The sequence below is a fragment of the Crocodylus siamensis genome, chromosome 1 (genome assembly GCF_052110815.1).
Source record: "Crocodylus siamensis isolate JL-2025a chromosome 1, ASM5211081v1, whole genome shotgun sequence".
NCBI lineage: Eukaryota > Metazoa > Chordata > Crocodylia > Crocodylidae > Crocodylus > Crocodylus siamensis.
Genome location: NC_143395.1, coordinates 364185420 through 364307315, shown reverse-complemented (window position 1 = coordinate 364307315; position 121896 = coordinate 364185420). Strand labels below are relative to the sequence as shown.

The following is a 121896-nucleotide window of genomic DNA, read 5'->3' as shown; positions in this document are numbered from 1 at the left end:
GACAGGACTTGCTGCTAATGAACCCGTGTTGGTTGCCCCTAAGCATAATCTCCCCTGCTGGCCCCTCGTGGATTTGCGCCAGAATAATTTTTTCAAAAAGCTTGCCTAGGATCGAGGTAAGACTAACTGGCCTATAGTTTCCCACGTCCTCCTTCCTCCCCTTTTTGAAGATAGGAACCACATTGGCCCTCTTCCAGTCCTCTGGCACCACACCAGAGCACCATGAGTGCTCATAAAGCTGTGCCAGGGGCCCCGCAATGACCTCAGCCAATTCCCTCACTACCCTAGGGTGGAGATCATCCAGACCAGCTGATTTGAATACATCCAGTCCCTCCAGAAGCTCCCTAACTAGTTCCTCACTAACCCTTGGCCTAGGTGCAGCTCCCCTGGGATCTAAGGGGGGCACAGAGGGGGGTGACTGTTCTAGTCCCTGCTTAGGAAAACGGAGGCAAAGAAATTGTTCAATATGTTGGCTTTGTTGTCTGGTGTGACGACCAAATTTCCTAACGTGTCCTGCAGGGGCCCCACATTACCTGGAAACTTCTTTTTGCCCCCTATGTATTTAAAAAAGGACTTTTTGTTGTCCTTGATCCGGGTAGCTAGTCCTAGTTCCATCTCCGCCTTGGCCTTTCTGACTGCCCCCCTGCATCCCCGAGCAACTGTGGTATATACACCAGGGTGACGGCCCTTCCCTTCCATTGGGTGTACACCTCCCTTTTTGCTAGGAGATGTTCCCGGATGCTTTTGGTGAGCCATGGGGGCTTATCTGCCCTCCTGCTCCCTTTGATCCATGCTGGGCCTTCACATTAGGCCATGTTTTTTTCTAGGCATAATACAAGGCATCATTCATACTACAGGGTGATGATAAAAATAACTTAAGTATCAGTGTGCTGTTGTGTTTAGTCCTGAGGTCTGTAGCCACAATAAAGTAATATAAGAGCTCAGAAGACAAAGTGACCTGTCAATACTGGAAGACTAAAATGTGCCATACCACTTCCAGGATTTGCTTCATCAATATGAACAGACTCTCCCACAGGAGTTAAGGCATATTGACTTAGCCACAGGGAGGAGGGGATGGTGGCAAGAGATTGTATTAAATTTTAACCAGTCTTTAAATAATGGTTTTTGAAATCAATAATGTAGGTCCTGAACTCTTGGCTTCTTTAATTGCACTTGGTTCCACTGCAGACACTGTTGAGATGAAGCTTTACCTCTTTGCTTTTACCCTAGCTTTATACGTTCAGCAGAAATATGTCTTCACTCTTCAAAGGTAACCAATTTACCGCTGCTATTTGTATGCTAGTGTGAGGGGCAGGGCAGACTTCCTGACTGAAGCAAGATAACCGGGAGTGCTATTAACAAACATTTGACAAAGGTCTTTGATTATTTATTGCTTTTGTAATTGGATATGTAGTTCAATATAATATATAGATGATGTACGCAATGAAATTATTATAGGTTTTCTTTGTGACGATAAATCTTATGTTTTTAATCCTATTAAGATATTCTTTTTGAGCTAAGTGCAAATCAATTCTGTTCATTTGATGCTTTGGAATGCCAATAAATGGCATCCTAAATCAGAAAAAATAATTTGCTCTGTTTGCTTTAAAACAAGGCCTTAAATGAATTACTTCTTGAGGTGGAGATAGAAACCATTTCTGAAAGTGCTAACAATCTGTTGTCTTTCTGAAACTGTTTTTATGATTGTTTTTCTGCCATAATTCATTTTAGAATAAAAATTCATACTTGTACAATGTCTTAAAAGCCACTTTATTGTCTATTGATAAGCTTCAGAAATGCCTGAAACTAAAAAGCTTTAGTAAAAACATGAAAACATGTGCCATGAAAAGGAGACAGACAAAGAGCCTGTATTTTCTAATAATCATTAGGTTTTAAAATCTGAAATGTGGTAATAAAAAAATAGAAAATTTTGTAACAACGTTGAACAAACCCAGTGACAACCATAATAATCATTATATAGTACCTACCATTGTCGGATCCCCAACCATTATGGAAAGGTGAACTAAGCCTATTATGTGGTTTGCTCAGATACACACATAAGTCAGTGGCAGAATTGAGTACAGAATTGAGTCCAGTTTATTTAGGTCTCTAAACAGTTGAACATACGTATGTTTTAAACAGAGGATTGTTTATCTTGTCTTGTGCTTTAGTCAGATTTTGCAAGTTACCAAAATACAGATTAGCATTGTGTAAAATAGGGAGAGAGAAAAATGGATTCAAATAAATAAACTTTGGAGTGAATTCAGTAGAGCGATACTGATTTACACCAGTTGAAGATATTTAAACAAAACATTTAGGATTTGACCTGGTCAGTAGAAATGCCATATTGCCAGCTCCAAGAAAGCAAAAAACCACAAGTCAGCCTTCCCACCACAGAATCATAAGATTGGCTGAAAAATCATACTTAAAAGCTAATAAATTTGCACCAGTATTTGACTACTAGCTCTGACGTATTCAGGATACATGATTACAACATTCTTTCTGCAACTACAAAAACTATATAGCATTTAATGAAGCAAGCTCTTGCTCACAAAAGCTTACAAATCTCTGACTCAGCAAGTCTATAAGGTGCCTCTTTGCCCTGCCTTCTATGAAGACTGTAAGTTAAATCTGGCATCTATAAGAATAATATAATTATTGCAAAAATCTGAATGAAGTTGTGAGGCTTGCTAAGGCTTATCAAACCATTTAAGGAAAGGGAGAAGGCTTACAAGCGGGGAACAGACTCCTCTACTTGTAACTCTTGTTCTCCATCCACATGGAACCTTAAACATCATGGCTTCTTGTCATGGAGAAAAGTTTGATGTGCTAAGGGAAAAGCTATGAAGAGTGATGGAAAGAAAGGCACACCACGTTGAATGGAATTAAGGGCATCCATAGCTTCTGAAAGAATCGGTAACAAATTCCAGGTCACTATTATTATTATTACTATTATTATTTTTATTATTATTTTAAAATACATTTTGCAATACTCTGCCAACTGGGAGCCCTGGTCATAGCAGGACCCCATTGCAATAGGAGTTGTACAAAAATACAACAAAAGCCTGTCCCTGTCCTGGATGACTTTACAATCTAAGTATAAGCAAGAGAATACAAACAGATACAGACAGGTACACAGGGGAATTTGAGGAAACAACAAAACAGGATTGGTCAGCATGACAAGCCTAAGAACAGTATGTGTCAAAGGCAGCTGACAGGTCAAGAAGGTTGAAGATGGCGTGATGGCCCTGAGATTGGGTTAAAAAGGGCCATTAGAGCCTTTAGCAAAAAGAAGTTCTGTGAAGTGTGAAGGTTGGAAGCTACATGGGAAAGGCTGCAGGACTGAATTGGGAGAAAGAAACAGAGAAAGTGAGCAGCACAGGTGTCACTATGTTGCAGACCACAGCATCTCAAACTTCATTGTTGCAGGAGATGCAGTACTCAGTTTTCCTGCTTATCAAGGTAAAGCACCTGTAAAGTAAGTGAATCCCACTTAACTTGAGGCTTTATTACTCTGACTACTGCATATCAAAATGACACTGTTATGCATTTCCTACTGGATTTTAAAGTACTATCAGTAGTCACACTACAACAACAAATTACCAAAATTAATTCTGTGATGCACTGGCATTGGGTTAGTTTGTTTTCTTTTGTTTGAGTGTGGGATGCCTGCAGGTAAAAGTGCTGCTCAGCCTGGTACTGACAACAGGGGACGACCTAATCAGCAACCTAACAATCGAAGGGAAGCTGGGTGACAGCGACCATGAGCTGATCACCTTCACCATCTTCCATAAAGCTGGCAAGTCAGTCAGCAATACAGAAGTCAGGAAAGCTGACTCTGACAAGCTGACAATGACAAGCACAGGAGGCTTGTCAGTGAGGCCCTAAAGGACCACAACCCAAAGGGGAGGGGAGTTCAGGATGAGTGGCTGCACCTCAAGGGAGCAATCCTAGATACACAAGCTAAGTCTATTCCATCTCGGAAGAAAGGCAGCAAAAGGGCACAGCAGCCCCCTTGGCTCTGCAGGGAACTGGTGGACCTCCTGTGTCTAATAAGAAAGACCTACAAAGGATGGAGGACAGAATCCACCTTCAAGGAGGAGTATTCTGCACTGGTCCAGACCTGCAGGGAGCAAACCAGGAAAGCCACGGTTGTGACTGAACTCCAACTAGCTACAAGTATCAAGGACAATAAAAAGTCCTTATTTAGATATGTGGGGAGCCAGAGGAAAAGCAAGAGTAACATTGGACCCCTGCTAAACCAGATGGCTTACATCTGGACAACTTACAGCAGACAACTGACAACCGATGCCCAGGAAAAAGCCAACTTGCTAAATAAGTACTTTGCATCAGTCTTTCACCAGTCCCAAGGGACGCCCCTGCCCATTATGGGACAGGAAGGCCTGGATGAGGGAGATTCCTTACCCTCCATCAATGCTGACCTCGTGAAGGAACACCTAGAGAGGCTGGATACCTTCAAGTCAGCTGGCCCTGACAATCTGCGCCCCAGGGTACTCAAGGAGCTGGCAAGCATCATAACTCAGCCCCTGGCATGGATCTTTGAGAACTCCTGGCGCTCTGGTGAAGTGCCAGAAGATTGGAAGAAGGCCAATGTGGTGCCTATTTTCAAGAAAGGGAGGAAAGTGAATCCAGCAAACTACAGACCCATCAGTCTGACCTCTATCCTGGGGAAGGTCTTATAAAAGACTGTCAAAGAGACCATTCTTAACAGACTGGCCAATGGCAGCATCCGAGGGATAGCCAGCATGGGTTTATTGCAGGTAGGTCTTGTTTGACCAATCTCATTTCCTTCTACGACCAGGTGACCTATCACCTGGACAAGGGAGAGGAGATTGATGTCATATATTTTGACTTTAAAAAAGCCTTTGATCTGGTATCCCATGATCACCTCTTAGCAAATCTGGCCAACTATGGCCTCAGCTTCACCATGATCTGCTGGCTGGGGAATTGGCTCCGGGGCTGGGCCCAGAGGGTGGTGGTTGATGGAAGTCAATCATCGTGGTACACTGTGACCAATGGGTTCCCTCAAGGCTCTGTCTTTGGGCCTATATTATTCAACATCTTCATCAATGACGTGGACAATGGAGTCAGAAGCGGACTGGCCAAGTTTGCTGACGACACCAAACTTTGGGGTAAAGCATCCACACCTGAGGACAGGAAGGCAATCCAGGCTGACCTGGATAGGCTCAGAAAATGGGCATACGAGAACCTGATGGTGTTTAACACTGAAAAATGTAAGGTTCTCCACCTTGGGAAGAAAAACCCACAGCATGCTTATAGGCTTGGCAGTGCTATGCTGGCTAGCACTATGGATGAAAGGGACTTGGGGGTCATGCTCACCACATTGTGGTCATTGACCACAAGATGAACATGAGCCATTAGTGTGATACTGCAGCTAGTAAAGCGAGCAAAACGCTGGCTTGCATCCATAGATGCTTCTCAAACAAATCCCAGGACGTCATTCTCCCCCTGTATTCAGCCTTGGTGAGGCCGCAGCTGGCCTACTGCGTCCAGTTTTGGGCTTCACAATTCAAAAAGGATGTGGAGAAGCTTGAGAGAGTCCGGAGGAGAGCCCCGCACATGATCAGAGGTCAGGAAAACAGACCTTATGATGAGAGGCTGAGAGCTATGGGACTCTTCAGCTTGGAAAAGCACAGGCTCAAGGGTGCCTATAAGTTTATAAGGGGTACTCACCAGGATCTGGGGGAACGTCTGTTCACCAGAGCACCCCAAGTGATAACAAGGTCAAATGGTCACAAACTCCTCCAGGACCATTTCAGGCTGGATATAAGGAAGAACTTCTTTACTGTCTGAGTCCCCAAGGTCTGGAATAGACTGCTGCTGGAGGTGGTTCAAGCACCCACTTTGAACGCCTTCAAGAGACATTTGGATGTTTATCTTGCTATGACCCCTGCTAACTTCCTGCCCCTGGGGCAGGGGGTTTGACTCGTGTCACAGGGTCACGCAGATGCCCTGTTCCTAGGAAGGAATAAGGGCTGCTGAAGCTCCCTGAGACAGCACAGGTGGTGGTTGCCGGAGCAACCAGGCTGGTCACATCGCCAGAAGGGGGGCAGGGCCGGGCCTTTATAAACAGCCCAGGCCGGAGCCTTAGTTAGCAGTTCCCTTCTGGCAGCCTGAGGTGCAGGAGAGCTGAGCAGAGCAGAACTGATGGTTGCAGCCTGACCACACAAGCGGCTACAGCATGGTGAGGGTGGAGAGGACCCTGACTGGGAGGCCTTTGCGAGAGAGCCAGGTGGGCTTAGATCTTATGTTATAGCCAGGAGGCTTATTGTTGTGTTTAGTTACTGTTATACCGGAGGACCGGGTGAGGCTGTAGGGGTGTGAGGAGGCCTCACAGGGGCTCCCCAGCAGCTTGGGGGTTCCTGGTGCCTTGTGTGGGCACACGAGTGGTGCCTGAAAAGGCACAGCTGTTCGGTGCCGAGGCGGCACAGTGGGTAGCCCTGCATGGGCGATAGTCAGAGGCCTGAGCAGGGCAGAGGACCCTGACCAAGGGTCCTAGCACCAGAGTGAAGCCTGCAGGGTCCCGTGTTGGGCTCCAGAGGTGAGAGCCACATGAGAGGAAGCCTAGGGTGGGTGCTGTAAAGACGACGAGCCCGGCCAGGGCGAGTCAGCGGCTATATAGAGCCCGGAGACGGTGACGAGAAGCCGTAGGAGCGGGCACGTACTTTCAAGAGGCCCCAGGCGGGGCACGTGTAGAGAAAGAAACCTCAAGAAGTTGGACGTATGGTTGACTGACCCCCCGAGAGGGTACGGACAGGAAGGAGCCCCCAGAGAGGCTCCACTGCAGTGAAAACCTTGAGGGGCCAAAGGGGCCAGGTAAGGCTCCGGCCGCCTGAGCCTAATTGGATTACAGATTGTTAACTAGAGCTCAGAGGGGCCAGGTAAGGCTCAGGCCGCCTGAGCCTAATTGATACAGATTGGGGGGTACAAACCCAGAGGGGCTAGATAAGGCTTAGGCCACTGGCCCAGTGGGGAAGAATACTGCTAGTAAGCCCAGTAGGGCTAACTAGTTGTAAGGGGCACCAGGGAAGGGGCGTTGGTTGCATGCCAGGCCCAAGGGCGCTGGGCAAGGTGCAGGTAGCAATTGGACCTGATAATGTCTGGAAGAGCTGCGAGGCTTGGGGCATGCTAAAGGGGAGGTAGGAGGCACGCATTGCCCCATAAGGCTGGGGTGCACCGAGTCACCTCATACGGAACAGGGGATAGTTCAGCATAACACTGCGTATTAGGGGATCAAAGGCAGCCTCCCTTCTAGAACCATATAACAACAAGACGTGGCAGGTGAGATAAGAGGGTGCTGGATCGCCTAATTGACATGGTAGGGGGTGCTAGTGGGATCACAGCTGCTCCTAGGCCCCACTCCATGACAACTCGAAGATCTTCCGAGGTCCCTTCCAGCTCTAATGTCTAGGAAATATCTGATCACTTCACCTGCACTGGGCCAATTAATCCTTTTTTAGTTCAACATTGGATACTCTAACAAGAAATCGAAAAGAAGTAGAAATGGGAAAGAAAGTGTAAAGGAACACTAGTTTCAGAGTGTCAAGGGTAAGAATACTGATACCAAGTTGGACCAATATCATGGAAAGCCAAAACAGATTAGGATCAGGGTCTTAAAGTGTCTACCCAGGTTATGACAGGTGGCGACTCCCAACCCTGGTCTCAATACTGGCCCACCCACCTGTCTATGGACAAACCGCCTGCCTAACTCTCCTGCCGTGCCTGGTTTTTAGATAAGTAAAAAGATGGTATTAGGCAGGAGGCTGCCCTTTGAGCACCCTGATAACAAAGGGCAGTTCTTACATGACTCCAACCTACCTTTATCATGTCCCATGCCTCGCAGATGTCATCCAGTTTGTTACTACTCTGGCTTGAAGTCAGGCCAAGCTCAGATCATAGTTGGGCCTCTTGCATACTGCCCTGTTTGAGGCTTAACACACTCCGCCCCCTCTCACAGGGACCTCTAACATTCAGCCTGCTCTCACCAGGACTCTGTCATTCTGCCCATTGCTGGGCCACACACACTGCCCTGCTCCCTTGAGTGACCACGCAGGCCATCAGATTTATCTCTGTACTCCTTGGCCAGGCCTGATGCAGCCTTTTGGGTCTCTCCCATGATGCTCATCTACATGGTGGGTAGGCAGTTAGCCAAACTGTGGACTGACTTTTCCCCTAGCCCCTCACCAGGCAACTAATCAGTTTCACCCCCCCCCCCAGTTTTGGGCCAACACTCCACCCCTTATGCTGGGGCTCTGTGGTCTTCCACCCCTATGGGCTCAGGTGCCTTCATTCAACGTGCCTAGCCCGCCACTCTGCCCTCTCAATAAAGCCTAAGTTCTTATACCCCTGTGGGCTCAGGTGCTTCTACCTGGTGTTCTAGCCCCCTCAGCTTAAGGCCTGGGTCACTGCAGGCATGTGGCTGCGTTTCTAGAATCAAAAGTGAATGTGTGTCCACTTGCTTATCGGCTCAGTCTCTGCAGTTTAGACTAATCTGTGAAGATTGAATCAATTCATCCTTGGGCTTTCTGACTGGCTGTACTTAGTTTTACTGACTGTTAGTAGTAATGCTTTGGTGGTGTCTCTGTTTAAATTCCCTGTCCTCAGAATGCAGCCAGGTCCAGCTGAATGCTTGCATATAAATTTCTGATGGCAAAACTAATCCAGTAACAAAAATGGGAGAAGTAACATTATGTTCTGAGAAAGGATCAATAAATTTAAAGGCCAGAAAGAATCACTGAGATTATTATGAAAGGGATTATATGACATGGGTTATATGTGACAGCCTGGACTGAACTCAGTGACTGAAGAGGCCCTTTCTTTTCCTGTTTTCCTATTTCAGAGTACATCTGATTTCACGCAGCAGAAGGCAATGGTACAAATACACGCCATCTACGTCACTATAAATACTGTCTACTTGGGTGCATCTACACGAGACATTTACTGTGCAGTTGATTAATTAGCTACTCAATTAACATCTTGGCATCTACACATGCACCCCTACTAGGCTGGAGTAAACTAATTTACTCTGAGGCAGTACTTGTAAGTACAACTACTATCCTGCTGCAGAATAAAAAAACCTGTAGCACTGCACATGAAGATGCTGGAAGAGCTGGCTGGGGCATGAGGGAGCTTCAGTGCAGGGGCAGCCTGCCGGCTCCCTGCACTGAAGCACCCTCATGCTCCAGCCAGCCCATCCACAGCACATTAAGCTGGGAGGAGCAGCCCCTGGCTGATAGGCTGACTCTGTGGGTCTTCTTACATCCAGGGCTGCTCCACCCCGGTTCAATGTGGTGAGCATGAATAAACTGTAGAGTTTATTTCTCCAGAGTTTATTGCTCCCAGGCATACATTCAAATGATGTCCCCAGCAGCAATAAACTGCAGAGCAATAAGCTCTGTTGTTTACTCATGCACCATAACTGCATGTGTAGACATGCCCTCTACAGGGCAATCGGAACCAAAGGAGAAAATATATACAAAATACCTGCAAAGAGAATCCTCTTTGTGGATAGCAGCATGAAGAGACAAGCTCATTTTTTAAACAGCTCTAAACACAAGCTACATAGGTTATTTGCCTTGAGAAGCAAGCTGGTAGCCATGCTGCATAACTGATTGCTGTTTGATGCTCTGCAATGTGATGGCAAAGGCAAAAATAAGACTACCAAGTTGTTGATTCTGCACGAAAAATAACACTGACTGTCTGGAACGGGCTATGGGCTGAGGAGGGAGAGGAGGATCCACGCAGTGAACCAAAGACTGCGGAGCTGGTGTCATCGGGAAGGCTTTGGCTTCCATGACCACAGCCCGCTCTTTGGCGAGAGAGGCAGTGAGCTGCTGGGAAGAGATGGCCTCCACCTCTCTCACCTGGGGAGGAGGCTTTTCTCAGCCAGGCTGGCTGACCTGCTCCACCGGGCTTTAAACTAAGCCCACTGGGGGATGGGGGGACTACTGCCACTGCTGGCCCGCTGAGCGACCCTTGCAAAGCCAGCAGACCAAGGCACTTAAGGGAGCCCACCCCTGCCCCAGCCCTGGCACAATCTGTGGGCAAGGCAAGAGCCCCCAAGGGCACACTTGCCTGCCTGTACACTAATGCCAGGAGCCTAGGTAACAAGCAGGAGGAGCTTGTCCTCCTGCTCAGTGCAAAGAATTATGATGTCATTGGGATAACAGAGACCTGGTGGGACTCCACCCATGACTGGACCATGGGTATAGAGGGCTATACCCTGTACAGGAGGGATCGTGTTGACAAAAGGGGCGGGGGTGCAGCTCTCTATGTGAAGGAAAGCTACACGTCCCTGCAAGCTGATGTTGGCGACCGGCATGGACAGCTAGAGACCCTCTGGGTAAAAATTCGTGGGAAAAATGGCACAGGGGACACAACGGTGGGAGTCTACTACAGACCTCCCACTCAAAGTCCTGAGCTTGACCAGGAGTTCGCCCAGGAACTGACTGAGGCCGCTTGCTCCAGGACCTTGGTTGTCATGGGTGACTTCAATTACCCGGACATCTCCTGGGAAGATCACTCAGCAAAATCCGAGCGGTCACAAAGCTTTGTCTCATGTGTGGATGACCTCTACCTGACCCAAGAAGTCTATGGGCCAACGAGAGGCAAAGCGCTGCTCGACCTGGTACTGGCTACGGGGGACGACCTAATCTGCGACCTAGCAATCGATGGGAAGCTGGGTGACAGCGACCATGAGCTGATCACCTTCACCATCCGCCATAAAGCTGGCAAGTCAGTCAGCAACACAGAAGTCCTTGACTTCAGAAAAGCCGACTTTGACAAGCTCAAGAGGCTTGTTGGTCAGGCCCTCAGGGACCATGACCCCAGGGAGATGGGAGTTCAAGAAGAGTGGTTGCTTCTCAAGGAAGTGATCCTCAATGCACAAGCTAAATCTATTCCAACACGGAGGAAAGGCAGCAAGAAGGCACAGCAGCCCTCCTGGCTCTCCAGGGACCTAGCAGACCTCCTGCAGCTAAAAAGGAAAGCCTACAAAGGATGGAGGATGGGATTCACCTCCAAGGTGCACTGGTCCAGTCCTGCAGGGAGCAAACCAGGAAAGCCAAGGCTGCAACTGAACTCCAACTAGCTTCAAGCATCAAGGGCAACAAAAAGTCCTTTTTCAGATATGTGGGGAGCCGGAGGAAAAGCAAGGACAATGTTGGACCCCTGCTAAACCAGATGGGGCAACTGACAACTGACGCCCAGGAAAAAGCCAACCTATTAAATAGGTACTTTGCGTCAGTCTTTCATCAGTCCCATGGGGCGCCCATGCCTGCTATGGGACAGGGAGATCCGGGTGATGGGGATCCCCTACCCTCCATAAATGCTGACCTCGTGAAGGAACACCTTGAGAAGCTGGATACCTTCAAGTCAGCCGGCCCTGACAGTCTGAACCCCAGGGTACTCAAGGAGCTGGTGAGCATCATAGCCCAGCCCCTGGCACGGATCTTTGAAAACTCCTGGCGCTCTGGTGTAGTGCCCGAAGACTGGAAGAAGGCCAATGTGGTGCCGATCTTCAAGAAAGGGAGGAGAGTGGATCCGGCTAACTACAGGCCCATTAGCCTGACTTCTATCCTGGGGAAGATCTTAGAAAAGTTTATTAAGGAGGCCATCCTTGATGGACTGGCCCAGGCTAACATTCTAAGGGATAGCCAGCACGGGTTTGTTGTGGGTAGGTCTTGTTTGACCCATCTCATTTCCTTCTATGACCAGGTGACCTATCACCTGGACAGGGGAGAAGAGATTGATGTCATATATCTTGACTTCAAAAAAGCCTTTGATCTGGTATCCAACAATCACCTCTTGGCCAAACTGGCCAGTTGTGGCCTTGGCTCCACCACGATCCGCTGGCTGGGAAACTGGCTCCGTGGTCGGACCCAGAGGGTTGTAATAGATGGCAGTCACTCATCGTGGTGCCCTGTGACCAGTGGGGTCCCTCGAGGCTCTGTCCTGGGACCCATCCTGTTCAACATCTTCATTAATGATGTGGACATTGGAGTCAGGAGTGGACTGGCCAAGTTCGCCCATGACACCAAACTTTGGGGCAAAGCATCCACGCCAGAAGATAGGCGGGTGATCCAGGCTGACCTGGACAAGCTCAGCAAATGGGAGAACCTGATGGTGTTTAACACCGAAAAATGCAAGGTTCTCCACCTTGGGAGGAAAAACCTGCAGCATCCTTATAGGCTCGGCAGTGCTACGTTGGATAGCACTACAGAAGAAAGAGACTTGGGGGTCATCATTGACCACAAGATGAACATGAGCCTCCAATGCGATGCTGCGGCTAGTAAAGCGACCAAAACGCTGGCTTGCATCCATAGATGCTTTTCGAGCAAATCCCGGGACATCATTCTCCCCTTGTACTCGGCCTTGGTGAGGCCACAGCTGGAGTACTGCGTCCAGTTTTGGGCTGCACAATTCAAAAAGGATGTGGAGAAACTTGAGAGAGTCCAGAGGAGAGCCACGCGCATGATCAGAGGTCAGGAAAACAGATCTTACGATGACAGGCTGAGAGCCATGGGACCCTTTAGCCTGGAAAAGTGTAGGCCCAGGGGTGATCTGATGGCCACCTATAAGTTTATCAGGGGTGACCACCAGGATCTGGGGGAACATTTGTTCACCAGAGCGCCATCAAGGGATGACGAGGTCGAACGGTCACAAACTCCTGCAAGACCGTTTCAGGCTGGACATAAGGAAGAATTTCTTTACTGTCCGAGCCCCCAAGGTCTGGAACAGTCTGCCAGCGGAGGTGGTTCAAGCACCTACATTGAACACCTTCAAGAGCAAATTGGATGCTTATCTTGCTGGGATCCTAAGACCCCAGCTGTCTTCCTGCCCTTTGGGCAGGGGGCTGGACTTGATGATCTCCCGAGGTCCCTTCCAGCCCTAATGTCTATGAAATCTATGAATATAGCTAAAAGCAGTAAATATAAACTGCCTGGCTGCCAGGCTCTGTCAGACCTTTTCTAAGAATCAGTCGGAGCCATGTCTCTTTGGTTTTAAGGTCAATCTTCTAAAATGGCGGGGGGGAGGTATCAGGCTTTTCTTATACTGTCAACAACTCCATGATATTTCTAATCCAAGAGGTGCCTTGCCTCCCCACCTCCCCTCCAAGAAAAAGGGAATGGCCTGAGACACGCCTCTGGCTCTGTGCCATCTATTGATCTAAACACACATACCATTTCAAGCTTTTCCTAACTCACTGACAGAAGTGTACTCAGACCAACACTGTTCTACATTCATGTAGGAGTCAAAATCTTAAATGGTAACTCCCAGCCAGCTATGTATTAGCAGTGTGCATCTCAGATCTGGGTCTCTTTCTTGGCCCTTTTCTACAGTTGTCAACAAGCACAAATTTAGGTGAAGAATAGGTTCAGAGGAGGATCACCTAGCACAAAGCAGAACACTTGGCAGACTGTTCTGCATGGCACTGCTTTGGCCATATGTTTCAGGTGTAATGAAAAGTATCAGTAACTACAGAGAGAGGAGTAGGGTAGTAGCATATGGTGCTCCAAACCAGAAGCAGTTAGACAGCTGAGGGAGAGAAGCAGGGGAAGAGGAATGATAGGCATGGAAGGGAGAAGGTAAATCTTTTATATGTATAATAAGGGCATATTCACGTCTTACAGTCACTGAAGAGCTCGAGCACCTGACATGTTTTACACCATTGTAACCAGAATCTGTAGTTAGGAAAGGAAAGAAGCAACGGGTGTTAACAGCAAAAGATGCTACTGATCAGATCTTTCTTCTGTAGAAGGAAAATATGAGCAACTGCCCTTACAGCTGAGTGAGAAGGAAGGAAGGAACAAAGGAAGGACAGACGGACCAAGCCTTTATACTGGTGTAGAAAAGGAACAAACACATTATACCCAGACCTAAACCAGGAATTATACCTAAGGAAAAATCAGGGGTTAAGCAACAAGGTCATATCAGTATGGTCACTATCAGCTCAGTATAGTTGTCGGTGGTTTGATTGGGGCAAAGAGGATATTACCTGCTCCTTCGCTACATATAGCAAGATGCAGTAACAACAGCCTACTGCTTCCAGCTACCCTGATATAGCCACTTGTCTGTCTGCTTCAGATATTGGCATGATTTATGTTAGCTTACAAAACTGATGTAAATGACACTGGTGTAAATGTGCTGCGCCTCAGGATGTGCAGTTAGAAGATCACTATACGTTCTCAACAGATAGGGAGAGAAGTGCAGAGTCGCTGTTGTGCTGTGCCCAGTGAATTTGGGGAAGAGCAGCATGCCCACCATCTCCCTGACCTTGAGATAAACTTTCATCAGCTCTGGAACATTTCCAAGCCCTTGGGGACTGCTCTAAAATATGCCAACTTACAATGTTACTCCTGATATATAGCACATTCTAACATCAGAGCTGACTGCTACAGCTCAATGCCTACTGCTGAGCAAAGCGGTGCCTTTTCAGTGATGCAAAGGAGCCTAGACCAGGAGGGCTAGCTGATACATGGCCCAGCTAATTGCTGGTTCATCCTTTGTATTCATTCCAGGTAAGTCAGAGGAGGGAGTTGAGATTTGACCTGGCTCTCTAGGCTTGTATGATCTAGATTATTACTGTGTGTGCTCACTCACTCAGTCCTATGCTGTGTTTAAATATCTTATCCTTTCTAGTGACCAAGTTTTGTCAGCTCTCCCACGAACAGCAACACAAGTTGAATTCCTCCAGAATTTGACAACCAATTTTGAGGTAATTGATTCTCTATAAACTCTGGGTAACTTCTCGCAACTGCAACTGTGCCATGGCACTGGAAGATTTAGCCCAATATGGCCACTTCTACACACAAACCAGCCCTGCCTGGTGGTAATGCCCTCAAACATGCTGTGCTACAGGTGGCTTTCTAAACCAGACACACCATAACTGCATCTACATGGCACCTCCATGTGGGCTAGTTAGCATTGCTGAGTGAGAGGGCAACGCCTTGCCCCATGGTTATTAGAAGGGATCCTGGTTTTCTCTGTGTAAAAATTGCAAATTTTCTGATTAAAAAACCCAAATCTACTTTTTTCTGAAACACCACTCTATCTATCTATCTATCTATCTATCTATCTATCTATCTATCTGTCTGTCTATCTAGATACAGATATCAGCTGAACACAATGTTTTATTGATATATTTACCATTTTAAAACAATTTGGAAGCCTACCAGTGCCACAATCTTTAAAATAAAATACATTCTAAATACCTATATATTTTGACATTTGATTTTGGTTTTTTCCTCATAGAAAATCAGAGCTCCCCCTGCTTTCTTTGCTCACCAGGATGTGGGTCCAGCTGCAGCTGTCTTCCCCACTGCCCTGATATGCTGATTCCCTGCCTCTGTCCATGCTGGTGTCCCTCACTCCCAACCCACAGCTCCCCGGCCCTGCCAGTGCCCCTTGCTCCTGATCCACAGCTCCCTGGCCCTACTGGTGCCCCTCACTCCCAACCTGAAGACCCCTGCCTCCATACCAGCCCTGCCAGAGGGGGCCCCCAGCTGCCAGAGCCCACAGCCAGATCAGGGCCAGAGCCCACAGCCCCATGCCTACCCCAGCAGTGCCTGAATCCAGCTGCCACATGTGGGAGGCAGCACTTGATGCAGCCAGAATGGAGCAGGGGGGGATGCGGGCTGCCCACTGAGGGGCTCCCTGACCTGCTGCCCTCCCCCCTGGGTGCCTTTGCGGCCCAGCAGAGCCCTGCACAAGCTTCACTGCCATGGTGAGGCACATGCCTGGCAATGCATCCTGCAGGACGGGGGGTGCCTTGCCAAAGCAGTGGGGAGCCCACATCCTCCCCCACCCTGCACACAAATCTGAGGGGGCACATGTTGTCCCATGCCGCCTCCCCTGGGAGGATGCACAGTGGTGGGGAGCCATCTCCCACAGTTACTGCCCAGATGAGCCACCTATGGCTCCATTCTGATCCCCGGACACCCACAGCTGTACATTCCCACTCCAACCTCAGGCACCACCCTGGCTGGGCAGCACCCTCAGCCCTAGCCCCAGCCCCCAACCCTGCCCAACTCCCTCCCTCACTGTAGGGTCTTCAATCCTCCCCCCAACCTACCTGCAGGCAGCTGCAGGAGCTCTTCTCCACTGCTGCCTGGCTGTATTGCTGGCCACGTGTGTGTGTGTGTGTGTGTGTGTGCGCGCACACATATACCTGTCACCCCCCGTGTCCCGCTTCCCCCCAGCCTCCAGCAGCCCCTTGCAGGCAGTCTGCAAGGGGAAACCTGCTGTTTCCCACATTTTTCTTCATGAAAGGGGAAAATCCATGATTTTCCCTTTTAAGGGAGGAAATCCACTTTTTTCTCCATTAAACAGAAAATCCATGTTTTTCTGCAGTGGATGGAAAACCCAGATCCCTGGTTATTAGCCTGCCAATTGCACCTCATGGATGGGGTCTCACTGTTTCTGGTTGAGGAGACTTCCTACACAAAACAGCATGGTATAGTTGCAGGGTGTGAGTAGGTGCATCTGACATGTAGCCACAGCTTACATTTCACTTTCATCTCCTAATACACAGCATATATACCTATATAGGTTATAGTGGCTTAGTAGAAGCTTTTCCCACCATTCTACTGATTTAGAAGAGCAGATGCTTTTGATTGATAACATTTAATTGTTTTATACCAAGCAATCCAATTTAGAATTATGCAATAGATTTTGTGTATGAGAAACAACACAATAAAGGCGATAAAGTACTCACATGTGACATCTGGTTAGCATCCCAGGAGTATAGACCGATGCAGGTGGTGTTTTTCTAAAGACAGAATTTAGATGATCAAAATCTCTTCAGCTATAACCAATAACTTTGTAGCACTCCAGTGGGATTTTGTGATGCCTATTTGTCATTAAAGAAAAAAAGCATTTAATTAAAGGAAAGCTTCCATATTCATTTAAGAGCATTTCCCCCTCTTCTCCATCACATCTTAGTTTGAAGTCAGCTCTGCAGTGAAAACTGGAACCATTCCACCAACCAATACAGTTGATGAGATTGATGCTTGATGATGTGCCCCAGAGGACTGGGAGCCTCTGACTGGCTTTTGCCCATGTCCTGTCTCTGTCCCATTCTGTGACCATTCAACTTTTTCTCTCCTCAGTTCCTAACATCCTCCTCCTCTCTTCATTCCCCCAGCTCCTTCTCCGATCCTCCTATGTTCCTATGTACCCTGCTAGCCCCCTCATCTTCTATTTAACCCCATCAGCTCCTGTTTCTTCCTCTTCTTACTAATCCTCACCCTCAGTTCCAGATCATCTTCCCCAACACAGCTTGGCTCCTGTAACACATCTTATACTCTCACATCCCTCACGCCTCTTGTGTGACTCATTCCTTCTTTCCTGCATGAGAACCAATCTGGGACAGTGGGAAATCTCTGCCCAGCTGGGGACTGGCTGGGAGCTGCCCCAGAAGTGGGACAGCTCCTAGTTGGCCTCCAGCTGCATGGTGAAGCAGAGAGCTCCCCAGGCCTGGTGCTGCTTGGCTCCTGGCTCCTGTAGGGGGCTGAGCAGTGCTGAGACAGAAAGCTATCTCATTCTAGCACTGCTCAGCTCCCGGCTCCTGGTGGGAGCCGGAAGCTAAGCAGTGCCAGGACTGGCTAAGTTCCCCATCCCTTGTGGCCTCCTGGTGTTAAGGCTGACCGGGAGCAAATTTGCTCCCAGTCAGCATCTACATATGCACTACTACACAGTATCTACTGTGCAGTTAGTTTACTACCTGTATTTACACTAATTTACCACACAGTAAATAGTGAGCACCTATAAACAGTGACGCTTTACTGCACAGTACATTAGTCTACTGTGCAGTAAAGCATCTCATGTAGATACCCAGTGTGTTGCAGACATACCCAAGGTAGTTTTAAAATAGCTATCTTAGGTACTGGTAACAGTTAATCCAAAGGCAGCACAGACCTCATGAGTGGCTAACCTTGCAAGCATTTGTTGGTTCTTTAGTAGATTTTGTAGTTTGGTCTGAGCTCTGTGATGCCATGGCTAGACTCCTACCAGTACCTGAGATAGCTATCTTATAAAGTAAGCTCAGGTATGTCTATAGTACATTGCAGTTCCAGTAACAACATATCATTAGGATAACTTTACCGGGGGGTACCTCTACATTGATTATTCCAAAGTCTTGGTTCAGAGCATCTGTAATATCTTGTTAGGATATTAGAGATGCCACCAACCTCAAAATTAATTGAAGAAAGATGTGAATTAGATACATTTCTGGTAAAATGGGGCCAAAAAACAAATACAGTAATACAAGATAAATTGCCCCAGAAGTAAGTAGAAAAGATAATGATTATCTTTTAGCAACTTCACAACACATCTCTTTAAGGATGCAGATAAAAATTACATTGGTCTTTTTCATGTTATTAATTCAGTTCTATTTTGCAATTCACTATCTCCTTTAGGTATTTTCAGCATTATTGCTTCCCAAGTTTTAATCTTCCATTGACTACCAGGGTCTCAAATTATTTTACTATATTAACTTTCATTTTACCAAGATCAATCTCATTTTGTTATTTTCTGGGGTTTTTTTAATCTTTCTAGGTCACTTATCTCAAATCTTGACTTATCCCAAAATCCCTTTGGGCATTTATTTCTTCTGTGATACAAGCAATCACTGAATACAATAACTGCAAAGACTAGTCTGATCCTCATTAATTCCACAAATGCCCTCAGGGAAATTAATACTCCAGAGAGTTGAAAATTTGTATTGTAATAAACACCTAAACAGATAAACTAGTAATATATTTTCTCAGGAAAGGTTATGTTTCTGTCTGTGCTCTTGATTTATGAATTTATACAGAGCAGTTGTTATAAACATTTTTTAACTACATACCATTCATTTTCAGGAATATCATAAGGATACACAGTTTAGGAAACCTAAACCTGCTTGTCACATATGGCTCATTAAACTGAAGAAATGCATTAAATTTGGTTATTTTTAAAATAATGACTCACTGTTAACAAAGTATTTTTTCTTTCCTTGATAAAAAAATGTTCTTGGAAACTTTCTAGGTTGTTCTCTGGCAACCCATTACAGCTGAAAACATCAAGAAGGACAAAGAAGTCCATTTCTTTGTCAATGCATCTGTTATAAATGATGTGAAAGCTGAACTAAAACAATCCACCATCCTATATAAGTATGTTTTTTATTTCTTGTGAAAATCAGAAATTCAAGCAATTTGGTAACATTCTCATTTAAAAGGAGGTTAAACTCTGTGTTTGTTGTTCAGAGTTTTGATGAACAATGTACAAGACCTTATTGAAGCACAAGTTGTCAATGACACAGTCCACCCACGCAGCTCTGTATCATATTATGAACAGTACCACTCTCTGAAAGAGGTAAGATACCTTATGTTTTGTCATGATCCTTTATAAATGATGTGTTATTATACTAATAAGGGCTTTAAAATGATTCATTGCTGGTAATGGTGATATAAACTAGCTGTTTGCATTATAGGCTGTTTTATTAGAGACCCAGAAGGGGACAAAATATATTTGTATTCTTTAACTAATAATGCTTCATATTGCTATAATGCTCTTAATTAAGAAGGATTGCAACACATTACAAAACATATAGGAATACATATACATAGTATCCCTTTACTGATGGCTACGTTTTTAGACAAGCTTTCAAAAAGTAATCGAGGTAGACTAGGGGTATCTAAGCCCTGGCCTATAGGCCAAATCCAACCTAAGGAGCCATGACATCCAGCCCCTGGAGCTCCCTACGAGTTGGGAATGTTGGTGGTAGGGGAGCAGTAGCAATTAATACAGCCTGCCCATCCCTGCTGCCAAATTATCTGGCCCCACACAACCAGGTTGGGATCAGGCCACACCTTCTCCCCTTCACATGGCCAGGTTGGGGCTGGGCCAAACCCCCTTTATGTGTGCTGGATTGGACTCACCCATCGCATCTGGTCTGTGGAGGTACCAGGTACTGCCCGTCCAACCCATGGGGCCAAAAATTTGAGTACCACTGAGGTACAGCATCACAGCTACAACATCACTCCAACACTACCACAACTTTCCCATGCTTAGTACTTTTCATTCTTTACTACTACATACAAATCTACTGGATGATTTTATGAGTATTTCACATCCCTAATTTTCCACTTTGGGTTTCTTCCATTCTAATTCTTCTAATTCTAATAATTTTCAGTTAAAGCTCAACAGAATCCAGTTTGTGTACAGTTGATTCTACAGCTGATTCTGCTTTGCTGAATTTTTAAATGGATCTGAGCCAGCAAGGAAATAAAATTAACTGTCCCATCAACCTTGTTACATATGTCACAAAAATAGGCAGATGTTTCCTGAAAAATGTGTGTATGATTCCCCATGCTTATCACTTCTTAAAATACAGAACAGATTAAAAGTAGCTGATTAATACAGGCCATCTTTAAATAAGGACAGAAATTAATTTTATACTTGGTCTGTGAGGACATCTGAGGATTTTCTCTTAAGATTTTGTGCGTGATCTGATGCAGCGCATATTATTGAAGCCAATGGAAATCAAAATGAACTCCCTTGCACAGGCTGCACTGAATAGTTATGTTGCACAAAAATAAGTTCAGCATTAATCTTGCAAGGACCTTGCATTATTGATCTTGCAAGGTCAAGTACTCAAAATTTAGGAAATGCTAGAATTAAGGTTGCCTATATAACTGTAATTTGTTCTCCTGGTACACATGCATTACAGGTCTCAGGCCCCTGGCACACGTTATATATACATTTAAATTTCTCCTGCAGTTAACATGTTAATCACACCGTAAATGGCAATGGTTCTACATGTGTATCCAATTGAAGGTACTATAAAATATCAAACCAGCCATAAAAAAGGTTTCTATGTAACGTTCTATATATAATATTATGGCTGGTTTGCATAGTACCTTAAATTGAATATGTGGCATATCCACACACCACGACTGCTGGAGTTGGGGGGATGCCTGACAATCTGCTGATTGAAAGAATAAGCCCTAAGGCAGCCCTGGATTTCCAACTGTCCCACGCCTGCTCCAGGGCCAGTGCCAACCATCAGATTATTATCAGCACCTTCCCAGCTCGCCCCTCCCCGCCCCCGCCACCCATTCCCCTCCTAGCTAGCCCTGGTGTCCAATTGGGCTCAGGACTGCTTTGAAGGCTTTGGTAGGAGCTGAGAGCTCCCCCACTGATGATTTTAAAAATCTGTGCCCAAACTCTCTCAAGCTGGGCAGCCTGGTATGGAGAACGAGACTCCAGCAGGGCTTCTCCTGCTGGGGACTTTAAACCCCGTGCCTGCAATTGAAACTCCTGGTGGGAAAAGCCCTTTGATTTCCCCCCTGAGGAGCCTATAATATCTCATGCCCAGTAGCCCTACTGGAGCTGCCATGAGCCAGTTTAAACTCTCTGGGAGGAAGCTTCCAAACCACCCCAGGCTGTCCCACACTGGTCCTAACAATTAGATGATTGTCAGCCTCGGCTGTTACAGCCCCAGGTCTCAAACTGTCCTGAGGCTGTCCTGGTGCTAGAGCCAACAAATAGCTAATTGTTGGCTCTGACCAGGACAGCCTCAGTTCTTGAAGCAGGCCAGGGCTGTCCCAGGACTGGGATGACAACCACTTGATTGTTGGCCCAGACCCGGACAGCTCTATGTCTTAAATGTGCCCTGGGGTTGTCCCAAGGCTGAGGTCAACAATCAGCTGATTGTCAGCCCCATTCACAGGATAGCTCTGGGTTGTGACGGAGCTGCAAGCACCCAGCTTTCACCTTGATCATAAACCTGGACTTCTGCACTGACAAGGAGAAAGAGTGTGATCTACATCTGATCCCTGGTCCCAAAACCACACCTTCTGCCATACATGTGTGTCATGGCAGGAGACACAATTGTTGGAGCTGGGGAGTAGATCCCATGGCACTATTAAATGAATGTATGCCAGGGGCCTCAGTAATGGCTTCTCTTCACTGAGCTCCCAGACCTGGTCTTGTGGCCCAAGCAGTCCCTGCCTCCACACTATCTCCTGACTCTCAGATCAAGTCTCCTTACCCAGCCAGCTTTAGTTCCACTCCCACCCACCATCCTGCCAAATCCCAGTAACAATTTCTCTCCCATCCCAGTCTCACCAGACTCTGTGTTCCAATTTACTCTTTTTCCTCCAGCTAAGTTCATCTTTTGACTCTTCTACATTCTAGTCGGGCAGATGAGAGCAACAGTTACTGGGAAAGTTTGCCTTCAGGCTTGTAATCAGAGGCTGAAATGTATACAGCTGTTCTGTTTGGAAGGTATATGTGCAGTCTAGCCAGCACAGGAATCTGTGAAGGATGGAGAGGGCACCAGTGCAGTTGAGTCACATACAAGAACTGTAAGGTGACATGCTTATAGGCTCTGAAGGGAGGATACGTGCACCATGGGTCAGCAATGGGACTGAATGGCAGGCTGAGAACTAAAGCTGCTTCTCAGCTCCAGTGCTGAGAAGCAGAGTGAATTAGCCTAGATGCAGCAAATGTAGCCATGCTACTTCTGGTTTGGGAGTCAAGTCATAAGATTTCACTTATGTATGACAGCTAATATATTCAGGGGAGAATGTATTGTTTTTCATTTGTTGGTCCAATTGTGTGAGATGACCTGGCTATGAGCTATTGATTGCAGGTGGAATCCCAGTGGAATATGTGCTCCTAAAATTACTTAGCTATTTGAGAAAATGTTGTGGTCTGACCCCTGAGAAATTGTCACCCTGCCCTTCTCAAAGATGGCATAGTTCTTCCTGTTACTTCAGTGGAGGTTATGCTTCTGCACTGTGCATTGAATGCAGGGGCAAAATGCTTTTAAAGTGAAACTGCATTTACTGACTGATCCACTACATTTTTGTAGATAAATTCCTGGATGGATCATATAACAGAAAAAAATGCGGATATCCTCCAGAAAATATGCATTGGATCTTCATATGAGAAACGTCCACTTTATGTTTTGAAGGTACAGTTGTGATTTAACTTGCAATCTTTTTGTAGAACTTAAGTTATATGTGTCAGTCTTGTCTGAAAGATTTTTTAAAAAGAATCTATTATTTCTTGCTCACATTGGAGTGTGACAAATAGGTAGAGTGCTATTTATCCTTGGCATCTGCAGTTGACTGTTTTTAGATACACCATAGCAAGTCTGTTGAGTTACTTTAGCTTTAAAGTGATATAAATTAATATCTACTTCTTTCTCCTTGACAACTTTATCTAAAAGATAAAGACAACTTTTCCTTCTCCCCTTCTGTTTCTAATTCTATTTCCACATGCCATTTCAACATGTGACTTCCTTTTGTTAGCTTTTTAAGAGAAATAAAACACCAAAAAATGCCATATGGATTGACTGTGGTATCCATGCTAGAGAATGGGTTGCTCCTGCTTTCTGCATATGGTTCATAGGACATGTGAGTAAATAATATATTTTACTACAGTAGTTGAAGCAAAACAGAGTACTGTACCTTGATCGTACTTTCCTTTGCTTGTAAAATGCTCCGATATCATCAGTTTCCTAACCAATTCAGGATTGCAACACCAGAGTGAGGGGTGTATGATAGAGAGAGAGAGAGTGCAAGATTACAGGGGCTGGGAACTGATCTCAGATACAAATGTAAAATTTTCAAAGCACTAGCAGGAAGTTAAGCCAAGCATTTCAAATATTTGGAGGAGTGGTAAATATGGGTTATTTTTTTTCAAACTAGGATTTTGAAATACAAGAAAGACAAATCTGAAAACACCTACACAGGAGTTGGAATATAGTTTATCCACCAAACAGCTGGATATGAAAAGCAGGATTTGCTCAGTAGCAACACCTGAGGTTTTCTGAGGAAGGGTATTTCATGCCTGAAAGTTTGCCTAAGAGCTTTCCCAACTATATAGTTGGTCAAATAAAAAATACTGCCAAACAAATCCAGCTTCTCAACTATTCCTTGGACTATTGTGGCTACAATGGTATAACAGTACTACAGGGAGTTGAATGACATATATAGACCATGTACAAGTTCTACATTTGTGTTGGAACAGGCAGTACATTTGTTCTGGGGCTGCTTAAGTGGTGGCATCAATTCCCACTGCTGTCTGAACAGTCCTGGAGAATCCTGCCCAGTGTCCCAGAACCTTATAGGGACCTTACTACCATGGCCACTTAAACATTGCTGGGACTCTCCGATTTCCACTGCCCTTTAACAGTCAGTCTCTCTGGGCTGAAGAAGCCAATGAGAGTAAGCAAACTGAACCAGTGAGAAGGGCATGGCTCTGCCAGGAATAGTGTCCTAGGCTCTGGCCTTGTTGTCAGTGGTATTTATCCAATGACTATGAAAGGGAGAAACACCACTGGCAGCAGGTGCAAGAGCCAGAGGGCAGGTTGGTGAGGAAAATACTACTAAAAACACTCTGAATAAATTGTTGTGTATGTGTTTTCTAGGCAGCCCATTTCCGTGACAGAGATGAGACGTTTTCAAGACTACTGGAGCATTTTGATTTTTATGTTATGCCAGTGATGAATGTGGATGGCTATGAGTACACGTGGATGTCTGTATGTATGGGGTTTCTACATATCAGAATATTACAGCATGTTCTGCAAGAATCATGAGGGCTATCCTAAAAAAGCATTTTAAAGGGGTTACTTTTCAAAGTGTCACACTGGAGATTTGAGCTCAAACCTGTTAAGTAGGGTGTGGAATTTCTCTATCTTTGTCCCTTCATAGATCAGCATAGTTATGATAAATAGGCCAATTTAATCCACAGAACACAAAGATTTTCCATCATGCGTAGTCAAATCAGTGCTTATGTATGTTAGAGCATTACCCCTTGCAGACATGATTCTTTTAGGTGTCAGGTAATATCCACGTTAAGTATCATCAGTGAACTACAAAAACCATGATAGTTCACCACAAGGCAAAAATGTCTGAGCCAGTAACTTATTCCTTCTTACTGTGGTCTAAGGCCAAACAGCATAGTTTTGCAATCATTTTTTTTATTTCAGGTAAATGAATGTGCAGCAGGAAAGATCAGATACTTTATTGGTTATAGGTTACCTAATGCACATAGCATTCATAGACTCTCCACATGCTATGACCAATGGGGCTCAACTAGGACATGCAAAAGAATATTGTGTGTGAAAATTCTAGATTGGCATATGCCAAATATGGTAACAAAAAATATTTTCAGTTACCTTGAACAGCACAACTGAAGTCAATGAAGTGCCAAGAAAATTTGGGTCATAGAACCAAATCCTAAAGTATTTACTCATATTCAGGAAGTTTGTCTGACTGAGACCGTGAAAAATAATCACAACTTTGTTTGTAGTATGCAAAAAGTACACACACACGTGCACGTGCACACACAAACAAATTATTTCTGGGACATCTTTATCTAAAGTAGTATCTTCCAAAGTTCTGTTAATTATCTCCCTCTGAAATATTTCAGCAAAACCATTCATTATTTTGGCTTACATTTGCCAACTAGGGTACTTGGAGAAACTGTGCAGTCCAGTTCTATTCAACTAAGACTAATCAGATCTGCCCAGGATTTCCAGTATACAACATCTTATTTTGTTACATAGCTTGCTGATAATTAGCTGATGTTTTCATAGCCTCCCTAGACCCCCTTTAGCGGCTTATGTATCTAAACTTGACATCCAGAAACTGCAAATGGGAAGTTGCATGTTCATCACCAAGCAAAATAACATTATGTTTTCTAAACTTTTTACATAATTGCACATTTTTCTAGAGATCTATGGAGCATCGGATGTGGAGAAAAAGCCGCTCACGCCATGCCAACGACAGGTGCATTGGTACCGATATGAACAGGAATTTTGATGCAGGCTGGTGTGGTATGATGAAATTTTCTTTTTTTTTAGTCATTGTCATTTCAGTGTTCAGGTTAAGTACTTTATTTGGACTATAGAACCACTTTTTAAAACAAGGCCCTCATTCAGAGGTGTTAAACACTGATAGTTCAGGTGGAAATATAGGTTCTTAGCCCTTCTGAAAAGAAAGCTACAAATGACCTACCTAGCATGTCAAATCAAAATAACTTGGTTTAACATCTACACATTGAAGGACATGAATACACAACACATGTATAATAGTGTAATGCAACTTTAGACCAGTGTAAAGGAGTAGATCTGTAATATATAGCCCTGTAGTGATGTAATGTATTAGAATCCAGAGCAGTGATTCCCAACCAGGATGCTGTGGCAGCCTGGGGTGCCTTGAGATCCTTTCAAGGGTGCCACAGGGTGCTGGACAATGTTAACACTGTTAGGTGTGCCAACACGATTCACAAGATAAACCCAGAGACTTCACCCAGAGATTTCACTAGAATCCACAATGTTAAAAACATTCTGAACTGCTGTAGGGTTGTTGGTTGTAGCTGTGCTCATCTAAGGACATAGGCAGGCAAGGTTCTTTGGGCAGATGTGCTATCTTCTATTAGACCAACTAAATTGTTGGGAAAAGGTTCTTTGCAAGCTTTTGGGCACAAACACCCTTCTTTCGGTTAGCTGAAGAAATATTTTGCCTGAAGAAAGGTGCTTGTGCCCGAAAGCTTGCAAAGAACTTTTTCCCAACTATTAGTTGGTCTAATAAAAGATATCACATCTACCCAAAGAACCTTGCCTGCCTTCTGACCTGCTGTGGCCTTTCTGAGTTATTTGCAAGAGAAGAATTGCTCTACTATTTTTCTGTAGTCAAAAAATGAGTGAAAACTAGGAGCTGGCATTTTCTGAGGAGTGCCTTAAATGTTAAAAAATTGAGAACCACTGATCTAAGGAAAACAGGGTACTAGAAATATACTAAGCTAAGTGGCATCCATGCAGCTGCTGTGTATCTGCAGCTATCATGGAGTATTCATTTGTCAGTGCAAACAGGCTGTTATCTGTCTTTGCTATTTAGTGGAGAGGTGGCATCATTGCCCTATCTGCAGCAGATAGGAATGAATGATCAGTCATCTGTCCATTTTCAATCCTGGAGTAATTTACAGTGATATTAAACACTGATGGTACTAATGAATTGTGTATCCCAAAGTAAACCTGGAGTTGTACTGCTATTTCTGTCTTCCCCAGTCAGTGGGTGAAACACCAGTAATTATCTTGTCCCAGTGCTTTTTAGCCGGAGCAAAATCACATTGATTTCTCTAAGAAACAAAATACATTGCATACTGCAATGATACATAGTGGTTTTCCTTTATATTAATGAAAGGCATAATTAACTGATGAAATGAGTGGATTTACTTTGAATTTACTCTGTGGAGCTGAATTTCCCTGGAACCTGGACTTAAATTCTCTACATTTTGTTACATGAATTTCTCAATTGGCTAATTGCATTATAACAAAGAATACAGGAAAGAAGAATATGAGCCCAAGATTGCTTAGAAATAAAAGGGCTTGGTTCTTCACCACCTTTTACCATTGTGCAGTTACTAATTCCTGTGCAAAGCAAGTGTAAAATATTAATATTCTGAGTTTTGTGATGTTTTGCACCCACTGCATAACTAACTACATTCACAGATTCACAGCTGAAAGACAGAAAGGCCCATTCGATCATCTTCTATATGTAAAAAAAAAAAAAAATTACATTTTACCCAGTTACTCCCATATTAAAACTCAGTAACTTGTGTTTGATTAAACCATATCTTCTTGAAAGTCATTTGGTCTTTATTTGAAGACATCAGAGGATGGAAAATCCTCTATCTGCTTCGGTATCCTGTTCTGAATAATTAGTTGCCCTCAGTCAAAAACTTGTACACTTTATTCCCAGTTTAAATTTGTCTGCTTTCAGTGCCTAGCCATTACTTCTTACGCCTTTCTCCATGAAATCAAAGAACCATTTATACCTGGTATTTTCTGCCCATGAAGGCACTTATACGTTTTAATCATAGATTCATAGATTCATAGATTCATAGATGCTAGGGTCGGAAGGGACCTCAATAGATCATCGAGTCCGACCCCCTGAATAAGCAGGAAAGAGTGCTGGGCCTACATTACCCCAGCTAGATACACATCCAACCTTCTCTTGAATACCCCCAGGGTAGGGGAGAGCACCACCTCCCTTGGGAGCCCGTTCCAGACCTTGGCCACTCGAACTGTGAAGAAGTTCCTCCTAATATCCAATCTAAATCTGCTCTCCTCTAGCTTGTGGCCATTATTTCTTGTAACCCCCGGGGGTGCCTTGGTGAATAAATACTCACCAATTCCCTTCTGTGCCCCCCTGACGAACTTATAGGCAGCCACCAGGTCGCCTCTCAACTTTCTCTTGCGGAGGCTGAAAAGGTCCAGTTTCTCTAATCTCTCCTCGTAGGGCTTGGCCTGCAGGCCCTTAACCATACGAGTGGCCCTTCTCTGGACCCTCTCCAGGTTATCCGCATCCTTCTTGAAGTGCGGCGCCCAGAATTGCACGCAGTACTCCAGCTGCGGTCTGACCAGCGCCCGATAGAGGGGAAGTATCACCTCCTTGGACCTATTTGTCATGCATCTGCTGATGCACGATAAAGTGCCATTGGCTTTTCTGATGGTTTCGTCACACTGCCGACTCATGTTCATCTTGGAGTCCACTAGGACTCCAAGATCCCTTTCCACTTCCGTGCCACCCAGCAGGTCATTTCCTAGGCTGTAGGTGTGCTGGACATTTTTCCTCCCTAGATGCAGCACTTTGCATTTCTTCTTGTTGAACTGCATTCTGTTGTTTTCTGCCCACTTGTCTAACCTGTCCAGGTCTGCTTGCAGCTGTTCCCTGCCCTCCGGCGTGTCCACTTCGCCCCATAGCTTAGTGTCATCTGCAAACTTGGACAGAGTACATTTCACCCCCTCGTCCAAGTCGCTGATGAAGACATTAAAGAGTATCGGTCCAAGCACCGAGCCCTGCGGGACCCCACTGCCCACACTCTTCCAGGTCGAAACCAACCCATCCACCACAACTCTCTGGGTGCGACCCTCCAGCCAATTCTCCACCCACCGGACTGTGCAGTAATCCAAGTCACAGCCCCTTAACTTGTTCACCAGTATGGGGTGGGATACCGTATCAAAGGCCTTCCTGAAGTCCAAGTATACGACATCCACCCCTCCTCCTGCGTCGAGGCGTTTTGTGACCTGGTCATAAAAAGAGACTAGATTGGTCAGGCACGATCTACCTGCCACGAACCCGTGCTGGTTTCCCCTCAGCATAATTTGTCCTGCCGGGCTCTCACAAATGTGAGCCTTGATGATTTTCTCAAAGATTTTGCCAAGGATGGAGGTGAGACTGACTGGCCTATAGTTACCCGGGTCCTCCTTCCTCCCCTTCTTGAAAATGGGAACCACATTGGCCCTTTTCCAGTCCTCCGGGACTTGACCCGTGCGCCACGAGCATTCAAATATTCCCGCCAGTGGCTCTGCAATGATGTCGGCCAGTGCCTTCAGTACCCTCGGATGGAGCTCATCCGGGCCTGCCGACTTAAAGGCATCCAGTTCCTCCAAGTGACCCTGCACCACCTCAGGGTCCACGCATGGAAGTCTGGTGCCTTGCTGCTGCCTCCCTACACTCCCAGTGAGAGACTTGTCGTGCCTCTCACTTAGGAACACTGAGGCGAAGAACTCGTTGAGGAGTTCAGCCTTGTCCCCTCTGTCCGTCACCAATTGTTTCTGCCCATTTAGCAGGGGTCCTATTCCTCCCTGGGCCTTCCTTTTACTCCCTATATATCTAAAAAACAATTTCTTATTGTCTTTTACTTGGGTTGCCATCCTCAGCTCCATGGTAGCTTTGGCCTGTCTAACTGCCTCCCTACAAGCACGAGCAGAAGAGGTATATTCCTCTTTGGTGATCTCTCCCTGTTTCCACTTTTTATGTGCTCCCCTTTTGGCCCTTAGTCTGCCCTGGATTTCTCTGGTCAGCCAGGGAAGCCTCCTGGCCCCTTTCCCTCTTTTACCTCTTACGGGGATCGTCTTGCTTTGTGCTCGAAGGATAGCTTCCTTAAGGCACAGCCACCCTTCTTGGGCTCCCATCATTTCAAAACTACTACTCTGCAGTGCATCCTTCACTAATCGCCTGAGTTCGCTGAAATCAGCTTTCCTAAAGTCCAGCACGTTCACCCTACTGGTTACCTTACCCACTCGACGCCTTATGTTGAATTGTACTTTTAGGTGATCACTGTCCCCCCGATGGCTACCGATCTGTAGGTCCCCTACTATGTCATCCCCCGTTGCCAATACCAGATCCAGTAAGGCATTCCCCCTAGTGGGACCATGTACCTCCTGCGTCAGGTGGAGGTCCTGTACACAGGTTAGAAACCTGCGTGAGCGGTGGGACTTTGCTGTCTGTGTCTCCCAGCAGATGTCCGGGTAGTTTAGGTCCCCCATGACTACCGCCTCTTTAGCTTTTATGGTCTCTGAGAGTTGCCTCAGGAGCCCCAAATCTATTTCTTCCCCTTGATGTGGGGGAACTAGCCTCTCAATCTTGTTTTGATAAACTAAACTAAGTGAGCTCTTTAAGTCCTCTCACTAGAAATCAATTTAGTCATTTTTGTGGCTTTCACACCCTCTTCCATTTTTCAGCACATACAAGGTTTAAAACAGCGACAAATCAGGTTTACCTAATACACAGATACTGAGATACGCATGATATTTCCAGAGTGTGTCAGTCTCCATGGTTTTGCATAGGAGCACTGTGTTCTGTTCTCTTACAAGAGCAGAAGATAATGCTGAGTATAAAAACTTAACAGATGGCATTGTTTATTCTGTTGATTACAGGTGAAGGGGCATCTGATAATTCATGTCAACAAACATACTGTGGACCCTATCCTGAATCTGAACCAGAAGTGAGGGCTGTGACCAGTTTTCTCAAAGCACACAAAGACAACATTAAAGGATATATTACTATACACTCTTACTCACAGATGGTTCTGTTTCCATATTCCTATACTATGAACCGAAGTAAAGACCATGATGAGCTGGTAAGTGTTAACAAGTATTACATGTCACCTATATTTCAGACCCCATTCTCTTGCAGGATTGGGCTCTAAGGAGGAGTGGGAAATGATTGTCATTAAAATGAAACACCACTAATATATAGACCTATATATAGTGGTGTTTCTTTTAAACGTGGATTTTGGGTTACTTTTTTTTAAATCCAAAAATTGGGGGTTTTTTTATCAGCGTTTTAAAAACAGGTTTCCTGCTCATGACAAAGTCTGCCCCGAGTCAATCCATTTAAAATTGGGTCCTTTTGGGTTCAGGAGTCTAAGATGGCTGGATGTGGCAGTAGTTATATCACTCCCTTGTGTACTTCTGGCTACAAAAAATGGAGTGCCTTAACAATGGAAGGCTTTGGAACGCCGTTGACTTTAATATAAGGCCATAAAGAAGGCTGAAGTTGGAAGGATTACTGTATGATTAAAACTGGGAATTTTAGTTTTAGAGGACATAAAAAAAGGGGGTTATTTATTTTGCAGGGGTTGGGCATCCCATTTTTTCTGGTATTTTCAAGGCATTTATTAAGGGGAAAAGACAAGATAATCTGGGATCTTAATAAGGTGTTTACACACATTAAGATCCAGGTTTCTTATAGTTTATACTTTAATTTGACTTTACTGGATCTGCGACTTTAAAAAATAATGCATCATTTAATAATAAATTTCACCCACAACAGTGATATGTGATTGCAACCTTAATTGTGGGTTAATGAAGTCTTTTTTTCTGTAATGGTCCTCATGGTATTATGGAGATAATCACTATTTGGGCCTCAAGTGTCTTGATCCAACAAAGCACTGGAAGTCCAGGTAGGGAGGAAGAAATACCTCTTGGTTTCTGCTGGTTATGAACACCTGTTCATTTAGACTTGCTAAGACCTGAAAAAAGGAAACCCAGTCCTATGGCTGTCCAGAAGTCCACAAAATCAGGGACTTGTGGAAGTATGGGTTGTGTTGAATCCACTCTGACAAAAGGGATAAGAAGGATAACTGGAAAATAAGGATTTCTGCATTTTCACCACTGGCCAGCTCCTCTTCTCCATCTAAGCCCTTGGGTTTATCTAAGTTAAAAAAAGAGCTATAAGATAGGCTGGGGTGAGCTAATGCACACAGATTAATAAGGCTATATGGGTAGCTGAATAACCTAATCAAGTCTTCAGAGTATGGGAAAGAAGAGAAATTCCATAGAGCAAAATACCCCTTTTCCTGAATCTGAACTCCACATGGAAGAGGGACACTTGCTCCTAAGGCCTCCTGCATGGCACCAGAGAAGAAGTAGGAAAAGAGAGGGAACAAGGAAGGATTTTTCTCTCCTGTACAACCTGCTGTCTTAGACACACAGCATGGAAGAGGTGGGCATGATGCTTTTTATACCATGAGACCTACAGCAGGTCATGGGCATGTTGGATTGCCCCCTGCATGCGCTGCCTCTATTCCCACCTCTCTTTTCACTGCACAGATCTCTTGAAGTCTTTCCTAACTGAATGTCTCTTTACTGGGAGCTCTTTTCTCTTTTAATATATTTGTTATCATTGTGAAACACAGGCATTAACTTATTTGATCAGACCATAACTTCAATTAGTCTAGTATTCAATTTCCAGCAATGACCAGTGCCAGATTTTCTGAAAAAGGAGAAAAAAATCCTTTAGTGGACAAGCATGGAATAACCCATCCACAAAGGAATACAGCTTCTTAACTCCTCTCAGATAATGACTACCTTATACCCTTGGGGCAGGGGCAGGCAATTATTTTGGGCAGAGGGCCGCTTACTGAGTTTCAGCAAACCGTCGAGGGCTGCATGACAGGCAGCCCAAGGCAGGTTAATATTAATTTTCTAAATTTTTTAGGGGTTCCATGAGCCTGATAGAATGGCCTGGCAGGCCGCATCTGGCCCCCAGGCCACATTTTGTCCACCCCTGCCTTAGGGTATAACCTTTCTATCTCCTCCATTTTTTTTTAATTTTAGCTAATGCATATGTGAACAAAGATAAAAGAAAATCTTAAATGTGTTGCTTTCTTCTGTGTGGTGAAAAGAAGTGAAATAAACTAATTATTGAATAATTTGCTCTTTTCTTTTGTTGAGGAGCAGAATATAATTTCTCATTATAAAAAACATTTTTCTAGAAGTAATATAAAGGTTAAGGGACAAAGAACCTCACTTTAAGGTGGAATTCAGTAGGTTTATAATAAGGCCAGAATGACAGGATAAGAATGTTCAAGTATCAGTCAAAATGATGTGTGGATTCAGGTATTGCAATCCCCAGTTGGGGTTGGGAGGTATTTTTCTCTGAGCAGGCAGCATCTAGTAATCCCATGCTTTAGAGCAGCGGTTCTGAACTGGGGGTACATGTACCCCCTGGGGGTATGTGAAGCCTTATCAGGGGTTACATAAGATATATTTCATACATTGCCTAACACAGGTCAAAGGGCCTAAAAAAAGTCTTGACAATCTGAAACTGCCATAAAACGTGCATGCGCATGGGATTACACATAGTTTGACATAAAAAATTAATTTCCCATTGAAAAGAGGTATGTGAAGTCACTCTGAGACCAAGGAGTACATCAACTGAAAAATGTTCAGAACCACTGCTTTAGACCACTGCTGGTCACCTGCAGGGGCTGAGAAGGAATTTCCACCCTTGCCACCCTGCTCAACTAATGCAATATTAGTTTGTTTCTCAGTGTTTTTTTTTCAGAGGAGAAGTGGAGAGGGTTTCCTAGAGTTGTGGGGTGTATGGGAATTGGGCTTCTCCCTGCATTGGCAATACGGTATGATGGGATTTAATGTGTAATCCCACAATCACGCCTTCTGCAATGCACGTGTGGTACGGCAGAAAGTGTAACTGTGTGGATCATGCATTAGATCCTAACTTTCCTTTACCTGAACATGTTGAAGGGACCTTAGAAAACTCAGAGGTTACTAGCAAAAAGGTCTTGCTTTTCTCTTCAGCGTCCAATCAATTGCCAGATATGGGGTCAGGATGGAATGCAATGGCAGGGCACTGGCTGTGCTCTTGTCTTCCCTACTTTTCATTTATTGCAAACTATAGGGAGGGTTTGGTTTTGTTCCTAATATGCTTTGTGGCTGTTGTGTGAGAAGTCAGAGCATATGATTTTAAGGACTCTTGACACAAATGGTTGTCTGCAAACACAGAGGACTGAACTCAGTGGTGTCAAAACCCACACCAATGCTATGTTCTTACAAAAGCACTGTAACAGCACGGGTGTGTTTACATGCCACCCTAAAGCGATGTACCAATGCGCTATGTCGCTATACGGCAAGCTATGGAGATGTAATGATCAGGTGAGTCTACACATGATCACCAGCTACGTCACGGTAGCAGTGTGCTTCCTGGTTGTAGTGCGCAGCTACGGTGATGTAATGGCAAAATCTAACTGCGCCATGTGCACGGTGCAGTAACCACCTGTATTGTACCGTGTTTTAGTACTTCCAAAAGGAAGTCCTAAAGCATGGCATCATAGCAACATCGCCATATGGCACATGCAGGCACACCCAACATGAAATAAACAAGACAACTAAAGAGAATAGATTTAGGATGGTAACAGTTTGCTGCTGAAAGGTGCCCATCTAAGTTACAACATAGAAACAATTTGTACAATGTGTATAAATTAAGCTAACCTTGTTTTAAATACATCTATTGCAAACTGTAATACAGTCAAACCTGGGGACAACCACTCTTAATAGGTCTACTATCTCCATTGTGTTTGTGGTATGTATGGATCACATTTTTACTCGGTAATAAAGCTAACTAATATTTTGTTGATTTCAGCAACTTCTGGCAAAGAAAGCTGCTGCTGCTATTAGAAAGACATCCAGAAAAGTTTATCAGTCTGGCCCTGGTGCAGAAACAATCTGTAAGTAAAGCTTTTAGTACAATAATTAGCGTAATAGAAAAAATATCCTCTCAAACCTGATGAATCAGGTTGTTGAACTGAGACCTAAAATGAAGAGTTTAGTATGTTTTTTTTTCTTTCTCCTACAGATTTAGCTCCTGGGGGGTCAGATGACTGGGCATATGATCTTGGCATTAAGTATTCTTTTACCTTTGAACTCCGAGATAAGGGAACATATGGGTTTTTGCTTCCTCCTCATCTGATAAGACCGACTTGTATTGAAGCACTTTCTGCTGTGAAAGAAATTGCTTCGCATATCATGATTAATATTTAATGTATTGTCATTCCATAACTTTAACAAGCATTTTATGTGGCTTGGTGGGGTAGTTGTTTGTTGTAGTGTGATTAATTTTAGTTATTTCAAATAAAGAAATAACATACTTCTCGCTTAGATGTATTTTTTGTATGGAAGCAAGTTTGACTACTTCTGACCTTGAAATATGTCCCATTGCCTCACAAACTACACCCTCACAAACTACACCCTACTTACCACACTAAGCCAGTGCAGCCACCTGCAATAAGGAATGACACAACTGACTGCAATCACCGTGCAAAAGCAACCCCCAAGCCACAATATCCAAGTATATGTCATTCAGTTTGGGATCCCTTCCTTCAGGAAGGACTTTTACACTGTGGTCAGATTGGTACAGACTCTGGGTGGGTTTGCCTAGATCAGAGCAAGGCAAAGTCCGGCCTCTCGGCTGGATTGGGCCCATAGTGGATTTCATTTCCCAGCATCCCCTGCCTGCCATTGCTGTGGCTGGTTTCCAGAAACCCAAGCAGCAGATGTGGGGCTGGGATCTCGTAGCAGTAACAGTGTGGTTTGGAACCAGGGCAGAACTGTGATCTGCTGCCATCATGCCCCCCAGCAGGTATGCAGGAAGAGGATTATGAACCTGCCCCAGCTCTGAACCACTCTGTCACCGCTGCCCTGGCCACAGCCGTGGCCAAAGACCAGTTTCCCACCCAGCTGTGCCCCCTGCCAGTGCTGCTGGGGCCAGTATTCATGGAAGCTCTAGCCCCCTGCTGCTGGGGGCTCCATGGAGCAACCCGGGCAGGGGCTGCTAGGAAATGGAGTCTGGCCACTTGCCAGATCTACCATTTTTCCCACTCCTGGTTTAGATTATGATTAGGGACCTACTGAATTCGCAATTGTGCGATGTTCACGGAAAATGTGAAATTGGGTGGGCTCTGCAAAAAATGGCAGGCTCATTACAGGAAAAAAAAAACCTGACTGAAAATAAAATGCTCCCCCAAGGGAGCCAGCAGTCCTCATGGCACTGCATCTCTGCCCCACTGCCCACTGGGAGACAAGAGGGCTGCTGGCATGACACCCACCATCCCACCCCTTGCTGCTGATTGGCTGAGAGGGCTGCTTCTTGTGTGGCCCTGCCCTCTCCACCATTTGGTGGTGAGGGTGTGGGACAAGCTGGGGCTAGAACTGCTTACTCTTATGCTTTATGCTTTCACAAGAATGTACCAAAGAAGCACCCGCAACTTGTTTTTCCGCTTTGTTGCGAGAAGGTGAACCACAAGCTAACGGCTAGAAAGTCCCAAACTTTGCAACCAATTTCGCAACTACGTAACCCGAAGTATGCCTGCGCTAATGGAATTTTCCAATACCTTGTAATCGAGTATATAAGCAATGGAGAATAGGCACTCGGGGTCGGCTTTGATCTGAGTCTCATAACTCCAGGCCGACCTGCTTGCAAGCAATAAAGGCTTTGTCTCTGTGGCTCGTGGTGTGACTCACTTCTGGGGACCAAATTGGAACTTAGCCTCCAGGAGCTCGAACGGCCCCTTGTACAACAATTCTGGTGAGCCAGGCAGGAGCGCTCTTGGACCACCCCGGGGCCGGACGACAAGACCACCGTACGTGCTTGTGTAGTGTGCACCAAGCCATAATTTGGGCTTGCCACGAGGCCGAAAGCGTGAGTCGGGGCACCCGGGAGGTTAAAGGCATTCCACTTCCATTTGAGTCACCCCAGCCGCGGACTCCGAGGATGAGGTACCTGGGCGTGTTTGGAGTGACAATACTAATTCCCTGTCTCATTTGTTAGTATTGTTATTCATTGGTCCGTCAGGACATTGGTCTGGGAATACCTTTTCCCAGGAATCGGAAAGAAATGTTATGGGTACGGGTCGCTCCCAGGTAGAAAACTCCTCCACCCCATTGGGTTGCATACTAAGAAATTTCGATAAATTCGTCAAATATGGAGATTATGGAATAAAAATGACTAAGGATGAGCTCACGAAGTTCAGCCAATTAGAGTGGCCGACCTTCGGAGTAGACTGGCCAGGAATGGGATCTTTTGATGTTGACCGGGTCACAAGGGTATATGATATAGTAGTTCATGACGGACATTGGGACCAGTTCCCTTACATTGACTGTTGGTTGGGCATAGCCCAGGACTGGCCATCTTGGATCAGGAAATGTGCAACGGTACGTAGGGTCATGGTGGCAAGAGATAAGGCTCGGGGGGGTCGAAAGAGTCCCCGGGTGTTAGATGATTCCAGTAGGGAGATAGATTTGGCGGGTTCCGGAGGGAGATGGGTTAGGCCACCCAGTCCCATTAGCAATACGGACTGGGAAGAGACAACAGATTCTGACGAGGCTAATGCCTCCTCTCCGGAGCGTGATCGTGCACACCCCGCCCCCCCCCCGAATCAGCGGGAAGCCGATATAATCTTCGAGACCCGCCCAAGCAGAAGTCTCATCTGAATTGCCCCATGAGAGAGGTAATTGGGGAAGGAGGTGATACCACCTTTGTGTATGTTCCCTTTAGTACTTCAGATTTGTTCAATTGGAAAAATCAGAACCCATCCTTTCGGGAGGATCCCAAGAAAATGAGGGACCTTTTCAGATCAGTAGGGCAAACCCATAGACCCACCTGGGCAGATGTCCAAATGATGCTTCAGACGTTACTGACTCCCGAGCAAAGGCTATTAGTACTCGGCACAGCCGATCGATTGGCAGGGGCTCGCATGGAAGCAGGGGGAGAAGGGGATTGGACCCTCTGAGAAATATGTCCAGTTGAAGAACCAGGGTGGAATAGTCGCACTGCCGCAGGAAGGGAGAGAAATGCCCAATATTTGGGGATTATTGTTGAAGCGTTGGGAAAGGCGGTTCCCCGGGTTACTAACCTCTCTAAGTTATATGAAGTGAGACAAGAAAAAGAGGAGGATCCCTCCACCTTCCTCGGGCGACTATATGAGGCCTTCCGCAAGTTTTCTGACCTTGATCCTGAGGCACCTGAGAACCAGCGAATGGTAAATCTCATGTTCATCGGGCAGGCCACTCCCGATATTCGAAAGAAGTTACAGAAAACCAAAGGGGGACCTGGTAAGTCCATCTCTGAGCTCATTGAGATTGCGTATAAGGTATATGGGAACAGGAAGCACATGGCAGAGAAAAGAGAGGAAAGGAAGGGACAGAGACAGATGGCAATGTTAGCATCAGGAATTGCGGGGAAACGTGAGGTGAGAGAAGAAAGAAGGAAGGGAGCGGGACATGTCGAGGCGGATACATGTGCCTATTGTAAAGAAAAGGGACATTGGAAGCGAGAGTGCCCCCGGCTGAGGGAGAAGAGGGGGGAACACTCTAAGTCCCACCAAACGAGAGCTGAACTCTCCGGAGAGGAATCCAATTGATGGGGACCGGGATCCAAGGCCACCGCTCTGCGGGCAGAGTCCTGCAAGGATCCCATGGTAAAAATAAGGGTTGGTGGCAAAAATTATGAAGCGTTAGTAGATACTGGGGCCACATTTTCAATGCTCCCCGAAAAACCCCCGCTTGGAGGGGAAAGTGGAAAGTATGTAACCGTAGAAGGAATTGAGGGTAAGCAGAGTAAGCTACCCATGTGCGGACCCCTCCTCACCAAAATTGGCGACAATTTGCTTGAGCATGCCTTTGTTTATTCTCCCGCCTGCCTGGTTGCCCTGCTGGGACGAGATCTCCTTACCAAACTCCAAGCCGAGATTTTTTTCCAAGGAGACCAGACGGTGGTCCAGCTGCCAGTGAAACAAGGATCCAACTACCAGATGGCACTCTTGGGGAGCGAAAGCTCGGCAGTAGGAACTGAAAGTTTAGAAAACGTACATCCACAGGTATGGGCCGACGGAACCCCCGCAAGGGCCAAGTTCATGACGCCGGTAAGAGTGCGCCTCAAAGAAGGGGAGGGGCCCATTCGCGTAAAACAATATGCCCTCAATAGACAGACTAGGATGGGACTGAAGCCCTTGATAGAGAAGTTTAAAGGATATGGCTGGCTGGTGGAGGGTTCGTCTCCGTTTAATACCCCCATACTCGGGGTACCCAAAGCTCATGGGACCTTGTATCGGCTGGTACAAGATCTACAGGCTGTAAATCAAAAGGTCCTAGCAGATCACCCAGTAGTCCCAAATCCTCACACCATCTTAACCCAAATCCCGCCAGATGCAAAGATCTTCTCAGTCCTCGATTTGAAAGATGCCTTCTTTTCCATTCCTCTCCACGAGGATAGCCAAAGGCTCTTTGCTTTTGAATGGGAAGATCCGGACACTCACCATAAGTCTCAACTTATGTGGACTGTTTTGCCTCAAGAATTTGTATCTGCCCCACACATTTTTGGCATCTCTCTCCAAAAGGACTTAGAGGAGTGGAAGCAACTACACTCGGATGTTACCTTAATTCAATATGTTGACGACTTGTTGATAGCCAGCCCTAACCTAACCCAGGGAAGGGAAGCAACTGAGTCATTATTGAACACACTGGGAAAGAGGGGATACAAGGTGTCTCGAGAGAAGGCCCAGATATGCCAATCTAGAGTAACTTTTCTGGGTTATGAGATATCAAAGGGAACCTGAGCACTCAGCCAGGACTGGATCTTAGCTATCCAAAACATGCCAGCCCCCGCATCTCCTAAAGAACTTCAAGCCTTCCTGGGGCTCACCGGGTTCTGCCGATTATGGATACCTGATTACGGGGGAAAAGCTAAAGCCCTATACAACTCCTTAACCAAGGAGGGCCTAGCAAATTGGAAATGGACAAGGGAGAAACAGCACTCCTTTGAATTATTAAAAGCCGCATTAGTGCAACCCCCAGCCTTAATGATTCCAGATGGCCGAAAGCCTTATAGACTTTATGTACATGAGAATAAGGGAGTGGCATCGGGGGTCCTGACTCAGCCGGTAGGACCCACCTGGAAGCCAGTAGGTTATTACTCAAAGGTATTGGACCCTGTAGCCCGAGGATGGCCTGCATGTCTGCAAGCGGTAGCTGCTACAGCCACCATAGTAGAGGAGGCTCAAAAGATTGTCATGGGAGCTGATATGGAGGTGCATACCCCACACGGGGTCCCGCAGGTCCTAGGAGGAGAAGGTGGGAAATTTCTTAATCCCTCTCGGCAATCTCGATATGAAATTTTCTTGTTGTCTAACCCAGGGCTCACCTTTAAACATACGACTGCATTAAACCCGGCCACCCTGCTCCCTGAGCCTGGTCGACCTAATCATAACTGCTTAGAAGTATTAACCCAAGCCATCCTCATTCGACCTGATTTGACAGACGACCCGATGGAAAACCCAGACGAGGAATTCTTCGTGGACGGGTCTAGCAGCATGATAGACGGTAAAAGGCGCACCGGATGTGCAGTGGTCACCTTAGGAGAGGTCGTCTGGAAGGAGACCCTCCCCTCCCACTGGTCCACGCAAGCAGCTGAATTAGTAGCCCTCACGCGGGCTTTGGAGTTGGGGGAAGGGAAGTGGGTACACCGCCTCCTTCCAGCGACTTCCCCTAGACACGCCAGTTCATAACTTCCAACCAGGAGACCGGGTATTGGTGCAGCAGTGGAGCCGCGAGCCACTCTCAGAAACGTGGGAAGGCCCATACCAGGTGTTGTTAACCACCCATTCCGTGGTAAAGATTGAGAGTCACGACCGGTGGATTCACCATATGAGAATTAAGCGATATTTGGATAAGGAGACGGACAGCAGCTCCCTGGGTGAGCCCGCACGGGAAGCTGGGCCACCCTCGGAACAAGAAGCTGACACCTGGACCAGTGAGCAAGCAGGGGACCTCACGCTCCGACTTAAGCGATCGTCTAAGACCTAGTAGTATGGCAAAACAGTTGCTTTGCTTGCTTTTTCTCTCATTCCTCCCAACTACCCCATTCCCCTTTTCTGAAGGAGTGTTAACCTCCTCCTACCAGCTCGCTAACCACACGGCTCATAGTCTAAACCTTTCTGCCTGTTGGCTTTGTGTATCCCAGCGAAGCTGGGGAACCACTATCCCAGCCCCAGAGAACTGTGGAGTTCTCTACAGGCTAGTAATTCTCAATGGACGAGAACGCACCCTAAATCAGACAGGGGTCAGTCTCTGAGGGGAGGGGAACAAGCACTTAAGTCGGCATGGAAATTCAGAGATCAGCCCTTTACAGCAAAAAGCCCAGCATCCGGGTCCATATTCGGATATATTACTAATCATGCTGAGAATTTATACCCAATTTGCTTGCAGAGCAATTATACCAGTCATCAAGGCTCTGTTTACCTCGGCAGCATAAGGCCCTGGCAATGTAATATTACCTTTTCGATCCAACCCCCAAAATTTACTACAGGAGGTTTCAATTATTCTGTATTCTCCCCCTCGCAACTTGAAAACTCTTCAAGACCCAGGCAGTACTCAAACTACTCCTGGGGTAGACCCACAAACTCACACCCAGCTTTGACAAAGGGAGGGCCAAATGCGGTCCTATTGTATCAATCATTGCAGCCTCAAGGACAGGTCCTTTTCGATAGCAGCCGAGGATCGATCTTCTTTGCCCCCACAAACGACACCTGCTACAAAGATCGTTCCCTAGATCCTTTGCTCTCAGCTACTATGGCTGCTCAAACATTGCAGGCCTTTGTCGTAAAGGAAACTAGGAATGGAAGGGAGGTCAACCTCAACCCTCAGCACTTATATGCATCCGTCATCTTTAGCAGTGTCCTGTCCCCCGCATGGGGAGTCTACTGGATATGTGGCAATTGGGCCTACTGGGTCTTACCCCCCGGTTGGCAAGGGACTTGCTCCCTAGGGTTCGTATTGCCGCAGATCGAAGTAGCCCCCTCTGGAACACCACTCCCCTTCCAACTACAAGCAGTAAATAGACTGGCTAAAAGGGTGGCCCCTTTGCTACCCCGATGGCAGTAGTAGCTGCTGCAGCCAGGATGGCTGGAGTAGCCACCGGGGGAACTGCACTGGGGTTGCAGCAGGAACTATCCCAAGAAACGGCTAAGGCACTCGAAAAGACAGGTGAAACCCTAACTTTGCTTCAACAACAACTTGACTCACTCACGGGGGTAGTACTCCAAAACAGAAGAGCTCTTGACCTCCTGACATCAGGACAAGGGGTGACGTGTCTATTTCTCCAAGAAGAGTACTGTTTTTATGTAAATCAATCAGGACAGGTACAAGAAAACATAAACGAGATATTACAGCACGCTAGCAATATCAAGTCATTAGGATGGGGAGGTTGGACAGGAGGACCAATGCAATGGCTACTATTGCTGCTTCTACCCCTTATACCAGTTTTGATGATAGGATTAGTCATCCTGATGTGTGCACCCCACATAATACAAGCACTGAACCGATTTATAGCCGGCAGGATAAAAGCAGCCACCCACCTACAACCTATAATGTTTCACAGAGGTCAAACAAGGGAGTAAAAAGAAGGCATCTTGAGGGGGGATAATTGTGGGACAAGCTGGGGCTAGAACTGCTTACTCTTATGCTTTATGCTTTCACACGAATGTACCAAAGAAGCACCTGCAACTTGTTTTTCCGCTTTGTTGCGTGAGAAGGCGAACCACAAGCTAACGGCTAGAAAGTCCCAAACTTTGCAACCAATTTCGCAACTATGTAACCCGAAGTATGCCTGCGCTAATGGAATTTTCCAATACCTTGTAATCGAATATATAAGCAATGGAGAATAGGCACTCGGGGTCAGCTTTGATCTGAGTCTCATGACTCCAGGCCGACCTGCTTGCAAGCAATAAAGGCTTTGTCTCTGTGGCTCATGGTGTGACTCACTTCTGGGGACCAAATTGGAACTTAGCCTCCAGGAGCTCAAACGGCCCCTTGTGCAACAAGGGGTGGGGCTGCATAACAACCTTTGCAACCAATCATCAGCGGGGGGGAGCCTCATGACAGCCCTCACAGCCAATCAGCAACGAAGGAGCAGAGTCAATGGGGCTGCTCTGCCAATCAGAGGCATGGAGGGACCCTGCTGTGCTCAACCTGCAAATATGGCATCTGGCCCTGAAATCTGGCCGACTTCTCACGTTTGGGTGACCCCTAATTATAGTTTGTATAGAATGGTCTGCCTAGGGATGATCCTGCCTCAGGCAGGTGGTCGGACTCACTAGATGACCCCTGGAGGTCCCTTCCAGCCCAACTGCTCTATAATTCTTATGATTTGCTCCTGGCGAGTCTTTGGTGCATCTCCTTTGCACCCACCACCATTTGCCAAAGGGAGATGCTTAAGGAAGTCTCAACTGTTGCACCTGAAGTGCTGGTGTACCCCACCAGTTTGTTGTACAAAAGCGGTTCGTTTTTCTGGAGGCCCGCAAAGATCACAGATACACAAACATCAGCCGGCACAAAAGGATGCATTTGTTTGTAACCAAGGTCAGAGTGGGGCATTGATGCCCAAATCAGTTTCTGACAAACTAATTGTGTTTGCAAGCGGAATTTATCTTCTCTCTCCTGAGCACGTGTGCAGACACCGGAACTCTTACAGCTACTTCTGTTTCATACAAGCATACATGTAGTTACATCATTACATACATCGCGTGTATAGTATAATTAGCTACTTAAGTATGCGGGGCGGAGAGATGAATATGCAACAGTTCATTAAGCATGCCCAGAAACTACAACAGTTCACCAAAAGTTCATACCCCAAGGCCACAGTCAATTGAATTCTAGCTTCTGTATCAGCATGAGAAAGGCTAAGGCGGGTAAGGGGGAGAAAGGAGTCTTGGGCAGTATTTTTTTCTTATCAGGTCCAAGATGCAAGCTGCGCATTTCTAACAATATTCCATTTCTAACAAGTTAACAAGTCCTCCACTGAGCACCGCAGAGTGGAGCGTGCACACGCTGGCTACGGGCCTAAGTGACACCCAGCTTCAGGGTTTTTAGATTGAGACCAGATGATTGCTGGCCCTAAGGCTGCCAAGTCTGTTTGAACCGACTGCAGGAGGTTACCAGGCCATCAACGTGCCCATGGCACACAATGTGAACATGCCTGCGTGCTCATGATTTCAAAACTCACTGGACCACTGTATAAACTGGATACAGCATTTGATATTTATTTGAATGAGTGCCCTATCATTCATCCTCTGGGTGGCTCTCAGCAGTCTCCTGGAGAGGTGTATCTAATTCCTGAAGACTCCGGGGCAAGCCTGGAGGGTTGGCCACCTGCGCTGGCCCACACCGCTGCCGCTCGCCCTTTCCGGCTCGTTGGACCGCAGGTGGCAGGGACACAGTCCAGGGAACCCACGAAGAGACGCATCCTCCAGCAGAAGGGAGGCCGTGGCGAAGGGCAGGCGGCGCTCGACCACCACGCTCGCCAGCCTGGGTTTTCTGGGCAGTACGGGGAAGGAGGAAGGCCTGCACTCAGCCTAGCGCCAGCGCACCTCTCCCCCTAGCGCACGTCCCCGGCCGGAAGCGCCCGTGCCCCTCACCATCATGGCGCCACGGCGGCCTCGGGCAGCCACCTCTGACGTCACCGGAGGCGGGCGCAGGGGCCGCTGGGCCCGGCCGGCTGCGGCGCCGCGTTTCCCGGCAGCCCCCGCGGTCCGCGCAACGCCGTGGGGCTTGGCGGAGCGCGTTGCGCTCCTGCTCTTTCCTCCCCGTGTGGCTCCGCGCGCAGGCCCGGGAGGACGGACTCCCCCCTCGCCCCCTCCCACCCGCTCCGCCCCGGGCGGCGGCGGAGGAGGCGACGCGGAGCGGGCCGGCAGCGGAAGGAGCAGGTGAGTGCGGCGGCCCGGCGAGGGACTCGGGCCCCCTCCTGCGCGGGGGCAGTGCGCAAGCGCGGAACAGGGCGGGGCGGGCTGTGCGGGGGAGGTGGGGTCGCTTCCTTGTCGGGGGTCGGGCCCTGGCTCCGGCCCAGCGCTGCTATCCTGCCGTCCCTTGTTGCAAAGACAGGCTTCTGTGGGGTGGGGGCAGGGTAGCAGGCGCCTCAGACCGACCGAAGTAGGTAGGTAGGTGTTACACACACATACACATATAGACACACACGTATGTTAGGGTTACCATATTTCCAGTTTCAAAAAAAGAGGGTGCCTGTGGTGTGAGGAAGGGTGGGGTACATGACTGGGGGGGGCAGTGATATGGTAGTGCCCTGCCCATTCTGCTGCCCCGCCCCACTGCTGGCCCTTCCCACACACAGGTACCAGTCCCTGGGCCAGCAGCTCCCCGCTGCTCCCTGCCTGCCCTCTTCCCTTTCCCCCTTCCCTGCTGGAGGAACATGGGGCGGGGCATGCACCTCCCCCGCCCTGCTGCAGCTCTGCTCCACCAGGCACATGCACACATATGAATGCACATGCACACACAGCTCTTGCATCCAGTCTTGAACTGCTCCCACTCCTTGACTGGCTACATACCAGCCATATGTATGTGTACCCTGCCTCCAGTTGCCCAACCCCAAGCAGCTCCTTCCTAGGGCAAGTCAGGAGCAGACCAAAATCTCCGACATTTGTTTGTATTTTGATCAACCGCCCAGACTGAGGTCAGAGGATCTAAAAAGAGGATGGTTGGGAAAACCCAGATGTATGGTAACCCTAGTAGATGCACACATATGTAGACACACACACAGCAGGTGAGTGCAGTGGGCTGGTGGGGGTAGCTCTGGCCACTGTGTGTCCGTGTGTGTAATATACATTCATATGCATATCTACTTATAGATATATTTTTCTTTGTTCCACATATTATATAGGTATGTATATAGTATATTTGTGCCTCTATAATGTGCGTATAACACATGACAGCTTGTGCTATATCTGAGTATATTTATATCTGCCTAGATATAGATCTGTATGACTAGAGCTTCAATCTATGAAAGCTTGTGCTGTATCTACAGACAAGCTTTTGTGGGCTGAAGCTCACTTCATTAGGTGGCCAGGGCCCAATGGAAGCTGTCTGTTAGACCAAAAGACGTTGTCTTGGAAGAACAGGTTTTTCAAGTGGAGATGTGAGGAGCATCTTTCAGGGCAAAATGGTAAAGTGGACAGCATCTGTACTGTAATAGTAGGGCTTTCACTTCAGCCTTCTAGAAAGAGCTGGTCACTCATGGCTTACTCTTGCAAAAGTTCTTTTAGGAAGCACTTGCCATTCCTGATATGTACCTGTGTACAGACCATACGTCATGTATACCTGTATAAAGATCAGGCATGAATAAAGATGATAAAAGGAATAAAGGAGGTGAGCCTAACTAAAGGAGGAGGTATAATCATAATATGGCACTAACAATTCTGAGAAATACACATTCTGAATAATTGTTTCTGTGTCCTGCCAGGTACAGGGTTTGTCATTGGTACTGCTAGATTGGGTTTATTTTTACATAGGAATCAGTATTTTGGATGTTAGGCATTTGCAAGGTAGCTTTATGTCTAGGAATATATAACATTTACCACTTTTTAGCATTGTGATGGAGAGAAGAGGTTTTTTAAAGTTGAAGGTGACTTTATTTTCTAGTGTTGTGGTATGGAAATGTTATGGTGTTGATTGAAAAAGGACTTGTTTTTTAAAAGGGTACTATATCATTTTAAAGGCAAGTGCTTTTAATTGTTTCTAGATAACTTGGATAGTGTAGCAAGAGATATACTTAGACACTGTCTGTTCCTATTAGTGACAGCTGAATATTTTTTAAAACTTTATCATATATTTCAGTAGCACTGGAATGATGTTGTAGCCATACTTCTCTGGGAGATGTGCACGAGGCAAGGATGTTTCTGGATGGTATATTTTTTTGGACCAGATGCATGTTGGGATAGACTTAGACAAGTTTTTGAATGCAGGGAGAAGGTCCCTGAAGGAGAATTCACTTCCATCTGAAAGCTTGTCTAAGTCTATCCCAACATGAAAAAGGCTGTATCTAGCCTGAAGGCCCAGCCTGGTGCTTCTGTGGACCAGCCCTGCATGCTCCTTGCAGCAGATGTACTAGCTCCCAGCACTGCACTGTATGCAGCACATGCTGCACCTGGGCCCATGTTGGACTGATCTACGGTATGCACTGCATGTGATGCCTGCACTGAGCTGGCCCTGCAGGCTGGATCCAGCAAATGTTGAAAAATAGGATCTTTTTTTTGGACCAACTTCATGTTGGGATAGATTTAGACAATTTTTTTAATGCAATACGTTCTTCAGGGACCTTCTCCCTGAAGAATAATACACTCCATTCAAAAGCTTGTCTAAGTCTATCCCAACATGCAGTTGGTCAAAAAAAAATATACTGTCCAGAAATATCCTTACCGAACTGGGCTGGCCTTGGATCCAGTACACAGGCCTGGTCTGGTGTGGATACTGCATGCAGCAAATGCTCCAGTCTGGCCCTGTGTGCTGCATACAGCTCATGCACCAGCCTGCCCCATGTGGGCTCCATGAGCTGCATGCAGTGAGCAGGGCTGGGACAAGCACATGCTGCATCCAGTATGTGGGTGCAAGACCACAGGCTGCACAGTGGGCCATATGATAGGGCTCTACAGGTATCTTTGACACCTTTGAGTTATGGTTTTCTGTTTTCTAAAAGCAGATCAGTGGAAATTTAAATGCTTTATGGGAACATTTCTTTTAGGGCTTTTTGTTTGTTTTCTTTTTTAAAAATGTAAACATTGGGAGCATTTGACCTAAAGGTGTAAGCTTACAACCAAAGTATCAGAGTACATTTATATTGTCCTTTTATTTTGTAAGTCTGTATCAATATACAGCAGTTGCTGTTATTTAAGTGAGTCTCACTGGGTATAGCATTCAAGTGTGCATTCATGAAGAGAAGTAACATGCTGAGGTACAGTCTCTTTAATAACTTAATACCAATGAAATTAATAGGATCTGCTAAACGATGATTGCTATTTTCTCTCGGAAAAAAAAATGCTAAAAATGACTTGTCCCCCAGGATGATAAGTAGGAAGGTCTTTAAAATAAGGTGCAATGATGTCAGTAGTACCATATTGAACTGCATACCATATACACCTTTCTCCAAAAAATTACCCCTTCAAAATTGGTGTGCATGTTCTAAGTGAAGGAGGTGGTTTCTGCACTTGGGTGGAGGTACTGGCATGCTAGAATGGCTGTTGGGGATTGATTCAATGGTGGGCATTCAAGAGGGAAAGAGTCTACTCTTCAGTGTCAGCCAAAAGCTTCTGCCAATTTGTTGGTGACTGTGACAGGGTTAAAGATACCTGCAACAAAAGAGTGAGTGGTAAGTGAACAGTGCATAGTGTCCCTGTTGCAGGCCTGCATTCAGCCATTACTTTAGAAAAAAAAATCTTGATTTTTGTCTTCTCAAAACAGGTTGCATGGCTTACTGGGGCTGTGTGGTATGGAGAACTTGTAATATATTCCGGATTTATCTTAATCATTCCCTTGGCTTATATTTACATGGAAAATAATATTTTGTATGTTACGTAGAATAAATCTCTAAGGTCAGTATAAAGTTGGATGATTTCTTTCCCTGTTTTCATGAGTTTTCAGGTGATAGTAATAGAGAATATTTAGTTACTAAGTTATGTCACATGACCAAAGTATGTTGCCTTCTAATTATAGTATTTAAAAAATTAGTTCCCAGTTACGGAAACTATTGAATGCTTCAGACACTCGATAGGAAGGAGATCTGGAAATAGACTTCATTAGCAGGATGTGTGAATTTGACAGAAAGAATGAACTGTGCTGGTGGTCAGTGGAGGATTGATTTTTGGATTATGGTCAGTGGGGCTAGGAGTACTGTAAGAGAAAACGAGAGAGAATGAAAGTAACTTGGAAATTTTTGGGGGGATTTCGTGTTTCATTTGCTTTTGACTGTTTTGTTAAATTGTTGGCTGAGTATGTCAGAAAAAAACCTTCCCTTCCCTTCTGCCTGCCTGCCTTGAAGTTTATGTAAAAAAGGGTGGGGGGAGGGCATTTCACACTTGCCATAACCTAAATATAAAAACAACTTTTATTTTTTCATTTTAAATCTCAGCTACAGGTTTGTAACAATATACGTAGTAATCAATAAGTGAAAAATGTATTGTGCATTCAGATTTCTTTCAGTTTTATAACTGTGTGTTTTTTACATATGGATGTTAAGATGTACTTGCTTCTAACTAGAGAATTGTAACTGGGCCCTGATCTTGCAATAAGCTTCAAATAGGTGAACACTGTTTCCCCACCCCACCCCTCCCCCAAGAAGTCTAACCATGAAAATCTAATTCCAGGATTGTTACCTTCATATGTACTTCAATGGATATGGAAAATAGTATGCCATGCAGTCATATCCTGCTGTTTTCACTTTCTCTATAGTTTCTTGTCAAACTTTTTTCCGGTTACTAAAGCACATTGAGAGTTAGATGCATGTCAGAATTTAAGAATGGCGCTGATCTTGGGTCATCTGAATGAGTGCACACTAAACATGTTTAAAAAGCAAACAAAAAATCTTTAGTGTGACAACAACCAGAAAACAAAAGAAAAAAGTGGCTGCATAGAATCTTTTAAAAACTCTTTTGGCTCAGACTACAAAGAAATTATAGGCCAAAATGTAAGTTGAAAGGTTTTAAGCTCCTAACAGGGAGTTAGAATGAAAGTACTTATTAATTCATAACTGCACTATTATTACCACCATCTTATAAAATAATTACCCTTTCTAAAATCTGTTCAACACTTTAATTTTCTGTGGCAGTGAATTCCAAAAATGTAATAATTGCTCTGTGAAGTATAGTTTTAAAAATCAAATTTGTTGCCTTTGTTTCATTGAAAATAAAGGGCCATTCTTATTACAAGGAAAGATGAATGGGGACTCCTTTTATACCTTACATCATGATGTATACTTCTGTCATGTTACTGTACTACTTTTGCACTAAATCTCATTTTACTCACCTCATATGTTGAAACCCCTTTCCCATGCCATAATCAGTGCTGTTCTTGTAACCTTTCCTGTTTCAGATGTCTTTTTTTTAATGAAGCCTGTTAAAGTAAATATTTGATATGTCCTATTAATCTATGCTTTATCATTTTAATATGTTTTGTAGCCCTGATCAAGGATGTAATTGCATGATACCTTAGTATGGATGAAACATGGGATTTACTTTAGGGAATGACCTGACTTGGAAGGAATTGAGCTAGGCTAGATTTTATGTTATTTCATCTTCTTACTTCAATTATTTATCTTGTTAATCTTTATAACCACTGCTGCACATTGAGCTGTCCACAATAACTCGTAATTTTTCTCAGAAGGCTGGACTAATTTGAACTCATTGCGTATCTAATAATCAACATAATTTCTTCTGGTGTGCATTACATTACATTTATTTACATTTCATCGACTGTTGTATAACTTTAATCTTCTAACTTGAGTAGATCTTTCTTGATTTTCTAACTTCTCTACAGTTTTTACTAATCCAAATAACTTCTTAGTGGCAAATTTAACTATTCTACTGCCTATTCCATCCTCCAGAACTAATATATGTTGACCATTGCTTATAATCTCTATTAAACCCCTATTTAATGAATATTAAATGGTTAACTTCTTCCTTCCCTGAGGGTAAGAAGGATTGTTGCCCAATATAAATTTGGTTGTCTGAAAGTTACTTGGGAAATAGATTTTTTCAGGTGATCAAGAATATGGATAAGCCATCTTTAGGGGTAGGAAGACTTCAACGATAAAGATCTTAACCTTTTTTTCCCCCCCTGAAGTTGTAAAAGAGTTAAAGCACTTAAGGACTTACATGAATTGTTTTCTTTAGAGAGACCTTTGTTCTGAAGTCAGACCTGTGAGGAAATAGATACATTTAGATAACTGTGAGAATTGGACAGTGAACTTCCACTGCAGCATAGAAGTGAAAGTATCAGAGCTATATTTAAAATACAGGTTACAGGTGACATTTTTGGTCGATATAGCCATTTTTTTTAAGTAGCAGTGGACTTCTCAGATACAGACTGGCTTCTTGAGTTGATTTTTTTTTTTTATTGGTATAGATTAATAGTGCTTGAAACAATGGACATTAATTTTTGGGGTCCATTCTGCTCCCTTTGCAACCTCTGTTTCCTGCGTGATATTCTCTTTTCCCCTTTGATACTCTATTTAAAAGGCCCCTTCTTCTCCCAGGTAAGACAGTTTGTAATTCCCTCATTTGTTGGGCTTATGCTGTATCTGTTTGTAAAAAGTATTCAATTAATGCTAGGAGTGAGCTCGTTATAAATGCCATCTTTCATTCTTTAAAAACTCAACAGTTGTAGACAGTATTACAATGAACAATATGCACAACAATGATTGGTAGGGACAGAAAAGTGAGAGGGAGGAGAATACGGGGCAAAGGAGGTGGCTTCCAGTGGGCTGCCTTTAACAGTGAAGGGAGAAATAGGAGTTCCCTTTCAGAAACCTAAGGCTGTTTATAAATGTGCTCTGGGAGTGGGCATTGGGGAGGCACTTTAATTATGGTGGCTTGAATAGCTGCTCTAATTAAAGTACCTGGAGGGTCACGTGCACCAACATTCCCACACTGAAAAATGGTGCCCCCATCGCCATTTTTCAGCATGGGGATGCTGGAGTCTGCTCTGACATGCTGTAATTGCAGTGCAGGGAGAAGCCTCGCTGCACATTTATAAGCACCCCTGGCTTCTAAAACTAAGAGCCAATGTTACCAGTCAAACCAGTTTTGAGGCAGTGGGTAAATACCATAGAGTGGTGTTTTATACTTGAAATCCCAAAGCTGATGCCCAAAAACATGTGATCAGAGAAAACTGCTTTTTGCGTTTTGGTTTTTTTCCTGAATAAACAGAGCTTTTTCCAAAAGGCAGGCAGGGAATCCAAAGCTGGTCATAAAATAAAATGAAAAAATATAATTCTAAATGTTCAGTTGACTAATTTGAAACTGTTTTATTTATCATTAAAGTCATCCCTTATGTAATTAGATACATTTTACTCATTTATGACCTTTCTTGTTTCTTTATCCATCACCTCTGCAGCAAGTCATACAATTTATAGTGTAATATTTTATCTTTATGAATTTCGTGTCAATAGCCCCAGATTGAAGATTTTACAGTTTTGCTTTTTTTTTGGTTGAAGTAGTACAAAATGTCAAAAATTAGAAGGAAGGTCACAGTGGAAAATACCAAGACCATATCCGATAGCACGTCCCGAAGACCCAGTGTGTTTGAAAGGCTTGGACCCAGCACTGGAAGTACTGCAGAGGTGAGTTGTAAAAGTGTTTTTTCTCTTCTTCACTTTCCCGTTATCTTCTCTTCCAGGATATAGACAATGTTGTAGAGTAGTTCATGATTAGTAAATACCCAATCACTGGTGATGTTAGTGGAAATGAAGGGAGCCCCATAACTCCGGGTGTTCATCAAGATATGAATTAGTATATTTTTAAGTAACTTGTGTTGTACCCTCTTCTGTGAGGTGCAGTAATAAGGTTAGTTTAATAGCATTTTTATTATTTTGCCAGACCTTTATGCTAATCATTGGTTTTTATGAAGTAAATTACTGGCAGAGGGAAATCTTAGATAAATGGAAATAAATGTAGAATAATTTGTGTATTCTGCCACACGCACACCAGTGGTCTTTCCAGAAATGAGTGTGAAATTCACCCAGTAATGTCTGTCTCTTAGACACAGTGCCGTAACTGGCTGAAGACTGGCAACTGCCTCTATGGGAACACATGTAGATTCGTACATGGCCCTTCACCACGAGGTAAAGGCTATAGCAGCAGTTATAGAAGGTAAATCAAGAACTCACTTTGAATTGTTCACGTGCTATAGGAAAATAGCTTTTGCAAATATGTGTTCTGTGAAAATTGGAAATGCTATGGTGTGCCTAATGGTATGTTTTATCAATAATCTTTGGGATTGTGAAGCTTCTAAAAACAACAATTTGGCAAGTTGCACTGGCATTACTCTGATTTTATGCGTGTCTGTGAGATTTAAAAAAAAAAAAGTTCTGGATGCAGATTAACGTCCTTTGCTCAACCGTACTTGCATGAAATGGGAAGTACAAGCGGTTTAGTATGTGAATTTTTGTATAGGCTCATTACAGCTTTAGTATGCCTTTGTCTTCTGCCGAACTGCTGTTTTGTAACTGCTTAAGCCAGTACTTACAAAATCAGAGCACATCCTTTTTTGCCTTCATCAGTAACAATATTGTTGGGTGGCTGAGGTAGCTATTCTTTTTCCAGTTGTGAAAAGATTCTAATACGTCAAAATGTACTTTTAGAACTATAGTTCTATATGGACAAATCCTCTCTATCACAGGAGAAGATCTGAAAAATGTAAGCATATTTTTAAGAAGAATGAATACATTTTGTAACCTGCCTATTTGTCAGTTATAATCATTATTAAAATTCTGTCTTTGAAAAGTGTCTATTGAAGAGAAACTGAAGTTTCTCTAAAAGTTGTATAACTCCCTGTTCACTAACTGAAAGTAAAGGTAATGATAAATCTGAATCACTTCTGCTATAGAAAAAATATGACTTCATAATTTTCATTTCAGTCCTTTCATACAAAGATCTCAGGTTACAAACAGTAGTTATTCTACCTAACAGTACTGTGATGTCAGTGATATCCTCACTTCAGATGAAGGAAAAAGATAAGGTAGTTGATGAAGGTCAAATAGGAAACCCTTTCTGAGGTTATGGTTCTAGTCCTTATTCCGTTTCCTTTTTCCTTGCCTTTTATCTGAAGATGCTAAACTACACTTACTTGTTTTTTTTATAACTTCCAGAAGTGTAGTAGCAGTTTGGATACAAAATATAGGTTTACCTGTAGGCTTTTTCCAATGTACAAAGAATCTTACTCTGTTCTGTCCTATGTCTCAAAAATCAAAGGGAAAAAAGGTTTTATGCACAAATGTTTCTTAAGAACTTACTACACATTAAGTAAATTTTTCCCCTTGATACTGTGTTTGGAGGATATTCAGTATATACTCCTACTTGGTGATTTTAAAGCTAACTTGCTGCTTATGGCTGACTACATTTACTTCTTTTTCTACCTCATGTAAAGCTATAAAATTATCACTGACTCTTAATAATCCTGGTTTCTCTCTTTATTTTTTATCACTTTCCTATGAGAGAGAATAAACATCAAATTGTGTAGCATACTGTTAACTTGTTTAATTGGATAAGAACGTATATTAAGGGAACATATAGGGCATCTAGGTATTTGCTGGTATGTTGTAGTAATGTCTGCTGGTAGCTCTTGGCCAGACACAGACAAGTCTGTTCTGCATTAAAGAATTTTAGCATCTCCAGTAGTCTTCTAGGTGGCAGGGACACTTGTCAGGCTGTTAGAACTGTGTCCTGGATGTTCCAAGTACCAGGGAAATTGTCAGCTCTGTGCAATTCATGAACATGTTTCTTTCTGCACCAGTTCAATTCAAACCACTGCCAATGCTTGAGTGTCAGGGAAGTCCAGGGGTGGTGGTTACACTTGTTTAGTTAATCCTCTCTGTGCAGTCCTGTGACTCTTTTGCAAGCAGCTTTAGTAGCACAAAGCACAAGCTGTCAACTGTTCCTTCCCCCTCCAGATCCATGTCTGCCTAGAAGAAGCCTTTTTTTCACATCAGCTTTGCTCTTACTCTTCCCAGTTAAGTCTTTCCTCCTACAGTAGGAAAACAGGGCATCTGATGGTTCATTTAAACTTCAGAAACGCTTTTCATGTAAACGTTATTTGAGCTTAAACACTCTCATCTCCCCCTTGCACACCACATATCGTGACCTGTTCATGAAGTACACAGTATGGAATTGGTCCAGTATCCATGTGTTAAGTTGCTATTGAGATTTAATAATAAACCAGTATATTACTACCTGTACATTATCAAGGCCTTGGCCCTCAGTAGACAGCCTCATCTCCCAAATAGCTGAGACTTGGGCAGGGGGAGAGGGGGGAAGGAGGGGATGGCAGAGGTTGCTGTGGGAAAACAGAAAAGGGATGTAGTAAGAAGACACATGTCAACATTCCTCCATGATCCCAAAGTGAATCCTAGCTTTCTTCCTACTTGCTCATGATATACCGAAGAGCCAATTGTTTGGTACTTCCATAGCATCCAAATATCATGTATGTTTCATAGCATGGGATCAGGGAATAAGAACAGGGTGACAATCTGGGCTTCATCAGCTAGCCCAGAATAATGACCTCCCTCTGTATCTTGGGTTATCTTGTAAGAATTTAGATAAAGGGTCATCGGGGTGTAGGAACACCTGTTGGACTTTTCTGGTAGTGACTGTATACAACTGTTTGAACCCTTGAGCCTGTGCTCATCACGCATTAATCAGGCTACTGGAAGCAAAAAGTAAAACAAATCATTGTAAGAAACCAAATACAATATAATGTTAACAAATACAAACCCGTGTATTCTGAGCGGCTCAACTAGCATTAAAAAGAAACTGAGAAATGATGCATTTCTTATAGTGATCTCATGATTATCTCATCATAATATACGCACCAACTGTATGTGTCAGTCAGTTGACAGATATCAAACATGCACAGCAGCATAAGCCCCTGGAACTGTCCCTGATGTTACAGGGATTGAGGCTACAGTGTAAAGATAAAGGTGGTGGGAATGCTTAGTGGTCATGCTGCACTGGTTAATACAAGCCAAGCTGCTTGATGAGCTAAAATGCTGCAGGAAGTAATGCTTAGCTGTAACCATGAAATGGTGAAATTCTGTAGTATACATCAAGTTTAAAATATGGAAGATTCCTGCATCTTGCAGAAAACATGTCTCCTATAAAATATTTCTTTAGGAATTCCCTTTAAATAAACATTGAGACAGGCAAGACTACCTTATACTACAACATGCATTTCTAATTGCAATCTGGCCATATTGCTACTTAGTTTAGACCTCAGCATCTCATGTTTCTACTGCCTCTGTTGGCTTTTTTTAATTAGAGACATGGTTACTGACATTTCATCAAGTGCCTTTTTCCCCCTGTAGATGTAAGGAGTAACAGTCCCATCATGCTTTGTTCTGCTTCTTGTTTCCTGCTTTTTTCCTCATCTTAAAGTTTTGAATAATTCCTAAATATACTGAGCTGCTTCTGGTTTTCAGTTTCCCTCCTCACCTCTGGTATACTGAGAGATTGTGTTTGGAATGTGTCTCTACCTTTTCCTAAAACTTAGAGAAATGTTACATATTCTAGAAACACCAAGTAGAGTATTATTTCTTTGACTGGACAGTATGTGAGCTGCCTTTTCAACAAGTTCTGCTAATCTCTCTTATTCTCGGAAAAGCTCCTGTTGATAATGCTAAACCTGTGTTTTGCAGCCAAAGTATTATCTATAGATCATGTGCAATCCTTTTGCTTTCCGTATTTGTCAGTTCCATAAAGATCTTTTTTTGTGTAGGAGAGGTGGTAACAGAAGAAATTTGACTTTTAAATAAAATACATATAACGAATATTCAATTACTACTTTTGTAATGCTGAAAGGAAGTTATTTTTGGGGGTCGGGATTATGAACAGAGCTATTTCAGAGATAGTTTTGATATTTCAAGGGAATTATTTTTCAGTACTAAAATATACTTAATTGAGCTATATAGCTTCACAAAACCATAACCATTAAAAAGCTGCAAGTATGGCTGCTTTGAAGATGACTTATGCTGGGTAACTATGTTGATCAGTGTTGTTTTGAAATATGGGTAAATGACCATATATTTAAAAAGTTGTACTCTTTCTCTGACTTACAGCATCCTATGGGTGTGTTTCTATTGAGAATTGAATATATATTTAGGCATAAGGAGGGTACAGCTTTTTTTCTCCTCAGACCTCTCTTAAGACTGAACCTTATGACCATATTTAACATTTTTAACTTTGGAAGTTATTGCAAAAAAAGGAAATGAAACAAATGAGCAAGATTTAAAATGAGGAACAAACCCTTTTTTACATAAATATTTGTATATGTGGGATAGCCAGAAGGAAGAAGTTTGACTCATTTTAGAATGGAGAAAACAATAATGAAAAATATGGAAATACTCGAACTTGCTGTTTCTAAAGGCAATATTAATCAGTATAAAACAAGCAATGTCCTGAAGCAACTGGAGGTTTCATTATTTCAAATCTCAGGCAACGCCCCACCTCCTCCTGGGCTCAAGTAGCTAATCAGTGTTTTCTATTTAGCTTGAACGAAAGTGGTGAAGAAACAAATGTTTGGAATTTGTGGTTTGGAATTAGCAGGAGCTCCACAGGATCTCTGCCTAGTAGTGAGCTAAGTTTGCAATAGTATGTCTAGACTTGAAAGGCTTTGAACAGCAGCTTCTTCGGCACTTGTATTTTAAGGACTTATCTGAAGCACATATTATTTTGCTTCAGTTCTTTTATGATGAAGTCTTACTCATGGATGCAGTTGTAAAGATGCCTAATACTAGTTTAGTTTTTTCCCCATGGAGGAATATTTCAGGGCAAAGACGCATGGAAAAGTTTACTGAGAGACAGAAAGGGGCATATATTTATCGTGCCTTAGATCCATAGTAATTGCCCATATGCTTTCTTTTCCTCTCTGGAAACTGGAAGCTAATCTGATTTTAGCCTTCTTTCATTTAAGGATAAAATACTGCAGGTTAGCTTTAAATTTATATCAGGCTAAAGCAGCTGAATGTGGTTAAATCCCACACTTTTTTTCATCTCGTGGTATCTTGGTGGTCTGTCCATACTTTGTTGTATATAGGGGCTAAGTCACGGTGAGGCAAAGGGTGTTGTGCAGCCCACTTGTGGCACGCAGAGCTAAGTTTTTGTCAACATTTCAGTGGCCCTGCCTCTTGCTGCTTATTGGTGGAGGGGCCCTGGCAGCCCCACCCCTTGCCATTGATTGACAGAGGGCACCTTCACTCATTCTGTGTCATTACTGCTTTCTTTTGGTTGGTTTTGTGGGAAATCATAGCCAATGCTGGATTTCCCAGCAGCGTGGACAACACTTTTTTGCTGTTTCCACAAAATCCACAAAACTGCAATTTAGATAGGTCCCTAATTATATAGTATATTATTACTATTATGTTAAAGATCTAAGATCCTTTTCATCCCAGTATAACTAAGTGCATGCTGGTTTGTACTACTATAACTTTGTCAGTGAAAAGATCCATGCTGCTGTTCGTTATAATTTGTATGGGTATAACAAGTGTGTAGCCCAGAGGTGTCAAACATACAGCTGGCAGACTGGATCCACTTTGGGGAGCTGATCCACGGTTTTCTGGACTGACCCCACTGTACTGCATGAGGCATGTCTTTTCCCCAACCATGCATGCTGCATATGGTGCTGGGGGCTGGGCTGAGGGTACGTACTGCATATGGCAGAGGAGGTTTGGTCTGGGGTACATGCTGTATGCTGTGCATGCACCGGACCAGCTGTGTGCACTGGCTCTGGAGCGGGTTCAGATCAAACAAGTATGCAGGGCATTGCATGCAGCACATACCCTATTCTGGCCCCTTTTGCCATGTCTAGTACATGCAACCAGTCCAGTCCTGCACTGCATTCAGCATGCGCTAGTTCCAGGGCTCCCTCTGCATGTGGCATGTGGGCTGGACCTGGCTCTGCATGCAGAACGGGGTCTATCTAGAAGAGCACAGGCAGCATGGGGGGCCCTATTAGATTGGCCCTGCACCCTAGTTTCAGGGCCAGTCTGGTCTGGATTGGGTGGAGGGAGCCAGCATGCAGGACTGGCCCAGCAAGGCACTGCGTGCAGCACCGGATCTAACCTGCATGCAGCACAAGCCCATGCAGTTGGGGAGTGGGGCTGATGTGCTGCATGCAGGTGAACCTGGTGCAGTGGGCAGTGCTCATGGTGCAGGGGTTGATTTTGATCTAACCTGTAGGTCAGCCCAGTGATCCTTACCCAGCCCACAGGGCCAGCTTATTTTGACACCTCTGGTGCAGACTAAGCCTTAGTGGGAAGGTTGCTGATACCTACATTTGCTATAGCTTACCTTTTTAAAAGTATAGCCAAGACCATGGGAACTTGGAAATTTTGTATGAGTATGACCTCAGATCAGAGCTCTGGCTTATATTCACTGATGCATTGGTATAACTTAAATCTTTGTTATAACTTAAAATCTTTGTTTAGATTTAGTTAAAGCCAATGCAGAATCATGTGTGGATGCTCTTAATGTGTCCACACAAGGTTTTAGCCTAGTTAAACAGAAGTTACAGCTTTATTTGATCAGTGCAACTTTGAATATAGATGGGGCTAGATGTAAGAAGGGTGTAATGGGGTCATGAGTGGTTATTACATTAGGGGAAGGCAGACATGAATGGACACTGCCTGTCTGGGACTTTAAACATTGATCTGAAATAGTGCTGCACTTTTGACTTGTTAGCTGTACTGTCCCTAGTCAGGGATGTGCTACATAAGATTAGTTGGTCTAGTAAAGCAGTATTGTGCCAACTAATTTTTTTCCCCCTAGAAGCAGCCTTCCTTGACTCTTTGGATACTAGTACAACTTCTTAAATTTAAAGTTTAGCATTATTATACTCACTAGATTTCATTAGCTTGTATTCTTTTGCTTTGGTGGAGAACTTAGATTTTTGTATAACTATCCATTGCAAAAATAATTGAATATTATTATTTTAAAAAGAGAGAGAAATCTGATAGAAATGGCTATATTATGTTTCTACATTATGCAGGTCACCAGAAAGGCCCACTGGGGATCTTCGGGAAAGAATGAAGAACAAACGTCAAGAGGTTGAAACTGAGCCACAGAAACGAAATACAGAGGAATCGTCTTCTCCTGTTAGGGTAAGATTGGAGTTCACAGAAACTCCAAACTCCTTCAGTAGCAGTCAGGCAGCATGTCTTAAAAACTTGGTCATGGTGACTTTTAAATTAACATTGAATGTTAAATACAGAAAACATTTGTATAATGTAATACAAAATTTATTAAAAATTCTTAACTTTTAATTGCGTTAAAGTATTTTAATGATTTTGCAATTATATGGCAGTTTTTCCCCTCTCAGGTTCCCAAATCTCTTTACAAGTTCAACATACATGTTACATAATATAGCAGCCTGTGGGATGAAGCGTGGCAACTACTTGATTATACACTGTTGCTTTTTGATGTTCTTAAATGTGCCAACTGAGGCAAAAATCTGCTAGTTCTGTACCTTAAGCGAAGTGTACAAACCACCCAGCCTTATTTACACTTATTCCAGCCCATCATTTACTTGCACCTTATCCCAAGTTCCATTTTGTTAATCCCGGATACCTTTCTTCATAAGCCTGTTTATTCACTATCCTATTCTTTCATGCACCCTTAGCTCATCATTTTTCTCCCTTTGTAGCAAATTCCATAGTTGAAATTCTCTTTTCTTCCATAGTCAAAACTCTCCTTTCCTCCCTTTGCCCATCATTTCCCCTTCCTCCTCAGTAAAATGTTTCACCTTCTCCATTGACATTATTAATGAATAGAGACAAGATTGATAAGGCTTCTCTGCAGTTGTGCAACTGCCTCATCCATTTATTATTGGGTCACTTCTTTTCAGACCATCTTTATCCTCAGATCTGCTAGAAGATTTTTTTTTAAGGGGGGTTTTGCTTCTGCAGGTATTCATAGCAGTCTTTCCTAAGTTATTTCCTACTTGCTGCATGTAAGTGGGAATTTGCTTGAGAGGTAAAAAGGGAATTGTTTACAATTACTACCATTAAAGTTGTATAGTGGTTTCCATTCTAATTTGTGTTTTCAGTTGTTCGTAACTTCCTGCAGTTTTCCAGGCTTTCAGTCTTTTACTTGAATATTCTTACATTTGATCAAAATATTTCAGCTGCTCTTGAGAACAAAGAGAGTGGGAATGTGTGTTTTTCCCTATTATTAAAAATGATTCATTTTTTCATGAGTGAACATTAATTTGGTCTTTTTAATTCTGAGATCTTATATCGCATTCATGACGTTCTGTTAATGCAGTAACTAAAGAAATGTAAAAAATAAAAAGTGTCTCAGAAATAGGAGTCGTGCAAGAGAATTGTTGGGTCTGCTGAAATAACAGAGAGTAGGAGAAGCTATTAAGAAGAATAAGGGTTTTGCCAAGAATTGAAATAATTCCTCTGCATCAGTCTCCAGCACAGATGATGTTGGGGAAATATCTATGCTTTTCAGGTAATGATGGTGAGACATTGACAGAGTGAGGTGTCAAAAAGAGCAGGTTCTGGAACAAGTTGAAAAAGGGCAGCAGGTCACCACAACCAGATGGTATACAGCCAAGTGTTCTGAAAAAACTGAAAAATGAAGTGGCTGAGTTGTTGACAGAAATAAGCACCCTGTCATTAAAATGGCTATTATACTTCAGGATTGGAGGGAGTAGCATTCAGGACTAACATGAGAATTGTATCAGTAAGCATTAATTTAAAATAGGTAGTGAGAGACTTAAGCATTTCTTGGAACATGATATATGGTGGAGAAATGAGCATAACTCAGTTAAGTGAAAATTGTTCTTTTGTGTTCTGTTGGAATTGAAACTTTTCCACAAAAATAGTGACTTAATGAAACTTGTTTGACATATAAGCAGCCTCATGTGAAACAAGGTTTTAGACTCTGAGCAGTCTAAGGTTCAAAGGTGGTAAAATAGAATGGTAGAATTTAGAATTGTAAAATTAGAAGCTGCCCAAGAGAACAAGCAATGAATAAATGTTTCATTTTCCATGTGACAGAAGGTTAAAAAGTCTAACCCGCTGGTTCGTTCCAAGACTGGGCTACAATTAATTTGTATATTGAGAATCTGGAGAAAAGTTTGAAATTTGGATGGCCAATTTTATAAAGGATATAAAAAATATTTGCCCAATCAAGAGTAGGGAATATTTGGAGGAACTCCATATGGACCTATAAAAGCAAGACAGAAGAAAACTCATTGTTGACAAGTACAAGGTAATGCAGAGTGAAGGAATAACTGTAAATGATTCATTCTCATTACTGGGTTTTAAGTACTCAGGAGAAAAACACAGCAGTTATTGTGGACAGCTCAATGAAAACATTGTTCAAAGTGCAGTGGCAACCACAAAATGTATAAAATGGAATAGAGGATAATAAAATTTGTCATTACATAAATTGATGGTCCAGTCTTATCTCAAACCCTGATTATGGTCATCCCATCTGAAAGAAGATACAGTAGAAGATGAAGGTGTCTAGTGGAGGACAAGGAGGTGATTATTGGACTGTTTTGAAGAGGAGACAAATAAAAGGAGACATGAGAGGTATATAATGCATAGTAGGAAATATAAGATGCTCCTGTTTATCTTTAACGTAATAGATGGGGTCACCAAATGAAACTTAAAGGCAACAAATTTATAAATAATAAAGAGAAGTATTTCTTATATCACATAACTAAAGTCTGGAACTCATTGCCACAAGATACAATCTGAGAACTTAGTAGGCTTCATAAAAGGATTAGACAGCTGCATTAGATAGTATAAAACATTTCTGGGAGGAATATAAATTTTTATGCTTCATGATATAACATAATGAGTAAATGCCTGGATTTAGAAAGAAACTTCTGATGTGAACAGATTGCTCCTTAATTGTCCATTTTGGGGTTTCTTGAGTTTATGGTCTCATCTAGTACTGTCCACTACAAGAGATTATTCCCAACTATGTTGACATTTGCTCTGATTTATTATGGCTGTTCTTGTGTTCATGGATTTTTGTTTGTTTGTGATATTACCTTAATACTGTAAATCTACAAACTAGTTTACAAATAAGGCAAGTTTTCTGATGTACCTGTCTAAGTTAGATTATATACTTACATTTGAACTACTTTTTCCATGTATCATGAGAAGATGAATTCCTTGCAAAGCTTGACATTGGAGTATATTTCACAGTAACTTATGAAGAGTGTTTGTGGCTAAAGGGCAAAGTTGAAGGGCTTTCCCATGATTAAAGAGACAAAGTTAACTGTAAGAGAAGGTATTTATATGCTTAAGAAACTGGATTCCAAAGGAATGTGCATGTATTTCATATTCTGAAGCTATCTGTCACTATGGTATTTCAGTGACTGTGACATGGGAACATATGACAGCATGTGATTATCAGGTTTCCTGGTTTTCTCTGTCAAAAAGAATTCCAAAATTCTCTGATCTAAAAGCCCCAAATCTGTACTTTTCCACACTTAAAATAAAACACCACTCACATCTACATACCTCAAGATACTAGGTACCTCGTGAACACTGAGATGGTGGGGCAGATGAAACATCCCACAGGAGCACAGGTGGGGCCTCCCCTGCATGGTTTTGGTGGCAGAGCCAAAAGTGGACAGGAAGTACTTGTGGTCCACTTCTGGGTTCACCACCAAGTGTCCAGGGCCTGCGCCCCCCTGGTTCAGTGATCGACTGCGGGAGTTCCCTGAGTAACCCCCCAAACCCAGGAGGCACCAGTTGCCAAGCTGGGGGGGAGGGGGGTTCCATGGCAGACCCGGAAGTGCACCAGAAGTTCTTCTGGTCCACTTCCAAGTCTACTGCTGAGTGTGCTGGGGACCCTACCTGCGCTCCTGGGGGGATGCTCCATCTTCCCCACCATCTCAGCAATAATGAGCCACCTGATACCTTGAGGTATGTAGAAAAAAAACATTTAAAGCTGTGTCTATGTCCGAATCATCAAATCTCTCTGAATCGATTTGGAGGGTTCCAATTGGATTCAGAGAGATCAAAGGGTCTCCTGATTCAATTCAGAGATTCGGCCACTGAATTGGGCCGAATCTTCGCTGAATCAAATCAGTGACCAAAGCTTCACACAGCCCTAATAGAGAGAGAGAGATATATATATATCAGTTGAACACACTGCTTTATTGATATATTTACAATTGATATATTTTTAAACGATTTGGAAACCTACCAGTGTCTCAATTAGTATAATAAAATAAATTCTAAATACCTATGTACTTTGGCATTTGATTTTGGTTTTTTTATCATGAAAAATCAGAGCTCCCCCTGCCGCCTTTATAGACCTGTGTCCTGATGAGCAGCTGTGGATATCATTCCCTCTCCCTGTCCCTCTCCCTCTGGTTTTCTGGCACTGAGCAGCCTAGATATGCCTGTACCTTGCCCATGCCGTTCTCCCTCGCTCCCAAGCCCCAGCCCCCCTAGTCCTGCCAGTTCACCTCACTTCTGGCACATATTCCCCCCACCACCCCAATCTTTGCTGGTGCCCTAAACTCACCAACCCACAGCACCCCTGTTCCCACCAGGGTCTATTACTCCTAACCTGCAGCCCACTGACCCCACTAGCCTTGCCAGAGGGGGCCTCCACCTGCCAGGGCTATGGGATCTGGCCATTGCATCCTACCCTCTCCCTGTTCTTCATCTTGTGGGTGCCAGCCACAGCCAGCACAGCAGCATGCGAACCGTGGCTGCCATGTGCATGGCAGCAGTTGGGGCCGGAGCAGAGGGAAGAATGCGGAGCCTGGCCTTCGCTCCCACCCACAGTGACACAACTGGAACAGAGCCTGTGGGGAGTAGAGGGAGGATGCAGGGTGCCTGCAGTAGGGCTCAGGGCTCCCTACCCTGCTGCCCTTCCCTTGGGGGCCTCTGTGGCCCGGCAGGTAGAGCCTGGTGTAGGAAGGTGGAGTGGCACAGTGAAATTCATTGCCAGCACCAAGACCCCTGTGCCACCAGTGAAAAGTAACTTATGGGGGGAGGAGCACTGTGCTGCCCTCCCCTCCTCCTGCTGCCACTAATGGTGGGGTGGGGAGCAGCATGGGTGGACTGAGTACAGGAGCAGCACCTGGGCCACAGCTGTGGCATAGAGCTGTGGCCCATCGCACAAGTGGCTGGTGATAGGAGGAGGTGAAGGCAGTGCAGCCCCTCATTGGTCTGTTACTCCTTGCATTGTTGCTGGGGTCCCAGTGGTGGCAGCAATGAGCCTCACCACCGTATTCCACTCTTCCGCACCTGGTCCTGTCTGCTGGGCCGTGGAGGCTCATGCCAGTCCAGCTAGGCTGCAGCCCCATGGCTACTTTGGGTACACAGATCTGGTGGGAACATGCCCGTCCCCTGCACTGCATTGTATCTGCATCCCCATGCCTCATCTATGCCCTCCCATAGACTTACCTGTGGAGAGTTGCAAGAGCTGCTCTCCACCACACTCCCTGACTGTCACGTGCATGTGTGTGCATGCATAAGCACATGGCACCCCCTGCTTCTGATCACCGCCTTCCTGCTCCCCCCAACCCCAAGCAGCCGCTTGCAGACTGCAAGTCTGCCAACCTGCAAAGGGAAAGCTGTGGTTTCCCATGTTTTCTCCTGTAAAGAGAAAATCCATGTTTTTCTGCAACAAATGGAAAATCGAGATTCCTGGTGATAAGACTAATTGCCAAATGTTCCCAACTGGAGTTACTAACCATGTGATTGGTATGGAGCTTGTAAGTGAACAAGTGGCAGAGAAATAAAGCACTTGAGTTCTAATCCAAGGGTTATATTAATTTGTTGGTCTACAGAAAGTCACTAAGCTTTTCTGTTTTCCATCATCTTCTCTATAAAAAGAGGTCGGTATCTGCTTATCTTGCACTGGAGCTTGGGGCATTAGTGAGCATTGGCAGTTTTTTGAAGTTTAAACATTCAGAGTTTTAAGTAGCACCAGGTTTGTCCAGAGGATACTTGTTACAATAGGCAGTGGCTTGATTGTTCTAGATTCTAGGTATTCTGTGTGTTAGAACTCCATATACATATTGGCCTTTACATGTGTAATGTTAGCTCACTGCTGCTCTAGATAATCGAAGTTCTTAAAAATTGCAGAATACAGGAATACTGTGAACATTTTCTCTGTTTGGGTTAGCAGGCTAGTGAAACTTCTCACTGGAAGTCTATTTTACTCACTAGGGTCAGACTTCTAGCACTTCGGCAAACTTTGTTGATTTGAGGAGGAAATTGGCTTAAGTATGCATGAGGCCATTGGAGCACAACTCTGTGAGATGCTGATCTCTCTTGGTGATGGCAGAGCTCTTTTACGTCCTGTTAACTATGTTAAATATACACCATACTTTTACGGAATTGGGTCCATGAAATCTAGTGGTCTTTCTGTTTAAACATGACTTCAGTTAACTTCAGCATCAGGCTAAGAATTGTACTCGGATGTACAAGCAGCTAAATTCTTAGCTAAAAATCCATTGTGCACCTGAAAACTTTATTATAACTAAATTACTTGATGCTTTTAAACTAATAAAACATTCATTCTCGGGGATAAATGTTTTAAACTTTTTAACTCTTTGCCGTTTCACTGTCTTTTGGGCAGTACTTATCACAGTCTGCAGTTTATTTTAAAGTGTACTCAAATTAATTTATTTCAGCAAATATATTCCTTAAGGGGCTTACCAACTATTTAACTGGTACTTCAGGGGGTATGTCCTGGGGACCTGGGGCTGTCCCAGGGCCAGGGTGGAAAACCAGCTGATTGCCAGCTTCCCATGCAGGGGCTCTGGCACCTGGCTTTCAATTTGCCAGTACAAGGGCAAGCTGATCATGATCCCAGGATTTCCCCTGCATTAGCAAATGGAAGGGGTGTGGTTGCGATTCCTAATCTCAGAATGTGCCTCCTGCCATGCACTTGTGGCCTGGAAGGAAATGCAACTGTTGGGATCGAGAATCAGATCCAGTCTTGTCTTTAAAAGAATGTGTGCCTGGGGCCTAAGCATTTGAAAATGGGCAGTTCTACTTAAAATTTAAATACAGTAAAAGCTCTGTTATCCAGCATCCCTGAGGAATGGAGGATGCCGGATAACAAAATATTTTGGTCAATTGAGTAGCCCCGCACAGGCGTCCTTGCCTGTTCGGGCAGCTGCTTCTCCCACCGCGTCCGAGGCATTGCCGACCCTCTCGCAGGCCCCACAGTGGGCACTTCCGGTTTCACTTTTCCTTACAAGCCGGCATGCTGGTTACTGGAGATTTTACTGTAATGTACCGAAGTTAGTGACCTTAGTTGTGCCTTGAAATAAATGTAATTCATTATTTGTTTGTTTGCAGTAATGAGGAGGCATTTTGCAATGTGTTTATAAGTGCATTTAACTTTTTAGTGAAAAGACATTAAAATCTTAAGTGATGGTAAGAAACTGTTTTAAAGCTGCTAATGTAAAAAGATGCTGTAGAAATTTGTGCAGTTTGAACACCAGTGGTTTTCGTAGCAGATAGTTATGTTTTTAGCTTCACTGCATCAACTACTAAGCTGCGCTACTTAGAGTTAGTGCAAGGAGGAGAGCAGCAGATGGGCAAGCTGCCTTTGGCAACCTTATTTCCTATGGTGATAATATACTGTTTTTTTTGTGGTTCCATAGGGTCATCTGCCCCCTCTGCAAAATAAGGACTTTGTGGCTCACAGCAATTTATTTAGTTACAAAATATATATTTCAAGTGTAAAGCTGGCAATAAACCTAGATGCTATTGTGTAGCTTTGAGTTCTCCCCAAGTCCTCTTCCACATGAGGGTTTTTGATACTTTGATTTCCATTATGGGATAAAGTTAGGCATTATGGGAGTGTGAAACAGGCTGTATTTGATTCGGATTTGGATTCGGCCTGAATCCAGGACAGTGATTCGATTAGTTGATTTGGATCACTGTCCCAATTCCATTTGGCCAAATCTGAATCTGAAGATTCGATGCCAATTCAGAGAATCAGCGATTTGGCCATCAGCTGCGGGGGGATCCCAGGTGCCCCCCCAGACCCAGGAGGTACCAGTTGGGGAGGTGGGGGATCCCCTTTGTGCTTCCTGGCAGACCCAGAAGTGGACCAGAAGTGTTTCTGGTCCACTTCTGGGTCCAGTGCCAAGTATGCTGGGGACCTCCTCATACTCCCAAGGGAAGCTGCATCTGCTTCACCATCTCAGCATTCGCAAGCCATCTGGTACCTTGAGGTACGTAGAAAAAACAGTTAAAGCTGTGTCTATGTCCGAATCATTGAATCTTTCTGAATCTCTCCGAATCAATTCTGAGGGTTCCGATTCGATTCAGAGAGATTAAAGGGTCTTTTGATTAGATTCAGATTTAGAGATTCTGTCACTAAATTGGGCTGAATCTACGCCGAACTGAATTGGCGACTGAAGCTTCACACAGCCCTGTTAGGCGTGCACCTATTACAGTTGGGACCTCAGAAGCTAAATTACATAAAACCATTCTTGCTTCCAGTTGCTGTGCCCATTCTCTACCTGCTTTAAATAGTTTAAATCTGGTTTAAACCTGATGCATACTTTCAGAAATTTGCTGCAAACAATGCTCTTTATAACACATGCTTGTCAGCTGATTCTTGCCCTGTCTTTAAGTCTTTATTTTACCTTCTTATAAACCTTTCATCTGCCTTGCATACTAATTCTATCAAATAATACTACAGAAATTCCCAATAGAATTTCTAGATAACTCAGAACATATTTACTTTTCAGATTAATTAAAACATATTTCTACAGCATTTTTTAGAAAGTGCAAAATAAAGAAATTTTATCTACCTTGGGCTTCTCTTTTAAAAAGTTGTTGCTCTGATTTAGTGTGCGGGTTTTTTTTTCCCCTCTGTGCAGAAAGAATCGTCAAGAGGAAGGCATAGAGAGAAGGAAGACATCAAAATTACCAAGGAAAGGACTCCAGAAAGTGAAGAGGAAAATGGAGACTGGGAAACAAATAGAGAAGGTAAGTGGAATGCAATAAAGACTCCTCTTGCTCTATTACAGTGTTCCATGTACTACCAGATTATCAGTTTATGTATGGAAAGTTGAGCATTTTAAAGTTCACTTTCCGAAACAATAGATTCATGTCGTGGCCATTCACAGATAACTGTGAAATACTGAGGAATTTATCTGTGCGGGAGAAAGGAACACAACAATCCAAATTGGATCAAGTAATATAATGTAACCACTGACTTTTTCTTGTTTTGTATTCTGTCAGAAAATCTGTTCTGCATCTTATAGAACAAGACTGTAGTCATAACATTATTTCATTTGTACAGTAAACAGAAGGATATACGTCTGTTGCCACTTTGTGGTTGGCAGAACCTTTCAAATCTCAAGTTGTTTCTTGGAATCTAAATTGCATCAGTTGTTAAGAGCTGATCAGTAAATGAATTTAAAGTCAAAAGACATCAGATTTTGGAGTAATTTTTACTTGTTTGATCCATGTTATTCACAAGGGCAGAACTCAAGAAATACAAAAATGCATTTACCTTTGCCTTTACCTTGAAGTCGCATTGAAGCCCAGTAGCAAGGTGATAAATGGAAGTTTTCATTACTACTACTGCTACTCTCTATTCTGTGCTCATTAAAGGATTTTGGTGTCTAAGGTACTAGTGTCTTTCTTTTAACTGCACAAATCGATTTGGACACACTTTTTCTTTCATAATTTTTCCATTTCCTCTTATTAGCACTACAGGGTACTTATTGTAAAGTTGTATGATGTCGGCATGATTATGAGAGATCTGTTCTGGCGTAGTTCTTATAGTAGCAATGATGATGATTTTGTTACCGTTGCATGAGCTCTCATCATGGATCAGGGCTCCATTCCATAGGCATTGTACTGAGTAAAGAGAGTCCTTCTGCTAGAGATTTTTTTTTAAATTTATTAATTTTAAGTCTGTTGATGGAGATAGTTACAGGGCATCAGTGAGAATATGTTTCTGGTATGTAAATTGTGTTAAAACTACTATTGATGAAAATTTACTCTAATATGGTTTTAATCATTCTTCTGCTATAAATGGTTTTGAAGTGATAAAATATAGAACTGTCGGCATGTTTCATGTACTGCTGTGGCAGAGTGTTCATTCAATTGGGAGTTTGTCTCGATACTGATCACTTACTGTGCATTCCTGATATGAGAATTTGCTTCTCGGCCTTTTGGCTAAGATCAAGTGAGTTAATACACATTTTAAATGAATTTTGTAGTATAAAATAATTTCATGCAGAATTAAAGCAAAGAAATTTCTTACATTCTAGGAATCCTTAACATTATTTTATAACAACAAGGACAATTGACGTTTGAAATAATACATCCTGAAGCCAGGAGTAAGCAGGCAAATGTAGTGATTATTTAATTAAAAGATTTATAAACTTTCTTGTAAGGTTAAAAAAAAAAAAAAAAAAAAAGCAAACCTGCTGTGCTTGATCCAAGTGACAGATTTGAAACAATGGGGGGCGGGGAGGCAGGGCAGCAGGGAACAATGGAATTTATAGTGAATTCAGGTGGAATGAAATTATCTGTAGTAGAGCAGAATTGGACATAATTTTAATATATTACACAGGGTATGACTTCACTGCAAGAGTTTCATTGTGCAGATATCTTATTTACGTCTTAAAAATGTGCTCACATTTCTTTTATTTGTTAAGATTATTTTCTCTCATGCCACATGCACCCAGATAAGACATGCACCTTGTTTTTTGAAGGGCACCATGAAGAAAAAATATTTTCCCACAGTCTTGGCTGCATAGAGCAGGGACAAACCTTAATCTTCAACTTCCTCATCCTCCCTTCCCTGCTCAGTTCAAACGAGATTGTAGCTGCTGCTGAAGACTGGACTCAGTGGATGGATCTGGGATTTTGAAGAGCTAAAAACAGCCTGCAGGCCTGCAAAGTAGGACGAGAGAGACAGCAAAATTGACAAAGAAAGGATAGCCTGATTAGTGAAAAATCAAGAGCATTAAAAAAGTAGATGAGGCCATTAACACCTATTGAATGAGTAGTGATTAGGAGGGATCATGTAGATTATATGAGCCATAAAAGCAATTGACTCCCACTGTGCTATCTAAATAGTAATACCACAGTTGCTGCTGGTTGCAGGAGGACTCAAAGTGAGGTGTAACCTCGTTGTACCTGCCCCAGATCCACCCTGCTGAAATCTGCCCCCTCCCTCCACTCAGGAGCTGGAGAGTAGGAAAGTAAAAAGAAGCAGTAGCCATTTTGCAGTGTCTCCACGCTTTTATTCTGGGCAGAAAAAACAGCCTCCGCAATTAAGACATGAAGCCTAATAGTTGGGGGAAAGGCAAGCGTGGTATGTGAGTAAATATGGTGTTCAGCAGTTTCTTACACACCGTATTTGAATAGAAATTTGAAGAAATTCTTATGTACAAGGAGAGGATTGGTAAGAATAAATTATAGTTGCCAAATGCTAGTCATGATAAATATATTATTGGAAGGTGCTCAGATTGTGCAGTAGTATTCTTAGAGCGTTCTTAGTTATGTCACAGTTAAACACAATCTGCATTATAAAATGATATGAAATATTTTTTAATGGTGATCTGATGAACAGAATATAACACTGATTTGCTGTGTGATTACACATCCTAAAACTTACCTGTACTCCAAATCTTTCAGCCAAAGGAGCTGTGAAGCTCTTTGAACTGTAATGCTAATTGACTGTGATATGGAGAAAGTATAATTATAGTCCATGGTGTTAATGTAAATAAAATAAAAATAATTTTAAACAGAGGAAAAAATGGTTCCCTCTTCAATAAGCTCTCACTTTCTGGCAATGATGTTATACTTATTGTCTTCCAAGTATAAGCTGCCAAATAAGACTGAGGAGATTATATTTGGATTTCTAATATAAAAATCAAGAAGAAATAAGACTTTATAAAGTAAAAACAAAAATATCCAGTATTCTGCAAGTACATTTTAGTATATAATTAATTTATATAATAAAGAAACAAGAAAGATAAAAACCACATTTCTTTACAATTAATCTCCAAGTAAGTCTGAATCACTAAACTATTTCCACTGAGCAAAATCAATATCCTCATCGAAGAGAACTCGTTGATATTGTGCTGGAGTTTACCGAAATTGAGCATTCTGTTTTTCATTTCAGTTGCTTCTAGTGGTTTAGCGACTAGAAAGTAAACAAGAGGAAAAATAGTTCCCTATTTGCTTTCTCCCTTCTTACTTTATGTAAATCTGCCACAAAAAAAAATAATTTATTTTTGTGCAACCAAGATAAGGGTATTATAAATCAGATATTATAGTTACATGATGTTATTCAAGTTATTCCAGACATCCACCACTTATACCAGAGATTTGGCTTGTCCCTATATGTATGTTTGCTTGTTAAATAGCTAACCTACATGTCTTGTGTTAAGTATACCCGTTTAAGACTACTTATTTCATATATTGCCTATCACATTTTTTTAATAAAGACTCTGATAATGGAGATGTTAACTACGATTATGATCATGAGTTGTCTTTGGAAATGAAGCGCCAAAAGATTCAAAGAGAACTAATGAAGCTGGAACAGGAAAACATGGAGAAGCGAGAGGAAATAGTCATTAAGAAAGAGGTTTGTATTTTGCAGAGGAACACATTCTTGTGGCTTGCCAACAGCCATTTCATGGCCCCCTAATTATTTCATGCATGTTTGGAACCTCTGTATGCTACTATGACTCAGGTGGTAAAGAAGTATTCTTGTTTATGACTTTGGAAACAGGACAGTACTCCAGCTGACCTTTTTTCTGTATGTAGGGAAGGAGACAAGTAGCAAAGAAGGAACTACAGGATATAAATTGTTATATGCTCTGTCTCAAAATCACTTGTCAGGCTTGAAGTTTTGATTTCCACTGCTTTCCCGCCCTCCCCATGCCTTTACTATTCATATTGTTCACGCTTCTTCTAAGTAAGCTTGGTAGGTAGCTCGTAAGAGGAACGTGTGTGCTGGTTTGAAGTCTGTGTGTTATGGGTGGAGAAGCCAGAAGACTGAGAATTTGAGCTGTAAGTTAATCTTGTGTGATTTTTTTCAGGACAGGTGATAACTTTGTAAGAATTTGAATTGTAGTGGGCTTGAGCATCAGTTAATTTCATTTTATATCATTGATTTATTTAAGCACAGCATTTTTACACATCACATCACTTAGAGACATTATAATCCTAATGTATTATTTTGGAAAAAGTATACGGTTGGTATGTCTAAGGTGAGGTAATTGGTTATCATAATCTAAAGTTTGGATGATGGCTAGTGTTCATTTCTTGTTCAGGATGCATGTGAGCTTCAGATGAGGTCTTTGGGGATCAAGACTAAGATTATAATTGCAGTTGAGACTACTTTTTTCCTTTCTCTCAAGATTTCTCCAGAGGTGGTTAGATCTAAATTATCACCATCGCCTTCACCAAGAAAGTCTAGTAAATCTCCAAAGCGAAGATCTAGTCCCAAATCTTCCTCTTCAGCAAGTAAGAAAGAGAAGAAGGCTTCTACAGTGTCTTCACCGCTTTTGGACCAGCAGAGGTCAGTATGCAGACATATATGGAAGAGGATGTTTCACATTGACATATTCATTCATCATGAAACATCACATGTTCTAATTAGTTGGGTATAAGTTTTTTCATTGTTTCTTTAGATGGGGATTGTCTAACTTTGTGTACCTGTCAGTGTCTAAACTGTAACTTGCCAGGCACAATCTTTGGGGCATGTCAGTACATATAGGTGCCTGTTAATTATTGTAATAATGTTTAGATTTTTGCATTGAACGTTGTTATGCAGAACAAGTGTGGAGGCTGAGAGGAGCTAGAGAAATCTAAACAAGTAAAAATAAAATTGCATTAGAGGATATTAAATAGCTGTTAAATGGGAGTTCATCCTAACCAGAAGTAACATTCTTAAATTTGGCTAGTCAGGTGTTCTGTTGTAACTGCATATTGCTTTCTAGGAAAATATTGTTTGATATTCTAGATTCTAGGAGTACCCTGTAGAGTTACTGGACTGGGGAAAGGAGAAAAGATAGAGGATAACATTAGGCAAAAATCATAGGCTGTTACACCTGAGCTTCTTGCCACAAAAATCAGTCAGCTAAGACTTGTGTTAAGACTTTGCTGACTTCACAACTTCTTAATCAATTTTTGGCTCCATTAGATGTAAAGAAAATTACAACCCCACTACAAGCACAGATACCTGTATTTGCCAAACCCTTTCTTTGTACCAAGCTCTGCATAGATGAGGCAAAATATTATATTTACTCTGCAAAAGAAGGTTAAAAAATTGCTAGTATCAGCATATAATATGCAGTGGCATCTGGCTGCTGCTATTTATATTTATGACTTAATTGTATGAAAAACGCATATTGGTGTAAAGGTACAGGTTTTATTTCTTGTAATGAACAGTGGAAGTAATATAAATGTTACTTCAACATACATACTCAAAAGTATTTTTGCTGCTTTAGAATGAGAGGTGTTTAGTTCAAATTGCTTAAAATCCAAAGCACTGATCCTGCAGTTCGTTTTGTGTAGGTGACTGGTATATTCAATTTTAGAATTTGAGTTTAAGCAGACAGACTAAAAGAAATGTTGCCTTTTGATGCATGCAGGCTTATAAGGGTATTGTATTTTGGGAACAGTTCAGATGTTGCAAGTCTGCTTCAGAAATAAGGGTTATAAATTGAAGTGACCATGCAGTACCTCAAAGGAAAACTTAACGTGTTTTTTCTTTTTTGAATTTACAGTTCAGTTAAGTTCAGTTATAGATGCCACTGTCTGCTAATGGACTAGAGAGGTCTGCCCTAAAAGCTAAAAAGCACTTTGCCATATAAGTTCAGTAGCAGCAGTACTAATTAAATCATGAAATAAAATACTTGTTACTCTTTCAAATATTATTTTCTCATTATTTATATTTAGGGGTTCAAAAAACAACCAGAGTAAAAAGAAAGGGCCTCGTACTCCCAGTCCTCCCCCTCCAGTCCAAGAGGAAGCTCCCCTGGGAAAGAAACATAAAGAAAAACATAAAGCAAAAGAGCGCTTAGAAGAAAAATCAAGAGAGGGAAAAGAAAGAGGACGTGATTTTGAAAGGCACAAGGAGAAAAAAGAGAAGCAGAGGTGGGTTATGTTGCATTATTAGGTTTTTAACAGTAATGTAACCTGGCTTAGGTTGTCTTCTTTTGAGCTACAGTTCATAGAGCACTAAATATAGAGGGGTTTACACCTGACTTGCTGCCAACTTTTTCTGAATTCATTAAATGTCATAAAGGCATTGGATAGTGGATTAATAAACTACAGCTAATAGAATTGTCACTTTAATAAAAAAGAAATAACTTGGCTAGATGCCCTTTGGAAATAACCATTATATTCTCCATTAGTGAGTAAGACCTTGCATAGTGGTCCAGTCCAGTTTTGTCACTGGTTCATGCTAATACTATAAGTTAGTTGAGAATGTGAAGGTGGATGGTAACTTGGATGACAGGGACCACAAAATGATAGAGTTCAAGATCTTAAGGGGAGGAAGGAGAGAGACATTGGAATAAAGACATTGGACTTTAGAAAAGCAGACTTTAAAAACTCGGGAAGTGTTGGGCAGGATCCCCTAGGAAAAAGTATAAGGGTATTGCATGGGCATGCAAGAAGAAAATCAGGAGGGCCACGGCATAATTTGAAATAAAATGGCAAGGGACAGCAGGCAATACAAAGCGATTCTACAAGTATGTCAAGAATAAGAGGAAGACCAAGGAAACTGTGGGTTCCTTACAGAATGCAGAAGGCAATCTAGTTGTTGATGCAGAGAAGGCTTAAGTATTCGATGCCTTTTTTTACTTCATCCTTAATTAATAGGATCAGATAGCAGTTGACGAGTGTAGTTAACAGCAAAGATAAGGAGTCAAACAGCCTAGAGTTAGTGATTCTTAACCAGGGTTCCCACAGCATCTCAGGGTGCTACAGGATCCCTCCTATGTGCCATGTTGCCTGCCCCTGGTCCAGGAGTGGAACAATTGTTGCTCTTCCTCCTGTCCAATGCTAGGCACCCAGTTATACCAGAGATAAGCAGTACATCCAGCTGCTCCCTGTTCCCCACTCCAACACTGGCCGCCTCCATGGTCCCAGCAGCATGCTTTGCCATGCATAGATAGATATGTGGGCACATGAATGTGGAGCTGCCAGCCCATATTTTTCAGCTTGGCTCTTTCTGCTCACCTTTGCCTCCCAACCCCTGTGTTCCTCCCATGCTCTTGGGGCCAGTGGGAAGGATTGTAGGTACATAAAACTTCACACTCTTCACAGGCAAGATCAACTCCCAGACTGCTGCATCTGGTAGCACAGTTTGGGAAGGAGGTGAGAAGCCAACTGTGGCAAAAGAACACGTTAGGGACTATTAAAAAAAACCTGGACATATACAAGTCCATAGGTCTGGACAGGATGCACCCAAGGGTGCTGAGGGAGTTGGCCTGTGTGATTGCAGAGCCACTGGCCATCATTGAAAACATGTAGTGATCAGGAGAGGTCCCGGATGATTGGGAAAGGGCAAATATAGTGCCCATATGTAAGAAAGGAAAATAGAAGGATACAGGGAACTACAGATAGGTCAGCCTCACCTCATTCCCTGGAAAAGTCATGGAAAAGGTCCCCAAGGAATCCAAGTCTAAGCACTTGGAGGAGAAGGTGGTGTTTAGGAACAGTCAGCATGGATTCACCCGGGGCAAGTCATGCCTGACCAATCTGATGGCTTTCTCTGATGAGATGACTTCTCTGTGGATGTGTTTAGACCAGCAGATGTGGTATACTTTGACTTCAGCAAGGCTTTTGGTATGGTCTCCCACAAAATTCTCAGAGGCAGGCTAAGGAAGTACAGGTTGGATGAATGGACTGTAAAGTGGATAGAAAACTGGCTGGATCATTGGCCTCAGAGGGTAGTAATTAATGGCTTGATGTCTAGTTGGCAGCCAGTAACAAGGGGAGTGCCCCAGGGATCAGTTCTGGGCCCAGTTCTGTTTAATATCTTTATCAATGACCTGAAAATGAGCTGGAGTATACCCTCAGCAGGTTTGCAGATGACACCAAGCTGGGGGGGGGGGGCATAGTAGATATGTTGGAGGGTAGGGCTAGAATTCAGAGAGACCTAGACAAACTAGAGGATTGGACTAAAAGAAATCTCATGAGGTTCAGTAAGGACAAGGACATCCTGCACTTAGGATGGAATGGTCTTATGCACTGCTGCAGGTTGGGGTTGGACAAGGTAGGCAGCAACTCTGCTGAAAAGGAGTTGGGGGTTACAATGGGCAATAAGCTGAATATGAGCCAACAGTCTGCTGCTAGCCTTCTTTACAACAAAGGCATACTGAGCTGCATTGGTAGACTGTTGCTAGCAGATCAAGGGAGGTGATTATTTCCCTCTATTCAGCACTGGTGAGACCACAACTGGAGTACTATGTTCCCTTTTGGGCCCCCCACTACAGAAGAGATGTGGAAAAATTGGAGAGAGTCCACTGGAGGGCAACAAAAATGGTGAGGGTGCTGGTGGGTTTTTGGTTGTAGCCATGGTGGTCTAAGGGCATAGGCAGGCAAGGTTCTTTGAGTAGATGTGCTATCTTTTATTATACCAACTGAGTAGTTGGAAAAAAGTTCTTGGCAAATGTTTGGCCACAGTCACCTGTCTTCAGGCATAGGGAGTCTCTGGTGGTCTGAGACTCCAAGGAATGAGAGAAGCTAAAAGTGTGGCAGGATGTTAGTGAGAATGTAAATAAGTAGAAATTAGAAAGACAAAAGGTAAAGTAGGTAAGGGAGAGGAAAGAAAAGCAGGGGGAGAAAAAGGCCAAAGGGAGACATTACAGTGATAGAATACAATGTAGAAAAGAGGCTGCCTGTGAAAAAAATAAATAGTTGGAAAGCAAGAAAACAAAGGACAGAAAAGCACAGGAGGGGAGGGGAGAAACGGTGGGGGAAAAGAAGAATGTTAAGAGGTCAGGTCAGGCAGGTACCTGGTGAATCAGATGGCAGGCAGGTTGTAATGTCATAAATCCAATGTCTATACTCAGTCCATGATTTTTTGTATCCAGTAGATTTAGGAAGTGAAGTTTATAGGCTCATCTACATAAGGTGTTTTGTAAGTTCCCTTTGAGGGTTATAACAGAAATAAGAGAGAGAATTGATTTGTGCGAAGTGTGCCCCTACAGGTAGTTGGGTATTCTTGTCTTTGATAGATTTTTGGTGTGTGCTCATTTTAGTGCACAGTTGTTGTTTGGTTTCTCCTGCATATTTTCCTTCAGGGCATTTGGTGCACAGGATGAGAACTCTAACGTTTCTGGAGGTCCAGGTTTAAGATCCAGAAATAGTGATGGTTCTGTGGTGGGGTATAGGTATAGTGGGGGTGGTGGAGATGTGTTGCCAGGTTTTGCATGTTTTGTTCTGCCATGATCTGGATCAGGGGTGGACAAAATGCAGCTTGTGGGCCAGACGCGACCCACCAAGCTATTATGTCCAGCCTGCGGAGCCCCTAAAAAATTTAGAAAATTAATATTTTTCTGCCCCTGGCTGCCCATCATGTGGCCCTCAATGTCTTGTCAAAACTCAGTAAGCAGCCCTCCACCCAAAATAATTGCCTGCCCCTGGTCTGGATCCATTCTGCGTGGTTTGGGTCATAGGAAGTTTGCTTGTTGTGATGAGGTTAGCGAGGTTTGGTGCTTGTTTAAAAACTAGGATGGGTGGTTTTCTTAAAGATCTCTTTAAGAAAAATGTCGTCTTTTAGTATGGGTTGAAGTTGTTTCAGGATTTTACGTGTGGGTTCCAGAGAAGGGTGGTATGTCATCACTAATGGTGTGTGATTAGTGGGGATTTTCTTTTTGTACTGCATCAAATCTTCATGTAGTATCCGGGTGGCTCTTTCAGAAGTACAGTCTATCTCTCTGGAAGAGTGTCATGTCTGCCTGAGGGCCTTTTTGAGATTTGTTAGGTGTCAATCACGGGTATTCTCCTTGCTGCAAATTCAGTGGTATTAGAAAGCTTGGTTGTAAATTACAGCTTTCTGGTGTGTTTAGGGTGTTTGCTTGGCGTGTTTAGGTAAAGGGGCTGGGGCACATGACTTCTGAGGACAGGCTGAGGGAACTGGGCTTATTTAGTCTAGAGAAGAGAAGACTGAGAGGGGATTGAATAGTAGCCTTCAACCACATGGAAGGTGATTCTGAAGAGGATGGAGATGGACTATCCTCAGTGGTGACAGATGACAGAACAAGGAGCAATGGTCTCAAGTTCCAGCATTGGAAGTTTAGGGTAGATATTAGGAAAAACCTTCTCACTAGGATAGTAGTAAAGCACTGGAACGGGCTACACAGATTGTTGTGGAATCTCCAGCCTTTGAGGTTTTTTTAAGACCCGACTAAACACCCTTGGTTGGAATGATCTAGATGGGGCTGGTCCTACTCTGAGCAGGGGGTTGGACTGGAAGACCTCCAAAATGTGGAGGGACCTCCATGAGGTCCCTTTCAACCCTAATTTTGTATAATTCTTTGATTCAGTGACATTTATTAACAGGCTAAGGAAGTTCATACTAGATGCAAGTACTATAAGGTTGATACATAACTGGTTGGATCGTCCTGCTCACTGAGTAGTCCTCAGTGGCTCAGTGTCAAGTTGGGACAGGGTATCAAGTGGCATTCTTCATGGTTCTGTCCTGAGTCTGGTGTTGCTAAAAAATTAATTTTTATTAATGATTTGGACAGTGGGATTGAGTGTGCACTTAGCAATTTGTGGATGACTCCCAAGTGGTTTGAGTTGCAGACACTGTGGAGGGTAGGATCCATAGTGATCCATATAGACTGGAAAAATGTTCCACAGTCAAGCGGATGAGAGTCGACTAGGACAAGTGCAGTCCTGCACTTCAGATAGAATAATTTCTCAATAATACACAAATACAGCCCAGGAAATGATTGGCTAGACTACAGTATTGCAGAGAAGGATCTGGGAGTTATAGTAGATCATAAGCTGGATATGATCCTTGTAGCAAAAAAGACCAGCAGCATACTTGGCTATATTAACAGGAATGTCACTTGCAGATCAAGAGAAGTGACTTTTTTTCCTACTCTGATTATCGTTAATGAGGCCTTGTCTTGTGTGTTGTGTCCAGTTTTGGTCCCTACACTTCAAGAAAGATGTGGGCAGATTGGAAAAAGTCCAAGGGACAGAAACAAAAATAATTAAGAGGCCTGGGAAGCATGACTTATGAGGAAAGGCTGAAAGAACTAGGGTTATTTAGTTTAGAGAAGAGAAAACAGAGGGGAAGGAGGAACTTGATAACCGTCTTCATATTCCTGATGGATGATTATAGAGTGCATGGAGATGGGCTTTTTATACGTGGCCATAGGAGACGGAATGAGGGGCAACGGTGTCAAGCTGCAGCACAGGAAATTTAGATTGCAGATTAGGAGAAATTTTCTCTATGTAGGTTTCCCTTTAAAACAAAATGCATGCTTACTTGTGTTTTCCCCAAACCCTAGATCCATCTGGTTTTATGTGTAGATAGTTTATGGATGGATGGATAGTGTGTGTATGTATGTGTCCATATAAAAATAGATGTTAAGTATGTATTCAGCGTATTGACAGTTGAGTTTAGGAAAACCTGTAAATCATATGCATTGTGAGGTTGATAAAAAAAAAGCTCTATATTTATCCAAATAGAAATGCCACTGTATCATTACCTTATACTCATTTAATTAGCTTTGAAGCAGCTCTAATGTAATAGCCTGTACTTAGTTCCTTGTGCTTTTGGGATAAATTGATAGCGGTGGTACTTCCAAGGTACTGGCTGCAGCTTTCTGTAAAAAGGGCAGTGTTCTTTATGTGTTGTGTTTCTTTTAAAGGTACTTAAAAGGTACTGAGGACAAATTATGACACATTCTTCTGAGGGTCTATAACAAGGCAAATGATGGTTGCAGATGGTATCAGATTTTTCCATCTTTCCAGGAACCATGATTAGTATTTGAAAACTTGTCTGTGCACTTCAGGTTTTCAGTAAATTTCTGACTTTAGATAAGTTAAGTGAGGGCAGTAAAAAAAATCCTGATCATCCAAATGTCAGAGCTGTAGAAGGGTGTTCAGTCTTGCGTTGTATAGTACAGTTAATGAGATGGTTCTGGAACTAAATAAGACAATAAATTATGTAGATATTTCTTCAGCTCTGTATGATGGAGGTAATTTCTTATCTGAAACCACAAATGAACAAATTATTCTATCAGAAGTAATTCTTTATCTTTTAGCACAGGTGCTGTCTTGGGGTTGTTTTTAATCTCTTGGAGATGTACTGAATGCCATATTGTGCATATTGAACAAGCTGCTACTTGTATGTTTCCCAGGGATCCTTCTGAAGGCTCCCATAGACAGAAGCGTTCTCCTAGTCCTGCAGATCATTCTGGCAGCAATTCCTCCCCTTCCAGAGAGTATTCACCGCCTACTGCAAGGCGAAGACAGGCCTCCCGAGCTCCAGCCAAGTCAACCACTCACAAACATAATTTTTCACCCTCTCGCAGGTGGGAGGATAATCGCATAGTTTCTATTTCCCTAAACAGTTCTAACTTCAAACAAGATTTCTTCCTAGCATGGCAGGAAAATTTCTAGTTGAGCTGTATCTTTTTTGGAAGAAGTTGAAGCTTTTGATGCAGATTTCTTTAGTAGAAGTGTTAAAAAACAGCCTGTTCTAATTTTCTGTGTTTTAAAGAACTTAACACGAGCAACTCTGAATCATTGCTCGCTAAAGAGCTCTGCTCTTGCAAACTCCTTTGTTTGCTTAATGTTAAGTAGATGAATAGTCCTGTTTCCTCACTTGAATTACACGTAAGAGTTTGCAGCACTGGGGCCTAACTTTTCTAAAGTCTTAGACAAAGAAGGGTGTCACAGTGATGGGTCATGCCTGGGGGCCTACCAAATTCACGGTGGAAGTGGGGTACACAGCAGCTCCTTTAATTTTCATTGTTCCCTGTGTGCCCCTTCCCCCACATCTTGTTTGGCAGAGGGGCCCACCACTCCCTTCTTATCAGCAGAGAAGCGAAAACCATGGTTTTAAATATAGTGTGGTTTTTGCCTCGCTGTCGGTCAGCAACAAGTGTCGGGGCTGCCAGGGCCCCACAGCCAGTCAGTGGCAGGAGGCAAAAATACAGCCACATTTAAAACCACAGTTTTCACCTCCCCACCGATCAGGAGTGAGCTACAAGTGCAGCCCCTCCACCAGTCGGTGATGGAGGGGCACGCTGAGGGAACCTGCAAGATTAAAGGAGCTGCAGTGTACCCCACTTCTGCTGTAAATTCAGGAGGTCCCTAGTCATGTCCAATAGATAGAATTCAGAAATACAAAACTAAGAAGCCAGCTTTACAGACCACAGAGACAATGCCTATGGTGTACCTAAATAAAATAGAGTGCATCCAAAGAAAAAATGTGTAAATTGTCTGTCTTGTTACCATGAAATCTTGACCTTGATGAATAAAATGGCCAGACCTGAGGAAAAATGTCAGAGTAATCAAGTGCTTGTCTATTCATTTGTGCCTTATTGCTCTGAAATCTGTAGTTTTTTTTAAAATGATTGTGCTCTTGATTTATCTAAAGCGGGGGTTTTCAAAGATATGGCTCACGGTCGGGTCAGGTCTGGCCCACGAAGCCTGCAGTACTGCCCACAGGTCTCAGACTAGATCTGGCACGCTGTATGCCAGGAGTGGGCAAAATGCAGCCCGTGGGCCAGATGTGGCCCGCCAGGCCATTCTATCCGGCCCACAGGGCCCCTAAAAAATTTAGAAAATTAATATTTATCTGTTCTTGGCTGCCTGTCATGCATCCCTCGACGGCTTGCCAAAACTCAGGAAGTGGCCTTCTGCCCAAAATGGCCCTCTGCCCAAAATAATTGTGTGCCCCTTGTATATGCGGTACATGCCCTGTGTGTGGAGTCAGGCCAGACCTGGTCCTTGCATGCGGCACCCATGGTGCTGGACTGGCATGTTCACTGCACGCAGCACACAGAGGGCTGGATTGGTACACGTGCTGCATGCAAAAAGCTCCACGTGCAGGGTTGGGGACTGGCTCAACACTACATATCTGGCCCACAGATAGCCCTGTGCTACTCATCCACCCCCCAGGGCCAGATGAGTTTGACACCCCGATCTAAAGTTTTTACTGTGGGCATCAAGTAGTTAACCATCTCATACAGTCTATTTATATATAAGCATGAGAGGTGATCACTTAAAATATTGTAGAAATAACATGGCATTATTTTTCTTAGGTGGATTAAAAGGGAAGAATGTAGAAATGCCTACTTTTTTTCTTTCATTCTATACATTGAAGTAGTAGTAGAATAATAATAACCCCTCCCCCCCACTTCCTTGTATTATTATAACATGCTACATATGTGACTTTTTAATGATGTTTCCTGTAGGTCTGCTTCCCCATCGGGTCAACATCATTCTCCCATATCCTCTCGACATCATTCTTCTTCATCGCAGTCAGGCTCCTCTGTTCAAAGACACTCCCCTTCTCCACACCGCAAAAGAACTCCTTCTCCATCCTACCAAAGGACAGCTTCCCCACCAGTGAGGCGTTCGTCCTCTCCTTATCCCCCACGTTCTTCCTCTTCTCCTCAGAGGAAGCAAAGTCCTTCGAGGCATCGATCTCCTGGGAGAGAAAAGGGAAGGCATGATCGTGACCGAACTTCACAATCGCGTGACAGACGCCACGAAAGGAGAGAGGGTATGATTGAGAATACATATTTCACAAATATTTTTATATTGCCTCCAAAATGTGGTTGACTTCAAAAATTTTAAGACCTAAAGTTAGTAGATGTACTTATCATCTTGGAACCCAGTCAGCAAGAGGCCAAGAAGAAGCCCTAGAGTCATAAGTAACTGTTGCTCCCCTTTTCCACAAGGACCATAAGTATAACATCCCACCCTTCCTAATTGCTCACTCAACTGTTTTTTAATGAAGACTAGTGGATTGTGTGCAAAAAAAAAATATATAGCAATCCCTCAACTAGAAATCTATCATCACGTTTGGATAATTTTTGATGAACAAAAATGCCATTTTGTCCCAAATAAGTCATGTGAAGACCACGTTCATTAGAGGTTTTGTTTTTTTAGACCAGCCATAAAAACAGGAGCATGCTGTGATAAGTCAGGGGTTAGCATAAGTAGAGAACATAAAGTTCAGTAGTATGGTCGCATCCATAGATCCCATTTTTTATGTGTGTACATAATAGAGAAAAGGGTAAACTACAAGAAAAGTGTTTGCTTTCTGTGTCCTATAAAGGATCATTATTCCTGTCCCAATGTTCTGATGAGTCTTCCTGATACATTTGGAAGTAATTGAACATATTCCATCTGTAAACCATTAAATTTCATACTTTGTGGAATCACAAATTCAAATCCATGGGGGAGTTTTTTTTTTAAAGCTATAAAAGCATAGCTACAGTTTGTGCCTTTGCAGATCTCTGTGGATTGTGCTTTTGGGCCAGAAACCCAATTTGGTAGGGTGTTTGTTTTTTTTAAGTGACTTTGTTTGTTTGATGCTTGGAATTTAATATTGTAGACCAAGGTAGGCAATGTTTTTTGGCCGGAGTACTGAAAAACACCACAATGCCTACCTCAAAAGGTGCCAGAGTGCCCGCATGGCAGAAAAACAAAATGAGGGCAAGGGGTACATGTCAGGATGCCCTACTGCCCCTTGCCCCCCAGCCAAAGCCCCTGCCCCACAGCCTGGGCTCTGTGGCTGCCAGCAGCTACCCCGGCTCTGGGTAGCTGCTGCTAGTGACAGAGCCTGGGCTGCTCCCAACAGGGCTTGCAGTGTCCCAGCTGGCTGCTGGGAGCAGCCCCAGATCCCAGCTGGCAGCAGCTCCCCAGAGCTGGGGCCGGCTGCAGCCAGGAGGCTCCAAACAGTCCAGGCTCTGGGAAGCTGCAGCAGGCAGGCTGCAAACAGCTGCACCGGGCTCATCACCTCCGTGCAGGGAGCTGGGGAGAGACCTGGGCTGCGCTGCATCAGGCCCCTACCCCACCGCACACTCTGAGGCGTGACTGCATGAGCCAGTGTGGAGCTGATCCCAGAGCCTGACGCAGCTGGTTGGAGCCTTCCGGCTGCATCCGGCCCTGGCTCTGAGGAGCTGCTGCCAGCCAGAATCCCAGGCTGCTCCCAGCAGGCAGCTGGGACGTTGCAAGCCCTGCTGGGAGCAGCCCAGGCTCCGTCACTGGCAGCCGGGGCTAGCCATGGTGTGCCAAGCAAAATGGCCTTGCGTGCCACGCTCGGCATGTGTGCCAGGGGTTGCCAACCCCTGTTGTAGACTTTGCTCAGACTGAATCTTGAATTTAAGTTTGCTTTTATATCTATTTTTCCAGAACCTAGAGGAAAAAGAGAAAAAGACAGAGAAACCAGAGAGGAACGAGATTATGATCAAGAACAGAGTACCTCCAGAGATCACAGAGATGACCGAGAATCTCGTGATGGAAGGGATCGTAGGGAAGCCAGAGATAACAGAGACCGCAGGGAGCCAAGGGAGTCCAGAGACACTAGAGATTCCAGGGATACCCGGGATTACAGCAGAGATAACAAAGATGGCCGTGATCAGAGAGATTCACGTTCTACGCGTGATACCCACGACTACAGAGACCGAGAGAGTCGTGATGCCCATAAAAAGGATGATCAGTACCAGGAGGATTCACGCAGTTATGGAAGATCTCATGGCAGAGAAGACAGTTCCCGTTCTGAAACAAGGAATGACTCTAGAAATGAATCTAGAAATGAAAGCCGAAGTGATCGGACTGGCAGAAGTAGAGGCAGAGGTCCAGAATTATCTGACAAGGGTACTGTTTCATTTAAAATAGTCTTTTTACTAATGGGGATTGGAAACTAATTTTCCTTATGTTATTTCACATTGAATTGCTGCCAAATAAGTTCATGCTTTTAAAACTATATGTAGGTCTATTTTCATTAACATAAAGCTACTCTTCCTTAAATCTATATCAATTCTGAGTTCTCCATTCATTAAAATAGTGTAGCATTGGCTTTCTGCCATGCTGCTTAAAAAAATAAATTCTGTACCACTCTCTTTAATGTATTTGCAACTTTAGGTGCTCCCAAGGGCCAAGCAATACAAATAAGATGCTGAAGTATAATAAGAGACTTGCATGTAATGAAAGACTAGCAAAGGCAGGCTTTAAACATATGCACATTTCCTTCCCCCTCAAATGTCCCTTCATGCCCAAACTGGTACTTCCATACAACTTCTGTCACATTTACTGAGAATTGAAGGTCCTGCATGTTTTACGTGTCTTTAAAATAATTAATTTTATGTAATTCATACTTGAAGAACTGGTAGGTTTTTTTCTTCGTTATCAATATTTGGTGTTTTTTGTTGTGGTTTTGGTTTCTTAGTTTTCTTTGTAACATTTCCTTAAAAAAATGCCTCCATTTTGAAGAAGAACCAGCCTATCCTTACAACTTATCCTGAAAACTTTTTCTGCACAAAGTCTGTAGGGTTACATTTTCCTCAGGACGAATATCAATTTTCTCTCAGTAGTCGGAGATACCCATATCCTAATGAGAGAACATTGGTTGCTCCTGATAAAAAGTATGTTATTTCAGTGTGGTATATTTAGCTTGCAGTTGTCTGGAACCAGAAGTACAATATTGTATTTCTGCTTTTGAAAAGTTAATTTATTATTTTATTTGAGAAACTTTTTTGTACTATTTACAGTATCAGACTTGATAGCGATACATTTTTAAGCCCTGGAAATGAGTAAAGCTTTGAAAAACATTGTGTGCCAGGAGGGTTTTTAGTTGTAGCCATGTTGGTCTAAGGACATAGGCAGTCAAGGTTCTTTGGGTAAATGTGATATCTTTTATTAGACCAACTGAGTAATTGGAAAAATGTTCTTTGCAAGATTTTGGGCACAAGAACCCTTCTTTGGGCATAGGGAGTTTCTGCTGTTCTGAGAGAAGATAGAAGTGTGACAAGAGGTCAGGCCTGTTACACTTTTAGCTTTTTATTTCTTGAAGATCTCGCAACAACAACAGAGACTCCATATGCCTGAAGATGGGTGCTTGTGCCTGAAAGCTTGCAAAGAACACTTTTCCAACTTCTGTGTTGGGAAGAATTTTGAATGCAGTTTATTTTAGTTTTAGTATTTCAGCTGAATAATAGCATAATATACTTGAATTGATATTAAATGTCAGTGAGTTTTCTTAAGCATGTACTCTTTCTGTGCATGGATATATTTTTATTAGGAAGTCGGGGAGCAAGAGGGTCTCAAGTTGACAGTCATAGCAGTAGTAGCAATTACCATGACAGCTGGGAGTCGCGAAGTGGCTACCCCGACCGGGATCGCTATGACAATCGAGAGCAAGCAAGAGATTCATCCTTTGAAAGAAGACATGGAGAAAGAGATAGGCGTGACAACCGAGAGAGAGGTATACACATCTCTAATTTATATAAAGACAGCTGATTTGATATCTGATTCTGAGATCAGTCTTGTACTGATGTTAATGTAAATTAGCTTTCTTAGCAAGATTGCTCATTAGCACACTTATAACTATTGTTTTTCTCCCCTCCCTCTACTAGTTTATGGCAATCTGACTACTGATTTTACACAACCAGTACATATTAAGCAAACTGAACTTCAAGAGATTTCTTTGTAAACTGGTTATATTAAAATTGTATTTTACTGTTTTGATACCCAGTAGATTTTACCTACCTATACATGAGAATTTGCCCAACATTGCATTTTACTGCCACTGTTGTTTTTCTATATAGAAACATACATTTATCTTTTGTGTCTTTAAATTTGCAGTTGTGAAGGTCTAGTTAACCTTGACTAGCTACTAAAGTAAGACACAGTTTAATTCTGTGATTAATACAGTATGAAATTTTATTGGCCAAGAAATTTAATATTGATTAATGTTGCTGTGGTCAGTACCAAATAGCTAATAAATCTTGGTACAGATGCTGGTGTGGGTGAGAAGACAATCGTCTTCGTAAGATTGAGTTTTTGGGCTTGAGACATTTCACTCTTATAACAGAATGAGCACTGAAGTTCTCTAAAAGAGTACAGTTTTGCCAAATAGTCTAAAGAGTGCTCCTAGGGCAGTGCAATGCCTTACAGATTCCCATAGTGGTGGCTCTGTCCAAGCTAAGTGTAGTCCTAATTACAGGCACTGTGATAAGATGGCTGTACTGTTCCCAGTACCTAAGATAGCTCATTCAGAGTCTGTGCAAGTATCTCTGCACAGCGTGATTCAGTGTTGTGCAGACAAAACTTTAAAGTTAGCTTCTGAAACAGTACTTGACCACTTCTTCAGTAAGAAAACAGATGAAGGCAAAAACAGAATTTTGGGGTAGTGGAAAGACTAAAATATACAGTGATTATTTTTTTTTCAGTCTTCAGAAAAAGTTTTAATTTTACTAGATATAACAGATATATCCTAGCTGCTGCTTGTTTTAGTCCTTGAAAACGGCATTTAAGATGTTGCTCTGTCAATTTTCCTCTGCTCTCAGAGGGTTATAATGCCACGCTTCCTTATCTTATAAAAGACTGCCCTCTGCTTTAGCTTTTCTCTTGCTGTCAAGTAAGGATTTTGTTCAACCTAATCTGCAGCTCCCCTTTTACCATTAGCTAAAGGACTGCAGTCCAAATGTTTCTGGATGTTGGCAACCAGTTTTCATATCTAACTGTTATGCTGTAACCAGCAGATAAATTATATAGCAATTTTGACTTTCATGTCGTATTATGTTCTGCATAAAAATCTTAGAAGTAAATAAAAAGATGCCATTACAATCAAGGAAATTTATGGGAAGCAAGTCCATTTTGTTTTAGAGTGAATTGCATTTCATTACCACAATAAATATTTATAAAGAGCTTTAATGGAGTTAGGAGTCAGGGTTAAATGACATTTTCTTGTCTCCTGTCATTTCATCCTTCTTTGCTTCTAAAAATCTAGATTTTTTCCTAACATTAAATTGTGTTTAGAGTGTCCAGTCGAAGTTGAGATTTGCATTACGATTGAGAAATGTCAAATATAACCTTCAAAAAGGCATAAAAAGATACATTTTTACTTCTACTCAGTCTTCCAAAATTGAGTCCTTTTAGTGTGCTTTAAAATCTCATTCTCAGGGTTAGGAAAGGTATGTTCAGTCAACATTTTAGTCAAAACTATTCCCAAACACGAGTACAATGTTTCAGAGGAGGAAAATGAATCCTTCCCTACCCACATGTATTTAGCTAATGCATTTCCCAGCATGTCTGGTGTGCAGATACTTTATGCCACCACCAAAATTATTATCAAGTGAAAAACAATGTTTAACATGGACTTTGGATATAATACATGTGCGGAGTACTGAATAATGGCATCACAATGATGTAAACATATAAACATAATAACTACATTGAAAGAATGTACCCCGACTAAAGATTCACTTACAAATGATTGTTTTGGTTGTAGCAGTAATGTCGCTTCTATTTACTCTTAATTTTACTTGAAAGCAAGAGAACATTAGGTAATTATTAATTCACTCACAAGTGAAAACTGATAGTACTGATGGGAATGTGGATTTTTTTTTATTGACTTGAGTTCTGTTGAAATTTCACATGTGCCCTTGAAGGACATTCTCATATTACATGGAGAGACATAGCTGTGTTAGTCTGAAGTCAGGCAAAAAGTGGGTTAGAGTAGCACCCTATATCACATGAAAGAAATAGCCTCTCAGTTCTGCTATATGATGACCAAAGCATTCAAATCGGCGTTTTCCTTTATACAATTTTTGTTTCCTCCACCCCTTTTATATAATGCATTTAGTATATACCAGGAAACTCTTTTCCATGTTCTTTATTAAAATAGTTAACATCAATTTAGTAATTAATGTAAAGTAGTAAAAAATTACAGCAGTTTCGTGAGATTTTTGGATTTTGGGTACCATATACATTTCATAGATTTCATAGACATTTGGGCTGGAAGAGACCCCAGAGGATCATCGAGTCCAGCCCCCTGCCCTGGGGGCAGGAAGTCAGCAGGGATCATAGGATCCCAGAAGCATAAGCATCCACATGTGTCTTGAAGGTGTTCAAAGTGGGTGCTTGAACCGCCTCTGGCAGCAGTCTATTCCAAACCTTGGGAGGTCACACAGTGAAGAAGTTCTTTCTTATGTCCAGCTTGAATTGGTCACAGTGGAGTTTGTGACCATTTGATCTTGTCATCCCTTGGGGTGCTCTGGTGAACAGAAGTTCCCGCAGATTCTGATGAGCACCCCTGATAAACTTATAGGTGGCCACCAGATCACCCCTGAGCCTGCGCTTTTCCAGGCTGAATAGCCCCATTCCTCTCAGCCTCTTATCATAAGGTCTGTTTTCCTGACTTCTGATCATGCATGTGGCTCTCCCCTGCACCCTCTCAAGCTTCTCCGCATCCCTTTTGAATTGCGGTGCCCAAAACTGGACACAGTACTCCAGCTGCAGCCTCGCCAAGGCCAAGTACAGTGGGAGAATGACGTCCCAGGATCTGCTTGAGAAGCATCTATGGATGCAAGCCAGCATTTTGCTCGCCTTACTAGCCACAGCATCACACTGAAGGCTCATGTTCATCTTGTGGTCAAGTATAACCCCCAAGTCCCTTTCATCTGTAGTGCTAACCAGCATAGCACTACCGAGCCTATAAGCATGATGCAGGTTTTTCCTCCCAAGGTGGAGAACGTTGCATTTTTCGGTGTTGGACGCCATCAGGTTCTCGTCCACCCATTCCATGTGTCTGTCCAGATCCGCCTGGATCACCCTCCTGTCCTCAGGTGTGAATGCTTTACCCCAGAGTTTGGTGTCATTGGCGAACTTGGCCAGTCCACTTCTGACACCAGTGTTCACATCATTGATGAAGATGTTAAACAGTATAGGCCCTAGGACAAAGCCTTGTGGGACCCCACTGGTCACAGTGCAACAAGACAATTGGCTCCTGTCAGCCATCACCCCCTGGGTCCTACCGCGGAGCCAGTTCCCCAGACAGCGGATTGTGGTGAAGTCAAGGCTGCAATTAGCCAGTTTTGCCAAGAGGTGATCGTGGGATACCAGATCAAAGGCTTTTTTGAAGTCGAGGTATACAACATCCATCTCTTCCCCCTTGTTCAGGTGATAGGTCACCTGGTCATAAAAGGAAATGAGATTAGTCAAGCAAGACCTACCCACCACAAACCCATGCTGCTGGGTATCCCTCAGGATATTGCCTTCAGGTAGTCTGCCTTCAGCTACATAGATGTGTGGGAAGTGCTTTGTTTGATTTCCACCCCCCCCCCCCAATAAAAAGCAGTTTTAACCTTAATTTTGCCCCTTTTTATAGTCTTCCCATAACTACTGTAAATACATCAAGCTCTAAGGGTCATTATTGCTTGTTTACAGGTATTCCGTTTCCCAGCCCTAGTTGCCAGTGCCTGTTTCTAAAACTTAGAAATGTTGTTTCAGAAGTTTTACAAACACAAAGAATGTTTGAAAGATTTTCATGCTGAGACTTTTAATCTCTCCCTTTTGAAGCCTTTTCCTTGAAATCAATCATCCCTTTGTTTCTAGGAATCTTAAGTTGTTTTTTTAATTCTCTTCTCCTGTGTGATGAGTACAGCCACTGTGCCAAACTACTTCTGTAAGAATACAAAAGCATCTACTCCAATCAGAAGTTATTAGTATATTGAGCGTGGCATAACTAATTAATTAACTGGCAATTAAATTTGACTTTCTTTACAGATCAAAGACCAAGCTCGCCAGTCCGGCACCAAGGAAGAAGTGATGACATTGAACGTGATGATAGGAGAGAGGAGCGAAGGGTAGACCGGACTGATGATAGGAGAGATGAAAGAGCAAGGGAACGAGAACGAGAGAGAGAGAGGGATCGGGAGAGGGAAAGAGAAAGAGACCGGGAGCGGGAGAGAGAAAAGGAAAGAGAATTAGAACGAGATCGTGCCCGGGAAAGGGAGAGAGAGCGTGAGCGGGACAAAGACAGAGAACGTGAACGTGAACGTGACAGAGATCGAGACCATGACAGAGAAAGGGAACGAGAAAGAGAAAGGGAGCGAGAAAAAGAACGAGAGCGTGAGAGGGAAGAACGGGAAAGGGAGAGAGAACGAGAGCGAGAAAGAGAGCGAGAACGGGAGAGAGGCCGGGACAGGGATAAGGAAAGAGAACGTCAGAGAGACTGGGAGGACAAAGAAAAAGCAAGGGAAGACCGCAGGGATAAAAGAGAGGATGTCCGAGAAGAGAGAAGTACAAGGGATGTTCACGAAGAGAGGAAATCTAAGTAAGTGATGCTGAAGGTGACTTTTCCTAGCAAAAATATAAAATGTACCATTCCCTAAACATTTCATTATACAGCAGTTTTTCATTATTGTACCTTAGCCAGACCCTTTATGTACAAATAGCACGTGCCTGCTACTAATTGTTTCTGGGAAACCATGCGTGGGCAGAGCCTCCTGGTGGAATTACTTTCTGTCATTTGGATTCAGGTTCTTTCAGGTTGTGTTGAGGTGTTCATTTTAATGGGATAAGGAGTGAAATCTTTAGTAGTGACAGAATAAGAGTATATTCTTTGTAAACATGAAGTATTTAGTCTTTTTGAAAGTGTTCTTCAGGTATCTTAGAAACCAGGCACTGAGCACCAAGTTCTGTATTGTGAAGACACCTTTGGCACTGTCTAGTTTTGTTTCAGTGAAACAACAATATGCAGACTCTGTTCATTCTAAGAAGACTGGAGTGAAGAACAAAAGTCTGGTAGGCAGGGGAATCCTTATTAACACCGTCACTTCAATTTCAACCAAGGCACTTATTTCAAGGTCATTTCTCTATTGCTGTTGGTTGCTTTATGAGGAGGGAAAACAAGGCGCAATAACTTTTTTAATACCAGAAATCTCACTGCTATCAGGCACCCAGACAATTGAATACAGCTGTAGCTGAACTGATTACCATGGGTGCTACCATTGCTGGCTACTTTTCTGACATATACCCTTCACTGCTAATCAGTAGGACTCCTATTCTCTCTAGCTGGTGTGGGATGAACGGCTTAAAAAACTAATCTTAACATCATCCCCTAAGCAATACTTAAGCACACGAATTGCCACTGTCTATGCAGTGGTGATTTTAATGTATATTTTATTCATGTTGTTCAAAGTTGGGATGTCCAAATTCTGAGTATCTGGGGGCAGGCCCCAGGTCAAACACCCTGGGGGCCTCCCACTGCATGGTCAGAATGAGCTCCCTCCCCACCCCCGAAGCATAGGCAGTGGGTTCACTGAGCCCTCTCCTACTGTGCTATCCTGCCCCAGAGACCCTGGTTACGGGGGAGGAGCAGCAAGGAGGAAACCTGGGGGCTCCACATTAACCTCTCACAAGTCAGATGCAGCCCATGGGCTGCCAGTTGGACAGCCCTAAATTAAGATTTCTTTTGTATTTTAATGTACATATGAAAGCTGATTATATTTGAAGCTTTGTGGCTAATGACCTAGAAGATCACAAAAATGAAGCATCTTTGGCATTTTGAATGAAGTACTTGATAGTCCTAGGTTTCACTCTCTTTGATGTTTACATGGGAAATAAACTCAGCTGTTGAGTTTTTTTTAAAAAGCAATTTGTAAAGTGTTTGATTGCATTTACTATAGGAAGCGTCACAGAAATGAAAGTAGTCCAAGTCCTCGTCAGTCACCTAAACGCCGCCGTGAACATTCTCCTGATAGCGATGCCTACAACAGTGGAGATGATAAAAGTAAGTAAAAGTGGGTTATCTTTCCTTCAATATGCAGGCTAACTTGTGTTTATGAAAAAGATTCTTTGCAATAGAATATGATGGATTAAGCTTTTAAAAGCATCTTCTCAGTTTTTCTATGCAAGGTTATTTTTCTTGCAGAGTGTTTGGACTGTGCATTGATATTTATTTACATGTCCATTTTATCATAATATATTAACGTTGTCAGGGGGCAATAGCCCCAACATCTGTCTTTAAATTCCGTGTTTATCAAAAGTGAAATAAAATCCATTGTTACTATAGCTGTAAGTGTGAAGCATGTTAACTGGGAAGGCTGGCTTTTTTGATTGATGCTTTCTCTTGATATGTGCAGAATGTTCAAAATTCCCTATTCCCTTTCATGGACAAGAAAAATACTTACATTTTACATTTTGTAGATGAGAAGCACAGACTGCTGAGCCAGGTGGTGCGGCCACAAGAATCCCGATCACTGAGTCCCTCTCACCTTACAGAAGACAGGCAGAGTCGATGGAAAGAAGAAGAAAGAAAGTCTGAGAGAAAAGAAAGTTCCCGACGTTATGAAGAACCAGAGTTTAAAGAAAGGATTTCTTCAGGAGACAAACAGAGAGAGCAAAGAGAGCAAACAGAAGTCACAGAAAGTTCAAGAGCCAGGGTCCAAGAAAACTTAGGACATCGCCCTTCTGAAGAACGAGATGCATCTGACCGAATGCATGAAGAGAACAAAAAGAAGTCTAAAGTACAGAAGAAGACCACAAAGAAAAAGAAAGACGATGATAATGGTGTGGAAAGGTACGGTGAGCCAACAGCAGAGGAAAGCCAGGTCTTTTCACCCAAGAAGGGTCAAAAGAAGAAAAATGTTGAGAAAAAGCGGAAGAGGTCCAAAGGTGATTCTGAGGTGTCTGATGAAGACACTGTTCCATACCATAAGAAGAAAAAAGGTCCAAGAACACCCCCTGTAACAACAAAAGAGGAAATGGCTGAAGCAGCTCCTGAGAAAGCTGTAACAGGAGAAACTGCCCCAAAAAGAGAAGAGACAACGTTTAGCGATTGGTCTGATGAAGATGTTCCAGAACGTGGTGAAATCATCGTTCCTGAAAGAAGCACTGAGGAATTGCACAGAAAAAGCCACAGAATAAGAGGAGAAAAGGTAGAAACTCCTCATGTTACCATAGAAGATGCACCTCACCGGAAGCCTGTGGATCAGAAACGCAGCAGTAGTCTTGGTAGCAATCGGAGCCATACCTCAAGTAGACTGCGATCACCATCCAATGAATCTGCTCATCGCAGTGGAGATGACCAGACAGGGCGGAAAAGGGTCCTACACAGCAACTCTCGGGACAGGGACAGAGAGAGAGAGAAAAAAAGCTTAGAAATCACTGGGGAACGAAAGTCCAGGATTGATCAGTTGAAACGAGGGGAACCCAGTCGCAGCACATCTTCAGGTAATAGAATATAGTCGGAATGTGATTGATGTATCACGCTTCATGAAAAATGAGACTACCTCTTCCAAATTATTATAAACCCTTTTTAAACCCTTTTTTTTTCCACCAGACACTAAAGGAAGGCACTTCTGTATCTATAGTAAAATCTGAAGGATTTAATATTCATGCAAATAATGATGTTAGAAAGCTCATGTCCTCAGTGGACATATATTATACCTTTGTGGATACCTGAATATCAGCAGGAAAAAGCTATTTATGGTGTTGGGGGAGAGGGGGCAGGCTGTAGAACACACACAGCTCTAATTAAACTTGTAAATTTAGAAAGGTTTTTATGCTAACAGTGTTCAGAGGTAGTTTTATGATAAACTCTTTTCAAATTAGACAAATTGAAATTAATTTTAATATTGAAATTTGAAATTATGTGCATGAAGTTAAAATGTACATGTCTTCTCTCCAGTTCAGTGTTTATTGCAAGAAACTCGCACTGAAGTCAATAGGCTTTGCGGTTCTTGGTGGGTAAACTTTAATACAGGAGGTGTGGGATCCGGATCAGATTTTATCACACCTTATTGCTGGTGTAGGGGCACCCCAGGATTTTGATCCCAGGCTCCCCCTACACTAGCTCCTGCTCTTAATGAGACTCCTGTCTGTGGCAGCCCATGGGATGGTGCCATGACTGGGAGTTCCCTCAGCTGACTTGGCTCCCAGCTGTGGGGGCACAGCAATGCTACATATGCAAATTAATGCTGGATAGAAAACAGCTATAAAGTTAGTATGTATTTTCCAGCTCTAACTTTATAGCTCGATGGATCTTTTTTAGAGGTGCACTGATAAAGATTTTTGGGGCTGATACTGATGGCCTATTTTTAAGGACACCTAATATAGGCTGATACTGATCTGATTTCTGATACCAGCCCAGCAGCTTGGAGAACTTGATGCAGCCCCAGCCCCGGCAGATCTGGGGGCACACCTTCTCCCCCACCCCCATGCCCTCCTGGACAAGCAGTAGGAGTCAGCAAGTTAGCATCCACCTGACAAGCCATCTGGCCAGCAGCTCCCGCACAAGTGGCACGCAGCAACAGGAGCCGTCCCTGTGCCCCCTGGATGAGCCATGGCTCTGTCCCAGGCCTGCCCTGCCCGCAGCGCTTTCCTCAGCCCCTGTCCCAGGCTCCACTCCTCCCTCACTGCGGGGACCTTGATGTGCCCCCCATGCCCTTTCCCTTCCCACGCCCCTTCCACCACACCAGCTGTGCTGTGGCTGCGCACATGCATGGGCCATTTGTCAACCAAATTATTGGCCATATCAGGCAGATTTTCAATACAGACAATTGTCTTTATAGCAGCGCCAGCCTGATATCGGATCGATGTAATCAGTGCACCTCTAATCTTTTTATGGCATGATAATTAATTTGCACACATAGCAATTATTAGATGGTCTAAATTAATTGTGCAATTATAACTAGGGCTGTGCAAGGGGATCTGGAGAAGCTTCGGACGCTTTGGGGTCCAAAGCAGCATATCCAGGTCAAAGCGCTGTCTTGTTAGGCTTCCTGAAGCGGTTCAGAGCCACCTTGGAGATCCGGCTATAGGGTATAATGGGGAAACAATAAAATATCTATAACTTTGTTTTTTGTCCAATTTGGATGAAATTTTCAGGGGTGGTAGATTCTGCAGAGAGCATGAAGCCTGCCAAGTTTCAAGAAGATCAGTGCAGGGGTTTGGGGGAAACTGCACCCCAAATTCCTGAAAGCAAAACTCGTGTCATGTCTAGGTGTTACAACATAGGGGGATGAAAACTGCAGGGCTGGTATGCTCTTGCTGAGGCCACAAAGCCTGCCAAGTTTCAAGAAAATCAGTGCAGGGGTTTGGGGGAAACTGCACCTCAAGCTGCAGACAAGCAAAACTCATGCCATGGGTAACACTGTGTGTGTTAAGGCACGGCAGGTTGACAGCTGCAGAGATGGTGGCCCCTGCTGTGGCCATGACCCCTGCCAGCTGTCGAGATTGGTGCAAGGGGGTTCTGGGGCCCTGCACCCCCAGCTGCTGACAGGCAAAACTCATGCCACAAGTGCTTGTGGGACTGTCTCTACCTTGGGGCATGGGAGACACTACTGCAGGCCTGGCTGCTAAGCTACTGTGTTACGGGTTACCAATCAATCATGATTCACTCAGGGACCAGCTCAATACATAGGACTTAGCTAATGTAGCCAGTTAATTGCCATCAATTAGCACCTACAAAACCAGACCAAGGAAAGGAAAGAATGAATACAGACAATCAACTGCCCCAAGACAGACACAGTCAGTCCCACAAGCACCCATGTTACAAGTTTTGTTCATCAGCAGCTAGGGGTGCAGGGCCCCAGAACCACCCTGCACCGATCTCCTCGACAGCTGGCAGGCTTTGTGGCCTCAGCAGTGGCTACCATCCCTGCAGCTTTCACCCCGCTGTGCCTTAACACACACAGTGTTACCCATGTCACAAGTTTTGCTTGTCTGCAGCTTGAGGTGCAGTTCCCCCCAAACCCCTGCACCAATCTCCTTGAAACTTGGCAGGCTTTGTGGCCTCAGTAAGAGCTACCACCCCTGCAGTTTTGACACGCCCCCCCCGCCCCGCCATGGTGTAACACATAGATGTGACAGGAGTTCAGCTTTCATGAATTTGGGGTACAGTTCCCCCCAAACCCCTGCACCGATCTTCTAGAAACTTGGCAGGTTTCATGCTCTTAGCAGAGGCTACCATCCCTGCAAGTTTCATCTAAATCGGACAAAAAACCAAAGTTATAGATATTTAATTGATTCCCCCATTATGGCTGGATCTCCAAGGCGGCTTTGAAGCCACTTCAGCTGGATCGAGGCAGAAGCCCGGTCCAGAGCTCCGGATTGGATTGCTGCCATCCGAAGCGGCCGGATCGGATTGCTGCCGACTCGCACAGGCCTACAATTAACCAGGTAATTATGTAGTACATGTAGTGTGTAGAGGGGGCCTAAATTTAGTGAAAGTTACCCAGAAGTTTGTGGCAGAGACAAAAAAAAAAAGAAGCGGTCCCCATCTCAAAAAAAACAAAAAAACAAAAAAAACCCAACAACAACAAAAATCCTTTTAATTCCAAATCAATACTTAGATTGCCTCTGACAAGATTTCTGATACCAACATTCAGGAGAAAAATCCAGATAAGATTTTTTTTTTCTCTATATTAGGATTCTTCTGCTTTCACTATTTTCAATGTGTTTTTTTTCCATTTAGGTTACATTTTTTTCACAAAACCAGACTTCAAACTTCTCTTGATAGTTTTATGATAACAGTTCAGTCTGTGAAAAGCAAATGGTATAAAAAGCATCTTTTTCTTGGATAGCAAATGATGATAATACAAGCTTTACTGCATTTTAACATGGCAGATTTTTAAAAGTGATTGCATAGTTTTTTCCCTCTTGTTTAAAGAGGCAAAACATGAAAATGTTTCTAGCTTCTAAGGTAGTATTGTAGCTACTGAAAAATGTTTGGTCTGTAGAATAAGACTTGCCAAGATTGAAACTGAAGATGATCAGATACATATAAGTGATTTTTAGAAAGGCATTTTAAGATTGTGTTTAATCTTAACATGTAATATTCAGACAGCTTCAAAGATCAATTTTGATATCACAGGCTTTACAAGGTTGGATTTTCCCTACTTTGGTGCAGCTAAATGTATACAGCATTTACTTGGTCTAATTTTGCATCTTTTTAAAATATTTTATTCAGATCGTCAAGATTCAAGAAGTCACAGTTCAAGAAGAAGTTCTCCCGAATCAGATCGGCAGGTCCATTCTAGATCTGGGTCCTTTGATAGCAGGGAGAGGCTTCAGGATCGAGATCGCCATGAGCATGATCGTGAACGAGAAAGAGAAAGGAGAGATGGAAGGCAGAGAGAATGGGACAGAGATGTAGATAAAGATTGGCCACGGAACAGGGACCGTGATAGAATCAGGGAGCGTGAAAGAGAGAGGGAAAAAAGGAGAGAGATGGAGAGAGATCGTGAGAGGCAGCTTCCTGATACTACAGAAAGAGACAGAGACAGAACTCTTGACATTTCATCTCAAAAAGAGTCAACAAAACACAGTGAACCCAAACTGGACAGAGATCATGAAAAGGAGTTTGATGGGGCTTGCCGGGACACTGCAACTTCAGAGAAGGAAAGGACAGAAAAAGACTTGGGGACTTTACAAGGATTTGAAGATGGAAATGAGGCTGAAAAAGGAGAGAGTGTAGAAGGTGAGATATTTTGGAAAGAAACTAGATTGTCAGTTTTACTCCTTCCCCTTTTAACATAACACTGAGTTACATTATATTAGAAAAATTTTCACCTTAAAGGTCACTCTTTGATATGCATATTGACTCCAACTTTTTCACTGTGAAAATAGATACCATACAAGAGAGTTCCTATAAGCATCTTTTTTAGCTTATGCTTCACTAATTGCATGCTTCTAAAGACAAATAAGCATAAATGAAAGGAGGTATAATTTGCTTGGGCACCACACTTCCGAACAGTCAGTTATTTAAAGAACAGAAATCTTCTTTTCCTCATCATCCTTGTACATTATTGGCCTTTTTCTTAGTGTGGCACTGAGTGTATTGGTGAAGACAGTCAAAATGGAGAACTGTAGAAGAAAAGGCATTTTAAGTGTGGAAGCAGATGATCTTTCCTTTAAGTAACTTTTGCTTATTGTCCTACATCTTTTTTTTAAGTTGCTTTATTAAAAATAGCATTTGTTGATATTTGGGAGACCCAGTTGCCACAGAACTGATGGTCATATTTTATAGAATGAAGATTTCTGTAGTTCTTGACAGTAGCCTTGTGCAGGTATAACTTATTCCAGCAAAGTCAACTTATTCAATTTGCTAGCTTTTTCTGGCACCAAAAAAAAAGAGGTTTTGATTTAAAAAAAAAAAAAAGAAGAAAGAAATGCAGGGGGTGGGGGCTGACAACTGAGGGAGACTTGAGTTGCTTGAGTGTTGCAGATGTTAAGATACACAGCAAAAGGCAACACCATAGGGAGATCCTCAAGTAGCTCCATGCACATTAATTCTGGAATCAGTATAGATGTATTAGCACAGCAGTTCCCAACCTCGAGTCGTGACCCAAATGAAAGTTGGCGGGGGCGATGCTGGCTGTGCCGCACACAAAGAATGAGCCGCGCCATGTGCCGGGAGCTCCCCTGCTGTCACCACACTCTGCTCCCTGCAGCGGGACACAGCAAAAAAAGGTTGGGAACCACTGTATCAGCACAACACACTGTCTTGGCTACAAGGTTCAGCCTAAGCACAGTATTGTGTTAATTCAGTTATACTGCTTTTGGGTCTCAAGCTAGGGTGCATGGACCTATATCTGTTGTATGGCTTTGTGGTGCAGCCTTGGTTTGTGTAGAGCAGGAGTTGTCAACCAGAGGTACGCACACCCCTGGCAGTACTTAGGAAGGCCCCAGGGGGTGCCTGGTGGCAGCACTAAGAAGTGGGGGCACTTCCAGCTTTGCCTCTGCTGCTTTTGATTTCGCTATGGGGGATTCACCCCCCCCACACACACTCATCGGCTGCCGGGGGCTCCCTGCTTCTCAACCAGCTGCCGGGGGTACACTAACCAAAAAAGGTTTGAAAGCCCCTAGTGTAAAGGGATGCAGGGTGATGGTGGTAGACCAGTTGTATATGTTGTATCTGTTAACTGTTCACAGATTAGTTCCTTGGAATACTACATAATTAAGAAACTTCTGGTAGGTCATCAGTGAAATGGTTATGCTTGTCCATACAAATACAGGTATTGGAAAAGAGAAAGACGGGTGAATGTGGGAAACCTTAGACCTCCATGTCCATTATTCATAGGAGTGGCAGGTTTTTAAGGATTAGAAGAGGCTGTTAGATCTGTGAACAGAAGAATCTGAACGCAGTATTCTGGGAAGGTCTTTTGGGAAAGCTTAGACAGGGTGATGAAAGGCTTCCATTATATCAAAGAGGGGACATTAGCTGGATATGCCTTGGATGTTAGAAATGTTCTCAAGCCTCGCTCTCAAGGAGACTGCTTGCAAAGTGATTTGATATGAATTCTCATTAAGTATTCTCTGGTAGATCTTGTGTTGCATTCTGAAATGCTCTAAAACTGCATTTGGGAGTTATATAAAACTAGCACTCTTAAAAATGAGGCTATCACTAAGTGTCTATATAAAACTTAATATTTATGTCCTTAATTGTATGGCCTTTTTTAGCAGACTAAAATGCTGCTGTTTAATATTTAAAACTTTAATTAAAATATGTTTTGGTAGGTAGTAAATTGCACATGTATCCGTATTTAAAGTATGGTCTTCTGTGCTTATGTACATAGGTGTGGGAAAACCTGGTGACTTGGTTATGTAAAATAATGAATATTAAATCAAGACCTAGTACAAAATGTAAAGTAGACCCCAATATCGCCCTTTGGAGAGAACAGAAAACTGTCTTATGACAATTTTCAAATCTGATGATGTTGGTGCAACACCAGCTATTTTTTTAGGCCAGTGACTAACATATATCTAATGTAAAATGTGTGAAGATTTAATTACTTAATTATGATGATGTGTTGAACCTTTAATGTGTTTGTTTCAAGAGCAGGCTTTAATAATGCCAAAGATGCTGTATTCCCTGGAAAGCACTGACAGGTGTTCTGAGTAGTTAATTTACACTCATACGCTCATGTCTTTCACTTAGTTTTCCTCGTTGATTTCTAGATTTTTTTTTTTAAGCAAATTGTATCAAGTGCCAGCAGACTGTAACCTTGATGCAGCTCTGCACAGAGAATTTCACTTCTGGCGGTGGAGGCAAAAGTATTTCTGCTCCATTCTGGAAGGAAAAAGGTAGCTATAAATTCTAGCTGGTGTCATCTGAGCAGTGTTGGGAGATACCACCTTTTGCACATGCCTCTTCTTTGTGGTGGACTCTGGGTTGCAAGCAGTCTGTGCTTGATACCCTTTTTGTTTTGGATAGGCATTCAATTTTGAGGGGGGAAAGTGTAGTCCTACCTTTTTTTTTTTTTCAATTGTAATATGACAGTAGCTGTGTTGTAGTTGAGTAATGTTATTTCTCTTATTGTAAGGATCAAACGTCAGGCATTTATTCTAAGTACATAGGTCACAAATTAGTAAACACAACAGAAACTAAGGAAGTTTTGTGTAACTTTATTCAAGCCCCGCACAAAGGATTTTGGAGGTTCAAGTGAAGGTCTATGTGGAAATAAGCTACTTTAGCTTGCACTGGTCTTGTTTTTCTTGCTACTATTCTCTTTTTTTTCCAGACCCAAGAAGCCAAATTCTAGTCTTAGATTCCTGGGTTGAAACGGCTCTGAAAAGAGAATATGGACCTTGATGTGTAACATGAAACTAGACTCTTACGTTAACCTTTAGGCAGGGCAGAGTTGTATCTTACAGACTGGTAAATTTTGTGTTGCATAACCTTTCATGAGCAACAGCTGTCTTCCGCAGATGCTATGAAAGGACTTGCAGAGGAGACAGGTGTTCAGATAGAAAGAGTGATTTAAATATAAAAGATAAGGAAGAGGGGAGTAAAGGAGAGAGGACACTGCTGAAAGTGGTAAGGTGGTAAATAAAACAGTAAAACCATTGGGACTTAGGGGTTATAAAAGGTAATGGGATAAAAATTGATAGTCTGTTTAGACCAGGGTGCTCAGCTTTCAGCCCACGGACCATATGTGGCCCATGGGGCTCCCCACATATTGGGAAATTTAACTGCAGGGGAACAGTGGCCAAACCCTAAGCCCCATGCAGCAGCTTGGGGTCAGGTCGCGCTCCTTCCCCGCAGCTGAATGAGGCCAAGCTACTTTCCCTTCCCCCCACCCCCTGTGGCACAGGTCAAACCCTCTTTCCCCCATCTGTGGGAGTGGGTCAAGCCCCCTTCTCCTTCATGGGGCTGCACCATGCTACCTTTCTCCACAGGGCTGGGTCATGATTCCCTCCACCCCCCCAGCCAGGTTGGAGCTGCTGCCTCCATGTGGCTGGATGAGGCCTTGCCACAACAGCTTCATGCCAGATAGGGAGCCCCAACTAGATCTGGCCCCTGGATGGCCTGGGGAATGCCCTAAGTAATGCCCATCTGGCCTGCCTGCCAAAAAAGGTTGAGCACCACTGATTTAGACCATACACACAATCCAGTCTGTGAATGATTTCTTGTTCTGCAATTTCATGTTGTATAGGAGTGAGATGGTTTGTTGCTGGAGAGATGTCTGCATGTTGCCTAGCCACCAAAGCACATGCCTTATGAATTTGACCTCATACATGCATGTTGCATAATTTTTTTTTCAAGAAGTTGATTCAAGCAAATGAAATTCCACCTTTCATTTGCCACAAGATGGGTAAGAAAAAGTGTTTTATCCAGTTGCAGGATTTAAGGCATATTCTTGTGCTGTGAGTGCATTTCCACTCTCCCCTAATCATCCCAAAGGAAAGTGTATTTACTTGCCTGAGCCTGTATTTACTTCAGTTTTTTGCAGTGTTTAAAAATCAAGAAAAATCAGTTTAAGGCTGAATTTTTGTCTCTCTAGAAGAAGATGAAACCAAGATAGATGACGTGCAGTCACTGGTATCTGGTGCTGGAGAATACGAACCAATCAGTGATGATGAACTGGATGAAATCCTGGCAGGGGATGCTGAAAAGAGGGAGGATCAACAGGAGGATGAGAAGATGCCTGGTAAAATATAGCAAAACTTTTTTCATTGCGGTGGAATGTAAATATCTTTCTCTTTGGAACAGTGCTTTGTACATTGATGCTACTGTAAAAATGTCAAGTTGAAACGAGGCATAAAAGCTGTTCTGACTACACAATAGAATTCATACACTTATTAACATCATTCTTGATTGGTTTTGTAGTGATCAGTAAAACCAAAAAAGTATCATGTGTTTCCCGAATAGTGTCGGGGACCTATATTTTGAAGCATACTTAGTTTTTGTTCCATAGGTGCTAAAAGAGCAGGCTGCACCTTTTTTATAAACCATTGTTTCATTTACCGCATTCATTAGTTAATATTGATTGGAACTGGGTTTATTTTAAAGGAATGGAAACTTCAGAAATGCTGCGCAGGTTCCTAGATTCATCTAATTTTATGAATGGAATGCTTATCAACCTAGTATGACAAGCCTTTTCTACTTCCAGGATCTGATGAGGAATATCTTGCATTTAAAAGCTTCTCTAACTTTATTCCAACTACACAGTTGATCCAATACAATATATCACTCTAAGAAATCCTTGCCTCACATCTTTTCTACTTCTTCTTCTAAGTCCTATGTGGGTTCATCAACCTTATTCATGTTGGCTGTAACATACCTTATACATCAGACAAACCACAGCACTAGTGCTCTTCAGTAAGAAGTAGAAGACAGCTGGTCTCTTGAACCTGCACCAGGGACAGAGCAGAGTAGCAGCTTAAGTTAATGTGGCCACCAACTAATTAAATCTTATTAATTCATATTGGTTATACCAGGTTCTTAGTTTTAAGAGGGTATGTAAGCCATGGTAAGTTTGTTTTTTATACCTTTGAAGGTTTGTTTCCAGATCAGCAGAATCAAAGAGGTTTCACACACAGTAATATTAAAAATAGAAACTGGCTTTTCTTTTAAATGCATACAAATTTGATTGGAACCTCCCGATTCAGTTTTTCATTGGTCTGAATGCTCTAAAATGTCAGAATCCACCTCTGGAAAGGGTTTCAGATGAATGTAACCAGCTGTATGTCTAATAAGGGCTGATGATGCGAGAGCTCAGTTTTCTGTTTGAATGTCTTTACAGATCCTGTGGATGTAATAGATGTGGATTGGTCAAGTCTTATGCCAAAGCAGCTGAAAGAACCACGGGAGCCTGGCGCTGCACTCTTAAAATTCACACCAGGTGCTGTGATGTTGAGAGTTGGCATTTCAAAACGATTGGCAGGCCCTGAACTCTTCACCAAAATTAAAGAAACCTGCCAGAGAGTGTTAGAAAAACCTAAAGGTAATTGTTTTGAGGAATAAAACATCTAATTAGGATTGGTAAGATGTCTGAAAATAACAAACAAGTTGCTCTTCTACATAATACCCTCATTAAAGATTGACCTTAAGAGGAACAAAATGTGAACAGGTGAAACAGCTTTTGTTTACCCACATACCCACACAAACCCTTTCCCCTGAAAATTAGCTCTCCAAAATTGGGATGTGTATCTTGCAAGAGGAAACTGATTTCCACACTGGAATGGCGTCCTGCAGATGTGGTCCTCCTTCCTCATGCAAGAGGGACAGAGGCCGCTCATCAGCCTCACTCACCTGCTCACTGCTACCCCACAGCTGGAGTTTTAACCTTCTCACATTTGGGAAGGGGTCAGGGTGCGGCACTTCTCCTGAAAAGGATGCAGTGCAGGCATGGCACCTAAGTGCAGTTTGCTATAGTGTGGGTTCTGTAAAGTAGACTGGGCTCTGCTTATTTTTCCTCTAATCTATCAGAAGGAAATGAGCTGCTTAGCACAACCTGTAAGAATGTCTATGACATCACATTTAAGGCAGAAGGCAGGGTAGATTTGCACTTTATAAGCTAAATCAGAGATATATAGCATAGGCTTTTGCCAGCCTGAGTTTATTTGTGTGCCTTGGGCTTACAAAAGTTTATGCTGTACATTTCTGATTTAGTTAGAATGTAAAATGCAAATCTACTTTACCTCCTCCTTGACTTCAGTCTAACACAGCTAATTGCCTCTGTCTCTGAAATGTAAGACCACATATATGGTTATATCTTTCTTTTAATATCTGAAGATGAGAAAATTGTGAGTGCAAATAAAACAGAGAATATTAGGGATAACATTTTTCTGAATTCTTTATTCTTCTGCAATTTCGAAACCATTTATAAAAAAAAAAAAGAATGAGTTTGGATTCTTCACAGTGTAAATCGATGTGCTTCTGCCTTGTTAACTTAGCTTTCGCAGAAAACTTGCTGTCAGACAATAGAGAAGAATAGGAAAAGGAATTTGTTCCTTCCAGTCCCATTAATCTCTGAGAATGTCATTGCTTACATGAGTCATATACCCATATTAATCATGGGCTGTTTCCATTGCTTCTGCTTTTTAGCCAAGGAAATTCAATGCAAAAACTTTTAATACAACATTAAGAGTATACCTTGAGAAGCACCCTCCATTCACTTGTCATTGGCAGATAGCAGTTTTTATTTTATTGTGTGGGTTAGGAGTTCTTTAAAGGGAAAAAAAAGTTTTCAGCTCACATGCTTGTGAACATGGGTTTTTTTAATGCAAGTTGATAATATAGGGCATCTTTTTTACTTTGCAAACAGTCTGAAATGGTAAGGAGAGTGGACAAACCTGAATGTGTTTGGTTTGGGCTTTTTATCAGTGCTCCTGTTAAATAGTTAATCTGGATTTTGAGTGACTCTTTACCACAAAAGTTGGAATGTAGAATGATCCCATAAACTAATGTAGAATGAGGCCTGAAATAGTATGCTCTGACTTCCTCTGGGGCTAGGGAGTTGGCCAGAGAATTAATGTTAGTAGGAATAAGATCCTCCAGCACTGCACCCGTTATTCTGTGGGTACAGTCCTACTCCATACAGCCTTATAGAACAAGGGGGAGGCATTTGCCCCATGAGGCATTGACTGTCTCCTTTAATTTCAATAGGCTGCAGACCAGTCATTCTCAACAAGAGTGCTGCAGTGTTATTAGCACTGTTAGGCATGCAAACAGGATTCACAAGATAAACCCAGAGATTTCAAATAGGAATCCATAGCGTTAAAATCATTGTGACCTGTTGTGGTCTTTCCAAGTTCTTTGCAACAGAAGAATTGCTCTGTTATTTTTCCACAATCAAAAAACAAATGAAAGCTACGAGGTAGCATTTTCTGAGGGCTTCCTTCAGTCTAGCAAGGTTTCAGAACCACTGATGCAGACACTCTTTATATAGATAGGTAGTAAGTTTAAAACTAACAAAAGGAAGTTTCTTCACACAGCATGCAAGTGTGGCTCTTGTTGCCACTAGGGGCACAGACAAGTGCAGCTCCCCTCTAATGAGAAAACTTTGTAGGAAGTGTTCTGAGTTACAACAGTCCCCTGGACCAAACAGAAGTTCACTATTGGTTCCGGGGGGGTGGGGAATCCAGCTGCTGCCAGTTTCTTCTACCAACAGCCCCTCCTCCCTGCCAGCCTGTCCTGTTTTCAGAATGGGAGGGCAGAATTAGAGCAGGGGGAGCTCATTCTAGGGGTTCCCCAGCCAGCACTAGAGGGCAGGGTGGGTGAATCAGAGCCCCTGTACCTTGCTCCACTACACCCACCCCACCCTCCAGCAGGGGCTGACCTCTCCCCCCATGACCAAATTCCCTCTGCTCCCTTCCCCCACTCCCATCCTGAAACCAGCTGAAGGCTGGGAGGCGGTGCAGACACAATTTGCAAAAGATGCTGTGTTTTGAAACATCTTTATCTGATCCCTCATGCAATGAGGGTTTAGCTTTTTGCCCAATCAACCATTTTTGAAGCAGGCTGCACCAGTGTTTGGTTGTAGCTATGGACTGCTTTCCGTGGCAAAAATTGTCACTTCTGTCTGCACCCAAGATGTTGTGGAAGCTGACAGTTTAGCCAGATTCAAAGAGAGATTGGACAGATTTTTGGAGGAAAAGGGTATCGGTAGCTATTGAGCATGCAGCCCCTGAATCAGAACTTCCTAGAACTTAAATGCTGGAGGCTGCCAGTGAGAGGAACAGTAAAAAATCCCCTGGTCATACCTAGTTTACTCTTCCTTTTAGCATCCACACTCTGCCCCTGTGTGACACAGGATACTGGGCAAGGTGCACCTATGTTCTGACTCAATAAATGATAGATCTTATGCTCTTTATACCCTGTGCGTCAAACTTTCAAGAAACTTAAGCCCGGCATGCAGCTGCTCTGTGTAAGATTCCTGTTTTGGCCAGTGCCTGCCTAAATGAAGATCCCATTGTAGCAGTCATTCAGCCATTATACATATATTCTAGGTTGAGGCATAAATTTTTAATTGACTAAAAAGTAATTGGAAATGAGTTAGGTATACCTGTGAGTTGGTATTGCAATGGGGATGTAATATTTTTTACTTCTCAACTTCTGCATGCTAATATTTGTAAGTGCTGATTGCTGCCTTCACTTAGTTATTACATTTCATTATAAACTCCCCCAAGAAAAAGATGCTTGCTCTCTTGCTTCTGTTAGTGGGTTGATATGCAGAACACAGAAAATAAGTTTGCTTTTGACAGTCATACTAGTATTTGTTTTCTGTAGAACAAAACTCTGTAGCATGTGATGAATTGAAATATATAGATGTTTCATCCGCCTCTACTGTTTACTGCCATTTCCTCATAGGAACCAAGCACTCAGCTGCAAAACATGCTTAGCATCTGGCACCTTGGCAGACTCCACAGGCTGTTAGTGTTAGCTTTTGAACTTGCTTTTTGTCTCTGCCACTCCCTTGGGTTGCTGACTGGCCATCTGAGTTGTCTTGGCAACATCTATACTATTTTCTTTGACCCCTCCTTGATACTGAGTAATCTTTCACTTTTCTTTCACCTTGTCTGAAAAATGGCCTTGTCAGCTTGGTTAAAAGATCACTCTTGAAGTGAATTAAGTGTCTCCCGTATGTAGTCTCGGTGCATTAGTCTCCACTTTGACTTACTCTATTTATTTTGGGTCTTTTGGTTGTACAGTACCAGGATTGAGCAAAATACAGGCTTGATACAGCCCTCTGGGGGCACCTGTCAGTTGAATGGATCCAGCCCACAGCTGTCCCTCAGCACTTTGCATGGGGCCAACACTGCCCAAGGCAGCCTGAGCTGTGCCCCTGCCTAAACCTGCTGGCCCCGGCCCAGCCAGCATGCACAGCTTCCCAGTGGGGCTGCTCCTGGCGCAGCTTAGCTTCCCCTGCCCTCCAGCAGTTCCTCCTCCTCTGTACATGCTGTCTGGGCCGAGGTAGGCAGGTGGAGTTGGGTGGCAGGTAACTGGAAGCTGGAGCTGGAGCCTCATGCGCTAGAGCGGGAGCTGCCTGGCTCTGGCCTGCAAAAGACCAGAGCAATATTGAGAGTCTGGATCCTTGCTTCTCAGGGTCCCTTTTGAAAAGCAGTGGCCATATAGCGGACGCATTTGTTTTGTGGCTACCGTGCTGTAGCTGACTGCAACTAGTTGTATTGACAGACCTTTGTTTCCATTTTGAGTAGCATTCATAGCTGTTATTTTGGGCTATGTAGGAGGAATGTGCTGGTTAGAATGTCTGTTTCCTAACTTGTCCTCCACCCCTGACTACCTTTGTCCTTCCATCTGCATTGCCTTTCTGCAGTGGCAGGGAAGTGGCAACCACACATACAGGGAGAGGAAGAGTATTCTGTCTTTGTATTTTGCCTCTGAGTAACCAGATGTAGCCGAATTTCCCATTTTTGTCACATAGACACAACCTATGTTGCCTGTTTCTGTTTTGTTAAATTAACAGTGATTGGAGAGTATTACTTCTACACACCCACTTACCTAACGATAAACGGTTTGGTCTTCCATTCCAGACTAGTGTCCAAGTATTTAGTCCTCAGTTATAACCACCATCCTAGCGTTTCCTTCCAGTGCTGAAGAACAAAACACACTCATTCCTATACTGCCTTCTCTGTGACCAAGAGTTATCCTCGTCAGTTTCCTCCAATACCAAGTTTGATATATAGGGCTTGTTTTGGGGCAGAGCCTTTGAAATGGCATATCGGTTTTAAAAGGCTAATGAGAGAATCTCCAAATCTGGTGCAGGACAGTTCTTAACTTTAATTCTTTGGGGAGGCAATGCATGTATTTCATGACTTGCAAAGTATTTTGGATGTGCTGATCTCTGCAATTGTTTGTTTGTTTTATTTTTTGTAGATACGGAAAATCTTTTTGAACATGAACTGGGTGCCTTGAATATGGCTGCACTAGTACGGAAAGAAGAAAGAGCAGGTCTTCTTAGTAACCTTGGTCCTTGCTGTAAAGCACTGTGCTTTAGAAGAGATTCTGCAATTCGCAGGCAGCTTGTGAAGAATGAAAAGGCAAGTGCACTGTTTACACAGAATATTTAAAACATGGCAACATATATTCTTTACTTCAAAATATTTCTGCAGTTAGATCAAGCTGTTTTCTGATACAGCATTTGCTGTTGCCAGTCTATTCATTTACATTCCCTCTACCTTCTAAATAATTGAGACTAGACTTCCATTAAGAGATTGTTTGTTTTTTATTTTACTGGAGCCTAAGATTAATTTAAATTTGTGACCAGGCCGCTAATGGTAGGTTTGATTTAAATTCTGGGAGCACATTTACACAGATTAGAAATTGTATAATTAAAATCATTTTTAAAAAATGTAATTTTAAGGATGGTTAACTGAATGATCTTTGATGTTTTAGGATTCTATGATCTTTTGCACAAATAGTTTTTTAAAGTATCATTTTCAAGCCTAACGAAGTTTACTAAACATTTGTTCCTGTAAACTTTTTTGAGCTGTTGCACCAAGCTTAGGCTTCCTTGTGTGCTAATATAGCAAAGTTACTACAAGAATTAGTGTTAGAAGGAACCATGTTTAAGAATGTGTACTTATACTTCTTAATTTATTGAGGATATTTGAGTTTTAGCATCTCAGTCTACTTGTCAAAAGCAACTAATTTTTAATTCTTTTTTAATCCAAGCAGGGTACAACAAAGCAAACCTACACAAATCCTCCAGTGATGGACAGTGACTTGTTAAGGTTGAGTCTACGGTTATTTAAACGCAAGACTGTATGCCAAGGTCCAGGGCAAGAAAAAACAGAAGAGAGTAAACTTCCACAACCAAATATCCAGCAGGAAGTATGTGCGTCTTAAGCCTGTGACCACAGTGGCATTCTCTCTAATTGATCTCCCACCAGTAATTCTGCTCTTGATATTGGGAACCTTTTGGTTTAGGAAGAAGCTGTAAAAGATGGAGGAAAAGACTCTTCTTACACATTCTTACGTGTCTGGGAATAAATAATTAGCAGTAAAAGTACAAAGACCTCTGTTTGTAGTTCACTGCAACTTTTATATCATTTGAAATCTTACACTGTAACATAAATCAATTTTATGGTGCAACAAGTGTAATAATGTGATGATGTCTGGTTTTAGCAGTCTATTACATTGCCTGATATTAAACTAAAGAAAACTGTTTTTGTATCTTCCCTGTATTCTGAAAAATATTTGTTCATGGACCATTAATTTATATAATGTTATAAATATACTGATTTCACTTGAAAATTATCAACATCAGCTCTGAAATGTTGCTAGCCAACTCTGTAAAATGTCAGCGCAAAGTAGTTTTAGAATCCTTTCTTAGTACACAGGCATCCAGTTCTATTACAAAAAAACAATGCTTTTTACAACATAACTCTTAGCATGCTTTTTAGAGAATCATTTTTTTAAAGAACATGAATATCTTTGTCTGCTTGTAAATATAAATCCCATATGCCTGTATCGGATGCATCTTGCATTAGGAGCTTTACCACTTTGGTTCTGTTTGTTAAGTTTAACTGTGGCCTATGCAAAACTTTATGCCTCTTTTACTTGAGCACTTTTTGAAGAAACTTAGTGGCTAGTATTATTTTCATTTTTCCCATGTATTTGATAGTCAATTACACACTCTAAATTTTTTTTATATTTAATGACATCTCAGTAGTTTAAACTAAGCAAGAGTTAACAAACCTATTCTATCTAGGCTTTTAAAATGCTCAGACTTATTTTATAGGTACAATAAGACTGGCTTTAAGCTGAAAGTATTAGATCATAGCTTCCAATTACGTTAAAGCCTGGTTTAATCTCCTTCCCCAAAATGCATAAAAATGTTTGATTGTTGAAAACAGCCTTGTCTAAGACTGTAGTATACAAAATAGATTTGCTGTGTTTTGTTATTTAATTACAGTGAACTTTCTTGAACCATTTTCCCTGCAAAACAGTCAAGCTCCATATACACACTTAATTTAGGAGAATATTTTCAGATCCTCCTGTGAAAATGCAAAACGGAAGAAATTTGAATGACAAAGTAAGCTGTTGCCTATGAAATTTACATTTCTGAAGGAGTTAGTTTAGTCTGTAGGTTAGTCTGTTAGCCTACCTTTCTTTCTGCCTGACTTAAGACCAGTTAACTGCCTGTCTCCAATCAGGGGCCAAATTCCAAAGCTGTCTCTCACCCTCACTAAATAGTACTGCATGATATTTGGCTCTTATGCCCTAGTTTGCTCTATTGTTTTCAAGGTAATAAGAGAGATGAAAGTGGCAGTGTGTGTGGTGTGTTCTGGTGGACTGTATGAAACCTGGCTGTTCTGGGAGTAGCAGATAGGGACTGAAAATAGTTCTTTGCACCGTGAGTCATTCAACAGCATAGTCACTTCTCCCTTACACCTCATTGCATTGCTCTTGGCCAAGGTTAGCCAAAAGCAATCTCCTTGGCATATTAAGGGAAGTAGAAGACAATAGCTCTAGAAGTCTAATCAGTAGGAGGCTTCTCTACAAACTTCAGATGCTTGATGCTACATATGGAGAGAGGGTTCCAGTTGAAATGGTGCTCCCAGCATTCCATACTGTAAACTTATTTCCTCATTCTAAAAGTGGGGGAGCATAGATGTCCAATATTAGACATTTGTCATCCCAACAAAGTCACCAGTCATGTCAGGTTTTGGGTGGTAGCTGTCTTGTCAGTAATTCTTTTGCTAGATCCCACTATCCAGTTTGAAACTCTTCTGAAGACGCACATTTTCACATGGTAGTCCATTTGACTTGTAGAAAACCTCTGACTTCACAATCAGTGGTGTTCATTGAATCAAAGCTCCATCTTCCTGGTCATCCAGAGCTCCAGGGCTGTTTAGCAAACACCTTTTATGATTATACTCCTACCTTTTGAGTCAGTGACATGCTGAACAAGTCATCATACATTTGCATAGTCGTTAATCTTTTGTCCATTTGATCATCAAGATCAGTCATCAAAATATTGCTCTCATCCCTGTTTAGTCAAGTGTTTGAAAGGGTTAGGGTGGACTTTATTTTGGCAAAAGTGGGCCTTCATCAGGAGAAATTTTGCACATACATAGACTCATAGACTAGCAGGATTAGAAGGGACTTCAGACGGTCATTTTGTCCAATGCCTGCTTGAGACAGGATTGACTCCACAATAGCCCAGTTAAGTATTGGTGTAACCTGCTCTCAAAAATGTCCAAAAATAGCAATGCTGCAGCGTCATGGGTTTTCTGTTCCAATGCTTAACTACCCTCAAAATAAGAAAATTTATCCTAATACCCAAACGAAATTTCTTAAGCTGTAACTTAAGACCATTGCTCCTTGTCCTGTCCCCATTAGCTACAGAGAATAGTCGCTCCATCCTCTGTATAACCACCCTTCAGGCAATTGAAAACTGCTATCAAATTCTCTTCTATCCCTACCCTACATGTTTTCTCTTGTAGTTCTTTCAGTCTTCATAAATTGTTTCACAGGCCACTGATTATTGTTGCTGTCTGATGGACTCTTTGTACTTTGTCCACACCTTTCTTGAAGTAAGGGGCCCAAAACTGGATTTAGTACTCCAAGTGAGGCCTCACCAGTGCTTAATAGGGTGAGAATCACTTCTTCCCTTGATTTGCAAGTGAGATTCCTGTTATACTACCCATACTGTTGGCCTTTTTTTGTATACACCGGTTCATATTCAGCTTATGGTCCGCTATAACCTTCAGGTCTTTTTCCGTAGTCATGCAGCCTAGGCAGTCCTTCCCCAATCAGGAATTAAGCATGCAATTGTTCCATCTCAAGTGTAGGATTTGATTGAAATATAGAGCATTTCTCTAGTTTATCAAAGTCAAACTAGATCCTGGCCCTTCCTTCATTGTCTACTGCTGCATCCAACTTGGTGTCTGCAGTTTTGCTAAATGCATACGTCCTGTCCTCCAAATTGTTAATGAAAATGTTAAACAATATTGGAACCAGGACAGATTCCTTGGGAACCCTGATAGATACCTCCTCCCAATTAGATCTTGAATCGCTGATGGCTGCTTGCTGAGCATGATGGATGATCCAACCAGCCTCTGCATCAACCTTACAGTACAGTCATCTAGTCTCTGTTTCTTTATCTTATTAATAAGAATGTCAAAAGCTTTGCTAAAGTCAAGGTATACTGCATCCAGTAGGCCCACCTATCCAAAGAGCCTTCACCTTGCCATGGAAGGAAATCAAGTTAGTCATGACTTGTTGGTGAATCCGTACTGGCTATTCCTGATTACCTTGTTCTTCAGGTGCTTAGAATAGATTCCTTGATGACCTGCTCCATATTCTTTCTTGGTATTAAGGCCAGACTGACCAGTTGCATTGTTTCAAAACTTGCTTCCAGCAGGAATGTGGGTGAAAGTTTGCTGGAATTTACTCTTGGTTCTGTTTGCAAGATCATGCCTTGGGGCTGGTTCAGGTAGGTTTATTATTAGGCTTGGCAGGGTTTGATTTTGGTAAAAGTTGATGAATGTCAATTTCCTCTCGCAGGCTGATGGAAAAATATTTTCATCGTTAATAATCAGAATTTATAAAAAAGAGACATAAGAAAAATTGATGACTTACGGAAGAGTCATGCTGACTGTAGTTTTGACTGGTACTCTCAGAAGCCCCAAGGGACTGGGAACAAAAGGAAGAGGAAGTGACAAATCACATGTGGGAGCTATAGTTTTGACTGGTACTCTCAGAAGCCCCAAGGAACAAAAGGAAGAGGAAGTGACAAATCACATGTGGGAGCTACAGGCAAACAGACCCAGGACTGGTGGTAGTTCTCCCGCTCAGCTGGTGGCAGTCCTACAGTAGTTGTTGTTAATAAATTGTCTGCCCCCCCCACCCTTAATTTTGTGCAGTCCTGAAAATTTTAATTGATAAAAATTTAAATGCTTAAAAATAAACATTGATATTATCCATCAAAATTATTAAGTAATAAATATCAAATTCTGCCAAGTCTATTTAACATCCACCCAAACACTTCATGGACTTCTCAGTGGTCTTTCCAAAGGTGTGGATATATTTACTTCAGTGCGTGGCCCTCCTTTCAATTTAACAAGTTCTGTTTTACCTGACATCTTCCACCAGGGCTGTGGTAACAGGCTCATCCATATAGGGTTGAGATGACCATCTGTTTGTTTGTTTTCTACTTTTGGCATCTGATGTAGATTTGGTTATATATAAATGTATTAAAGGCTTCCATCTAGCCTGCCAGTCTTTCCTGTCCATAATTCCAGACACCATGGTTTATATTTAAAAAAAAAATATAGGGTGATACCTTAGGCAGAAGGCAAAGTAGATTTGCACCTTATAGACTAACTAAATCAGAGCTCCATAAGCTTTTATAAGTGGCAGCTTACTTCATCAGATGTTAGAAAGAGTCTGCAAGAATCCTGTTCCCATATGCCATGGGAGTTACCAGTTACTTTAGAGAGACCACAGGTTTCCTAAAGAACCTATCTTCCTTTGACAACATATACTAGTTAAGATGAATGTTACATGTCTCTGCACCAGAATCTCTCATGAGGACATATAAGCCATGAAGAACATTGTCCTTGACAAGAAAACAGCTGTTTTCATCATGCTCTTCTCCTTTGTCCTTGCACACCACTAATTTAGGTTTGGGTACTCTATACCTAGAAATGCATGACACTGCCATGGACACACCACTGTGAAAGTATGCAATGGCCACAGTGCCACCATATTCTGTTGGAAACCCACCTGCTACAGCTACCTCCACACTAATAGCTGTCATCCTCAGTATGCCACTAGGCATGCCATCTTCAGCCAAGCTCTGTTACAACTATCTGCTCTGATCCCACTGACTAGGATGCATACTTTAAGGAGCCAGAGCGCCGATTCCTACAATTACAATACAATCCCCAGACTAGCCACTCAAATCAAAGGACCCAGACTCAGAGACTCAGATATAAGTCCGACCTGCTCCAATACCAACTGCAAGAACAACACAATCCCTTTGGTTGTCACAGCCTTCAATACTGTGGACCTGGGATGGGCAAAATACAGCCCGCGGGCCAGGTCTGACCCACTAGGCAGTCTCATCTGGCCTGCAGGCACCCACCAACTAATTATACCCCTCCCAGCTGGCCCACTTCACTCCCACCCTCCTGCGTAGGAAGGTCCCAGCCCAGCCCTGCCCCGCCCCAAAGGTCCTGGGCAGGGCCACTGCTGCAGCCGCTGGGGAACCTGCTTGGCTTCACTGGCTTCTAGCAACTCCTCCTGTGTCCCTGCCTGCAGTGTTCACTTGGCACCAGCTAGGGAAGTTGCAGCTGGGTGGGAAAGAGCCCAGGGCCTGCACCCAGCAGGGTGGCAGGAGCTCAGAACTCAGGTGGGCAGGATGTGTATGAGTGGGGGGGGTTGTGGTGTGAGGGGGGGGGCCCTCCATATGCCCCCGGCCCCAACAGCACACAGCCACCATTGGCGGCAGCAGCAGGCCCTTGGGGTGCTTGTGGCCCATGCAGGCACAGCTGCCCAACAGCATGTGACTCTGGCCAGTTCTGGGAGCTTCATATGGTGGAAAAGAGAGCCAGGCTAGCCTGCCTTTTATCACATGGGGCTCATGTGCAGCTCCAGAGACTTGCACGCCACCCGGGTGAAGCCTTGTGCAATGGAGTCAACTGCTTTCCCCATCCTTACTGCAACATGCAGCTCATGGGACTGCTGAAAGTGGTAAGGAGCCCCAACCCCTGCTTACTTGCAGAGTCCTATGATCTGCACATAGCTGCAGGGAGTGGGGAAAGCGGACGGCTCCATCATGTGAAGATTCCTCTGGTGGCTCATGAGTGCTGGAAGCTGTACTTGAGCCCCGCACACTAGAGGCAGGGTGGCCCGGCTCCGGTCCTTGCCACCACGTGCAGCTCCTGGAACTAGCTGGAGCTGCATGCTGCTGGGCGGCGGCACCTGCATGGGCCATGAGTACCCTGAAGGCCCTGCCTGTTGCTGCTACTTCTGCTTTGCACCGTGGTGGAGAATGTGTGGAAGAGTCCTCACCCCCACACCCTCCCTCACACCCCACAAACCACATAGACACCCACACCCTGCCTACACCCCCACAACCCTTCCAACATACCCTACACACCCTATCCACACACACATACCTCCCCAACGACATCCCACACACACCCCCACACACCCCCGCCCCCACAATATACGAGTCCCTCAACTAGGAGGGGTCTGTAACTATAACACCACCCTTAATAAACAGGGGCCCTAGACTCCCCTCTGTGCCCAGGTTCGAAATGTCCCCACTCATCAAGAGCATCCCCTTAATCACCAGCAGTGAAGTTAATCATTCCTCCCCGGTGGGAATCCTCTTTCCTTGGGTAGCTCATAGAATCATAGAATCATAGAAGTAGGGTCAGAAGGGATCTTGTAGATCTTCAAGTCCGACCCTTTGCCTGGGCAGGAGAAAAAACTGGGCTCAAATGACTCCAGCCAGGTAGGCATCAAGCCTCTTCTTAAAGTCCCCCAGGGTAGGAGCCAGCACTACTTCCCTTGGAAGTTGGTTCCAGATCCTAGCCGCCCTAACTGTGACGTAGTTCTTATGGATGTCTAATCTAAACCTACTCTCCAACAACTTGTGACTGTTATTCCTTGTTATGCCGGGGGCGGTAGGGGAAACAAGGTCTCTCCCAAACCCTTCTGGTCCCCCCTAGTGAGTTTACAGATGGTCACCAGGTTCCCCCTCAGCCTTCTCTTGTGAAGGCTGAACAGGTTCAGGTCCCGCAGTCTCTCATTGTAGGGTCTTCCCTGTTGTCCCCAGATTTTCATAGATTTCATAGACATCAGGGCTGGAAGGGACCTCGGGAGATCATCGAGTCCAGCCCCCTGCCCAAAGGGCAGGAAGTCAGCTGGGGTCATAGGATCCCAGCAACATAAGCATCCAATTTACTCTTGAAGGTGTTCAATGTAGGTGCTTGAACTACCTCTGCTGGCAGACTGTTCCAGACCTTGGGGGCTCGGACAGTAAAGAAATTCTTCCTTATGTCCAGCCTGAAACGGTCTTGCAGGAGTTTGTGACCATTCGACCTCGTCATCCCTTGGGGTGCTCTGGTGAACAAATGTTCCCCCAGATCCTGGTGGTCACCCCTGATAAACTTATAGGTGGCCATCAGATCACCCCTGGGCCTACACTTTTCCAGGCTAAAGAGTCCCATGGCTCTCAGCCTGTCATCGTAAGATCTGTTTTCCTGACCTCTGATCATGCGCGTGGCTCTCCTCTGGACTCTCTCAAGCTTCTCCACATCCTTTTTGAATTGTGGAGCCCAAAACTGGACGCAGTACTCCAGCTGTGGCCTCACCAAGGCCGAGTACAAGGGGAGAATGATGTCCCGGGATTTGCTCGAAAAGCATCTATGGATGCAAGCCAGCGTTTTGGTCGCTTTACTAGCCGCAGCATCGCATTGGAGGCTCATGTTCATCTTGTGGTCAATGATGACCCCCAAGTCTCTTTCTTCTGTAGTGCTATCCAACGTAGCACTGCCGAGCCTATAAGGATGCTGCAGGTTTTTCCTCCCAAGGTGGAGAACCTTGCATTTTTCGGTGTTAAACACCATCAGGTTCTCGTCCGCCCATTTGCTGAGCCTGTCCAGGTCAGCCTGGATCACCCGCCTATCTTCTGGCGTGGATGCTTTGCCCCAAAGTTTGGTGTCATGGGCGAACTTGGCCAGTCCACTCCTGACTCCAATGTCCACATCATTAATGAGGATGTTGAACAGTATGGGTCCCAGGACAGAGCCTTGAGGGACCCCACTGGTCACAGGGCACCACGATGAGTGACTGCCATCGATTACAACCCTCTGGGTCCAACCACGGAGCCAGTTTCCCAGCCAGTGGATCGTGGTGGAGCCAAGGCCACAACTGGCCAGTTTGGCCAAGAGGTGATCATGGGATACCAGATCAAAGGCTTTTTTGAAGTCAAGATATATGACATCAATCTCTTCTCCCCTGTCCAGGTGATAGGTCACCTGGTCATAGAAGGAAATGAGATTGGTCAAACAAGACCTACCCGCAACAAACCCGTGCTGGCTATCCCTTCGGATTTTAGCCTGGGCCAGTCCATCAAGGATGGCCTCCTTAATAAACTTTTCTAAGATCTTCCCCAGGATAGAAGTCAGGCTAATGGGCCTGTAGTTAGCCGGATCCACTCTCCTCCCTTTCTTGAAGATCGGCACCACATTGGCCTTCTTCCAGTCTTTGGGCACTACACCAGAGCGCCAGGAGTTTTCAAAGATCCGTGCCAGAGGCTGGGCTATGATGCTCACCAGCTCCTTGAGTACCCTGGGGTTCAGACTGTCAGGGCCAGCTGACTTGAAGGTATCCAGTTTCTCAAGGTGTTCCTTCACGAGGTCAGCATTTATGGAGGGTAGGGGATCCCCATCACCCGGATCTCCCTGTCCCATAGCAGGCATGGGCGTCCCATGTGACTGATGAAAGACTGACGCAAAGTACCTATTTAATAGGTTGGCTTTTTCCTGGGCGTCAGTTGTCAGTTGCCCCATCTGGTTTAGCAGGGGTCCAACATTGCCCTTGCTTTTCCTCCGGCTCCCCACATATCTGAAAAAGGACTTTTTGTTGTCCTTGATGCTTGAAGCTAGTTGGAGTTCAGTTGCAGCCTTGGCTTTCCTGGTTTGCTCCCTGCAGGACCGGACCAATGCAGAATAATCCTCCTTGGAGGTGAATCCCATCCTCCATCCTTTGTAGGCTTTTCTTTTTAGCCACAGGAGGTCCGCTAGGTCCCTAGAGAGCCAGGGGGGCTGCTGTGCCTTCTTGCTGCCTTTCCTCCATGTTGGGATAGATTTAGCTTGTGCATTGAGGATTGCTTCCTTGAGAAGCAACCACTCTTCTTGAACTCCCATCTCCCTGGGGTCACGGTCCCTGAGGGCCTGACCGACAAGCCTCTTGAGCTTGTCAAAGTCGGCTTTTCTGAAGTCAAGGACTTCTGTGTTGCTGACTGACTTGCCAGCTTTACGGCAGATGGTGAAGGTGATCAGCTCATGGTCGCTGTCACCCAGCTTCCCATCGATCACTAAGTCACCGTTTAGGTCGTCTCCTGTAGCCAGTACCAGGTCGAGCAGCGCTTTGCCTCTCATTGGCCCATAGACTTCTTGAGTCAGGTAGAGGTCATCCATGCACAAGAGAAAGCTTTGCGACCGCTCGGATTTTGCTGAGTGATCTTCCCAGGAGATGTCCGGGTAATTGAAGTCACCCATGACAACCAAGGTCCTGGAGCAAGCGGCCTCAGTCAGTTCCCGGGCGAACTCCTGGTCAAGCTCAGGACTTTGAGTGCGAGGTCTGTAGTAGACTCCCACTGTTGTGTCCCCTGTGCCGTTTTTCCCACGAATTTTTACCCAGAGGGTCTCTAGCTGTCCATGCCGGTCGCCAACATCAGCTTGCAGGGACATGTAGCTTTCCTTCACATAGGGAGCTACACCCCCACCCCTTTTGTCAACACGATCCCTCCTGTATAGGGTATAGCCCTCTATACCCATGGTCCAGTCATGGGTGGAGTCCCACCAGGTCTCCGTTATCCCAGTGACGTCATAATTCTTTGCACTGAGAAGGAGGACAAGCTCCTCCTGCTTGTTACCCAGGCTCCTGGCATTAGTGTACAGGCAGGCAAGTGTGCCCTTAGGGGCTCTTGCCTTGCCCACAGATTGTGCCAGGGCTGGGGCAGGGGTGGGCTCCCTTAAGTGCCTTGGTCTGCTGGCTTTGCAAGGGTTGCTCAGCAGGCCAGCAGTGGCAGTAGTCCCCTCATCCCCCAGCAGGCTTAGTTTAAAGCCTGGTGGAGCAGGTCAGCCAGCCTGGCTAAGAAGAGCCTCCTCCCCAGGGGAGATCATGTGGGTGGCCCTCCTCTGGACACTCTCAATTTTGTCCACATCCCTCCTGAAGTCGGGTGCACAGAACTGGACACAGTACTTCAGCTGTGGCCTGACCAGTGTCGCATAGAGGGGGAGGATCACCTCCTTGGCCCCACTTCAGATGCACCTGTGGATGCACAACAAGGTGCAGTTAGCCCTGCCAACTGTGACCTTGCATTGTCGGCCCATGTTCATCTTGGAATCAATAATGACTCCAAGATCCCTTTCTGCCGCCGTGCTCTCAAGAAGGGAGTTTCCCATCTTATAAGTGTGCTGCTGGTTACTACTGCCCAAGAGCAGCACCCTGCACTTGTCAGTATTGAAACGCATCCTGTTTTTGCTAGCCCACCCCTGTAACCTATCCAGGTCCTCCCTACTAGCGAGCTCACCTCACCCCAAATTTTGGTATCATCAGCAAATTTAAACAGGTTGCTTTTCATCCCATTGTCCAAATCACTGATAAAGCAATTGAACAGCACAGGCCCAAGGACCGAGCCCTGGGGTACCCCGCTGCCCACTTCTCCCCAGGTCGAATATGACCCATCTATCACCACCCTCTGAGTACAACCCTTCAGCCAACCTGCAATCCATCTGACTGTGTAGGCATCAATGCCACAGTCGCCCAATTTTTTAATGTGGATGGGGTGGGAGACAGTGTCAAAGGCCTTGCTGAAGTCCAGAAAGACTACGTCCATGGCCACACCTGCATCCAATGCTTCTGTGACCTGATCATAAAAGGCAATCAGGTTAGTCTGACATGACCCACCCCTAATGAAACCATGCTGGTTGCCCTTGAGCGTCATCCCTGAAGCCTGCCCATCGCAGATGTGCTCCACGATGATCTTCTCAAAGAGTTTCCCTGGGATTGAGGTAAGACTGACGGGCCTATAGTTGCTCGGGTCCTCCTTCCTCCATTTTTTAAAGATGGGGACCACGTTGGCTATCTTCCAATCATCTGGCACCTGGCCCGAGCACCATGAGTGCTCGTAAAGCCGTACCAAGGGCCCTGCAATAACCCCTGCTAGCTCCCTCAACACTCTGGGGTGGAGAGCATCTGGACCCGCTGATCTGAACATGTCCAGCCCCTCCAGAAGTTCTC

The 121896-nt window shown here is 43.5% G+C and overlaps 2 protein-coding genes and 1 long non-coding RNA gene across 11 annotated transcripts; 2 read left to right on the top strand and 1 right to left on the bottom strand.

The window, feature by feature from the left end:
• Positions 1-1150: 1150 nt before the first annotated feature.
• CPB2 (carboxypeptidase B2) lies at positions 1151-35277 on the top strand. The gene is made up of 11 exons (XM_090025677.1): positions 1151-1270; positions 14683-14758; positions 19069-19193; positions 19287-19395; positions 22901-23002; positions 23343-23447; positions 24464-24574; positions 25771-25873; positions 30764-30966; positions 34773-34857; positions 34986-35277. Exons 1-11 carry the CDS (start codon positions 1200-1202, stop codon positions 35168-35170), a joined length of 1275 nt encoding a protein of 424 aa, XP_089881803.1. The 5' UTR covers positions 1151-1199; the 3' UTR covers positions 35171-35277.
• Positions 35278-43585: 8308 nt separating this feature from the next.
• LOC149874987 (uncharacterized) lies at positions 43586-44714 on the bottom strand. The gene is made up of 2 exons (XR_016438901.1): positions 44596-44714; positions 43586-44494 (listed from the first exon to the last, which is right to left on the bottom strand). It is a non-coding gene; the product is annotated as an uncharacterized LOC149874987 (long non-coding RNA).
• ZC3H13 (zinc finger CCCH-type containing 13) lies at positions 44472-111070 on the top strand. 9 transcript variants are annotated; one of them, XM_090025655.1, is made up of 21 exons: positions 44488-44883; positions 51080-51209; positions 52173-52295; positions 52715-52824; positions 59711-59822; positions 68561-68669; positions 72155-72294; positions 73073-73233; positions 74616-74813; positions 81050-81223; positions 83114-83424; positions 85062-85526; positions 86950-87132; positions 91437-91986; positions 93341-93444; positions 93861-94886; positions 98626-99135; positions 103442-103588; positions 104684-104884; positions 109780-109943; positions 110581-111070. In XM_090025655.1, the coding sequence occupies exons 1-21, from the start codon at positions 44600-44602 to the stop codon at positions 110749-110751; spliced, it is 5373 nt and encodes a 1790-aa protein (XP_089881781.1). In that variant the 5' UTR covers positions 44488-44599; the 3' UTR covers positions 110752-111070. The 9 variants fall into 9 exon arrangements, with proteins under 9 accessions (XP_089881713.1, XP_089881706.1, XP_089881732.1 ...); XM_090025634.1 differs by lacking the exon at positions 51080-51209 and having other exon boundaries at positions 44668-44883; XM_090025595.1 differs by lacking the exon at positions 51080-51209 and having other exon boundaries at positions 44744-44883; positions 52170-52295.
• The last annotated feature ends 10826 nt before the right edge of the window (positions 111071-121896 follow it).

What these genes read in the sequence shown, in the direction of transcription:
- CPB2 (XM_090025677.1), top strand. Translation starts at nt 1,200, where the DNA reads ATGAAGCTTTACCTCTTTGCTTTTACCCTAGCTTTATACGTTCAGCAG. An exon ending in ATGAGTACACGTGGATGTCT is followed by an intron (nt 24,575 to 25,770) that starts GTATGTATGGGG and finishes ACATTTTTCTAG; the next exon opens with AGATCTATGGAGCATCGGAT. An exon ending in GTAAAGACCATGATGAGCTG is followed by an intron (nt 30,967 to 34,772) that starts GTAAGTGTTAAC and finishes TGTTGATTTCAG; the next exon opens with CAACTTCTGGCAAAGAAAGC.
- ZC3H13 (XM_090025655.1), top strand. Translation starts at nt 44,600, where the DNA reads ATGGCGCCACGGCGGCCTCGGGCAGCCACCTCTGACGTCACCGGAGGC. An exon ending in AAGGCCCCTTCTTCTCCCAG is followed by an intron (nt 51,210 to 52,172) that starts GTAAGACAGTTT and finishes TGGTTGAAGTAG; the next exon opens with TACAAAATGTCAAAAATTAG. An exon ending in AATCGTCTTCTCCTGTTAGG is followed by an intron (nt 59,823 to 68,560) that starts GTAAGATTGGAG and finishes CCCTCTGTGCAG; the next exon opens with AAAGAATCGTCAAGAGGAAG.